The sequence below is a fragment of the Lissotriton helveticus genome, chromosome 5_1, assembly GCF_964261635.1.
Source record: "Lissotriton helveticus chromosome 5_1, aLisHel1.1, whole genome shotgun sequence".
NCBI lineage: Eukaryota > Metazoa > Chordata > Amphibia > Caudata > Salamandridae > Lissotriton > Lissotriton helveticus.
In genome coordinates this window covers 1,440,731,188-1,440,875,366 of record NC_136065.1, presented here as the reverse complement: position 1 = coordinate 1,440,875,366, position 144,179 = coordinate 1,440,731,188, and positions in this window count along the sequence as shown.

The following is a 144,179-nucleotide window of genomic DNA, read 5'->3' as shown; positions in this document are numbered from 1 at the left end:
ACAGATGATAACCATGGTACTAGTGCCGATGCCAACAATGAGAATAGCACTGATAACCATGGGACTAGTGCCAATGCCAACAATTAGAATAGCACTGATGATAACAAAGGGACTAGTGCTCATACCAACAATGATAAAAGCACTGATAACAATAGGACTAGGGCCCATGACAACAATGACAATAGCACTGATAACCATGGGACTAGTGCGATACCAACAATAAGAATAGCACTGACAACTATGGGACTAGTGCCCATGACAACAACGAGAATAGCACTGATGATAGAAATGTGACTAGTGCTGAAGACAACAATGAGAATAGCACTAATGATAACAATGGGACTAGTGCCAATGCCAACAATGAGAATAGCACTGATAACAATGGGACTAGTGCTGATGCCATTAATGAGAATAGCACTGATAACCATGGGACTAGTGCCCATGCCAACAATGAGAATAGCGCTGATGATAACAATGGAACTAGTGCTCCTGACAACAATGAGAATAGCACTGATGATACCAATGGGACTATTGCTGATGACAACAATGAGAATAGCGCTGATGATAACAATGGGACTAGTACCAATGCCAACAATGAGAAAAGCGCTGATGATACCAATGGGACTAGTGTTGAGGCCAACAATGAGAATAGCGCTGATGATTCGAATGGGACTAGTAATGATGCCAACAAATAGAATAGCGCTGATGATACCAATGGGACTAGTGCCGATGCCAAAAATGAGAATAGCACTGATGATACCAATGGGATTAGTGCTCCTGACAACAATGAGAATAGCACTGATGATAACAATGGGACTAGTGCCCATGACAACAATGAGAATAGTGCTGAAGATACCAATGGGACTAGTGCTCCTGACAACAATGAGAATAGCACTGATGATAACAATAGGACTAGTGCTGATAACAACAATGAGAATAGCACTGATAACAATGGGACTAGTGCTGATGCCATTAATGAGAATAGCACTCATAACCATGGGACTAATGCCCTTGACAACAATGAGAAGAGCATCGATGATACCAATGGGACTAGTGCCCATACCAACAATGAGAATAGCTCTGATGATACCAATGGGACTAGTGCCCAGGACAACAATGAGAATAGCGCTGATGATAGCAATGGAACTAGTGTTCCTACCAACAATGAGAATAGCGCTGATGATAACAATGGGACTAGTACCAATGCCAACAATGAGAATAGCGCTGATGATACGAATGGGACTTGTAATGATGCCAACAATGAGAAAAGCGCTGATGATACCAATGGGACTAGTGCCGATGCCAAAAATGAGAATAGCACTGATGAAAACAATGGGACTAGTGCTCCTGACAACAATGAGAATAACACTGATGAAAACAATGGGACTAGTGCTCATGACAACAATGAGAATAGCACTGATGATAACCATGGGACTAGTTCTGATGTGGTATCAGAAGCTAGAGACGTGGCACTGCCCTATATGATTAAGTTAGAGGCTCATAAAGAGTCCATACATTTTTTTCAACAAACAACACTCTGAGCTCACTTTATGTTGTGGACCATTCAATGAGATTTCATATGCCAATTACAAAAATAGATCATTTTTATTTTCATTCACAGTTTTTAGTCCAACATATGTTCTATATATAACAACTTTTTTTCATCAGTAAATATAGGAACTGTCTATATACAAGATCAAGATTTGAGAACATAAAATTTACAAAATCATCCACGGTATCCCATTCATTCTTCCATTCTCATCACATCCATCTTATGCACTTTCGTCACCCATACAACCACTCATACTATCATCATACATCCAGTCAACATCATACATTAATACACTGGAGTTATCCTGCAACACTAATTCAGTACATTGCTGAACAAAATGTAGATGGTAGTAGCAGGATCAGACATTGACACGCCAACGCGCGTTTCAGTGCTCGGCTCGATCTATGGCCGCACCTTCATCAGGGCATGAATATAGTGGGACACATGCAGGGACTACGACAATTCATAGAAATGGCCACTCTACGATAAATATAAAGGGAACAAGTTACTATTAGAAAATATATAAACATCAGCTCACATTTTAGGTTTATATATATGAAAAAAGTGGTCCTAGATACACAATTTAAACGCAATTAATGATATGAATATTATTTCTTCACAGTCAAAAAAACAACAAAATCAGACTAAATCTGAACATACAAACACAAGGAGATGTATTATTGGCTTAATTCAGCTCAAAAAACAGAAGAACCCAACACAACAATGTATACGACAATTTCTACTGCAATTTATTTACAAATTCATAAAATTTCAGCAAGGAAAAAAGGAAAGGAAACAAAGTTGGTGCTCAAGTGAAGGAAAAAGAATTACAAAGTAATTTAGTGCAACAGAGAATTTATATGTACATTGCACATGTAAAGCCTACCCATTTACAATCTATATACAATAATATACAAGGGGACAGGAAGGGGCAGGTGTAGGCTTAAGGGGGTAACTGGGGGGATCGTCGACGTTTCGACCCTGGCGCAATAAGGGAAGGTCACGACCTCTGCTGCGGGTCTTCTTCAGGACGGTAGTAGGGAAGGGGGGGACAGGGAAGCACCTGTAACGGTAAGTGTAAATATTTTAACCATTTATAATAGATATTCTAATCAGAAGGGATTAATTAAAAGAAGTGTTGGGTACATTACCAAATAAAATTAGAAGGTGTCGCAATTCCAGATCAGTTGGGCGATGCACCTATCAAAGGTAAAGACAAACCGGAAAACTGTTAGCCCATCTCCAAAGGCACAGTCCTCTCAAGTTTGTCAAGAAAGAGGTGTTCCACACTTTATGACTCACCTCAAGAAGAGAATTATCTGCTCAGGGTGAAGAATCACTCCAAGACTAGTTGGTACACGATGGGCAGTTGAGATCAATCATGCCTAGTCCCATCCACGGTGAGCATGGTACTGATGTTCAAGGGAATTAATTTAATTTCAAGCGTATCTGTATAGAAAGAATAGGGTATCAAGCCCATGTTATAATTTGCCCATTCAGTCAATAAGCAAATTGATCAGAATTACGTGTAACATGTAGATGGATCTGTGTTACACAATTCAGAGTCCACCGATATTTCTAACCAGTAACATAGGTCAAGGTCCACCATTACTGCTGGACGCCATTGCATGGTATTATATCACCCGTCTCACTCAGAATGCTAAACTACGGCATGTACTAGTCAGCCCACTGTTATGTGCAAGTTCAAACTTTTTTGAAATGGTCAGCAAGAACTAGTCCCCACTGCTATATTCAAAAGTTTGAACTTTTTTTTAAAAAGGGAGGAGTGGTACCAGTGAAACGCTAGGCGTGCCGTTATTCCAAAACACATTGGATGAAGGCGTGTTCGCAATCCCAATATACATGCCGCTATTGTCTGTTACATTTAAGTGACAGCATTGTCCCTTAACAATACTACATGCCGCTGGGGTCAATTACCTTTAATTGTCAGCGTTGTCCCTCAACGTGCAGGATCTCAGAGCGATCAGACTGCAGTTAACCAGGTAGTACGAAAAGTATTCCGGTAGCTTCCGCGATCGGCTGGAACCACGTGGTCTATGACCACCAATGACGATTAAGTAGGCCGGTAACCACAAAGGAGGGACTCAAGTTTGATAGAAATCAAGGGAGGACTCTGTGTCGTTAATACAAGTGAGGCAATGTCGTTATTACAAAGGGGGCGGAAGCAAAATTAATGGAACCCAGGGAAACACTCTGTGCATAAATGCGAGTGAACCTATGGCATTATTACAATGGGGGCGCTGGGGCTGCCATGTTGGTCGTGGAGTTAGGCACAATTTCCAAAAGCCACAATAATTCGACATTTTTCTCAATTATCAATTAATACTTAATACACCATTGTGACAAAAATACATTTTGTAATTATCTAAAAGCAAAAAACATTACTGTACATAAAACACACAAAATACACAGTCACAAAAAACAATAAATATCAAATACATTTACATGGGAATATCGTGTTATAGCTGTTGTTAACACCATTTACCAATGAATTACATTTCCAGTTAGCAAAAAGGCAGGACGGGGACTCATAGAACAAATAGCCAGGGGTAATCAGACTGAACAAGAGTCAGGCTGTTGATAATAATGCCATTTGTCTCATTACTTCCTCCTGTTCGTTCAAACCCCTATTCACAGTATCAAAAAAATGCATCCACCTGCATTCACGGATACTGATTGATTGTGCCAGATTCCCTCCCCTTGGATTAGGATTCACCTTCTCAATTACACACCATCTAAGACTTTCGGGTGTGTGATTGAATCTGACAAAATGATCAACCAAGGGTGCCCCCTGTACTTTACACCGGATCCTGCTGCAATGCTGCAGGATGCGGGTTTTCACCTTTTGGATAGTTTGCCCTATGTACATAAACCCACAGGGGCAAAAGATGGCATATATCACCCCCATGGTGTTACAATTGGTGTGATTTTGCAGGATGTGAGTGTAATCATTGTGTGTGCATTCTTTGACTTCCAAGGCCATGTCACAGGCTTTACAAGACCCACATTTAAAATGACCCACCACGGTAGGAAAATTCCATAATGTGGTCTGACTCTCTACATGTTTCTTTTGCAACATGGAATGCACAATAGAGTCTCTGACGCTCTTTCCTTTACGGAAGGCATGCATTGGGGGGTCTGGTAGACCTGTCTCCTCTGCTACTAGATGCCAATGGCTGTTAATGATTCTTTTGATCTCCGTGCTTTTGGTGTTAAATGTAGTAACACATATCATTCTATTCTCTGTACTCTCCTTCCTTATTTTAGGTTCTAACAATACCTCTCTCTGACAGAACCATGCTCTTTTGCGAGCCTTTTTCACCAGGCTCCTCGGGTAGCCCCTCTCCACCAATCGAGTCATCAAGGTGGTAGACTCTGCAAAATAGTCCACTTTGCAACTGCAGTTTCTCCGCAATCTCAGGAACTGTCCATATGGGAGATTGTCCCTGAGATTGCGGGGATGATGGCTGGAATATCTCAGCAGAGTATTTCTCTCTGTAGGTTTTCGAAACAGGGTGGTATGCAACACACCATGTTCCTCCTTAATGGTAATGTCCAAAAAGTTGATTGCTTGGTTGCTACACTCCATAGTGAACTGGATGTTAGCATCTCTCCCGTTCAACCAATTTTGAAAAATAAGAAGGTTATTCTTCGTGCCCTTCCATATAAGCAGGACATCGTCTATGTAACGACGCCATAGACTGATATTACCTCTATGTGGATTATTGTCACAGAGGACCCAATTATGTTCATAATGGTCCATGAAGATCACTGCCAAGTTTGGGGCAAAGCTAGCACCCATGGCTACGCCATTTATCTGCATGAAGTAATCTCCATCAAAGAAAAAGAAATTACGTTTCATAGCGATCTCTAATAGGTCTACTATGAATTTGGTGGGGACTCGGTGTGGCCTAGCCCTGTCATCCAATACAGTTCTTATCACCTCCAGTGCTGCATGTTGTGGAATATTGGTATATAGGGAGGTGATATCCATAGTTACCAATAGTTCTTCACTGGGATTGAATGCTTTCTCATCTACCAACTTTATCACCTGCATTGTATCCCTAAGATAACAGGCTGTGTTCCCTGCAATAGGTTTGATGAAGATATCTATGAATTTACACAGTGGCTCAAGAATTGAGCCACACCCCGACACAATAGGTCTCCCAGGTGGATTATGGAGCCTCTTGTGTACCTTGGGCAAGGTGTAGATCGTGGGTACACGGGGATGTGTATTATTCAAGTATTCATGTTCCTGTTTAGAAATAAATCCCTCACCGAGAGCATTGTCTGTAACTTTCTTAATGGCTATGGCAATGTCTTTGGTGGGATTAGTTGATAGTTTCATATAGTTTTCAGTCACCGATAGTTGATTGCAGATTTCTTTTATATAATCATCCCTATTCTGAATGACAATTGCCCCGCCTTTATCGGCGGGCTTGATCACTATGTCTTGGTTTAGTTTCAATTCTTGGAGCGCAGTCCTTTCCTGTTTGGAAACATTATATTTCACATATTTCTTATCCTTCAATAGTTTATTTATATCACCCATCACCATTTGTTCGTATGTTAGTACATTGTGTGGCATCATATGGGCGGGTGGTGTAAAAGTAGACGGTGGTCTCAGACCTGTGTTACTAAATACCGGTTGTTGTGGTATTTTGTTGAAAAATTGTTTCAAACGAACTTTCCGGAAGAACTGGTGTAGCTCCAATTTTAAATTGAAACTGTTTGGCAAACTGGTGGGGACAAAAGATAAACCCTTCTCGAGGATTTTTTGTTCATCAATGGTCAATACATGACTTGAAAGATTGATTATAGGGCTGGGTTGGGCATTGGACTTTACCACCTGTAATGTTGTTTGCGAGTTTGAATTTCGCCATGTGATTCCTGTTGGAAATGGACCTGTTTTCCGGAACGCGTCCGTCCCTGGTTCCAATTCGTTTGTCCCCTGCCCTGATTCCAATTGGTTCTGCCACGTCCCCTGGAGCGACCCCAGGGGCGGCCTCTGCCACGCTGTTCCTCCCATGGGTCCTGCTCTAAAAAATCAGAGTGGGGGTCTTGCTGTGCAGATGTACTAGTGGAGGGTTGCTCAGAGTCCGACGCACTACTGACAGAGGAGTTGGAGAATGTATTGTACCTCTTGTACCCTCCTCTTCCCCTAGTGCTGTATCTACCCTGGGAGTCCTGATTGTAGTAACCCTCTGTTAAATATGGGTAGACAGCTTTTTTGTCAAAGAATTTGATATCTTTGGACAGTTTGTCCAACTTGGTAGATTGCGTAAAGATATCAAATTCCTTCAAAGTTACTTCTAGTCGTTCAAGGGCTTCCTTAGCATTAACTAAAGCCGAATCTTCTACAATTTCTTTTCTTAACTCTCCTATCTCTTTCATTAGACGCTCAACCTCTTCCAATGCAGTCTCCACCCCCAAGACCATCCAATGTCTGGAGCAGTTATTTGAAATGAAGCTGAACTTGCCCTTAAACCTCGGGTTATCTACAAAGATTGCAGGCTCATTGCGAACCTGCAGCCCTATTGGTATAACATTCGCTTGTAGATATTGGGTGAGGGAGTGTCCGTGTAGTCTCGTTCTTATGAGTTTCTTTTCGAGTCTCTCTAGTTTATTGACTTTGTCATTTAGGGTAGAATCGATTGGGATTGTTGTACGACCCAGGAAACTACCACTTCCTTGTTTATCTATAAGGGTTTTAATGTAATCTTCACTATAGGTTAACGTCTCGTTCTCTGACATTTCCCAACAACTATATAAACATACAAAGAAATTACAAACAATTCAACAACAAAAGAACAACCCTCGCAGGATTCCCTGCTCAAGAGATCATTGATAACAATGGGGTAGACCCAAAAGATCAATAGGACCTGGGTAACTGTATATATATATGAAAAAAGTGGTCCTAGATACACAATTTAAACGCAATTAATGATATGAATATTATTTCTTCACAGTCAAAAAAACAACAAAATCAGACTAAATCTGAACATACAAACACAAGGAGATGTATTATTGGCTTAATTCAGCTCAAAAAACAGAAGAACCCAACACAACAATGTATACGACAATTTCTACTGCAATTTATTTACAAATTCATAAAATTTCAGCAAGGAAAAAAGGAAAGGAAACAAAGTTGGTGCTCAAGTGAAGGAAAAAGAATTACAAAGTAATTTAGTGCAACAGAGAATTTATATGTACATTGCACATGTAAAGCCTACCCATTTACAATCTATATACAATAATATACAAGGGGACAGGAAGGGGCAGGTGTAGGCTTAAGGGGGTAACTGGGGGGATCGTCGACGTTTCGACCCTGGCGCAATAAGGGAAGGTCACGACCTCTGCTGCGGGTCTTCTTCAGGACGGTAGTAGGGAAGGGGGGGACAGGGAAGCACCTGTAACGGTAAGTGTAAATATTTTAACCATTTATAATAGATATTCTAATCAGAAGGGATTAATTAAAAGAAGTGTTGGGTACATTACCAAATAAAATTAGAAGGTGTCGCAATTCCAGATCAGTTGGGCGATGCACCTATCAAAGGTAAAGACAAACCGGAAAACTGTTAGCCCATCTCCAAAGGCACAGTCCTCTCAAGTTTGTCAAGAAAGAGGTGTTCCACACTTTATGACTCACCTCAAGAAGAGAATTATCTGCTCAGGGTGAAGAATCACTCCAAGACTAGTTGGTACACGATGGGCAGTTGAGATCAATCATGCCTAGTCCCATCCACGGTGAGCATGGTACTGATGTTCAAGGGAATTAATTTAATTTCAAGCGTATCTGTATAGAAAGAATAGGGTATCAAGCCCATGTTATAATTTGCCCATTCAGTCAATAAGCAAATTGATCAGAATTACGTGTAACATGTAGATGGATCTGTGTTACACAATTCAGAGTCCACCGATATTTCTAACCAGTAACATAGGTCAAGGTCCACCATTACTGCTGGACGCCATTGCATGGTATTATATCACCCGTCTCACTCAGAATGCTAAACTACGGCATGTACTAGTCAGCCCACTGTTATGTGCAAGTTCAAACTTTTTTGAAATGGTCAGCAAGAACTAGTCAGCCCACTGCTATATGCAAGTTTGAACTTTTTTTTAAAAAGGGAGGAGTGGTACCAGTGAAACGCTAGGCGTGCCGTTATTCCAAAACACATTGGATGAAGGCGTGTTCGCAATCCCAATATACATGCCGCTATTGTCTGTTACATTTAAGTGACAGCATTGTCCCTTAACAATACTACATGCCGCTGGGGTCAATTACCTTTAATTGTCAGCGTTGTCCCTCAACGTGCAGGATCTCAGAGCGATCAGACTGCAGTTAACCAGGTAGTACGAAAAGTATTCCGGTAGCTTCCGCGATCGGCTGGAACCACGTGGTCTATGACCACCAATGACGATTAAGTAGGCCGGTAACCACAAAGGAGGGACTCAAGTTTGATAGAAATCAAGGGAGGACTCTGTGTCGTTAATACAAGTGAGGCAATGTCGTTATTACAAAGGGGGCGGAAGCAAAATTAATGGAACCCAGGGAAACACTCTGTGCATAAATGCGAGTGAACCTATGGCATTATTACAATGGGGGCGCTGGGGCTGCCATGTTGGTCGTGGAGTTAGGCACAATTTCCAAAAGCCACAATAATTCGACATTTTTCTCAATTATCAATTAATACTTAATACACCATTGTGACAAAAATACATTTTGTAATTATCTAAAAGCAAAAAACATTACTGTACATAAAACACACAAAATACACAGTCACAAAAAACAATAAATATCAAATACATTTACATGGGAATATCGTGTTATAGCTGTTGTTAACACCATTTACCAATGAATTACATTTCCAGTTAGCAAAAAGGCAGGACGGGGACTCATAGAACAAATAGCCAGGGGTAATCAGACTGAACAAGAGTCAGGCTGTTGATAATAATGCCATTTGTCTCATTACTTCCTCCTGTTCGTTCAAACCCCTATTCACAGTATCAAAAAAATGCATCCACCTGCATTCACGGATACTGATTGATTGTGCCAGATTCCCTCCCCTTGGATTAGGATTCACCTTCTCAATTACACACCATCTAAGACTTTCGGGTGTGTGATTGAATCTGACAAAATGATCAACCAAGGGTGCCCCCTGTACTTTACACCGGATCCTGCTGCAATGCTGCAGGATGCGGGTTTTCACCTTTTGGATAGTTTGCCCTATGTACATAAACCCACAGGGGCAAAAGATGGCATATATCACCCCCATGGTGTTACAATTGGTGTGATTTTGCAGGATGTGAGTGTAATCATTGTGTGTGCATTCTTTGACTTCCAAGGCCATGTCACAGGCTTTACAAGACCCACATTTAAAATGACCCACCACGGTAGGAAAATTCCATAATGTGGTCTGACTCTCTACATGTTTCTTTTGCAACATGGAATGCACAATAGAGTCTCTGACGCTCTTTCCTTTACGGAAGGCATGCATTGGGGGGTCTGGTAGACCTGTCTCCTCTGCTACTAGATGCCAATGGCTGTTAATGATTCTTTTGATCTCCGTGCTTTTGGTGTTAAATGTAGTAACACATATCATTCTATTCTCTGTACTCTCCTTCCTTATTTTAGGTTCTAACAATACCTCTCTCTGACAGAACCATGCTCTTTTGCGAGCCTTTTTCACCAGGCTCCTCGGGTAGCCCCTCTCCACCAATCGAGTCATCAAGGTGGTAGACTCTGCAAAATAGTCCACTTTGCAACTGCAGTTTCTCCGCAATCTCAGGAACTGTCCATATGGGAGATTGTCCCTGAGATTGCGGGGATGATGGCTGGAATATCTCAGCAGAGTATTTCTCTCTGTAGGTTTTCGAAACAGGGTGGTATGCAACACACCATGTTCCTCCTTAATGGTAATGTCCAAAAAGTTGATTGCTTGGTTGCTACACTCCATAGTGAACTGGATGTTAGCATCTCTCCCGTTCAACCAATTTTGAAAAATAAGAAGGTTATTCTTCGTGCCCTTCCATATAAGCAGGACATCGTCTATGTAACGACGCCATAGACTGATATTACCTCTATGTGGATTATTGTCACAGAGGACCCAATTATGTTCATAATGGTCCATGAAGATCACTGCCAAGTTTGGGGCAAAGCTAGCACCCATGGCTACGCCATTTATCTGCATGAAGTAATCTCCATCAAAGAAAAAGAAATTACGTTTCATAGCGATCTCTAATAGGTCTACTATGAATTTGGTGGGGACTCGGTGTGGCCTAGCCCTGTCATCCAATACAGTTCTTATCACCTCCAGTGCTGCATGTTGTGGAATATTGGTATATAGGGAGGTGATATCCATAGTTACCAATAGTTCTTCACTGGGATTGAATGCTTTCTCATCTACCAACTTTATCACCTGCATTGTATCCCTAAGATAACAGGCTGTGTTCCCTGCAATAGGTTTGATGAAGATATCTATGAATTTACACAGTGGCTCAAGAATTGAGCCACACCCCGACACAATAGGTCTCCCAGGTGGATTATGGAGCCTCTTGTGTACCTTGGGCAAGGTGTAGATCGTGGGTACACGGGGATGTGTATTATTCAAGTATTCATGTTCCTGTTTAGAAATAAATCCCTCACCGAGAGCATTGTCTGTAACTTTCTTAATGGCTATGGCAATGTCTTTGGTGGGATTAGTTGATAGTTTCATATAGTTTTCAGTCACCGATAGTTGATTGCAGATTTCTTTTATATAATCATCCCTATTCTGAATGACAATTGCCCCGCCTTTATCGGCGGGCTTGATCACTATGTCTTGGTTTAGTTTCAATTCTTGGAGCGCAGTCCTTTCCTGTTTGGAAACATTATATTTCACATATTTCTTATCCTTCAATAGTTTATTTATATCACCCATCACCATTTGTTCGTATGTTAGTACATTGTGTGGCATCATATGGGCGGGTGGTGTAAAAGTAGACGGTGGTCTCAGACCTGTGTTACTAAATACCGGTTGTTGTGGTATTTTGTTGAAAAATTGTTTCAAACGAACTTTCCGGAAGAACTGGTGTAGCTCCAATTTTAAATTGAAACTGTTTGGCAAACTGGTGGGGACAAAAGATAAACCCTTCTCGAGGATTTTTTGTTCATCAATGGTCAATACATGACTTGAAAGATTGATTATAGGGCTGGGTTGGGCATTGGACTTTACCACCTGTAATGTTGTTTGCGAGTTTGAATTTCGCCATGTGATTCCTGTTGGAAATGGACCTGTTTTCCGGAACGCGTCCGTCCCTGGTTCCAATTCGTTTGTCCCCTGCCCTGATTCCAATTGGTTCTGCCACGTCCCCTGGAGCGACCCCAGGGGCGGCCTCTGCCACGCTGTTCCTCCCATGGGTCCTGCTCTAAAAAATCAGAGTGGGGGTCTTGCTGTGCAGATGTACTAGTGGAGGGTTGCTCAGAGTCCGACGCACTACTGACAGAGGAGTTGGAGAATGTATTGTACCTCTTGTACCCTCCTCTTCCCCTAGTGCTGTATCTACCCTGGGAGTCCTGATTGTAGTAACCCTCTGTTAAATATGGGTAGACAGCTTTTTTGTCAAAGAATTTGATATCTTTGGACAGTTTGTCCAACTTGGTAGATTGCGTAAAGATATCAAATTCCTTCAAAGTTACTTCTAGTCGTTCAAGGGCTTCCTTAGCATTAACTAAAGCCGAATCTTCTACAATTTCTTTTCTTAACTCTCCTATCTCTTTCATTAGACGCTCAACCTCTTCCAATGCAGTCTCCACCCCCAAGACCATCCAATGTCTGGAGCAGTTATTTGAAATGAAGCTGAACTTGCCCTTAAACCTCGGGTTATCTACAAAGATTGCAGGCTCATTGCGAACCTGCAGCCCTATTGGTATAACATTCGCTTGTAGATATTGGGTGAGGGAGTGTCCGTGTAGTCTCGTTCTTATGAGTTTCTTTTCGAGTCTCTCTAGTTTATTGACTTTGTCATTTAGGGTAGAATCGATTGGGATTGTTGTACGACCCAGGAAACTACCACTTCCTTGTTTATCTATAAGGGTTTTAATGTAATCTTCACTATAGGTTAACGTCTCGTTCTCTGACATTTCCCAACAACTATATAAACATACAAAGAAATTACAAACAATTCAACAACAAAAGAACAACCCTCGCAGGATTCCCTGCTCAAGAGATCATTGATAACAATGGGGTAGACCCAAAAGATCAATAGGACCTGGGTAACTGTATATATATATGAAAAAAGTGGTCCTAGATACACAATTTAAACGCAATTAATGATATGAATATTATTTCTTCACAGTCAAAAAAACAACAAAATCAGACTAAATCTGAACATACAAACACAAGGAGATGTATTATTGGCTTAATTCAGCTCAAAAAACAGAAGAACCCAACACAACAATGTATACGACAATTTCTACTGCAATTTATTTACAAATTCATAAAATTTCAGCAAGGAAAAAAGGAAAGGAAACAAAGTTGGTGCTCAAGTGAAGGAAAAAGAATTACAAAGTAATTTAGTGCAACAGAGAATTTATATGTACATTGCACATGTAAAGCCTACCCATTTACAATCTATATACAATAATATACAAGGGGACAGGAAGGGGCAGGTGTAGGCTTAAGGGGGTAACTGGGGGGATCGTCGACGTTTCGACCCTGGCGCAATAAGGGAAGGTCACGACCTCTGCTGCGGGTCTTCTTCAGGACGGTAGTAGGGAAGGGGGGGACAGGGAAGCACCTGTAACGGTAAGTGTAAATATTTTAACCATTTATAATAGATATTCTAATCAGAAGGGATTAATTAAAAGAAGTGTTGGGTACATTACCAAATAAAATTAGAAGGTGTCGCAATTCCAGATCAGTTGGGCGATGCACCTATCAAAGGTAAAGACAAACCGGAAAACTGTTAGCCCATCTCCAAAGGCACAGTCCTCTCAAGTTTGTCAAGAAAGAGGTGTTCCACACTTTATGACTCACCTCAAGAAGAGAATTATCTGCTCAGGGTGAAGAATCACTCCAAGACTAGTTGGTACACGATGGGCAGTTGAGATCAATCATGCCTAGTCCCATCCACGGTGAGCATGGTACTGATGTTCAAGGGAATTAATTTAATTTCAAGCGTATCTGTATAGAAAGAATAGGGTATCAAGCCCATGTTATAATTTGCCCATTCAGTCAATAAGCAAATTGATCAGAATTACGTGTAACATGTAGATGGATCTGTGTTACACAATTCAGAGTCCACCGATATTTCTAACCAGTAACATAGGTCAAGGTCCACCATTACTGCTGGACGCCATTGCATGGTATTATATCACCCGTCTCACTCAGAATGCTAAACTACGGCATGTACTAGTCAGCCCACTGTTATGTGCAAGTTCAAACTTTTTTAAATGGTCAGCAAGAACTAGTCAGCCCACTGCTATATGCAAGTTTGAACTTTTTTTTTAAAAAGGGAGGAGTGGTACCAGTGAAACGCTAGGCGTGCCGTTATTCCAAAACACATTGGATGAAGGCGTGTTCGCAATCCCAATATACATGCCGCTATTGTCTGTTACATTTAAGTGACAGCATTGTCCCTTAACAATACTACATGCCGCTGGGGTCAATTACCTTTAATTGTCAGCGTTGTCCCTCAACGTGCAGGATCTCAGAGCGATCAGACTGCAGTTAACCAGGTAGTACGAAAAGTATTCCGGTAGCTTCCGCGATCGGCTGGAACCACGTGGTCTATGACCACCAATGACGATTAAGTAGGCCGGTAACCACAAAGGAGGGACTCAAGTTTGATAGAAATCAAGGGAGGACTCTGTGTCGTTAATACAAGTGAGGCAATGTCGTTATTACAAAGGGGGCGGAAGCAAAATTAATGGAACCCAGGGAAACACTCTGTGCATAAATGCGAGTGAACCTATGGCATTATTACAATGGGGGCGCTGGGGCTGCCATGTTGGTCGTGGAGTTAGGCACAATTTCCAAAAGCCACAATAATTCGACATTTTTCTCAATTATCAATTAATACTTAATACACCATTGTGACAAAAATACATTTTGTAATTATCTAAAAGCAAAAAACATTACTGTACATAAAACACACAAAATACACAGTCACAAAAAACAATAAATATCAAATACATTTACATGGGAATATCGTGTTATAGCTGTTGTTAACACCATTTACCAATGAATTACATTTCCAGTTAGCAAAAAGGCAGGACGGGGACTCATAGAACAAATAGCCAGGGGTAATCAGACTGAACAAGAGTCAGGCTGTTGATAATAATGCCATTTGTCTCATTACTTCCTCCTGTTCGTTCAAACCCCTATTCACAGTATCAAAAAAATGCATCCACCTGCATTCACGGATACTGATTGATTGTGCCAGATTCCCTCCCCTTGGATTAGGATTCACCTTCTCAATTACACACCATCTAAGACTTTCGGGTGTGTGATTGAATCTGACAAAATGATCAACCAAGGGTGCCCCCTGTACTTTACACCGGATCCTGCTGCAATGCTGCAGGATGCGGGTTTTCACCTTTTGGATAGTTTGCCCTATGTACATAAACCCACAGGGGCAAAAGATGGCATATATCACCCCCATGGTGTTACAATTGGTGTGATTTTGCAGGATGTGAGTGTAATCATTGTGTGTGCATTCTTTGACTTCCAAGGCCATGTCACAGGCTTTACAAGACCCACATTTAAAATGACCCACCACGGTAGGAAAATTCCATAATGTGGTCTGACTCTCTACATGTTTCTTTTGCAACATGGAATGCACAATAGAGTCTCTGACGCTCTTTCCTTTACGGAAGGCATGCATTGGGGGGTCTGGTAGACCTGTCTCCTCTGCTACTAGATGCCAATGGCTGTTAATGATTCTTTTGATCTCCGTGCTTTTGGTGTTAAATGTAGTAACACATATCATTCTATTCTCTGTACTCTCCTTCCTTATTTTAGGTTCTAACAATACCTCTCTCTGACAGAACCATGCTCTTTTGCGAGCCTTTTTCACCAGGCTCCTCGGGTAGCCCCTCTCCACCAATCGAGTCATCAAGGTGGTAGACTCTGCAAAATAGTCCACTTTGCAACTGCAGTTTCTCCGCAATCTCAGGAACTGTCCATATGGGAGATTGTCCCTGAGATTGCGGGGATGATGGCTGGAATATCTCAGCAGAGTATTTCTCTCTGTAGGTTTTCGAAACAGGGTGGTATGCAACACACCATGTTCCTCCTTAATGGTAATGTCCAAAAAGTTGATTGCTTGGTTGCTACACTCCATAGTGAACTGGATGTTAGCATCTCTCCCGTTCAACCAATTTTGAAAAATAAGAAGGTTATTCTTCGTGCCCTTCCATATAAGCAGGACATCGTCTATGTAACGACGCCATAGACTGATATTACCTCTATGTGGATTATTGTCACAGAGGACCCAATTATGTTCATAATGGTCCATGAAGATCACTGCCAAGTTTGGGGCAAAGCTAGCACCCATGGCTACGCCATTTATCTGCATGAAGTAATCTCCATCAAAGAAAAAGAAATTACGTTTCATAGCGATCTCTAATAGGTCTACTATGAATTTGGTGGGGACTCGGTGTGGCCTAGCCCTGTCATCCAATACAGTTCTTATCACCTCCAGTGCTGCATGTTGTGGAATATTGGTATATAGGGAGGTGATATCCATAGTTACCAATAGTTCTTCACTGGGATTGAATGCTTTCTCATCTACCAACTTTATCACCTGCATTGTATCCCTAAGATAACAGGCTGTGTTCCCTGCAATAGGTTTGATGAAGATATCTATGAATTTACACAGTGGCTCAAGAATTGAGCCACACCCCGACACAATAGGTCTCCCAGGTGGATTATGGAGCCTCTTGTGTACCTTGGGCAAGGTGTAGATCGTGGGTACACGGGGATGTGTATTATTCAAGTATTCATGTTCCTGTTTAGAAATAAATCCCTCACCGAGAGCATTGTCTGTAACTTTCTTAATGGCTATGGCAATGTCTTTGGTGGGATTAGTTGATAGTTTCATATAGTTTTCAGTCACCGATAGTTGATTGCAGATTTCTTTTATATAATCATCCCTATTCTGAATGACAATTGCCCCGCCTTTATCGGCGGGCTTGATCACTATGTCTTGGTTTAGTTTCAATTCTTGGAGCGCAGTCCTTTCCTGTTTGGAAACATTATATTTCACATATTTCTTATCCTTCAATAGTTTATTTATATCACCCATCACCATTTGTTCGTATGTTAGTACATTGTGTGGCATCATATGGGCGGGTGGTGTAAAAGTAGACGGTGGTCTCAGACCTGTGTTACTAAATACCGGTTGTTGTGGTATTTTGTTGAAAAATTGTTTCAAACGAACTTTCCGGAAGAACTGGTGTAGCTCCAATTTTAAATTGAAACTGTTTGGCAAACTGGTGGGGACAAAAGATAAACCCTTCTCGAGGATTTTTTGTTCATCAATGGTCAATACATGACTTGAAAGATTGATTATAGGGCTGGGTTGGGCATTGGACTTTACCACCTGTAATGTTGTTTGCGAGTTTGAATTTCGCCATGTGATTCCTGTTGGAAATGGACCTGTTTTCCGGAACGCGTCCGTCCCTGGTTCCAATTCGTTTGTCCCCTGCCCTGATTCCAATTGGTTCTGCCACGTCCCCTGGAGCGACCCCAGGGGCGGCCTCTGCCACGCTGTTCCTCCCATGGGTCCTGCTCTAAAAAATCAGAGTGGGGGTCTTGCTGTGCAGATGTACTAGTGGAGGGTTGCTCAGAGTCCGACGCACTACTGACAGAGGAGTTGGAGAATGTATTGTACCTCTTGTACCCTCCTCTTCCCCTAGTGCTGTATCTACCCTGGGAGTCCTGATTGTAGTAACCCTCTGTTAAATATGGGTAGACAGCTTTTTTGTCAAAGAATTTGATATCTTTGGACAGTTTGTCCAACTTGGTAGATTGCGTAAAGATATCAAATTCCTTCAAAGTTACTTCTAGTCGTTCAAGGGCTTCCTTAGCATTAACTAAAGCCGAATCTTCTACAATTTCTTTTCTTAACTCTCCTATCTCTTTCATTAGACGCTCAACCTCTTCCAATGCAGTCTCCACCCCCAAGACCATCCAATGTCTGGAGCAGTTATTTGAAATGAAGCTGAACTTGCCCTTAAACCTCGGGTTATCTACAAAGATTGCAGGCTCATTGCGAACCTGCAGCCCTATTGGTATAACATTCGCTTGTAGATATTGGGTGAGGGAGTGTCCGTGTAGTCTCGTTCTTATGAGTTTCTTTTCGAGTCTCTCTAGTTTATTGACTTTGTCATTTAGGGTAGAATCGATTGGGATTGTTGTACGACCCAGGAAACTACCACTTTAACACCAAAAGCACGGAGATCAAAAGAATCATTAACAGCCATTGGCATCTAGTAGCAGAGGAGACAGGTCTACCAGACCCCCCAATGCATGCCTTCCGTAAAGGAAAGAGCGTCAGAGACTCTATTGTGCATTCCATGTTGCAAAAGAAACATGTAGAGAGTCAGACCACATTATGGAATTTTCCTACCGTGGTGGGTCATTTTAAATGTGGGTCTTGTAAAGCCTGTGACATGGCCTTGGAAGTCAAAGAATGCACACACAATGATTACACTCACATCCTGCAAAATCACACCAATTGTAACACCATGGGGGTGATATATGCCATCTTTTGCCCCTGTGGGTTTATGTACATAGGGCAAACTATCCAAAAGGTGAAAACCCGCATCCTGCAGCATTGCAGCAGGATCCGGTGTAAAGTACAGGGGGCACCCTTGGTTGATCATTTTGTCAGATTCAATCACACACCCGAAAGTCTTAGATGGTGTGTAATTGAGAAGGTGAATCCTAATCCAAGGGGAGGGAATCTGGCACAATCAATCAGTATCCGTGAATGCAGGTGGATGCATTTTTTTGATACTGTGAATAGGGGTTTGAACGAACAGGAGGAAGTAATGAGACAAATGGCATTATTATCAACAGCCTGACTCTTGTTCAGTCTGATTACCCCTGGCTATTTGTTCTATGAGTCCCCGTCCTGCCTTTTTGCTAACTGGAAATGTAATTCATTGGTAAATGGTGTTAACAACAGCTATAACACGATATTCCCATGTAAATGTATTTGATATTTATTGTTTTTTGTGACTGTGTATTTTGTGTGTTTTATGTACAGTAATGTTTTTTGCTTTTAGATAATTACAAAATGTATTTTTGTCACAATGGTGTATTAAGTATTAATTGATAATTGAGAAAAATGTCGAATTATTGTGGCTTTTGGAAATTGTGCCTAACTCCACGACCAACATGGCAGCCCCAGCGCCCCCATTGTAATAATGCCATAGGTTCACTCGCATTTATGCACAGAGTGTTTCCCTGGGTTCCATTAATTTTGCTTCCGCCCCCTTTGTAATAACGACATTGCCTCACTTGTATTAACGACACAGAGTCCTCCCTTGATTTCTATCAAACTTGAGTCCCTCCTTTGTGGTTACCGGCCTACTTAATCGTCATTGGTGGTCATAGACCACGTGGTTCCAGCCGATCGCGGAAGCTACCGGAATACTTTTCGTACTACCTGGTTAACTGCAGTCTGATCGCTCTGAGATCCTGCACGTTGAGGGACAACGCTGACAATTAAAGGTAATTGACCCCAGCGGCATGTAGTATTGTTAAGGGACAATGCTGTCACTTAAATGTAACAGACAATAGCGGCATGTATATTGGGATTGCGAACACGCCTTCATCCAATGTGTTTTGGAATAACGGCACGCCTAGCGTTTCACTGGTACCACTCCTCCCTTTTTAAAAAAAAGTTCAAACTTGCATATAGCAGTGGGCTGACTAGTTCTTGCTGACCATTTCAAAAAAGTTTGAACTTGCACATAACAGTGGGCTGACTAGTACATGCCGTAGTTTAGCATTCTGAGTGAGACGGGTGATATAATACCATGCAATGGCGTCCAGCAGTAATGGTGGACCTTGACCTATGTTACTGGTTAGAAATATCGGTGGACTCTGAATTGTGTAACACAGATCCATCTACATGTTACACGTAATTCTGATCAATTTGCTTATTGACTGAATGGGCAAATTATAACATGGGCTTGATACCCTATTCTTTCTATACAGATACGCTTGAAATTAAATTAATTCCCTTGAACATCAGTACCATGCTCACCGTGGATGGGACTAGGCATGATTGATCTCAACTGCCCATCGTGTACCAACTAGTCTTGGAGTGATTCTTCACCCTGAGCAGATAATTCTCTTCTTGAGGTGAGTCATAAAGTGTGGAACACCTCTTTCTTGACAAACTTGAGAGGACTGTGCCTTTGGAGATGGGCTAACAGTTTTCCGGTTTGTCTTTACCTTTGATAGGTGCATCGCCCAACTGATCTGGAATTGCGACACCTTCTAATTTTATTTGGTAATGTACCCAACACTTCTTTTAATTAATCCCTTCTGATTAGAATATCTATTATAAATGGTTAAAATATTTACACTTACCGTTACAGGTGCTTCCCTGTCCCCCCCTTCCCTACTACCGTCCTGAAGAAGACCCGCAGCAGAGGTCGTGACCTTCCCTTATTGCGCCAGGGTCGAAACGTCGACGATCCCCCCAGTTACCCCCTTAAGCCTACACCTGCCCCTTCCTGTCCCCTTGTATATTATTGTATATAGATTGTAAATGGGTAGGCTTTACATGTGCAATGTACATATAAATTCTCTGTTGCACTAAATTACTTTGTAATTCTTTTTCCTTCACTTGAGCACCAACTTTGTTTCCTTTCCTTTTTTCCTTGCTGAAATTTTATGAATTTGTAAATAAATTGCAGTAGAAATTGTCGTATACATTGTTGTGTTGGGTTCTTCTGTTTTTTGAGCTGAATTAAGCCAATAATACATCTCCTTGTGTTTGTATGTTCAGATTTAGTCTGATTTTGTTGTTTTTTTGACTGTGAAGAAATAATATTCATATCATTAATTGCGTTTAAATTGTGTATCTAGGACCACTTTTTTCATATATATATACAGTTACCCAGGTCCTATTGATCTTTTGGGTCTACCCCATTGTTATCAATGATCACATTTTAGGTTTGTCCCACAATAGATACGTTCATTAGATAGAAAAATATCTTTTTTATGCTCAGACATCCGAACCCTGCATTCACGGCCTGTCTCGCCAACATATGGACGCCCACATGGGCATAGTATGATATAGATTATGTTGGTGCTGTGGCAGTTGCTTATGTTTGTGAGTGTGATACATCGTTTCCCGATGGTGAGGGAACTGCCAAACAGTGCCTGTGGGCACGCGTGGCAAGTGCCGCATCGATGGTTTCCTTTAATCTCTGGTAATCCAAAAACACCGGTCTGGCTAGGTTCTTTTGGCATCCTGACAGGTCTCTGTACAAGATGATTACGTAGATTTTTGTTGCGGCGAAAGGCAAAGATCGGTTTGGTTATTTGGTTATCCGTGTTCAGGATATGCCAATGCGAGTTAACCACCTGTTTGAGTTTGTTGTCCATCGTGGAGTGCTTAGTAATGCACACCAGACGTTCTTGGGGGAAAAAAAAGAAAACAACGCTCACTAGTTGGAGAACCTGCTGGTCCTCGCTAGTCGTGTTATCACCATTTAATGAATCAAAAACCCTTTTCTACTTGATTAGTAAGTATTGTATGAGGCCGTAAATTCACACTGAGGAAACTGTCCTGGGAATAAAATGTCTAAAATGATGTGTATTTTGACTCTAGCTTGGTTCCACCGTGAGAATCTTGACCCAATCTCGGAAGGGAACCTGCTCAACTAAGCCTAGCGCCGTGAAAACTACTGAGTTTATCTAATTTTGCTCCTGGCGATTCCCTTGTTTTTGAGTTAACCCTTTCTTTGGAAAAAACTCTAATTGTCTTTGTTATTCGAAGACGATAAATGTTGATGCTAGAACTGATCCTATTGAGTTAAATTGGTTTTGTGGGAGACTGATGATGAAGTCTGCAACCCTGTTTAGTCTATGCCACATAAAAATGAAAACTGTTGATAATATAACCTATGTGAGAGGTAGGTGTAGTGGTCTAATGATGCTCCCTATGCCAGCCCTGGATCATTAGCACATGAGTCCGGGTCTTGTCCGTGGCCTCACTCTGAGTTGAGGAGATGATGTGCAACTTTCCGTTATCCTTGTCTGAAACGTGTGTGTAGTTACGATATGTTTCTTGATGTTTAAAGGGATTCCTCCATAAGTGTATACCTGACCAGAGCCCCTTCTGGGCCATATCTATATCGCAAATATCTATATTCTCAATTATATTTGATTCAATATAACACTCTCTGAGCACACTACTTGCTGCATTTTGTTATGTACACAGAAAATCATGCACATGTATATGTTATTTTTCTATGTTAATATATATGAAAAGATATTTTTCTATCTAATGAATGTATCTATTGTGGGACAAACCTAAAATGTGAGCTGATGTTTATATATTTTCTAATAGTAACTTGTTCCCTTTATATTTATCGTAGAGTGGCCATTTCTATGAATTGTCGTAGTCCCTGCGTGTGTCCCACTATATTCATGCCCTGATGAAGGTGCGGCTATAGATCGGGCCGAGCACTGAAACGCGCGTTGGCGTGTCAATGTCTGATCCTGCTACTACCATCTACATTTTGTTCAGCAATGTACTGAATTAGTGTTGCAGGATTACTCCAGTGTATTAATGTATGATGTTGACTGGATGTATGATGATAGTATGAGTGGTTGTATGGGTGACGAAAGTGCATAAGATGGATGTGATGAGAATGGAAGAATGAATGGGATACCGGGGATGATTTTGTAAATTTTATGTTCTCAAATCTTGATCTTGTATATAGACAGTTCCTATATTTACTGATGAAAAAAAGTTGTTATATATAGAACATATGTTGGACTAAAAACTGTGAATGAAAATAAAAATGATCTATTTTTGTAATTGGCATATGAAATCTCATTGAATGGTCCACAACATAAAGTGAGCTCAGAGTGTTGTTTGTTGAAAAAAACGTATGGACTCTTTACAAGCCTCTAACTTAATCATATAGGGCAGTGCCACGTCTCTTGCTTCTGATACTGTGTCCTCCCCTGTTCGGTCTGTCCTACATCGATGCCAGGGGGCCCCTCCTGTTTATTAGGTACTAGTTCTGATGCGAACAATGAGAATAGCACTGATAGCCATGGGACCAGTGTCCATGACAACAATGAGAATAATAGCGCTGATGATACCAATGGGACTAGTGCTGAGGCCAACAATAAGAATAGCACTGATGATAACAACGGAACTAGTGCTGATGCCAACAATGAGAATAGTGCTGATGATAATAATGGGACTAGTGCCGATGCCAACAATGAGAATAGCACTGATGATAACAATGGGACTAGTGCCCATGACAACAATGAGAATAGCACTGATAACCATGGGAATAGTGTTGATGCCAACAATGAGAATAGCACTGATGATACGAATGAGACGAGTGCCGATGCCAACAATGAGAATAGCACTGATGATAACAAAGGGACTAGTGCTGATGCCATCAATGAGCTTAGCGCTGATAACAATGGTACTATTGCGATGCCAACAATGAGAATAGCACTGATAACCATGGGACTAGTGCCGATGACAACAATGAGAATATTACTGATGATAATAATGGGACTAGTGCCTTGTGACTAGTGACTAGTGTTATTCTCATTGTTGTCATGGGCCCTAGTCCCATTGTTATCATCAGTTTTATTCTCATTGTTGGTATAACAATGAGAATAAAACTGATGATAACAATGGGACTAGGGCCCATGACAACAATGAGAATAACACTGATAACCATGGGACTAGTTCTGATGTCAACAATGAGAATAGCACTGATGATAACAATGAGACGAGTGCCGATGCCAACAATGATAATAGCACTGATGATAACAATGGGACTAATGCTGATGCCAACAATGAGAATAGCGCTGATAACAATGGTACTAGTGCGATGCCAACAATGAGAATACCACTGATAACCATGGGAATAGTGCCCATGCCAACAATGAGAATAGCACTGAAGATAGGAATGGGACTAGTGTGGATACCAACAATGAGAATAGCACTAATGATAACAATGGGACTAGTGCCGATGCCAACAATGAGAATACGGCTGATAACCATGGGACTAGTGCTGATGCCAGTAATGAGAATAGCACTGATTACCATGGGATTAATGCCCATGACTAAAATGAGAATAGCGCTGATGATAACAATAGGACTAATGCCGATGCCAACAATGAGAATTGCACTGATAACCATAGGACTAGTGCCCATGCCAACAATGAGAAGAGCGTTGATGATACCAATGGGACTAGTGCCCATACCAACAATGAGAATAGCTCTGATGATACCAATGGGACTAGTGCCCAGGACAACAATGAGAATAGCGCTGATGATAGCAATGGAACTAGTGTTCCTACCAACAATGAGAATAGCGCTGATGATAACAATGGGACTAGTGCCCAGGACAACAATGAGAATAGCGCTGATGATACCAATGGGACTAGTGCCGATGCCAACAATGAGAATAGCGCTGATGATAACAATGGGACTAGTGCTGATGCCAACAATGAGAATAGCGCTGGTGATACCAATGGGACTAGTGCGATGCCAACAATGAGAATAGCACTGATAACTATGGGACTAGTGCCCATGACAATAATGAGAATAGCACTGATGATAGGAATGGGACTAGTGCTGATGCCAACAATGCGAATAGCACTAATGATAACAATGGGACTAGTGCCCCTGAAAACAATGAGAATAGCGCTGATAACAATGGGACTAGTGCTGATGCAAATAATGAGAATATCACTGATAACAATGGGACTAATGTCCATGACAACATTAAGAATAGCACTGATGATAACCATGGAACTAGTGCTCCTGACAACAATGAGAATAGCACTGATGATACCAATGGGACTAGTGCCGATGCCAACAATGATAATAGCGCTGATGATAACAATGGGACTAGTGCCGATGCCAACAATGAGAATAGCGATGATATACCAATGGGACTAGTGCGATGATGGCAATTCTTCCTCCGGGTCAGCCTGGTCAGTGTCCGTGGGTCATTTTGTACTGTTTGAGTGGGGGTGACTATGTCGGGGGATTGAGAGTCTTAGAGCTTGGTCTCTGTGAGGAACACTACGTAGGAGCAGGTGGTGGTGTCCGAGAGTTTGATGGCGTGCTTGGCAAGGGAGCAGATGTAAAGTAGGATGTATTGTAGTTTGGGCTGGTGTTTGGTGGCTTTTGCACGGGCACGTGGTTCTGTGGAGTGCCAGGTAAAGTGGCAGAGGAGGCAATCGAAAGCTTCTTGAGTGTCTTTGGGTGAGTGGTTGGGTGCATTCCACAGAAAGTGGAGCTGGAGTAGTGGTGGAGGGTCAGTGGGCCAGGCGTTCTGGAACTGGTCATGGTCGGGATGTGGACAGCTGCAGATGGGCTTGCCTTTGGTGCACCTCCTCGATGGTGCTGTGCAGCTGCTGGCATTAAGTAGCTTGGGGGGTTGGCGAGGCAGTAGGCAGGTCTGGTGGTGAGGCCTATGACGCACTAACATCGTGGGCTAAGGAAAAGTGTGGCCGGCCGGTTGCCTCACAACTTTCATGTGGAGCAGGAGGCAGTGGCAGTGAGGGAGTCGGGAATGTAAGGTGTCTGGCAGAAATCAGGAGGCAGCAGTCAGGAGTCTCGATGAGCTCAATCGATGTGGGAGAGTGGGTCAGGCGACACAGGCTCACTGATGCCATGCAGAGCCATTAAGAAGTGTGGGGGTGAGTGGGGTGGTGGGTGGTTCTGGGAGCAAGGACGTGATGCACTAGCATTATGAGCTGAGGAGAATGGCAGTGATGAGTCCAATTTACGCTGGAGAGCGCGTTCCGGTGACACAGTCACAAGTGAGTGTCTGTGTGAATGACTTCATGGGTGAGTGAGCAGAAATGGGAGTGCTTGATTGAATGTGTGAATGGGTATGTAAGTGGTTGTGTGGGTGAGTGTGTGAGTGAGTTTGCGAGTGCATGTATGGGTGAGTGAGTGGCTGTGTTGAGAAGCTATATGGGTGGGTGAGTGGGTGTGTGAGTGACTGTATAGGTGAATATGTCTGTGTGGGAGTAGCTGTATGGGTGAGTGTATGGCTGTATGACTGCATGTGTGGGTGAGTGGCTATATCAGTGAACAAGTCTGTGTTTGAGTAGCCGTATGGTTGTGTGACTGGCTTTATGAGTGCGTGAATGGGTGTGTGAGTGACTGAATGGAGGAGTGAGAGGGTGTGTGAGTACCTGAAATGGGGCTGTGAATGGGTATGTGAGGGGTTGTGTGGGTGTGTAAGTGGGACTTACTGGAGGTAACAGGAGGGGTTCTTGACCCCAAGGACCCTCAGCATCTAAGGGGACTTAACCACCCAACCATTAGTGCACCAGGAGGTGTGTTTGCAGAGTGGTGGTGAAAGGTGGTGGGGCCTCAGATGACCACTCAGCAATCCCACTGTGTGGTACTTACTGGAGATAATAGTAGGGGTTGTTGTCCCTGCAGGACCCTCAGCAGCCAAATGGACTTCATCACCGAACCAGCAGTGTGCCAGGAGGTGTGTTTGCAGAGTGGTGGAGTAAGGGGGCGGGCCACCCACAAGCTCACAGCAATCCCACTGTGTGGGACTTACTGGCAGTAACAGAAGGGGTTGTTGGCCCCCAACAACCCTCAGCAGTCAAGGGGAATTCATCCCCCAAACCAGTATTGTACCAGGAGGTGAGTATGAAGAGTTGTGATGAAAGGGGGGCAGGGCTTTGGATGACCTCTCAGCAATCACAATCTGTGAGACTTACTGGAGGTAATAGGAGGGGTTGTTGACCATTACAGTATGGGGAGGGGGGTCGTGCAGGTACTGTGGTACATGCACACAGAGGTTTTTATGGAGGTGGAGAGGAAACCCGTAATATGCTTGGCGGGACCAACGCAAGCTTCAAGATGGCTGTGCCACTGCCAGGGATCTCTAATCTCTGGCAGTTTCAGTGGTCCCAGTGTGGCCCTACCATCCTAGTTGTCATAGGTCGGTCAGAGGTCCACCACCACCGTGACTGGTGAACTTGGCGGTCCATTGACTGTTAGACTCATAATTAGCCCCTTAGTCCCAGGCTGTGGTGATGAACTTATCTAAATGAGAACTGACTGGGGATGAAGTCTCCCTATTAGAATTCGGACTGTCTTTTTGAGTATGAACTTCCATAATGGTGAAACAAGTATTGACATGTATCTTTTTGTGAATAAGCTTAAATAATGCAAAATCCATAAACTGTTTAAATGTAAACCATGCATACAGAAAACTAGTGAACCCATTTCTGATTTCCATATTGGGGATGTGGATGGGCTGTTAGCCTTAGAAACACTAAATCGAGAGGGGGAAAGCAATGGTACAGCTGTGGAATTAAATCATGTGTTTGATTCCTTCAGTATGAATTTAAAAACCAAGAGCATTAGTGGCTTTTAACCAACGTTGTGCCTCATTCTTTCTCTCCTGCATGACAAAATAGATGTGTTTCATGATATAGTGATAAAATAACTCATTTCTTTGAGAGGGAAATCAGTCAGAGCACCAGATAACCTATGTCCAACATAACAGACAGCTTTAACTACACAAAAAATTATAAGACCTTGTTAATCAAGCCCTCGGATAAAGGGGGGAATGTTGTTATTTTGGATGTGAGCTTGTATGAGCAAGAGGTGAATCGACAACTGCCTCAAAGGGGGTGTTTTCCAAGGTTATTACACGGGAGATTTATAAGTCCTCTGTTTGCCTGTTCCAAGAATATTTGGGGGTATAGAGTGACAGAGGGATCTTGGAGGGTGAGGACTATTCCTTTCTGAGAATGGATCATCCAAGAGTATCATCATTTTATGCATTACCCAAAATCCACTAAAGTACCTCCCATCCCATGGCAGACTAATTTTCCCTTCCAATGAGAGGTTCCTCGAAAATACTGCCATTCACATCGATATTCGTATGTGTCCATAAATTGCATCATTGCCAGCATAGTGTAGAGACAGTGGGGATTTTCTCTCAAAAATACAAAAAGTAGATTGGGGGATCCATTTCTTATGATTACATTGGACGTCTTGTCATTATACACCTTTATTGATCACCAATTTGGAATAAGGGAATATAAGCATTGTTGTAAATGTCAGTCAGTATTTATGAACACAATAGAAATGCTCATTTGCATGATTCAGTTTTGTTCAAAATAAAACATCTTTGTACACAATGGGGTCTTTTATCGCCAGAAGATGGTATCTGCTATGGGCACATGCTTCACCCAGAGCTTCTGGATTGGGTGGACGATTATCACGAATACACCCAACAAATTTTAATCTGGACCCGTTACATCAATGATTTGTTCATCTTATTAAAATGCCTCCGTGAAAAGGCATGTTTTTTTCTTCTCAAGCTTACTGACAATTTATAAAAATTGACATTTACTAGCACCTTAAGTTCCACAGAGATTGATTTGTTTGGACGTGAACCTATTTGGTAGAGGATGGCAAAATGCACATCACTATACATTGGAAAGAAACAGCAGGGAACATTGTTTTACATTATTGTAGCTTTAACTCTAAGAAATTAGTCAACAGTATTCCCTGCGGTGAAATGCAAAGACACAAAAGAATTTTTAGTACAGGAGTTTGAACTCACTAAACAGACACACATTTGAAAAGACGCTTCCGGGAGAGAGGACACTCCAATACGATCATAAACCTTGCAGTTAAAAAAAGCCATGTCTCTGACTAAGGAACAATTACTCCATCCCATGAAAATAGAAAAACAAAGAAAAAATGCATCCATTTTATTACAACATGAATTGGGTCTTCATAAAACATTTACAAACTTACGTGTAAATATTGGGCCATCCTAAACAATTATGCTGTTCTTGGCCCTGAACTATCCATCAAGAATTCTATTACTTATAGGATGGGCAAGACATTGAGGGATGAGCTTACACATAGTTATTATATGAGGACCCACAATCAGGGCACCTGGCTTAAACCATCTAAAGGCTTCCACAAATGTGGAAATTGTAAAGCCTACAGATCACTCTCTAATATTGTGGCGTACCATATATCGAATGGGCACAAAAGAAAAATTGGACAGTTTTTTAACTGTGCTTCTGATTTTTGTATTTATGTTTTTAATTTGTCCATGTCCGTTAATGTATGTGGGCAGAACCATCTTTCCACTTAGAAAAGCCTAGATTCTAGACCACCAATGGGCTATTAAGAATTTGGACTTCTCCTACCCTGTGGTGAGGCACTTCTCAGACAGACATCAGAGTGATGTGCATAAGGTTTTTCGCCATAGATAGGGTGGAGAAACTTAAAAGAGGTGGTAATAGGGTCAGGCAACTCATACAGCTGGAGTCGAAGTGCACATGGACTTACATACTAAATTTACCCTAGGGTTGAATAAGGATGAGGAACTGGAAGTCCATGTGAGGTGAATGTATTTCTACCCATGTATTAACCCTTCTACTGCGCCAGCGATTTTGTGAAAGTGCGGCACTTCCACAAAACGGGCGGGCCGCGTCGGCCATTGGCCGACGGCAGCACCAGCGTGGTAGCGTTGCCGTCGGCCAATGGCCGACGGCAGCATGGAAGGGGTTAAGTACTAGAAATTTCTGCTTTTGAACTTCTCTGATATGGGTGCCATCCCCTTTCTCAAATTAGTTACATCCTTTATATTTTTTATATTTTATATTGTATGATTTCTGTGTAATGGGAAATGCGGAGTAGAAGCTTGTCTGTAGTTACAATTTATCTAAATTAGAGGGTCCGCACAGAAGCCACCATATAAAATCAGGGTATTCTCTGTAAGAAATGAATGGAAGTACAAAGTGTTTGGAATAAATGTTGTACATTCTTTTTATATTGCTGATGTTTTCCTGTGATGTGTTGTGGGCACTTGCCCTTGATTTATGGATTACTGACTGGGTGTGATATATCAGCTGGATTATAGCAACAGTGCAAGGCTATTGTACATAGGGGAATATGGGTGCTTGCCCTTTATGGCATTATTATTATTAGTAGTAGGAATAGTTTATTCAATTATTTTATGACCATTTACATAAAGAGCTAATCAGCTCAGTTATACCACAAAAACTTAAAAATGAAAATAAAATGTTAGTCAAAACACATCTTAAAAACAACAGAATTACGAGCTTGCTTAGGAAGATGAAACATGGAATATTTGAGAAATTTAAATTCAATACATTTGAAAATCGGAAAGGATTCATATGGATTTCATCATGGGGAGTCAACCGTTGTATGGGGGCTAATACAATCCTTTTTACAAATGTCGAGAGAGGGACACTCCTCGCAGCGGTCATTGTACATGCTGATTCCTAGATGCTATATTACAGCCTAATCCTAATACACCAAGCATGAAGCAGATATCTTGTTATTGCGATCACAAGCTATATACTTGAGTCAGATCTGAACACATGTAAGGCATCTGCGGGTCGTTTGAAGGACAAGAAGCGACATACGGGGATATTGTGTGTAGTGGGGACAAATAAACATAAAATGATTCAGACCTTAAGCTATACACAGGACACAGTAGAGCTACAGTTTTATTGTTCCATTTACCTTTGATAGTGTTAAGTGGCAAAACCCCAACCCTGAATTTTATATAAAGTGCACTTGAATGAGAAGGTTCAATGTCATCCACAAAAAACTCAAAATAAAAACTATTTTCAAAATCTAGAAATCTATCAGTTAAAGTGCCCGGTGCTGCCTTGTTCACACCTGCGAGCTCTGTATAGCGCCAAAATCCGTTTTTTAAAAGGGGAGCACTTTATTAGTCATGGATTTTGGGTCCTGCCTCAGAAATCCCAGCTTCAGTTTATTTCGCCACTGCTTAACTTCCTTACCCAACCCAGTCACCCAACTTGATTTTCAAGAGTAAATAGTTCATCTACAGATTCCTTGTTTGGGATTTGGGTATTACTAGTCCACAATCTAACCCAGAACACTAGGACCTTCAAAACTGCAATGAGTGAGATGGACTTTAGCCCTAGGTCTAGGTGTACCGGGAGTAGTGGTGTATTTATTGGTAGATTTAGAATTGATTAGTTTTCTGTCACCTCTAATTGTTTCAGATGGTCCGTACCCCACAGTTCGGCATTATAGAGTGCCGCTCCTTTAGCCCGATGGATTTCAATTGCAGTGGAAATTGGGTGGGACACAGATCGGTTACGTTTCTTGACAATTGCACTATCTACATGCTGAAGCCTATAGGTCCTCTTTTGTATCTTGGAAGGCCATGTCAAATTACTAGTGAGCCTAACTCCCAGATAGTCAAAAACCTTAACCTGTTCTAAAATGCTTAAACCCAGCCTCAGTTTCCCTTTAAAAGATGTGTGTGGGTTAAACACCTTAAACTTAGTGTTAGAACAGTTAATTTCAAGGCCCAGGTCATTCCATGCTGGAATGAACCAGTTTAAAACATTCTGAATAACCATTGGGGTTTTTAGAGATGAATAGAGTGTCGTCTGTGAAAAGTAGGGAGGCAATTAGTCTACAAGCAAGTTTTAGAGGATCACACTCGCAATCATATTTCATTATTATGATTATTCTTATTTTTGTTCCAAATCTGTTATTGTGCTGTATAGGGGTATGAGAACCAGTATTTATTATTTTTGGAGTATTGAGTTTGGTCATTTCCCCCGTGGATTGCCATGCATGAACTAACTCTATCAGAATATGCACACGTGTTATGCCATTGCCTGACACAGTTTCACGAGTAATTATAGACTGGCATCGCTCATATGGAATACATTCTGCATCCTTACTCACTGTGAAGTCCTTGTATATATTTTCTCTTTAATACATAGATTCTGTGAGTAGTAGCAGATAAAATGAATTGGTGCATTTCATGCATTTAATGACAGTTTATGAATTTACATTTGCATATTTTTTAGCACCTAGTTACTTTAAATGATGTACATGAGCATAATATGAATACTGTGAATATTTTTCCATGCCAATACGATTGCAACATGTTGAGATATGAAGCATTTTCTCCATGTTCATGCTGCTCAGGCACATATTTATCATTGTTTGTTGGGGTTGCTTTACCTTGACAAAGGCTTGTTCCAGAGCTGAAACCCATTGGAGCAGTACAAATCCACGTACATTATTGAAACGTGATTGCACACACTTATGGAGTGGCCCTGTTTTTCTGGTTGCAGACTGGAGCTTAGAGGAATATCTATCTATCTATCTATCTATCTATCTATCTATCTATCTATCTATCTATCTATCTATCTATCTATCTATCTATCTATCTATCTATCTATCTATCTATCTATCTATCTATCTATCTATCTATCTATCTATCTATCTATCTATCTATCTATCTATCTATCTATCTATCTACCTATCTATCTATGCATCCATCCATCCATTCACCCAACCATCTATCGATCTATCTATCTATCTATCTATCTATCTATCTATCTATCTATCTATCTATCTATCTATCTATCTATCTATCTATCTATCTATCTATCTATCTATCTATCTATCTATCTATCTATCTATCTATCTACCTATCTATCTATGCATCCATCCATCCATTCACCCAACCATCTATCGTTCTATCTATCTATCTATCTATCTATCTATCTATCTATCTATCATCTATCTATCTATCTATCTATCTATCTATCTATCTATCTATCTATCTATCTATCTATCTATCTATCTATCTATCTATCTATCTATCTATCTATCTGTTTGTCTGTCTGTCTGTCTGTCTGCCTGTCTGTCTGCCTGTCTGTCTGTCTGTCAATAGAGAGAGAGAATTAGAGTGTTTACCAATGATGCATCAAAGTACCAATTTGCGATTACCAAATAGCGATTTTTCAGCAAATGCCCATGTATGTAGGAATCATAAATAATGTTGTGATTCCTTAACATTCCCTAATAGCGATTTTCAAATTGTGAATCACTATTAGGTAATGTGACTCCATTCTTTCCTATGGGTCTGTAGACCCATAGGAAGGAATGGTACTGCATTCACAAATTGTGATTACCAAATTGGTAATCGCAAATTGCGTATGCAAAGGCAAGGGTACCCGAGGGCCTAGGGCCATCCCGGAAGCACCTCCATACAAAAAAGGTAAGTGCGCACATGTGTAGCACACACAAATGCTTTACTTTCAAAAAAAATTGTGCATTTTTCAAAGTATGAACAAATTACCATTAACTTGAAGTTGATGGTAATTAGCGTGTCCTAAATGCAAAGTCGAATTTAGGAAAAGCTACATGCATTGACAATAGGGAATCGCACATTGTGATTCTCTAAATTCATTCGCAAATTAGGTAAGCGCAAAAAATTGTGATTATCTAACATGCAAATGGAAAAGGGACATGCATCAGAAAAGGCCTTTTTCCATTTGCAATTTGCGACCGGACAGAATCTTGATACATGTGCCCCATAGTTTCTCTACAGTATGGTGCTGTTTCCCATCCATTCGCTGAACAGTGCCGTTACGGACATGTTTCCAAAATATGCCCCAGCTGTAATCACTTTTGCCTGGGGTTTTCAAGCAAATCACTGTGAAGTACTACATTTATCTTTCATCAAAACGAATCGCTAGAGTTCTTCTTTCCGCCGCTCTATCCATCTAACCAACCGGACTGAGACCTTCAGACGTGGCCTCTCATCTGCTCTGATTGGCAGGCGGACCGATTTCCTGTCACAAAGTTTTGAGAGCAATCAATCCGCTAGGTTTACACAGCAGGAAGATCTGGGAAAGGTATGCCTGAGGGAGCAGTGCGTCACGACGAGACACTCGTGTTCAGTTTCTCTATGCTAACCCGATTGCACGTCTGCAGCAGTTCCTGTATTTTACCACCCTCTCCAAAAAACCAGCAAAAGTATATTTTCATTCCTTGTGATCATGTGACTTCTCAGCACTGATCAAATGGGTTTTCAAAAACTGCAAAAAAACAAAGCAGACTGGATGAATTACAGCACAATTGCTACTTTTCCCAAGCGAGAGTTTAGTTATGCCATCAATATTGTTCCTAGAATCAGTTTAGCATTTTAGTTTTACAGTAAATCCGGGAACATTGCCGATTTCTTGGAGGTTGAAGCTTTCATGCAAAAGCTTCTCTTTAGTTCCTACTCTTAAACTCATATCAGCTTCAAATGACAAGTAAAAAAAAAAAAGCATTTGGAGTAGTTTTGTAGTACTCTTTTGTGTACTACTATATGCCTTTTTCCCCGAAAAAAACAAGCAAAATTGGAATATTCAAGGAATATTGAAATATAATTAGTACAAATAGAAAGGAACGTGCAGTTCTTTAACTTTTTCAAATAGCGAGTTGAATTAATCAGGGGCGAATCATAAACGTGTATTAAACACTACTGGAGTAAGGTATTACATACCACAAACTATCTTTATGAATTAGCCCCTATGTTTACCCTAATATATTGCAACTGACAGGCCTCCCTGAAGCTCATTGCTGAGAAAATTCACTCCAAGCTGAAGGCATGTGCAAATTCTGTGAAACGCACATTGTAGAAGGAAATACATCAAAGAGAAGGTCTTTTTTGGACTGGTGAGTCACAAACAGGGAACCACTCTCCCACCTTCTGTGATTGTTAAAAGTCTTTCAGAGAGTCGGTTTATGTGTTTATTCTAAACAGCTGCTTCTCAGTATTCATGTTAAATATGTGTTCCTCAGTAAGAAAGAGACTCCTTTGTAAGTGTGGCTTGAGAATGCAGCTGTCTGCAAGTCCTTTGGTTACCTGTACACAGAGTGGGCTTTGGAGTACAAATTACATTTTAAAAAAGAAGCACGGACTCCAGTGCTTCGTTAAAGATGTGCCCTGGGTGGGACAGGTCCCAGGGGCTTATTAAAAAAAAAATAAGGGGAGGGTGTGCACAAGGCCCCCCTCGCCATGTGCAGACATGGCTTAGGGAACCACCACCCCTGAGGAGCTTTAAAAGTATATGGAGGTGGCTGCTTGGACCCCCCCCAATACTCCCTTAGGCCATGGGTACCACCATCTCCCTGGGGTCATATTTATAATAATGGTAGTGTCGTCCACACAGCCCCCCTCCAAGGTCATATACTGCACCAGGGACCACCACCTCCCTAGGGCTGGCCCATGCAGAAGTAAGGAGGGTGGTGCATGCCTCCCCTCACGGAGCCAATAATGGCCCTGGGAACCGCCACCCCCTTAGGCCAGCTCCTGCTATGTCCTGGGGTGTCCACCTCCGGGACATAGCTGTTTGCTTGGTGGGAGCCTTGACAGCTCCCACCAAGCAAAAGCAAACAGTCCGCTTCCAGAGAAAGGGAGCTATAAAACCACACCTGATTTTTGATATGAAACAATTGCTCTTGCATGCAGGAAGCTGCCTTTCCAGCAGCTCCCTGCATGCAAGAGCAATGCCGGCTCCCTGAGGAGGAAGGAAGCTGGCTGGGGCCAGGGGGCCTTGAGGCTTCACCTGTGGTCCCCTAGCACAGTGGGTGTCCTGGGCGGGCTCCAGGGCACTTAGGAAGAGTTGGTTGGGCCCCGGGAATAGGATAACTGGGGACGAAATTGCCCTGGGGAGAGGGAATGGGCATTGGGGTATGGGTCTCCAGGGTACAAAATCGGCCCAAGGAAGGGGATCCAGCAGCCCCCTCCACCATTGAATTATGGCAGTCCTGGGGATGGGGACTCCCGGGAGCAATTGGCAAAGGAAGGGGGGCTACGCAGCCCCCATTGAATTATGATGGGTCCTGAGGAATGGGGTCCCGAGGGCCGAAATCAGCAAGGGAAGGGGGGGCCAGGCAGCCTCCTCCACCATTGAAACAGGGCCGGCTTTAGAATTAGAGGCACCATGTGTGACAATCTTTTAGGCACCCTAATGACCTCCTTCTCCACAGATTCCCTCACCATAACCTCCCAACAGTTCCACTCATCTCTCCATAACCCGTCTCTCACGTGCATTTATTTTGTTTTATAGCACTACCAATACCAACCCTTTGGTGTCAGAGCACTTTATATCCACACATGTTATACAAAGGGAATAAATATTATGTGTGTATATTATGTGTGTATATAAGTCTATAGGAAATATTCACCAAACAATGAGGATTACTGTTCTCTAATCTGTATGGTAGACGTTTTTTGCAGCAGGCATATTAACCCTGTGGGCTACTTTATAATGAGTCCAAACTGCCACTAGATAAAACTTCGATCTCTCGCCAGCAGAAACATTAATCTCCTGCATTCACTTTTTTTATTGTTGCCTGAAAACTGTTGGATGCAAGGAAACAGCAGGTGCTTATAAAATCAAAGGTTCTTTCTGAAGACGGCGCCTTCCTGAGGTCAGCCCCAGTTGCATCTGCACCTGTCACATCGCCCTAAAGCTGCCCCTGCATTGCTTCCCCCTCCCTCTTAGAGGGAGAAGAACAAGTACAAAAAGGCAAAAAATAGGGCAGAAAAATGAGCAGAAAAAACAAAACACAGGGCAGAAAAATGAGGAGAAAATGACAAGCAGAGGCAAAGAGAGCAAAACAGAAGGCAGAAAAAGAAGCAGAAAAGGCAAAACAGAGCGCAGAACAACAAACAGAAGAGGCACAACAGAGCAGAAGAGGTCAAAACAGAAGGCAGAGAAATGAGCACAAAAGGCAAAACAGAGGGCAGAAAAATGACCAGGAAAAGCAATGCAGAGTGCAAAAAAATAAGCAGAAAAGGCAAAACTGAGCAAGAAATGAGCAGAGGAGACACAAACAGAGGGCAGTAGGTGGATTGGCAGCAGAGGGTAGTGTACTGCAGGAAGCTGGACAGGAGAACTGCCGCAGGGGGAGCTGGGGTCTCCATTAAGTAGGTCCTGGGTGAGGATGGAGCACTGGGTGGCGGGGGGAGGGAAACATCAGGAGGAGGGAAATTTAAGGCAGAAACAAAGAGAAAAGGCTAAACAAATGGCAGAGAACCAAGCAGAAAAAGTAAAACAGACAGCAAAAAAAGAGCAGGAAATGTCAAACAGAGTGCAGAAAAAACAACAGAAAAAGGCAAGCAGAGAGCAGTAAAATGAGCAGAAAGCCAAAAAAGAGGGCAGAACAGAGCAAGAAGCGAGCAGAGGAGGCACAAACAGAGGGCAGCAGGTAGATTGGCCCCAGAAGGTAGCGTACTGCAAGCAAGCTGAACAGGAGAACTGTCATAGGGGGAATTAGTAAAAATAAAAAGCAAATTTCTCCTGGGAACACATTTCCACTATACTGAGATCAGTAATATTAATTAATCTTCACTCAACCACATACATCCACAGCAGCTATAGTATCACCAAAAGCAACACAAAAAATAATCGTCCAGGGCCCCAATAGTCAATTATGTAGAACAATACTCAAAACAACTGATATGCAAAAGTAAATACATTTTAATACACTCAATGTAGTTTGTACAGTAATTAAAAAATCGTTTGTGAACAAATGTATACAAATGCAATTTAAAAATTAAAAAACACGAATGTGCTGACAATATAAAAAATAACAGATATAAGAGAACAAACAACAGTGTATAATCATAAACACATCATTAATTCGTTACTCCACATAGAATTCATTATGATAATGTCTTATGGGTGTCCGCAAATCATTTCATCTATTCGCCACCCTATCAGATTCTTGGATGTAACACCATATAGTACGTTGACGCGTTTCAATGGCCTTTTTATAATTGTGAGCCACCTTCTTCAGGACAAGGTTTATAAACTGTTCTCTTTCAATTAACAAAACACCAGGTAATCCTAATCAGAAAACATATAGGCATTGTGTTATTATTTGTTTAAACATATCATATCAATTTTCAAATACATACCTTGATATCCCAAAATTAATAATCTTTTAATCTTACCACCCCCACCCACAATCGTAGGGCAAAGAGCAATCGTTCCCTTACATTTCTTTCACAGATAACATTAACTCACTCCATTTTCAAGAACCCCATGCTTATCTGTAAAAAAAGTTAAAAAAATAATATAAAAAAACCTATAGGGCCAGTTACACTAAGAGCCCTATTATCCCTCTTTCAACCTTGATATTGTAAAGCATAACTGTCCATGAGGTCCCCTGGCCATCATTCATCCATTCTATACATACACATATATGTTCTCTTTCATGCCTATTTATCATCATATTTCCTGGCCTCCCCAGAAACGACAATGATGCTACCCACCTCACGATGTCACTCGGGTGGTTCAGGAAACAATGTATTTCACACTGTAAATATTTTTTGAGCGGGGCTCCTTAGGGCTCCAAACGCTACTGGATCCTGACACTATGGACAGAGGGATATTGGTCCTATTTTAATTAGAGTTTGGGTTCTCTTATAACTTTAGTTAAGATACATTATACAGCACCCAAACTTTCTTGTGACTTACCGATCAATACAAGGTGATGAGTCATCCGATTGAAAAGTATAAAAAACAATCGGGGCTCCTTAGGGCTCCAAAGCGCTTCTTAAAAACTGGTACTATTGAGATAAAGATAAAGATAGATATGGACAAACCAACCCTATTCATTTAGTTTGATGTCCCCTACGCATTTGTATTTAGGTATCTTGTATACTCCTCAGTTCTTCAGGAACCTACCTAAAACTTGGGGGATATGTGTCCTCCCAAGTAGTCTAGCCAATGTATAAGAGAGACCCACATCTTCCCTTTTGACGGTGGTAAAAACAGGTATTTCTATATCTGTAGGGTAATGAAAACATATATACAAAGGCGCTTAATTTCCATCACCTAATGAGTTAGAACCCCCCTCTATATAAACTACTGATTCTAATGGTGAAAAATACTCACCAAAATGTAGATACTCTACGCGCATTCAGGGGCAGCTCGCCTGCATCGATCCAGGGGGAATTGGCACAAGGACCTGTTCAATGGGGTCATGCTGCAGCCTCCATTAAGTAGGTCTTGGGGGATGGCAGGGTGCTGAGTGGCAAGAGGAGGGGAACGTCAGGAGGAGGGATATGGTGGGAAGAGAGAAGAAATGAGAGAAAAGGCAAATCAGAGAGCAGAGAACTTAACAATTTAGTGAATTTCAAAGTTTTTTAAATTCTATTTCTAACTACGACATCATTGAAATCTTTGTTTTTTTCTGTGAATTTCTACATTTTTTTTAACGCAGGGGGCCTTGGTCACAGGGCCTTCCCTGTGGCCAACCCCCTGCATGCAGCCAACCCCCTGCATGTAGCCAAACCCACGCTGCGCACATACATCTCCATCTCCTGGGGACCAGCCAGTGTTGAAGGGGGAGGTGGGCATGCAGCCCCTTTACCCAGGCCAATATTAGCCCCAAGGACCTCATCCCCATGGACCTTGACAGCAAATGGTGGGTGTACTGGAGCCCACCGAGGGCTCCCACTTCATACTTAAAAGGAGGGAGGGAGGCAATCAGCCCCCCTCCATGGGCCAATACTGGTACTGAGGACCCCAACCCCCAGGGCCAGCCAAGGAAACAGTGGGTGCCCTGGAGTCCACTCAGAGCACGCACTACATATTCAAAAGGGGTACTAGCAAACAGCCTCCCTCCATGGGCCAATATTGGCCCCATGGACTCCATCTCCCGGGGCCTGGCTACATTATCAATGAGGAGGAAGGGACACAGCCCCCATCCCTGGGCCAATATTGGCCCAGGGGACCCATTTCCACAGCTAATTACTGAAGAGGAGAAGGGCCACATAACCCCCTCCTTGGGCAGATTTAGGATGCAGAGACTCCATCCGTCAGGCCCTGGACAGTAACAGGGGGGTGCCTTGGAGTCCACCCAGGTCACCTGCTTCCTTTTTGTTGGAGGCCGTGGGGAGCCTGATTGTCCCTGTGGCCCTAGCTGGCTCCTTGCCTCTAGTGGGAGCCGGCATTGCGCCTGCCTGCAGAAAACAGCAAAAAATAATGCTCCTTGTGGGTGGAAGCGATCTTTCATCTGTTTCCCTGCCTATTTAGTGTGGGCAGGGAAACAGCTGAAAAGTCTGCTCTCAACGGTCAAGAGCCTTTTACCTTCTCCCAACCAATGGGAGCCGACTTTGTCTTTGCTCTTGCTTGGTGGTAAACAAGCTATGTCTTGGGGGGTGTGCCCCCAGGACATATCAAGTGCGCGGCCCTGGGGGATGAGGTCCCCAGGGTGATTAATGGCTCTGGTAAGGGGTTCACAAAGCGATACTCCCTTTCGTATTTGACCCCAGGGGATGTGGTCCCTAGGGCCAAAATTGGCCTGGTGAGGAGGGGCGTGTGCGCCTCATCCCTCTTAACATAAAAGGTATTTTCCCACAGGAGGTGGCTCACTCCGGGGAAGAAAAGCAAGTGAGGGACACTGCGCTTGTTCTTTTTTTCCAGTTTGCTGCTGATTTACAGATCCTCTGAGAATGTGTGGCAACATTTAAAAAAAAATTTTTTGACCCCAGGCTGGATCCCTGTGGGACTCCACCACCAGTCCTAGGGTGTCAGAGTATTCCTACCCTGCCTCCTTATTTTCTTTTAGTGTTATTTTCTTGGTTGAAGTGGTGCAGCCAATCAGATCTCATTTTGAAATCTGTCTGATCCATGGACCCTCCGCATCGCTAGATATCTATAAATATTTTTTCATTAATAACTCCAAAACTACAGAATGAATTTACACCAAATCACAAAAAGAGTTCTTTCTTGACCAAGATCTAGCTTTCTGCCGAGCTTGGTGTAATTCCGTTCAGTGGTTCGGGCTGAAGTTGTATCTAAAATCCATATGGGAAACTATATGTAGAAAAAGCAATTTGGAACCCTTCCCTTTTTATCGACCCACTTGACAAACACCCCAAAAATTTCCAATCAGCAGCTGAAGTGAGTGGCAAATTAGTCTTGAAAATTTCATGCATATTCCTCAAATGGTGCAAAAGTTATTAGCAAGTCAAAAGACGATTCATCAACGGAAACTAGGTCCTAACTATACCTATGTACTGGTGACAGCCAGTGCTTGTGCTAGTGCTAGTGTGATCAGGTCATCTCTTTGAAGTGCGTTGCAGCAGCATAAAACAGCGCTTTTTTGGTGGGAAAACATTGCTTTATAAAAGTGTGATAGGTTGTTGTTCCAACTGATGAGGGACAACATGATCTGTGTGTTTTTCTTGTGATTGACTTGTGAGTCAATGTGGAGGTTTATGTATTATTACATGTGTGAGAATAGTCATGACACCTTATAGATTTTAAGTATGCCTGTGTGGAAGTTCTATTATGTCGGAGTAATTGGAGTAATTTCAGCAATCCCGTGTAACTCTTTCTCCCGGAAATAACAATCATTCCATGATTACTCCTCCTCACAAAGTTATGACTAATTTAAGGGAGAAAATCCTAATGTGAGAGCACATTTCTTGAGTGCAAGCAGCTGCTCACGCTCGCTATTCATGTTCTTCTGCATTTAGCTGTGTTTCTTTGTGCAAAATGCATCCTTCTGTCCATTTTGGGCATGAGGGTGCATTGTGCACTACGAAAATAGGCCTTAATGTCAGTAGTGTAAGTTGAGGGACACTCCTACTTCAAGATCACATTTAGTGAGTATGAGTGGCCGCCCGTGCTCGCTAATTGTGTTCTGTTGCGTTCAGCACTTTCTCTTAGTGCAAAATGCATCCTTGCATCCATTTTGACATGAGGGGTCTTTTTTGTGCAAAGAAATGGTGCTAAATGCAGAATTAACCTTCTCACTTAATTCAAGTATAATCGTGCCTAAGTTTTAGGTAATTTCGCATAACTATGCTATAATGAATTCCGCAAGTTATGACCACCCTTATTTTTTAAGATTTTTGTTAGCATTAAATCTGAGGAAAATCCAATGCCCTTATATGCAAAACTTCAGGCCTCATTTATGTGTTTTGCTGTAGGGCAGCACAGCAGGCCTTACTGTTGTGCTGCCCTAAGGCAAAAGAAGTGGGCAAGTCTAAGAGATATGGCACGTTCCTATCCTTTCCCCATGCACCGTTACACAATGGGCTGCCGTGCGCCAACACAGGCACCTTTGCACAGTGCAAGCGCACCTGTATTGAGGGGATGATTGTTTTTTTGCAGGAAGGGAAATCTTCCTGCACAAAAACAATCCCAAGAGGCTTTTTCCGTTTTCGATATGTGCTGCAGAATGCACGATGCATATAGAGTAGATGTATACCTCAAGAAAACGTGATCCTGTCCATTAATGTGTGCTAACACCCTGCAGGGTGGAGAAAAAGTGCTAGGCTTTTTTTTATATAACCGTCACCTAGCAGGGTTGTCCCTTGGTGGCTTGCTTCATCATAGGGTTCATCCTGTTCCACTGTGGAATGGGCCATGCTGTGACCTGCGAGTTAAGCCGAAGCACTGAATGGATGGCTCTTAGTGATGAAAAGAATAGGAGTAGAAGAAATTTTCTTATATATAGTGAAAGGTTAAAAATACCTGCCTGATAGGTGATCAATGCTTTAATCCATCCTCCAGATGGTATGGTTAACGAATGGGGAGAGAAGTAGAAAGTATGGGTTACAATGCCTCTTCCTTTCTAAAGGACATATAGATGGTCTGAAGGAGCAGCAACGGTTTTAGTTTCTCCAACAAAGTGAAAGGGGAAATATGGTGAACCTTGTGTGCGTCTGCTAGGGTCCTGTGAACGTTTGCATTATAAGATGGGATAAAATCATTTAAGCTGGAGATGTATGAGGAAGGTGTGGGCCCTGCCCTCATTGCTTTTCTGGTGGCACAGCAGTGTGTCTGAATCAGTAGACCTGCAGAGTGAGGGGGCACATTGAAGGAAGGATGCATCAAGGCGTTAGGACATGCAATAGTAGAGGAGGAAGTGGTTTCCCAATTCCATCCATCAGTAACTCATCCAGTGCAACATTTCTTTTTAATCTAGTGTTTATAGTACTGTTTGGATTATTGTAAACCTCAGGGCTGACACATGTTAATTTGCAGTGGCTGGAAACAATGAAGCGCAATATGATACACTACATAAAACATAAGTCATTGGTATCAATACAAATACAAATCCTGGACTGAATAAGGTACACAAGCAATAAAACAGGAAATTTGAGAGCCCTAGAAGTAGTCAGGAGTTGCATCAGGCCAGCAGAAACCAAAAACTGGGTGCCTGATTCACAGAACTAACTTAAGACAAAATCCTAAACTTACTACTTTTGGGATTCACAGAAGGCATTTAGTAGTAGTAAAGTTAGGGTTTTGTCTGTCTTAAGTTTGTCTTAAGTCTGTCCTTCGTTTGTCTTAAGTCTGTCTTAAGTCTGTCTTAAGTTTGTCTTAAGTCTGTCCTAAGTTTGTCTTAAGTTTGTCTTAAGTTTGTCTTAAGACTGTCTTAAGACTGTCTTAAGTCTGTCTTAAGCCTGTCTTAAGTCTGTCTTAAGCCAAACTTAAAAAAAATCCTAACTTTACTACTCCTAAATACCTTCTGTGAATACCAAAAGTAGTAGGACAGACTTAAGACAGACTCAAGACAGACTCAAGACAGACTTAAGACAGTCTAAAGACAAACTTAAAACAGACTTAAGACAGACTTAAGACAAACTTAAGACAAACTAACGACAGATTTAGGACATACTTAAGACAAACTTAGGACAAACTTAGGACAAACTTAAGACAGACCTATGTCAAAATCCTAACTTTACTACTACTAAATGCCTTCTGTGAATACCAAAAGTAGTAAGTTTAGGATTTTGTCTTAAGTTAGTTCTGTGAATCGGGCCCTGTGCAATTAAACTTGAACTTTGTTCAGCAGGAACCAAAAGCAGTGACGATAATCTACAAGTTTCACTTTGCCATCGTGATTTACTCTCAATAAATAAACAATTCAATGAAATGAATTGCAGCAGGTGATATAGCCATACTGTTAGGTAACCACCTGGGCTGTCAAAAAATGGTTATGTCCCTAAAAAAAAAGTACATGAAAACATGTGATTTAACCCGTTTGCCGCGGACGCGATTTCGCGGCAGTGCGGCACTTCCACAAAACGGCCGGAGCCGCGTCCGCCGTTGGACGTGCGCAGCACTACGAAGGCAGTGCTCACGACGTCCAACAGCCAACAGCAGCACTTAAGGGATTAAAGGTGAAGTAAAGATAGAATGTTTGACCACCATCAGATTGTTCTAAAACTCCACCAATCTCCCACCTTCCATTTCACACAACTGGGATGGAAAGAAAGAAACCCATTGGCATAAAACTGTGAATTACTCTTGTTAGGTTTAATTCAGAGAAAGAAACAAGAAGTGAAGTTTTCCTTAGTAATTAAAGTGTATATGCACATTTTCGATGTATACAAAGGGTTGATCATGTACTATCAAACGTTGCAATTTCACAAACGGGTTTAATCTCTATAAATATTGTTATGAAGAAGTAGAATTAAAAGATACATAAATTACATATATTTTATGACCTCCAATCCGTTCTAGGCCTCTGTTTCACCCCCACTTTTACGTGCAGTACCATATCCATCACACACCCTTTGCCTGAGGAAGGAAACTCTCACTATGGGTCCGAAAGCAAAATACTGTAGGTGTTTCGGCGCAATGCCAAGCTTCAAGCCCTCCATCTAGGACCCAGGTGCTCCACTAGCCTAGGTGATATGTAGCAGTAATCCTTTTGGGTTGTAGTGGTCTACCGGAGATGCTATGGCAACATCGGTGCAGCCATTAGGAGCCATTTAAGTCCTTACAGAATGTGGCACTGAACCCGGAAACCGGTCTCCCAGTGGCGCAAGACATACCTACCACCATCATCTGAAAATACCAGAGTGAACCACTAGGCATGTTCACCCACCGACAAACCCTTCAGGATCACGGTCCACCCCTTCCTGCTCACCTCTGCTACTCCTATAGGGGTTCATCACTATTCTCGAATTTGCAGACTGTCCTGAAAAATAGTGCCCACAAGCATACCATAATCACATACTTGGAAAAATATTTCGAGGTATCGTTGTTTTTTACACCTATTTTCCAGTGCCATTCACAATTACAGATAATCAACTCATGTTCTTTCGTGCAAGGTGTTGTAATTCCCCATTTTATTGGTTATACCAGATGCTGTTCAGCAACTTTTTACCGGGCCACTCATAACGTTATCATTTCTGTCAACCTGTCTGTGCATAATCGCCTATAATCTGTCTGTCTAGTCAACGATTTTGTGGAGCGCACAGTACATATCGGATAGCAGGAAACTATCGCGAAACAACCTACACGCTGTGTAAGCTGAGCATTTTCCATTTGCTTGTCTACATTTCATGTACACATAGCTTCAGTTAGGAGAGAATGACTGGCAGATTGATTGCATTTCTGTCATATATTTTTGATAGTAATTGATCGGTGATACAGTCGCAGGGGACAAATCAAGCAAAATATACATTATCATAGCATTATAGAAGCAAGTCGGAAGCAGTTAGAGCGAATTACACAGTGTAATGTAAAACGCTACTGTCACATCGCCATTTTAAATAGTGTGTGCCGTTTTACAACTCTCTGGCCGAAATGTAACGTTCTATTAATCGGAGTGAGGAAGAGTGTATTGAGTTTGCAAAAAGCCCAAACACAAAATTCGGTTACACTAGAGTAATGGCACATAATTTCAATAATTAAATGTTTTGCTTTCTACTCGAAATTCGCAATTCGCAAAAACATTTTGTTACTCCACGTCGCAAAAACTAAGGGCCTCATTTATTAGAAGTGACGCATCGCTGCATGAAAGCAGCGATGCGTCACTTCCCAGTCCTTGCAACATGATTGATGCGTCATATTTACTTTATGACGCATCATGTCGGTAGGAGTTACCGATATGTCATTATTTCTGGCGTATCTGTAAGGCGCAAAAGTGACGCATTGCTGGAGAGTGTCACAAAAGTGATAAAACTCCAGCAATGTGTCCTTTTACATGGGGCAAGCCCCATGTGAAAGGGCCTGCATCAGTCTTACGCTTGCCATGAGGCAGGCGTAAGATATTGACGCATTTGCGTCCTAGAAGTGGGGCAGTGAAATCTTATAGATTCCACTGCGTCACTTCTATGAGGCTTTCTTGCAGGGGAATGCCCACCCTGCATATATTATACCTGATGCAGGTATAATCTAGCGCAGGGGTTTACAATGTGACACATCTGCGTGAATGCTTCACTTTGTAAATAGGACGCAACAGGAGGCATGTTTTACGCAGTCGATGCGTCACAAAAAGTGACGCAATGGAGGCGCAAAACTGTTGCAAGGCCTCATAAATAAGGCCCTATATGCCGTTCGTGGAAAAATGCTTTCCATGAGCGCATCCGGACAAAGAAAATAGTGAAAACGTTAATAGCTGCTGTTTGCAGCACTTGTGTTTCTTTGCACTCTTTTTAGGCCCAAATGCAAACTTGCCTTCAAAGTGGCAGTGAGGGCACAATTTGCACTAAATATAGCACTAAATGCTTCTTTTGAGTTTCAGATATTTATACTTAATTTCGCATAATTGTTCAGAACTTTTCCATAATTAGGTAAAAAGCTAATTATGATAATTTTACACAACCCTAGTTTGTAGTTACAATATATGTATGAATGAATGCATGTGGTATCTGTAAGCGCAACCCTAGCCAAAAGGTAGCAGAGGACTGTATGTGGTCAAATTAAAAGATGCAGTCAATGCGTGGCTGGAGAGGTAGCTGGGATCTGGGAGCAGATGTATACTGTTACTGATAATGTAATGTTCTTTAAAAAAGTACATCTTCAATTCTTTCCTCAATTGGTGCAGCACTGTGGTGGTCATGATGGATTGAGGGATACTGTTTCAGATCCTGTGTGCATACATAGACAACACCTGTTGCCTTATTTATTTATTACACTTCATTGTTTCCATTTTGTCGGTGTCCTGGCTGCAAGTGTGCAGAAACCCATTGAAGGTCGTAAGTTTCTCATCCAGATAGGTGGGGATGCTAGTCATGATGGCTTTGTAAATATGCAGATAGGTTTGAAGATGGCACGGACTGGCAAGATAAGCCACTGGAGTCCCCTCCTGGTGTGATCATATTGGTTCGGCCCAAGGATGAGACATGTCGGGGCATGCAGGGTGGCTTTAAGAGGGGGCCATTGTGGATTCTAGGGATGGGGGCATTGTGCAGAACATTGCTACCATCCAGCTATGAAAGTACAAAGACTTGAGCAGTACTCTGAAGTTGCTTTCTGAGATTAATCATTTCAAATTGTTTTAGTAGGGAGAAAATGTGCCAGACCATGTTTGTTTTCTTGACAATGTGTTCCTTGAGTGTGAGGTTGGCGTCCAGAGTGAATCCAACTGACTTTGTATGTCGGGGTTAAAAACTGTCAAGGTTTATACAACTAAGACATATTTGCACCCATTTTTATGTCTGGCGTGACAGTGTAGCTGTTGCCAGACCTTATGTGATCAACCCAAAAAAGGGCTTTCATACTACATAACAAGGTCTGTTGTTCCACCGAGATTCTGGTTTATCTGAGTACAGCTTTGAGTCAGTAAAAGATGTATCCTTCCTCAGAAAGAGTGATTGTCTTGCACTCCCATTGGCGGGTGAAGCATTTCTCCTCAACTAACGTGACCTCTGCTCTGAAATGTGATGACACAGTGTCTTGTAAAGGGAAACCTTAGTATTGCAGAAAGAACACTGGTCAGCACAGAGATTATAGTGCTAAATGTGCAGAATCATATTGGGTGAAAGTTCCGAGCCACTGGCTCAGATGGCTCCATGGCTGTGCTGAGGTCCGTATAGCCACATGCTCCAGCTACTTAAGCAACCCGGCCTTGCTGCAATCAGGGCACCCATGTTCAAGTGGCTCTGTGGTGCTGAGGCTTTGCTAGGTTCAGGGCGCCAGAGGTACAAGTGGCTCAGCGACACTGTGGCTATGTTGGGCTTCACCTGCCAAAGTCATCCGCAATGCAGGGACACTGATTCTGGCAGGATGCACACAAGGCGGATCCACTTATGTTTAGTTGAGATGCTGATGTTGGTTTCAGTAGTTGCCTGATTGTTGGCATTCTCTGATATGTCCTCACTGCCATTGTCCTGCTACACCTTGTGCTACACCTATGAGTGGGGGCCCTAAATTCGGGACACCTGGGAAAGCATCTGAACTGTGTTGCTGCTGATGGTATATGCAATTTGCTCAGCATCTGTTCCTTGATGACCTTACGAGTGGCAGGTGCTCTGCCACCAGGTATAGGTGATGCAGGGGCCATCCCTCTCTGAGCTAGTATTATACATTCGTTGATCATCAATGAGCTCCATTGGTGGCAGGCTGAGGAGTATGGAGAGGAGCAGGAACATGAGGAAGGAACTTGATGGTGCACATGCTCTGAAGGTACCCACACTACAGTAGATACAGTGCTCTGTTATTATCTTTCAAACACCCACAAAGTTCTTCTAATTCTCCAGTCCAAGACACTCAAAGATCCGCTAACAGCTGTACAGCCTGGCACAGATTTTAGACTGAACTTGGGTTACACTCCAGTCTTCCACCACCAAATTGGCTCAGGTGCGATGAATTAATCTAACTATGAGAGTTTGTAGTCTTTGAGAGTGACAGGTTCCTCAGGCAAAAATCTCCTGTGGCTTTCAACAGCACACTGTCCACTTTCGCCATGTTTCTTTGGAAAGTTCTGTAGTGCACCATTGGAAGGATGTACGTAGGTTTCCTTAGGTCACAACCGCCCGATTCGCAGAATTGGGTTATTTGTGACCACACACAAACATTTTTTAATGTTATGTACAAAGACCTATTTTGCACTTTGGTAACCTATGACTGAATCGCAAAATAGGTTTGAAATTTGGTATTAGGAAGGGGCGTGTTAAGGGTGTCCCTTCCTAATGGTGACTCGCAGTGGTATGTGAGAATGTTTTCAGACCAAAATGCAGTCACAAAACGTAACCCATTCGCAGATGGGAAGGGGTCCTCAAGTGACCCCTTACCCGTTTAGTTGTAAAAATGTTTTTTTAAGAGCACACAGTTGTCACATGGACCTCTGCCGACTCTTTCTTAAAAAATTGAAAGAAAACATTCAATTTTCTTTTTGAAACACATCTCGTTTTCCTTTGAGGAAAATGGGCTGCATTTAAAAATAAAATAAACATTGCTTCATTTAAAAGCAATCACAGAATAGATTTTCTCTATAAGGGGGAAGATTTGTTGTAATCTACTTTCTGATATAATGCACCCATCGTTCACATTGTTGTTCTCTGCCTTGCTGCTCAGCCAGTGGTGAGGTTATCAGACTGCTTGGAGTGTTTGTGCTGGGACAAGAGTCAGAAGGAGTGTATGGGCTGAGCAGCAAAGAGGCTGCCCCCTGGGGGGGGGGGTATTCAATGCAACTTATCATCTTCCTGTAACTGGTAATTGAAGATTTGACTTGAATAATTAACTTATTTTCTTTTCCCATATGACCTGACTACGTGGCAAACTTTGTTTCAGCACTGGCGACAAGTGGAGAAGACCCAAGTGTGAAGGGAAGTTTGGTGCAGAAACAGAAAAGATTTTAAGTATCACACAATAAACAAAGAAAATCACAGAGAAAAAGATATTGAAGCCTGTGAATAGGGGGCATGGTAGCCCCACCAATATCTAATGTATTCAGACAGCCTACTGTCCAGGGCAATCCATGGCAGATGGGAATTATCTGACCGCTGCAACTTGGAGTGAGTTGGTGTAACCGGCAGTCGCGGGAATCAGTCAACAATATTGAAGGTGGATCTTACATGAACATATAGCACATAACCGGTGGCAAGAATTGTTATTTACTGAAGATCATCTCTATGATTCAATTTCAAGGAACTTTTAAAAGGTAACCTTTGTCATTGTTTTTAGGAAATCTTTTGGGTCTGCCTGAGGTTGTGTTGCCTGTACTGGTCTTACTGCTGCTCGAGGGCATCGGCTAGAGTGTGGAGATTCCCTGGAGCATGAAGCCTGAATTTGGAGGTTCCTGAGCGTGTGGCCTGAGTCTATGTAGTGGAGCGGGCAGTCTGGGAGATCTTTCTGTCTCCATGGAGGTGGCCGGACTTTTAAGGACAAGCAACACTAACGCCATCACCTGTCAAGTTTTTGGAACGTCATCGCATGCAGCGTAGGCATCATATTGAAACGGTTCACCACTTATTACTTTTAATTGAAATGCAGCAGCGCTCCTCATCTTCAACACATTTTATTTATGGACATCCCTTAAAGCTGTTTTGCAGAGCAGCTGCTGGGTACATCGAGTGGGGAACAGCACTTTCAAGGCAACTGTGTTGTGTTACATGAAATTGCGAAGACTAGTGAATAGAACTGGGGCAAAATGGCATGGGTGAGCAATCTACGGCATTTCTTCTTCTCGTCAGACAGTAACATTTGTTTGGAGGAAGTGGCATATCATCACTGTGGGAGGTTTGACAGGAAGTCTAGCTACGCACTGATCGCATATATCTGACTGGACATGCCATACTGTTTTGGGTGCTGTGAAGTGTCTTGGACTTGAGAAGGTTTTGTGTGAGAAACCGCTCAACGGAGTTCAGAACATTGGATTGCCATTTGGTATTGCTACCTATGTGGATTTTGTATACTGTTGTGTGCTATGTTAGAATGGCGGCTGATTGTATTTTGAGATGCTGTAAATATTTTCTGATGTTTAATGCTACTCTGGATTTCTTACATGTGCTATGCAACGTATGCATATGTTATGTGTCGAAGAGTTTCTTGGAATTGAGATACCCTGGTCTTGTCTTGTCTTGTGTAGTGAGATGTACGGTTGAAAATATAGCCATTTGCAAGGATTCCTTGGTGTTGAGATGATTACGGATTGTGAGATGCCTATTGTTTAAGAGTTAAAAGGTACCCGCTGAGAGTTGTGCCTTTACTGTGAGGTGAGTAGGTTGTGAGATACCCATTGTTTAGGTTTAAAGGATACCCTGTGAGAGTTGCCTTGATATTAAGGCAGGATGGGTTGTGAGCTACCCATTGTTTAAGGGTTAAAAGATACCATGTGAGTTGTTGCCCTGAGTATATGGCAACATGGGTTGTGAGATATCCATTGTTTAAGGGTTGCCCTGAGTGGGGGGCAAAAAGGGTTGTGAGATACCCATTGTTAAGGGTTGGAAGATACCCTGTGAGTTGTTGTCTTGAGTGTGAGGCGAGGTGGGGTGGGGTGAAATACACATTGGGAAGCTTTCTAAGAGAATGTTGATTGCACCTTATTGTTATTGTCCTTACATGGTTCAGGGCATATGGCTTGAATGTCTTGCTATTTTTTAGGAGGTTCCTGTTCAATTTTATCTATTTACTGGTTGTAGTTTTACCCATAACATTGTTAGACTAGGTGATCGGGTGCTTTATCATCTTGCATTGTAAGACATCTTTTTTCTCTATAAGGGGGAAGATTTGTTGTAATGTACTTCCAATTATATAATTCATCCTTCCCATTGTTCTTCTCTGCTTTGCTGCTCAACCAGTGGTGAGGTCATCAGAATGCTTGGAGTGTTTGTGCTGGGACAAGAGTCAGTTAGAGTGTATGGGCTGAGCCGCAAGGAGGCTGCTCCCGGTGGCGCATTACATGGAACTTATCATCATCCTGTAACTGACAATTTAACTTGAAGAATAATCTTATATATTTTTCCTACATGACCTGACTACGTGGCACACTTCATTTTAACAACATGGTCGTCTGCTCACCCCAGCAGGCCATCATGCCTGACATTTAGCTATTCCCAATAGGTCCCAAATTGCAACATACCTCATGAATATTAATGAGGTAAGTCTACTTGCGACCCACTGGGAACTCTAAATGTCTGAAACACACATTTGTACATAGCTGTTTGCGATTACCAAATAGTGAATCGCAAAAATTCACTATTAGGTAATCGCAAACCTGAAGCTATGTACTTCTGGCACCATATTTCTAGAGTGCACTGTCTAGCATGGCTTTTTACAGTGCACTCTCTCAGATGTCAACGGTGCAGTATCTTTATGCAATGCTGTGTCCTTCTGAGGTGTGTTAGTAGGGCTTTCTGCTTATGAAATCAGGAAGTCTGTAAAAAGTAAATTATGCTGGCATGATTTGCGTACTTTTGGGAAGTTCTCATTACTTGTTACATGAAATTCTGGAAATGACGCACTTACGCCCCTTTACATAAGTGTGTGCCAATTTACTGCAACTCTGCCATTCGTAGTAAAAAGTTACAGTGAATGCACAAGAACAACGGCACACAAGCACCTTTTGTTTTCAGTGCTTTAGGCACTTTATTACATTGAGAAATGTGTGCATGGTTCAAACATTTACACAGGGAACACATATTGCATTCAAGTTTAGCACCAAATGAGAGAATCACATTTTTCTTAATTATGCAACAATAAGGTAAGTGAATTTTTCACCCCAGCTAAATATCAGCACATTCAACAGTCTATTTCTTTTTTACAGATCATAGAGGGGACTTTAAAAAGTGCACCTATATGGTTTTCCATAGCTTACTATCAGGATTTTCTACAATGCACTCTATTGTTTTTTTTGGGAACGCATTTTTCTAGAGTGCACTACTTCAGCATTACTCCCTGCTCTACCAAAATAGCAGATGCCTAAATTAATGGTAAGAGAATAAGGACTTCAGTGTCCTCTAGCTAGAGATCTTTGCCTGCCACTGCAACAAAACTGAGAAAAGACTGAACTCTCTCTTCCAGTCGAGACAATGCCTCTAACTGAAGTAGCCTTATTTAACTAGGCATATACAGACAAACACCATGACAGCTTCAATCAAGGTAGTTGTTGGACCTGGGGTCACCAGTCCACAGGGGGTAGCCTGGCTCAGAGTAGGAAGGTCTAACCTCAAGGCAACATGTGCTAAGCTTGCGTCACACCCTCACAGGAACCCAGTGCCTATCCACTCAAAAATAATGACACTGCACCAGGTTAGAAAAATACGGTTCACTTTTATAAAAAATTCTTTAAGCTTTTTTGTTCTGTAAGATACGTTATAGCTACTCACATCAGATACCTCCACCATTAACTTCTTGCATCAATAAATATTCAACAGTACATTGTTCTCTAGATTCAAAGAATTAACCAATTACACTTCTTCTTTCAAGTTATAGCCCGTTCTTGGTGGTTTTAAGCAAGGCTCAATATGAAAACATTTTACATTAAATCAGATCCGCTAGCAACCAACAGTAGATCAGTCTGGAGCCCTCTTTTTACCACTTGCTCAGGTAAATTTGCATTAGGTGCTTACGCAGCAGGAGCCAGAATAATTCCCTCCTGTGACGCTGGTATTACAGTCAGTATCATACGAAGGTTAAAAAGTCTCGTGCTGCAATGGCCCCCAGCTTTACCTTACTTGTCCTGCCAGATCAGGATCTCCTGACCAGCGCGACAGTTTGTCTAGGGACTTTATGGATGACTATGCACTAGGACCTGTGGCTCCAGCTTTTGATTGCAAGTCTCTCACCAACCCTCAGATCTCTGCTTACTTGAGCCAAGAGCGCCTGTGTTCCGGTACAGCCGTCTCTGGCAGCTGCAAAGAGTTCACACTTCACCGTCAGCCTTTCCGTCCTGCGACCGCTCCCTCTCAGGCCAGGCCACTCTACCTCAGAGCCCGCGCTGAGGGGAGGACGCTCTTGCTGACGGAGTCTCTGTATTCACCTCACCCCGACATCTCACCCGGGCACTTCTGCCGTTTCCTTGCCGAACCGCACTTCTGGGCCTGCGCGGGTGTTCAGTGGATTCAATGCGGCACTGCCTCTCTCTTCTCAGGCAGCCGGAAGATCCTCCTCCGGACCCACTGGCAAACAGCAACTCCCTCAATACCGCTCCGCCCCCTTGTGAGAAGTGTTCCACCCCTATGGGGCCTGCGCAGCAATGAGTCACTACAATTTCAATCTTCCGCTTATTCCGCTTCCAGCTCCCAGCGGCAGCAACTCCCGGGACACTTCCCTCACCGGCTCCTCTCTCACCTTTCCTCAATTGGGAGTCCCCACAACCCTTCCCTGGGTCGCCGCCAGACTCGAGGCAACTCTACCGATGGTCCCCAGCTCAGCGGACACACTGGCAAACAACAAGCTTAAAAGGGGGGGGGAAAGAACACCCTCCGGTATCGCTTCACGGCACAGGTTAGTGGGGACAGGTGGTGCAGGAGAAGTTGTCCCGAGAAAGGGGAAGGGGGAAGAAAAAGGCTGTAAAGTTCCCTTCGTCCAGTCCCTACCCTTCCGATACTTTTTCAGAATTCCTGGTCAGGTTACTTCAGCTGGACAACGGGGCAGAACTTTTCCCCTCAGCTCAACCCACCAGCAGTCTCACAGATTCGGTTCCTCTTGACCAGTGAGGGCCTTATAGCCAGGGACACAGGCGTAACGAATCAGGGCCAGATCTATGGGTAGAGGGACGGTGACCGCAGTAAGGAGGCACCCCTCAAGAAGAAGTCAACCCTCTGGGTGTCCTAACCCCCTAGCATCACAGCCTGCACTCCAACTGACTCTCAGATGACAAAATGGCCGTCCAGGATTTGGCCTTATATACCCTTGGTCCCTTGTGTCCAGAATCAGCCAGAAGGTTCTAGATTCCTCACATTAGTCTATGGGCCAGTCCCTGAGGTAAAGTTCACTGACAGTTGGCAGCCACCATTTTATATCACTGCGTTCAACATCAAAAATTTCCAGTGAACATAAAAAAATAGAAAACTTAGGAGGCAAAAAGGGAACAAAATAAATAAATAATAGGAGGGACCACCCAAAGGGCCGACAGGTCTAACAGTAGTCTATTGAGGAGCAATCAAAATCCCTACCCACACTTGAATCAACTCCCCAAATCTTTTGTTATCCCAGAAAAAGTCAACCCACTATGGCTATCCGCAGTTAATGAGACCTCATTTCAAAGGAAGATGTCAGCCCACAATAATTCAGTTCCTACGACTATATCCCCATCAGAAATTATCTCACTAAGAATTATCATCATCATCATCAAGATAGCTTTATTCGACTGAGCAAGTCATAAATGCGCATACAGATAAAACAAATGAATTAAAATAGCTCCGCAATACAAAATTTAAGATCAAAGTTCAAATCTTAAATCAATACATTTGTGCAAAAAAGAAGACAGTGCTATCTTTTCAAAACTTGCATACCAGAACAAGGCTAACAAATAACACATTAAATGGTATAGATCTCATGCACCAGGACTGGGCTTGAATAAACCCACTTTGCCTAATTTATCCCGATATTCATGTTGGGTAGTAGATGGTTTCATTGGGGACAACTACTAGCCCTAACTAATTTAGAGTGGCTCTGCCACATCCACCTTAAAAACTTGGCCACTGGAATTGCAAACCTGGGAGATGAGTCGGAGCGTAAAAATCGCAGGGCTACTTTATGTAAACATGTGCCCACATTCTTACAGTGCTGAGCCAGCCAAACTTTGTGTGGGCACACGTAAGCAGGGCAGGCAAAGAGCACATGGGAATATGATTCTACTTGTTTAAGGCAGACAGGGCATTTATTGTCCCCGGTACAAGACCATTTGGATGAGAGAGACTTCAGCTGCAATGTGCCTGATCTAAATTGGAAGTAAAGATTCCAATCCAAACTCTTTGCAATTTTGTCCCAGTATAGCTCTTGGCACGGGCATGGTTTGATTTCTAAGAAGAGCCCCATGAGAGAGGATGGATCAACGATCTAAATTCTTCGTGTGCGACCTTTTCTCAGTAAATCTCATTCAGAATGTTTTTTGAGGGGAATATAGAAGTGGAGATGCCACAAGTGTAATAGCCCCATTTTATAAAATGTGTCTCTCAAATGTCGCAGCCAGCTTATCTTATGAAATTGATCTAAATTATTAACATCCCTTAAGCCCTCAGTATATACTGACAATTCCTGCGTTACCATAGTCGTCTCCAGTATAGGATTGGGTGAAGCCTAGCATGGTCCTTTAGAGCGTTCCTACCCAGATCATTCCTTAAAGAGAGGGTGGGTGTGCTCTGTGGGAGGCTAGTAATTGCACATAAAAACACTATCTCTGCTAGTGTGAGTTGGTTCATAGAGGACTGAGCTCACCACTTTACTATCATAAATTTGAAGAGCCAGGCTAATGGGCTTCGTCAGTGAGGTTTTGACTTCCTTTCTAAGGGTGTCAGCTAGCTGTTGATCCTTTATTGCCATAACTTCAATATGAGGCTTCCACCTCATGTCCTTATGAAGTTTGATGCCAAGATAGACAAAAGCGTCAATCTACTTCAGGGGGAGCCCATCCATCATTATTTTCTCCCTGAAAGATCTATACTGGTTAAATCCATATATTTTGTCTTTGCGACGTTGATGTTCAGGCCTCTCCTAAGACAGAACTCTTCATAGCGGTTAAGGGCATGCTGCAATCACTAGGAGATTATCAGCGTGTCATCTGCAAACATGAGCATGGGAATTTTCCTGCCAGCTAAAACAGGGGCATCAGTCTGAATGGCATCAAGAAAATGTGCAACACATTTATAAAAAGAGAATGCGGAGTTGGTGCTAGCACACATCTCTGACAAACACCCTTGCACACAGTGAAAGGGTCAGTCCTATTTCCTGCTGCCCCCCACCGTATTTGTGCGTAGTTGTCCTTATGGAAGCGAACGGTTAGGTAGAGCAGATCTAGGAGGCAGCCTCATATCCCTTAGGACTTCCCACAATTTGTTCCTAGATACCATGTCAAAGGCGGATTTAAGGTCGACAAAGGCAGCATACATGCACCCCTTGCCGAGGATGACTGTACGCCAGTAAATGAGAACAAAGTGGAACACCTGATCTATGGTGTTAATGCGAGCCCTGAAACCTGCCTGTAAAGGGGAGACAGCAGCAATATTATCAATCCAGTCCTGGACCTTTCTCAAAACAAGCCTAGCCACCACTTTCTGCATGCAATCTATAAGACTGATTGGTCTATAATGAATACGCAATTATTTGTCTCCCCTTTTGTAAATGAGTATTATCTCCGCTCCCCGCCAGTTATAAAAATAGGTGCTCCTTGGGCTATGGCGTTATCAAATAAAAGTATGTAAATAGACCATTTGGGCTTGTCATGCAAAAAAAATTCTGCGGGAATGCAATCTAGGACCGTTGCCCTGCCACCAGTTAGGGCCCCTAGTGCATGACTAATATCTTCCTCGTTTAAAACTGTAGCGGAGGGGAAATGGTGGATGAAGTATAGTACCCCATTCCTCGGCGTATTGAGTGGTGAAAATGTTAACCCACACGTCAGGTTCAACATGGTTATCCGGTGGCTGAGCTACTCCTCCACTGCTCCATTTAACCACAACCCCAAAACAATTTGGAATTTTTGCTTTCACAGGTGACTTTAATTCCTGCCATCTATCCTCGTCTTAGGATGTTTTGGCGCCATGAATCACTTTCTTGTGTGTCAACCTAGCGATTCTCATCCTAACTCCACTCCCCGACTTGATCGCCTCACCAAGAATTTTGCATGCTCTTTTGTACTCACGGTTGTACCATTGATGTTTGAGCAGGGTGGGTGTCATCCTCGATGTGCTCTGTTTTTGGAAATGAAAGCTTATCATTGAAAAAAATTAATTGTGCGGCTCTGTCAAACATATGGCCATTACTGGGGCAAAATGGCGAGTCTCCATCAGTTTGGTTGTACGTTCGAGCTCACTGCTTATTGGGATTAACGTTTCTGAACATGTTAGGATTTTAGGCCATTTAAATCCTCGCATATTGTTAGAAACTAAAAAATCACTCACTGTGGATAGGGTAGCCACTGCAGCCGGTACTCTAAGATCATTAAATCTAAACTGTGAGCAGAGCGGATCATGATTGCTCTCTATCCGTGCGTGTATGGTCATGTCTTCAAAAGTGTGCCATAAATTCAGGCTGACTAAGAGGTAATCAATACGGCTACAGTGGTAGCCGGTATTAAAAGTATTTAGACCTTGTCTATCCAAGCTGGACCGGCCATTGGCTGCTCTAAGGCCGTGTTCCACACACAATGCTTTTAATTGGATAGCGGCGTCGGTCCATTGTTTAATCAGATTCAATTCCAATGCCGGGACTCCACAGTATTCATCCTCTTCCCTCGCAAGGTCATTATCTTTATTGTTGAGTGGTTCAAAAGTGGTGTTTAAATCACAAACAACTACGGCACCAGAATCCCCAAGGAGGGTGTCTAACAATTCACCCAGAGCTTTGATGCTTCTAGATCTTCGTCCTCCACTCTGGCCTCTAGCATATACATTCACTATTGCACAAGTACCATGAGGCCCAAGGGACACCATAAGTGAAAGAATATCGTTGGAATCAAAGGGTAAGACTCAGATCTTTAGACCTAGTTCTTGCTTTACCCAGATTGTGAGGCCCCCTGATGAGCGGCCCATAGCACCCCGGGTAGCGGGAGTGCAATAATTTAGAAAACTCGGATGAAAAAGCGGATCTGTTACTCAGGTTTCCTGAAAGGCACATATATCGTAATTTCCTATAAATTCACTCCAGTCAGGGACCTCACTTTTGGTTGCCAACCCCGCAATGTTCCATGATAATATAGAGATGGGACGCAACATTGGATGTATGTTATATCTTAGCGGGACATTGGAGGATGCAAGGCCAGAGTCGTGATTAGACTTATTCATAACCCTATCGGGTTGGTCTAACCTAACTGTGGGGTTTCCTATCAAAAGTGTGGAAAATAAATTGCTAGTACAATCTGTCAGAACTGCCAAGGTACAGTACCCATTGGCCGGGGGTAGCCGTCAATCAACCTTGCTAAGCCTGGACATAGGGGGCTACAGGACTTTTGGGGGATGGTTTGGTGTTTCCGTCGGGCAAGTTAAGTTTAAGGTGAAAGGCTGTAACGAAAAAATATTGTGTCCGTAGATCATAAGCTACTAGATTCTCAGCCAATTCTTTGTGTGGAAGGGATAGGGCAATGACATCTGTTTCAACCCCCAAGGTGGAATATCGTTCAGCCCCAACAATGTCATCACTTATTGTGGCGCGGCATCCCCGCACTTTCGGAATCCAATGAATGGCTTTGTTAATAAGGGAAACGTCATCCTCTGTAGATGATCTAGGTGCAGGCTTTGTTAAGTTGACCTTAAATATTGTCCTTTTTCGGCTCTGAATTAGTGACTCTGCTGTACGGTAAGGGATACCTATCGGCATGAAGATGTGAGACGCTTGTTGGTGTGACCGTTTCTGGTTTTGAGGGTGGGAGTCTTAAGTGGACCATCCTATTTATTTTGTCTTCCCCTGTAGTGTAGTTCCTATATTCCCAATAGGCTCTGCGCATTGGAATAATATACCCTGCAGCTTAGACGTAGGACTTAAGTCGACTAGGTCTCTGCCGAATACATTAGACTTAATTGTGAGTGCCAGCTAGCTCAGAGGTCACTAAAAACTTTCTCGAATAAACAAGAAGGGATTAGTCTCTGATAACCATATAACATGACATCTTTGTTTACCCAGAATGAAACGTATCTCTAGAGTCGCGGAAACAATAGATGGCTATTTCACTCAGTCAGAGGTGCATGCTTCTTTTCACCAGAGTTGCTTAGAAATAGAGAGACATTCGTTTTCAATAAAAATATTTATTGAATAGTCTTATTTCTTAAGCATAAGAAATGCAATGCTACAATTGAAATGCTAGTTAAGAAGTACACTGCCTAAAATACGAATAGTATTATAAAATAGTACTGTAAAAGCATTATATGGTTTCTGAGCCATATACATAAAATACATAGAATGCATAAAATACACACAATGATAAAAAGTGTGGCTAAAAGTACTCAACTGGTGCTTCTAACATACGCCTACCCCGGTGTACCTAACCTGAGCCTGGTACGAGGAAGGAAGTAAGTGACGAGTAGTTTTAGTTTTAGTATTTCTCTGCCAAGAATCTGTTCAAGAATTCTCTATGAGCATATATCTACACATTATTGAAAACGAAAGTACAGTCATTAATCGATACCTGAGATCAGTCCCATAGCATAATTTTTTAACTATCTTTGTAATCAAGGTTGAAGCCAAATATTGTTATTTAGGAAGTCCAAACACGAAATCTTGTTCTCTAAGAATAGTTCTACTTACTCTGTGCCAAAGTTCTATTTTGAAAAAAAGTTCAAATTAGTGGAATGTTTTTAAAAATGAAGGCCGAATTTGCAGAGTTCAGGGAACGCTGTGTGAAATAATCAAAAGTTATTCTCAGGAGTGTCAGCAGAGTCGGGAGAAAACATCAGATTGTCCAGGCTCGCAAAGAAACCATCTACCGTGGTAGGTGAAAGTGTAACCACTTCAGTTAGCAGATCAAAAGTGCAGAAGTGTGGATCAATGCCGTCAGCGTTAGCAATGTCCGTAGTAGATGGTGCCTGTATGCCTGTAGTTTCTCGTATCTCACCCTCAGTTAGACTTGCCGGTCAGACCACAATGAATGCCGTCATCAGAATTGGCAGCCGTTGGGGGCAACACGATGCATGAGCCGTTACAGGACCTAACAAAGCGTCGACATCCGATGGCAGTACTGATGGAAGTGTAAGACAAATGTCCAACACGCATTCCTGTCCGCAAAGCAGGCATCAAAGAACAGGTAAGATGCAATCTTGCCAGATTGGTCTGAACGATAGAAACCAGGTTGTGTTCAGATCTCCTAAACGAGCCAAGCCAAGAATCTGTGAAATCCTCTCATGATATCTCATTGCAAGGAGGCATTGTTCCATGGTAGTTTCGGTGTTGCTGGTGACCAGACTTGCCATATGGGAGAAGAAGGAATAAAAATAGAATTCCTGCTACTAGTCCCAAGATGAGAGGCAGGCCGTCGAACACAGAGTGCACGAAATTTGGAAAAATGCCAAGGACTGGTTCAAATGGTGCTAACAGTCCCAAAACAATTGTCTTAAATACATATGCGATGCCGCTGGTATGAGACATGTTTAAGATTTGGCTTAACATTTCTGCGACATGCACTGGGCAGTTTGTTGATAATAATGCATGTATCTCTGCAGAAGACCTTGCTACTTGCAGATCATACGTTTCTCTAGACGAGGTCAGTGGCACATTTTTTTGTAAAAGAATGGCTTTCATTCTGCTTAAAGTATCAATTCGTATAGAAGAGATATTCAGTGAAGGCCATATATGCATCTCTGTTTTTGGATACAATACTTGCATACAACAAGTGACCGTGGATGACACAGTTACGAGCTAACTTTTTCCTGGCAACATGCCACAACAGCTGTAATCATTCAACATAACGTAACTGCCATTGGATAGCTGCCTGAAAACCGGTATTATCATAGGAGAGGGCGAAGCGTGCAGGTGGCATGAAAGGTTATTTGCAGAACCGTCACAGGCCCCCTGTAAATTAACTTAATTGCACAGAAGTGTACCACTTAGTGATTTTTTGCAGTTATTGCCACTAAGGAAAACTTCATGACCCCCATTCCAACACTTGTGTGTATATTGTAAAACCCAGGTCGACTTAACGTATTCTTTACCAAACCTTTCATACAAGCCCGCTGGTATATGCTCTAGACAATACTGAAACTGGAATGTCGTGACTGGAATTGAAATGGAGCCATGAATTATCCACTCAATCACAGGCTTCTCGGAAACTGTCAATTGTAATCTATCTAATTTTTCAATGCTCAGCACCGTATAGTCTGCTCCTCTTTGTGCCAAAGAGATTTGTTTATCTGTAAGGTTAAATACAGCAAACAATGACGTTGTATTGATTAGATGCCATGGCACATAGCCAGAACACTGATTTTGCAACGTCCAGCCTAACAGCATGATAGAACGCAATTGAGACTGACCATGTTGTTACTTTAGTAAGTCTTGTTCTATGATGTCTATAGCAGATGACACGATACTGTCCATGGAATATATTCTGGAGGACAGAGTCGTTAACCCATTATCCACTACAGAAAGTGCTTTCTCCAAAATAATATAATCAATTTCTCGTATTTTTTCTGCAGTTTCTATTTGCGTCACGTTCCAAGCTTCGTTGTATGCAGCATATATACCGGCGTATATGAAACATTTTTGCCTTGGCTTGCGAGCTCCCATTAAGAAATCTCGCAAATCATTGCTTTCTTTAAGTAAAGATAAGTGTTGTTTCATTTCTGGAGGTGTAGATTTCTGAAGCCATTCAAGGCAAAGCTTCCCTACACTGTAAGTAGTTACCATCCCTGGATGTTGTCTCTGGGAATATTTTGGATCTGGCATATTCCATCTGAATCCTTGTGATTTGTTCAGGAATCTTTCATGACAGTTATTAGTGTCTGGTTGCCAGATTACCCATTTTTTCCAGTTAGGATCAGTTCTGTTCTGTTTTAATATATATGTCACATCTACCTCCTCATCCGAAGCGTTATTACTGTCCGGTGCAGGTTTTGGTAAAGACGGTTTATTTAAATGTTTTATCTTAGCTAAGCCAAGACAAGTAGTCTGTTGAACAGTGTCATTTAAAAACAAAATTTGCTCTGGTATAATGCAGGCTCTGAATAGTGCTTTTAAACCTTGTGCCTGCCAGTCTTTCCAGTAGTCAAACCTTAAAGTAGACAGTTGAGCATAAAAGTTTGCAGAATAAATTTGTTTAGTATTGGTCAACATTGTTTTCATTCCTGTGTTGTTTATATTTTTAAAATAAAACTTTTCTGGATTTGTAACATTAAACCCTGTAAAGTATGGAAATTTTTCATAGAATTTTCTCGAACTGCCTTTTGGCGGTGTTGGACAATGTTCCCATTGATTGTAATAAAACACATTTCTAGGGCTTGCAGATTTATGCAAATAATGATGACCATAATGATTAAAACAATACATTTGTTCATAACCTGATGACCCTTCTAAGTAGTCATGTTCTGTAAATTCAGCTGACATTTCTAAATCTTTCATCATGTTGTTAATTGTCTCAAAGTCCCAATCATCAGAAAATGTACTGGGTGCGACAAAGTCACTCAAAGAAACCTTAAATTGGTGTGGAAGCTTCAGAAGCTCAACCGGACCATGGATGTCATAATCAGTTCTGTCCCAAGCTATACCACCAGGTATAGGAACGGCTGTGATGTTCACTGCTGACAGTCCTCTTTTTTCACGATAAGATGACTTGTAAGGTTTCAGGACCAAGTTGATTTTCTTACTTGCTGTGTCCATAGTCCATAGTCCATAGCTGTGTTCCATCAATCATCCTTCCCAAGCTCAATACTAGCACGAGCCAGAGCAGGAGGAAAAGTACACCCAATCCAATCCAAAATTCCACCCATGGTGAAACCAGATATGTTTTTTCTAGTAGATGAAGGAGTTCTGTTACTTTTTCCTTGAGAGTTTTGTTTGCTGGCTCATTTTCAGGTTCACTGTGATCCTCATAAAAGTTATCGAAGTTGATAAAGTAGCCAGAAGCAGTTCTGTCAATTGTTGGGATTGCATCAGGATTACTTGAAATCACTGGAGCTGTCTCATTCATTGTCATATTTGTATACTCAGACGGTACATCATTGTAGACAGGTGTTTCTTGACAAACTGTTATTTGGGTTTCTAGAGGTACAAGTTCCATGGTTTTGTTGCATAGTCTTTCTTTTTTTACTGTTGGTTTATCAAAAGTGATAAGTCTTTTAGTTTGAACCTCTTGGATTGTAGCAAGATTTGGTCGTCTGCTACTTCTCGGGAGTCCACTGGGCCTACTACTTATTATTGGCCACATGATTGTGGTTTGACCAGGTCGATAGATACAACTCTGTTCTCCCTTTTACCAGCAAGGGGCGGTAGTACTACTGATCTTGTTCCTTGGATGGCCAAGACAGGTACCGCTTTTCTGTAAGAAGGCCCAAATTCCTTCTTCACCGTGATCTTCTCCCTGACAAGATCCCCAATCTTTGGAATTTCAGACAGGCCTTGCTGGGACAGGTGGTTTTTCTTCAGTGGTTGTTTGCTTCTGTATTGTATTACTCAGACTTCTTCTTTTTTCGTTTAAGTCCTGTAAAATAGTCAAACGATCTTTGACATCAAAAGGTTTTTGTTCCATCACTGAAGTCTGACTATCGAGGTCTTCGATTATCATTCTAGTACCAAACATTAATTCATACGGAGTGACTCCACCCAGAGAATTTCTTGGCAGTTTGTTAAGACTACGTTGGACACTTGTTCGATGTTTGACCCACCCATCACCCGAACCTAATACCTTCGCTGTTATGGATTGCTTTATGTCAAGGTTTTTTCTTTCCACTACCGCATTTCCTTCAGGATGGAAGGGACTAGAGTACCGCAATGCAATGCCCAAGCTGGCGATGGCCTCCTTGTAAGCTCGAGAGCTAAATGCAGGACCCTGGTCAGAATGTAGCGTGCCAATTGCGTATGTGCCAATAAAGACTCGCAAATCCTTTATAACAGTTCTGGCGTCAGCCGAGCGCTGTGGCCACATCCAAATAAATCTTGTGCAGGAATCCACTGCGACCATGATATATTTATAGTTACCATCCCTTTCTAAGGGACCACAGTGGTCCAGTTAAACACAAGCTATTGGTTTATCTGAAATCAGGAGGGGCGTCTGTGCAGGACGTTTCACTGTTGACACTTTTATTTTCTGGCAGATTTCACATTCTAGAACATAGTTTCTAGTTTGTTTCCTCATGCGCGGCCACCAATATCTCTGTTTTAATAATGATACTGTGGCGGAAATGCCTGCGTGTGAAGATGCCAGTCCTTCATGTGCTGCTAAGATCAGTCCTAACCTATGTTCCATGTTTGGAATTGCCCTATCCCCCACTCCACGGATTCGAGCAAAAGGAACATTATTCGCATCAGTTATATATGAGTACTTTATTGGAAAGCCTTTCGGGAGTGTCTTACCACTGTCCTTAACTGAAGCATTGACAGCTTGCATTATTTTGCTGTCTATTTTTGTTTTTGATCGAGTGATCGCCGCTACGGAAGCCGTTTGCACAGCTGCCTTCGCGGCTTCATCAGCCAATTAATTCCCTGCAACGTGAACGCCATCACGCTGATGACTCAGTGTATGAATCACGTGAGTCTTTTGTAGTTCTTTCTGTAAAAGAACTACTTGTTCCCAAAGCGTTTTATGCTTGATTGTGCCACCTTTTGCATCTTTGAAACCATTTTGAACCCAGTTCTGTAGATACTCATTGTAAGATCGAACGCAGTAATACGAATTGCACACTATTAGTGTGGCGAATTCGCGATCGGTATTTTCAAGCGCCATCTTGAAAGCCTGTAGTGCAGCTCGCTGAGCTGTACAGTCTCCGAGTGATTGAGTTTTAGTGACCATAGGTCTGAATTTACCTTTGCGCCAACCACCTTTAACGCGCGCACGCAGCACTACAGGCTTGTTTATAGAGGCCCATAGGAATCAATGGAAAGGCATTCTCATTTTGCGAATTCGCAATTAAGGAATCACAAAATGAGAATGCAATTTCAAGGCTGCGCCCCTGAAATGTCACATAAGTACATTTTACACACACACATGTCCAAGGGCATGTGTGTATGTAAAATATAAGTTTCAAAAATGCACTTTTGTGCATTTTTGAAACTTTTCGCAAATTACCATGAAGATTTACTTCATGGTAAATTTCCCCTTCCTAATTGCGAATTCGCAATTTAAAAAAAATCATGCATAGCATTTAAGAAATCGCAAAATTTGCGAATTCTTAAATGCTATCGCAATTTAAGAAATCGCAAAAAATAGCGATTTCTTAAATTGCAAAAAATGAAAAAAGTTGATGCATCCCAAAAAAGGTTTTTGCATTCGCAAACGGCCGAATTTTGCGATTCGCACCGTTTGCGAATGCAAAGAAGCTTGATGCATGTGGCTGATAGTGTTTACTCTTTTCAAGTGCCTGTCCAAATCGTCATCTGTAAGATAGATGTCATCACCATGTGATAATGCCTCATCATCGTACATTTGTAGTATTTCTGCTACTCTGGATACTGCCTCTGAGCAGTAGGTTGATTTTTTAACTGGATTTTGTGCTGAGGAGAATCCGCATCCCATCCTACGTGATTTTTATATAATGCTGGAGCTTGGGCCACAGCCCATTTCCTGGCATATGTATATTTTTTTAAGAATTGCAATGTGATTTGAGAAGGCTGGCATAATTATCTCTTCGTAGTGTGGGCACTCCCTAACAACTGCAGGTGGCCAGTCTTTTTCAGCTAGAAGTATATCATAACCCTTAGAAAGCTTGTCCCAGAAGAGAGCTTTTATTTTTCTAGTTATGTCCCCCTCCATCCGTAGTGTCACTTCATATAACTTGTGGGGTACACTAACTCTGGTGTCGGCAGTTTCAACCTGAATGTTTTCATTCAAGTCCACTGTCTCCAGATGATCCTTCAGGATCTTGCGAACTATGGTTACTTCTGCTGCGCTGTCTAGCATTGTCTGAGCCCATTCCCCGTTCTTGAGTTGTGTCCTCAGAATCCTCGGCATGTCTGATCTTTATGCTTTCTACCTTCTTTTTGGAAAATTTAGCTTTTTTACTTTGGTGAACGGGTTCTTTGTCTTTCGACTTGACGCGTTCTTCTTTATGTTCTGACCGTCCTCTTCTTTAGGATTTCTGCGAGGAAGTCTGAAAAGATCGAGAGGGACGTGTGTCATTATCTTGATATCTATCAGGTTTTCTTAAAGTATCCCTATTTCTAAGGTTGTATCTTTTTTCAGAGGGTTCCCGTTGGGGAGACCTACCTCCTCGTTGAGGAGATCTTCCTCTGGACTGAGAGTGTTTCTCTTTAGGAGGTGTCTGTTTAGTGTTCTCCCACTTTTTTTTAGGAGTAGTGAGATTATTTTTAATAAAACAAATTTCATGATTCTCTGTTAGTTGTGGTTTTAGTGGTTTCCCACCAAACTATCTCTACCTAATTCCTCATAGGATTTTTCAATAATTCTGGCAAGCTCATAAAGGTGCTCAGTAATGTCTGTTTCTTTTAATTTCTGGTGGATTGCCACTGATGCTGCTTCTCCTCTAATGTTGGCTAATAGTATAGCCGAGACCTGTTTGAAATCTTTCAGTAATTTCATACCTAGATTTAAGGCCGGTTCTGGACCGTATTCATTTTGAATCTCTTAGAACGTCTGGTATCACCACCATGGACGGAACACCATGTGTTTTAGTGTAGATTTAATCAAAAACTGTACCCCATGTGTCACAGTCTTCTATGTGTGGTGCAATCCCCGTAGGTAAACAGATTGTCAGAATCCTGTGTTTCTCATGAGGTGTACTATCAGGAAATACTGCCTCTATTTGAGTAATTTTTTGTGCTAACCAGAACGGAATCTGTTCTTGTTGTGCTGGTAGTTTACCAATGACTGACTGTATAGTCTGTGGTGTGATTGTATTTGTGATCCCCTGGTGAGGGGTGTGCTGTGGAATTCTTACAGCTGGTTGGACTGTTAATGTCCGCATGACATATTGAACTAATTGTCTATATATTTTAATTAACTGTTTTAGCTGAGCTAATAATTCTATATCTGACATCCTTTCAATGTCTGGATGTGGTGTATAGCCGGCTAGTGCCGGCCATGTAGCTCCTGGTCTACCTAGTGGACCGAGCCTGGTAATGTGATTTTGATGTTGTAGGGTGCCTTTAAACCAGAGCTGATGCTCTTGGTAAGTTAATGGGATTTCAATGTCCTCGAAAGGAACGTATTCCGCTGGAGGTTCCTCTGCTTTGTAGTAGTGGAACTCTTGTGTTCCTGAATTTGCTGCTGGAAACTTAACCCATGAATAGAAGTCCTCTGTATGACGATATTCATGTGCCTCTATGACAAAGATTACTCTGCCATCTCTTAAAGATACTCCATTATTTATCAGTTTGTAAGTTATACTTTTCCTTACATTTACCGGGAGCAGTATAGCATCTGTGTCATTTTGTAGGATTTCAGCGTCATCTAAGACCGGTTGAGCTGCTGCTGCAGCTCTATCCAATTCGGTATCACTGTCAGGCATTTTAGTCGGGTGAGAGTTTGCAGAACAAGTTTCAAGGAAACAAAGATTAGGTGCACAATATTTTGGAACACTGTATCCTTCAACGTTGAATAAACCAAAAACTAATACATAGGATTTTTTGTCCTACTCAGTTTTGGCGGATATTTAGCCTTTCACCCACTCCAGACGTCTATTGGAGATTTTACGGGAGAAAGGGGTCAGTGTGAAAAGCACGACTGAGTTACTTTAGTTTCTAGCGTTAAATTATCGCCTTACCAAATGTTGGGCGCCATGTAGTGTAGTTCCTATATTCCCAATAGACTATGCGCATTGGAATAATATACCCTGCAGCTGAGACGTAGGACTTAAGTCGACTAGGTCTCTGCCGACTACATTAGACTTAATTGTGAGTGCCAGCTAGCTCAGAGGTCACTAGAAACTTTCTCGAATAAATAAGAAGGGATAAGTCTCTGACAACCATATAACATGATAACTTTGTTTCCCCAGAATGAAATGTATCTCTAGAGTCGCCGAAACAATAGACGGCTATTACACTCAGTCAGAGGTGCATGCTTCGTTTCACCAGAGTTGCTTAGAAATAGAGAGTCCTATTTCTTAAGCATAAGAAATGCACTGCTACAATTGAAATGCTAGTTAAGAAGTACACTGCATATAATATGAATAGTATTATAAAATAGTACTGTAAAAGCATTATATGGTTTCTGAGCCATATACATAAAATACATAGATGCATAAAATACATACAATGATAAAAAGAGTGGCTAAAAGTACTCAACTGGTGCTTCTAACACAAGCCTACCCCGGTGTACCTAACCTGAGTCTACTACGAGGGAGGAAGTAAGCGAGGAGTAGTTTAAGTTTTAGTATTTCTCTGCCAAGAATCTGTTCAAGAATTCTGAGTCGATCTGCTCCTGAACCACGGTGTGTTTGACTGGGCAAATGTAGGCATATTTATACCCCTGAAGGTGCCGAGTCTGACGTAAGATTGGACATATCATCACTAGCGCCTCAGTTCCTTGATAACTCCCGGATTTCTTGGATAAATCAGTATTCAAGCAGGGGGAGGTTCCTGACAGCTGAAGGCTGGTTTTACCACGAAATCAATGCGGATTCTCGGAGTTTAGTGGAAGTAGCCATGCCGTATTATGGCTGCACAGGCTATAACTAACTAAGGCAATGATTCTTTATGCCTATATAAGGACTGGGTGATTTATACCTATATATGGGCAAGAATCGGGAAAAATTACACTAGGGTCCTAGATCCCCACATAAAACCCCTTCCCCGTTCAAAGTGCTATGGGCTCCTGGACACCTTCCAGAATTTATGTGGCTGGCACTGTCTCCCCCCAGCAACATTGGTAATGGCCGAGTGACCTACTCTCGATGGTTGTGTATGGTGTTGCCTTCCCATGTCATGTACCCTGGGTAGGGATTGACAACCTGGTTTGTCTTTTAGTGTTTCAACTACATTATACACCCTAATAAAGGATTCAGAGAGCTGGGCCACAGTTACCCTAAGTGCTTTTATTTCTTTGGTCAGATTCAGTAACTGGGCTGGTAGTGAGTTCGGCACAGGGGGGTTACTGCCTATAGATTTTAGCTGGGTATCTTTCATTTCTCTACGGGGGACCGATTTCCCCCTGCCGTAGGGGGCAGGGCTGGTCATTGGGTGTGTCTTCCTTTTTAATGATCTTTTTACTGTGGGCCTCTCTTTACTTAGGTCACTACTAATTTCATTAGGCCTGTCCACAGAAGCAGCCATATCTGAGAGGGTATATAGCTGTTACTACATTGGAAGATGGTGAAGTCATCAACCAATACTGCCCCTTCTGTGGCTGGGTTTTCAACTACATTTGTGGTGGAGCTTTGAGAAGCTATCCGACTTGTTCCGTCATTCTCACTATTAGATGGTATCTTGTTGCAGCTTTTGAAAATACTGTATATGGGTTGGGTGCTATGTGCTGGGACACATGGGCTGTTAGATTCGAGTATACCTTCACATTCTGATGAACAACTGTCAATGCGGTTGAGTACCCCCCACTCCCATCTTTGTGTCCTTCATAGCTATTTGTGGCCTTTAACTTTAAAGCTTGCGCACCCTCCTCCTTGCCTTTTTGCGTTTCCATTCTGGAACTTTTGGGGCCACACTATATTAGTTTAAAGTCATTGGCCCAACGAGATGAAATGACAAAAAAAAAGATGTCACTGTGGGCCAGAAGTTAACAGTACCTAGTTCCCTTGGTGGGGATATGATGAATTAGCAGGTTCGTGCAGTGGTGAAAGAGAAGTTGGGCGTAACCCAACCCAGCCCAGCCTCCTCCGGCCTTTGCCCGGCTTTGATGGGCTCGCCCTTGGCCCGGGCATGCCCACACGCATCCCCCCTGCTGCAGGTGGCCCCTCGATGTCTTCCAGTGCCTCAGGGCCTGCAGGAGTGGCATCAGGAGTGGCATAACGGCCGCTTGGCTTTCTGCGGGTTGTGATCCTTTCACTCCAGTCGGGCCATTCAATTTACTTTGCTTCTTCCGGCTTCCAGCACTTGGTATTAAGTTTGTCGTGAGGTTATCAATGAAGTCCACAACTCCAGATCTAGGTTTTGAAAAACATCTGTGGTTCCACCTGCTTTCAGAGATTGACCTTTCGACCGACTTATACCAGGATACGTTTCAACAATACTTCCCAAAGTTGAAAGTCTGTGTTCACTTATCTTGGTTGCTTATCTAATTAATGTTGTTTTTCCCTGTGCTTCCTTTACAGGGTTTGCAGTAACAGGAACCTGAAGAGCAGAGCAGGAAGGAAGGCAGTCACCGAAGATGGAGAAGGGCCGAGGGGCAGGGAGGCAACCAAAGAAACAGAGCGTGGAGAGGGTAGCAGGACACTGCCAGCCAATGGGGAACTGGAGTCAGGTAAGTGTTAAGGAACAGCGAGGCTAAGTGGTATTAGCTTTTTTAATGGTTGGTAGCTGCAGTGGCGAAAGGTCCTGAGGGTAGAAGTCTACGAGGGTGGCAAGAATGGAGCAGAACCTGGGCTGATGCTATTGCCGGGGGAGCTGATCCGGTTGCAGACGCTCCCCAGGGGTGGTACGGTAGGCATTTCAACTTCTCCCCCAGGTGGGATAATGCCTTTAGTGGAAAATCAGGGTGTGGAGTAAATTGTGATTTTTGTGGCTTATACAGTATTTTCAGTTGCTTATAGATGAGGTATTTTTGGCTGAGATTGTTGAGCAGGTTAATTTGTATGCTGAACAGTTTTTGAGGGACCACAGTGCCAGACTTAGGCCCGCTCTAGAGCTACCCAATGGACTCCCTCAAATGCTTTGACATTGCCATGAGATCACCCTGAATGTGACCGTCTTTTTAAGATTCGACCTGTTCTTGAGAACTTTGTAGATCGATTTTCAGAGATCTACACTCTAGGAAAAGAAATTGCTGTTGATAAGTCTTTGGTCCTGTTCAAAGGCCATTTGTTTTTTTGGCAGTGCATTCCTAGCAAGAGGGCATGTTGTGGAATTAAGATTTATATGTTGTCTGAGAGTAGGACAGGATATGTCTATAATTTACGGGTATACACTGGTAGGGATTCCACTATTGACCCCCCTGGTTGTCCTTCCACTTTTGGTATTTCAGAGAAAATTGTGTGGGATCTTGCTAGATTACTGTTTAGCAGAGGCCACCATGTGTACCTTGATAACTTCTACACTGCTGTGCAATTGTTTAAGGAGTTGTTCAAAGTGGACACTTTTGCACAATCTGCTCTAACCGTAAAGGTTACCCCAAAGAGCTTGTTTGCAAAAATCTTCATAGGGGACAGTGCAGTGCCTTGCGTAGTGAGGAACTGCTAGCTGTGAAATTTGTGGACAGGAGGGATGTGTACATGCTGACTACCATTCATGATGAGAGTACTTCACCTGTGACTCTTTGGGGTCAGGTTGCTGAAGTGGGGAAACCTGTGTGCATTGTAGACTACAATAAGCACATGGGTGGTGTTGATAGAGTAGATCAGGGGTTGGAACCTTACACTGCTGTTCGTAAGGCTTACATTTGGTATACGAAGTTGACTATCCATCTCTTCAATTCAGCAACCATCAATGCTTTTGTTGTGTTCAAGGAGTGTTCTCCTGCATCAAAGATGACTTTTTCTCAGTTTCAGGAGTCTGGGATAGGCATCCTTGTTGCTGTGGATCAGGCAAGTGCTCCTAGAGTTGGAGTGGTGGAGGATGTGGCTAGATTGAAAGATTGCCCCTTGCCTGATTTAATTCCTCCCACTCCCAAAAAGCAATCCCTGTAAGAGATGTAGAGTCTGCTTGCGAAGAGTTAAGCGGAAGGAGAGTCGTATGCACTGTGCTGATTGTCCTTCTAATACTGGGCTGTGTGTGCCCACATGTTTCAGATTGTATCACACTCAAAAGAGTTTTTGGGAGCAACCATGAGTCTAATAGTGCACTGTCTGGTCTGTATGGTTTTATATATAAGTTTGCCAATAGATTGATGTCTTTAGTTACTGCTGTTGTTTTTGTAGTTATATTTTTGTATCTAGTTTCAATCGGTTTGTGTTTTCTTTCTTGTTAAAAAATATTTAATGACAGTGTGCATGGACTGCCTCTTGGCTGGCAGTCTGCGTGGACTGGTTCTTGGCAGGCAGTGTGCGTGGACTGGCGCTTGGCTGGCGGTGTCGTGGATTGGTGCTTGGCTGGCGGTGTGCATGGACTGGTGCTTCGCTGGTGGTGTGGGTGTTCTGGCGTTTGGCTGGCGGTGTGCGTGGACTGGCGCTTGGCTGGTGGTGTGAGTGGACGGGTGCTTTCCTGCCGGTGTGCATGGATTGGTGCTTGGCTGGCGGTGTGCATGGACTGGTGCTTCACTGGTGGTGTGGGTGTTCTGGCGTTTGGCAGGCGGTGTGCGTGGACTGCCGCTTGGCTGGTGGTGTGAGTGGACTGGTGCTTGACTGGCGGTGTGCTTGGACTGGCGCTTTGCTGGCGGTGTGTGTGGGCTGGTGCTTGGCTGGCAGTGTGTGTAGACTGGCACTTGGCTGGCAGTGTGAGTGGGCTGGCTCTCGGCTGGCATTGTGGGTGGGATGATGCTTGGCAGGCAGTGTGCGTGGACTGGCATTTGACTGGCAGTATGTGAGTAGAAACTTGCTCCTGGCCATTACATTCTCTGTTATTCAAACGCCACTGCAGACACTATGTCAACCACCTGCCGGTGTGATTGCTGTGTCAGTCAAGTGGGCGTATGAAAGTGATGAGCCCAATAATGGCGCTCTCTGTTGACGTGAATGTTGTAATGTGCTGGGCACGCGGCTGGAAGTATGAATGGTCTTGTGTGTCATGTTGGAAAGGTATGTGAATAGCCTGTCAAGTGGTTGGTGCCCTGCCGTGGTTTTACAGCTCACGATTTATTGGTTCAGGTTTTTAACCTTTGAAATATTAACAGTGAATTTCCTTTTTGTGAAATCTCTTGTTAATAGAATTTTATGCTTGAACCTTCATTCACCCTCGTGCCAAATCCAACCAGTATGTGTGAGTACTTAAGGAATTGTTTGTGTTGAAGAAATATTTGTCCTTCCTGTCTCTCTCTGCCAGGGTGTACATTGTCTCCACATTGTCTGTGGATGTGAGTGTTGTAATGTGCTGGGGCCGCAGCTGGTGGTGTGAAAGCGTGTGTCAAGTATGAAAGGTGTGTGAATGGCCTGTAAAGAGGTTGGTGTCTTGTTGTGGCTTTACAGCTCATGAGCAGTGAGTCATTGGTCCAGGTTTTTAACCTTTTAATTATTAATAGTGCATTCCCTTTTTGTGAAATCTCTTGTTAAAAAAATATACATTTTGAACCTTTCACTCACCCTCGTGCCAAATCTCACCAGTATGTGGGTGTACTTCAGGAACAGGTGGATAGGCAGTCATATTTGCCTCATGTGTCTTTCTGTGCAAAGGTGTAGTCTGTCTCTTGGGAAAATTTACCAACAAAAAAATATGTGGAGTGCTGGGTGGTGTGCCTCTCATGGATCCCAAAAAGTTTTTTTTACATACAATGCCATGTAAACCTCAAAATGTGACTATAGTCATGTATTTTCCTTGCATTAATGAGTCATAATATTCTGTTGTCAGAAAAAACACAATTTTCCTACCACACAGCATTCCCCGCGGGTCTACCGATAAAAATGGTACCTTACTCGCATAGGTGTGTCAAGTACCTGGAACAGGCAGGGGCCCAAAACATATTGAGGCAACATTAAAATCACCTATCGCTAAACAACCCGGTTTTGCAAGGGGGTCCCGTGGGTTCATGGCATGGCTCCGCGGCCATCTTCAGAAACTACCAAACCCACACATTTCTGAAAACTAGACAGTGGGGGAGTCCAGCGAGGTATGGCTTGCATGGACCACCAACGTTTTCCTACCCAGAATTCCCTGCAAACCTCAAATTTAGGATTCTGGGTAGGGAAAAAATTGGGGTCCCAGGCAAGCCATACCTTGCTGGACTCCTCGGGGAGTCTAGTTTTCATAAATATGTGAGTTTGGTAGGTTTTCCTAGATGGCCACAGAGCCTGGGGCCCAAAACTCATTGGACCCCCTTGCAAAACCAGGTTGTTTTGCGATAGTTAATTGAGTTGTCACCTCAATTGGTTTTGAGCCCTTGCCTGTCGCGGGTACTTGACCCACCCACGCGAGTGAGGTACCATTTTTATTAGGGGACCTGGGGGAATGCTGGGTGGAAGGAAATTTGTGGATCCACGCAGATTCCAGATCTTTCCCACACAAACATTTGAGAAAAAAGTGTTTTTTTCAGCTAAATGTGAGGTTTGCAGGGGATTCTGGGTAGGACAATGTTGGGGGACCCATGCAAGCCATACCTCGCTGGACTTTCCCGTGTGTCTAGTTTTCAGGAATGTATGGGTTTGGTAGGTTTCTCTAGATGGCCGCCGAGACCCGGAGCCAAAAACTCATGAGACCCCCCTTACAAAACCAGGTTGTTTTGTGATAGGTAACTTTGATGTCGCCTTAGAAGGTTTTGGGCCTTTGCATGTTGCAGGTACTTGACCCACCCATGTGAATGAGGTACCATTTTTCTCAGAAGATTGTGGGGAACAAGGGGTCGGTGGATATTTGTGGATCCACACAGATTCCAGAACTTTCCAACACAGAAATGTGAGGAAAATGTTATTTGTTTTACAAAGATTTAGGTTTGCAAGGGATTCTGGGTTACAGAACCCAGTAAAAGCTAGTCAAGTCACACCATTCTGGATTTCCTAGTGTGTCTAGTTTTCAAAAATGTATAGGTTTGCTAAGTTTACCTAGGTGCCAGTAGAGCTATAGTTCAAAATCTACAGCTAGGCACTTTGCAAAAAAATGATCAGTTTTTACTTAAAAAATTTGGGGAGTGCGGGGTGGGTGGAATTTCATGAAACCACACAGATTCCAGACCTTTCCACCACAGAAATGTGAGGAAAATGTGTTTGTTTGGAAACATTTTTAGGTTTGCAAGGGATTCTGGGTAACAGAACCTGATGAGAGCCAGTCAAGTCACCCTATCCTGGATTCCCCTGGGTGTCTAGTTTTAAAAAATGTATAGGTTTGCAAGGATTCTGTAGGTGCTGGAAGAGCTAGGCTTCAAAATGTACAGCTAGGCACTTTGCAAAAAAGGGTCCGTTTTCACGGTGAAAATGTGGTGTGTCAACGTTGCATTTTGGGCCCTTTCCTGTTGCGGGCACTAGGCCTACCCACAGAAGTGAGGCACCATTTTTCTCAGAAGACTTTGGAGAATGTGGGGTGGGTGGAATTTCGTGAAACCACACAGATTCCAGACCTTTCCACCACAGAAACTTGAGGAAAATGTGTTTGTTTGGAGATATTTTTAGGTTTGCAAGTGATTCTGGGTAACAGAACCTGATGACAGCCAGTCAAGTCACCCCATCCTGGGTTCCCCTGGGTGTCTAGTTTAAAAAAATGTATAGTATAGGTTTGCTAGGTTTCCCTAGGTGCTGGCAGAGCTAGGGCTCACAATCTACAGCTAGGCACTTTGCAAAAAAGGGTCAGTTTTCACTGTGAATAGAATGTTTATCCGCGTTGCGTTAAGGGCCGTTTCCATGAGCACTAGGCTTACCCACACAAGTGAGGTACCATTATACTCTGAAGATTTTGGGGAATGAGAGGTGGGTAGAATTTTGTGGATCCATGAAGATTTCCACACTTTCCAAAACAGAAATGTGAGGAAAATGTGTTTTTTGGATAAATGTTTAGATTTGCAAGGGATTCTGGGTAACAGAACCTAGTGAGAGCCAGTCAAGGCACCCCATCCTGGATTTCCCTTGGCATATAGTTTTCAAAAATGTATAGGTTTGCTATGGTTCCCTAAGTGCTGGCAGAGCTAGGGTTCAAAATCTACAGCTAGACACTTTGCAAAAAAAGGGTCCATTGTCACTGTGAAAATGTGGTGTGTCCACGTTGCGTTTTGGGCCCTTTCCTGTCGCGGGCAATAGGCCTATCCACATGAGTGAGGTACAATTTTTCTCGGCAGACTTTAGGAAATGCAGGGTGGGTGGAATTTTGTGGATCCACACAGATTCCAGAACTTTCCACCACAGAAATGTGAAGAAAATGTGTTTTCTTTTTACACATTTTTAGGTTTGCAAGGGATTCTGGGTACTTGAACCTGGTGAGAGCCAATCAAGTCACCCCATACTGGAATCCCTGGGTGTCAGTTTAAAAAAATGTATAGGTTTGCAAGGTTTCCTTATGTGTCAGCAGAGCTAGGGTTCAAAATCTACAGCTAGGTACTTTGCAAAAAATGGGTCAGTTTCACTTTGAAAATGTGGTGTGTCCAAGTTGTGTTTTGGGTCGTTTCCTGTTGCGGGCACTAGGCCTATCCACACAAGTGAGGTACCATTTTTCTAGTAAGACTTTGGGGAATGCGGGGTATGTGGAATTTTGTGGATCCACGCAGATTTCAGAACTTTCCACCACAGAAATTTGAGGAAACTCTTTATTTTTGGGACAAATATTTAGGTTTTGCTAGGAATTCTGGGTAACAGAACCTGGTGAGAGCTAGTCAAGTCACACCATCCTGGATTTCTCTGGGTGTCTAGTTTTCAAAAATGCATAGGTTTGCTAGGTTTCCCTAGGTGCTGGCAGAGATAAGGCTCAAAATCTACAGCTAAGCACTTTGCAAAAAAGGGTCAACTTTCACTGTAAAATTAAAGTGTGTCCACTTTGCGTTTTGAGCCGTTTCCTGTCGTGAGCACTAGGCCTACCCACACAAGTGAGGTACCATTTTTATAGGGAGATTCAGGGTAACACAGAATTGATGAGCAACTGTTATTACCTATTGACTTTTGATGCATTTGTGGCTTCCAAATGAAAGACAATGTGTAAAAAAGAAGTCATTTTGAAAAATGACCTATAATTCTCATGCTAGTGTGGGTACTCAATTTCGGAAATATGCAAATATCTACTGTTTCTAAACTCTATATTTTATTTCAATTTAAGAAATACATAGGTGTCTTTCATATTGATTTTTCCATGTATATATTTTCCCAAATTAATTGCTGTATACCCCGTACATATTAAAAAAACATTACAAGATGCTGCTCAGTTATTAGCTCTGGGTTCGTCGAGTTTTTGGTGAACCTACAAGTCCTATATATCCCCACAGGGAAACAACCTTTACAACGCAGTCATCACATCGCACTACATCTACAATGCAGTCATTACATTACAACATCCTTTACAATGCATGTCACTACAACAAATCCATTACATTGCATGACACTACAACGAATGTCACTACAATGCAGGCATTACATCGCATGTCATTACAATACATATCATTACAACGCATAGTACCCTTACACTATCCAACAGTTACCCTACTGTTGCACCGCCTGGAGTTAGAATAATAATTGTTACCCCTACACTATCCAACACTTACATTAAATGAAATGTAATGGTATGCGTTATAATGGTATGAGTTGTAGAGGTATAATGCAATGTTTCTGGAATGCATTGTAAATGTAGTTTTATAAAATTTGTTATAATGGCATGCAATGTAAATGTATGCATTGTAAGGGATGTTGTGGTGTGAAAACTGCATTGTAAAGGCATGCGTTGTAAATAGATGTGTTGTAACATCATACATTCATCCCCACAACCAGAACGGTCCTGCCGATGTAACAGTACATTGCTTTCAAATAGCTGTCACAATTAGAAGTTGTTACAGGTGATAACGTTGGCATAAAGGCTGTCTTTTTCAACTAATTTACAATTTTTCTTATATTCAACTGTTAATTTCCATAAAGAAACCTTGAAGCATTTACAAAAATGACCACTTGCTGTATATAGAATGTTGTCTACTTATGTAAAATGTATAGCTTTTCACGATCTATTGTTGCTTTCATACCCATTTCTACCTTTACCTGGAAGGTTGAAGGCACAAAAAATAGCAAACCTAGGCTATATCCCAGTAAAATGCCAAAACTGCGTAATAAATGTTGGTTTTCTCACAATAGTCTGTCAGTCCCTAAAAGCTGAGAAAATTGTTATTTCAGCCCCACAGACCCTTTGTTGATACCATTTGCAGGGAAAAAAAACGCTTTCATTTGCAGCACTTTCTTTCCCCAAAAAGAACTTTAGCTGTATTTTGACAAATTTCTGGGTCCCCTCCAGTTGAATCCACAAACCCTGGCTACCTTGTCTATAGTGCACTGTTTGACCAGTACATAACCTGGACTTTCAATGACACACTCTTTTGAGTCATCAACAAAACACTAATATAGACTGTGTAATTAAGAACATCATACAGTATATACAGCACCTTTCAGGTCTTTCACCAATACACTATCACACATTTCTAAAGTGCTCATTTGTACCCTCTGCAGTATAGTATATTTCCAGAATGTATCTGCTCCACTGTCCACCATAATAGTCTTCACCACACCATATGTAAATACTGGCCCATCTGTACTAATTAGTACTTGCAAAACACTGATTGCAATTTGTGAACAGTATTTTTATGCCCAGTGAAGCCCTTTAAGCAAGCAGTTAAGAATTTCAAGAACTCACATATGTACTAACAGGTCAGTTCTTAAAATTATGACCTACCTTATCAATATTTATTTATGAAATTTTTATAGCGCTAACAAGACCATTTCTGATATTAGAGCGCCGTACAGTGGGAAAATGACAGAGAAAATACAACATGGAACACATATAATCTCAGGGTTGCTATCACAAGCACAACCGTTTCGGGTAGCTGGGTGTTATAATGCAGTATACTTAAGGTGGTTATTAGAAGAAGTTTGGCGGCAATCAAAATTGATAGGGTTATAAAGGTAAATGATAGAATGGCTGAACATAGAAAGCAATGAAGAGAAAAATTGCCAGGAGCAACTATATTCACATTGGTAAGGTTAAGAGAGGTAACACCTAAGTGGGGGGAAAGGGCCTTTCAATAATAATAGTTTTCCTTTCTTTTTTAAGTGGGTTAGTCCTGGTCTCCAGAGGGAGAGAGTTCCACATTTTTGGGACAACTCCAGAGACGGCTCGGGTGTAGGTTATATTTTTCTTGAATGCTTGGGGCTTCAGCAGGAGGGTGCTTCTGCTACTGGAAATCTATTCCCACCCTATAGTGCCAGTTTCTTGTCCAGGTAGCATGGAGTCTTGTGGTGAAGAGCTTTATGTGTCATGCAAGCAATTTTGAGATGAATCCTTCCCTCATAGTGTAGCCAGTTCAATGAATGGAGGACAAGGTGATATGATCACTTTTTATAAGTCTAGCAGCCACATTTAAGTTAGCATTCAGATGTACTAGTTTTATTTTCAATAGGCCCACGAAGGTAGTACTTTTATAGTCTAGTCTGGAGATCACATGTGCTTGAACCACTGTTTTGAGATCTGCAGTGGGAAGGAAAGGTTTTAGTTTCCTTAGTGCATGAATTGGTGGTTGGCCCCTCAGGTGGAGGCGCTGATGTGGTACTACATATTGTCCAGAGTTATTCCTACTATTTTTTCAGATTCGATGATTTGGGGGGTACAGTTCGAGGCTGTAAGATGTGGGAGTCATTCTTTCATGTTAGAAGTGGTATTTGGTTGTGATATTAAGAACAATTCAGTTTTGAGTATGTTAAGTTAAAGGTGGCAACAAGTCAGCCAGTGTTGTATGTTTGTACTGAGTTATTTAGGGTGCTAATGTCTTCGGGTGAGGCAATTTTCATGTAAAGTTGAATATCATCTGCATACATATAATAGGAGATATCAGAGAGTTTGAGTATTTCAGTCAGGGGTTTCAAATAGAGGTTGAACAGGGTGGGAGAAAGAGTTGAGCTTATTAGGTGCCTCAGTAAATGTATAAGTGAGTGACTGGTGGTATGAATGTCTGTATCAGTCTGTCAGTTAGTGTCTAAGTGGCTGTATAGGTGTGTGTAGGGGTACATGAGTGGGTGTATTGGTGAGTATTTGGTTGTCTGAGTACCTGTTTGGTTTTCTGAGTGTCTGTGTGGCTGAGTGAGGACGTGTGTGACTGCCTGTCCATACTGGGTGAGCCAGTGGCTGCAGGGTTTAGTGAGTGCTTGTGCGAGGGGCTGTATGGGTGAGGGAGTGTGTCTATAGCTGTGTGGGTGAGTATGTGGATGTGTCAGTGGTATATGGGTAAGTAACTGGGTATGTCGAAGGCAGTATAGGTGAGTGATAGGGTATATAAGTGATTGTATGGATGAGAGAGTGAATGTGAGAGTGGCTGTGTGGATGAGTGTGTGCGCTTGTGCCCGTGACTATATGTGAGTGAGTACATGTTAGTATCTGTATGAGTAAGTGAATGTGTGTGTAACTGTATGGGTGTGTAAGTAGCTGTGAGATTGACTGTATGGGTGTGTGAGTAGATGTATGAGCAGCTCTATCGGTGATTAACTCAGTGTGTGAGTGGCTGCATGGATGTATGATTGGATTTGTCAATGTCTGTATCAGTGACTGAGTAGGTGTATGAGTCGCTGTATGGGTGAGTGAGTGGATGTGTGTGTGTAGATCTATGAATCAGTGCGAGGAGTGTAAGGGCTGGTATGGGTCTTTGAATGGGTCAATGAATGTTTGTTTGGAAGCTGGTGTATGAAAGGTTCTATGGGGTGTGTGTGGGTGTGTCAGTGATTCTGTGGATGATATCATACATGATGTTATCAGTGATGTCATTTGAGAAGTTATCAGTGATGTCATCGGTAATGCCAGTGACCATGTCATGAGTGATGTACTATAAGAGGCCATAAGCAGTGCATTGCCGAGGCACGAGTTATAGTTAGCTCATCTAAATATAACTGCTGCATTTCACATGTTTTGTACTTTTGCCTAACTATAATGTGTCTGTAACCTTTGTTTTTTTCAGTACATTTCTATGTTTTTAAATGCTAATTCTATAATGTCTCTGTACCCGTTTTTTTCTGTGAATTTCAATGTTTTTTCAAGTAGTAGTCGAGTTTCCAGAGTGGTGGTGGAAGGGAGCAGGACCTCCAACAAGCTCTCAGGAACCCCGCTGTGTAGGAATTACAGGAGGTACCAGGAGGGCTTCTTGGCACCAAGGTTCCTCTGTAGTAAAGTGGACTTCATCCCCCAACCATTAGTACACCAGGAGGTGCATTTGAAGAGTGATGGAGAAAGGGGGCGTGGCCTGCGAAGGCCTCTTTGCAATCCCTCAGTGTGAGACCTCCTGGAGGTAACATGAGCGGTAGTTGGCCCCCAAGGACATTGTGTTACCATCTGACATGGCAGGTAAGCGAGGGAGTCAACCTTAGACTCAACAGCAGCCCCTCTCACTGATGGGCCTCTAAGGCCATGAGTCTCAACTAGGCTGCAGCCATGGACCAGAGATCATGCCACTATCCCATTACAAATCCTTGCAATAGGGCCCAACATGATTCAGGCCATCTCCCAGTGCAAACATGAAATAGCACCCACATTTGGCAGGCACCTGCCACTCAGGATTGTCTTTGCCCAGTGGAGCTTTGTGATAGTCCACTATCTTTGCCACTAGCGTGGTCACGCCCTCCAGTAAGTAATCTTAGGAGGCATTACCAATCTAATAGAGAGCAATGCAATGAAATTGTTTATTTATAGTGTGCCATGCACTCAATTTTCTCTAAATACTCAAGGAGAATATTTCTAATTACTCAGCTGAACAGTATTTTTTTTTTCAACCACAGATATATGGGAGGTTGGGTCGACCCTGCTCAAAACCAAATCGGAGCTCATGATAACAACTGCAAAGAGAGTGTTTTTGTAAAGACAATCTATAGCACAAAGAGCTGTTGAATATCAATGATATTGTGGTCATTTTCATAAAAACAGGCATTGGCCAACTCAGTATTTTTGGGCTTGTTGTGCTAGCTCACATTGCAGTAGAGCATTAGAACAGAGCAAATATTACTTTAACAGTGAAAGTGATAAAAAGGGATATAGATGTAAAGTCCCTAATGCAGTTTAGTGCAAGCAGTGTAAGTACTCACGTGAAGGTGGAAAATACACCCAAACAACTAATATGAGAAGGTGAAAGATGGATACTCCATTGGTCTTAAACCAAGGCGTGACTGACAAAGATATAGGCCAATAACTAAAAATGTCTGCTCAGAGAAAGTTAATCTTTGAAAGGGGCAGACACAATGTAACTCTATGTTAATTGTGAGCAACAGCTGTGTTTGGCAGCTGCAATGACAAAACCCATTATGTCAGAAAGTCATTCTGTTTACCCTTATTACCTCCATGTTTTGACTGATACTGGGTGGTTACTGCCCCTGAATGAGCATTGGGCCAGGGCTAGTGCTCTGGTATGTTATGGTAATTATAATTAGTTCAGGCAAACTATCTGTAAGTCCATACTATATGGTGCGACATATAGGTTTAGAGACTCAAATGGATTTAATACACTTAAGTATGCACAGCTGTGGTTTCTGCTGTCATTTTAAAGCCGATGGATTTAGGCCCAGATCCTTGTACTGGGGTGAATGTATGACATTGTTCTACATTCTGTCCATCAACTGTGTTTTTTGCAATTTTCATCCCGAGTGGGCTGGGTATGCTCAGACGTGAGTCCCAGGCTCTCCACACCACTGGAGTCAAGCTATCCAGGCTGCTGAAGGCTGATAGCCAGAAACCTGTCCTTGGATGCTTGATTCCGATCTGGGAAAGACATGGCTTGGTAGTTCGGACTGGACTGTTCCCATGAGGCACAGGGTCAGAGCTGATTTGCATATAGCCAGTGTCTAACCCAGGGTGGTGTGGAGTGCAAACAAACGATGGATTTAGGCCCAGATCCTTGTACTGGGGTGAATGTATGACATTGTTCTACATTCTGTCCATCAACTGTGTTTTTTGCAATTTTCACCCCGAGTGGGCTGGGTATGCTCAGACAAGAGTCCCAGGCTCTCCACACCACTGGAGTCAAGCTATCCAGGCTGATGAAGGCTGATAGCCAGAAACTGGTCCTTGGATGCTTGATTCCGGTCTGGGAAAGACATGGCTTGGTAGTTCGGACTGGACTGTTCGCATGAGGCACAGGGTCAGAGCTGATTTGCATATAGCCAGTGTCTAACCCAGGGTGGTGTGGAGTGCAAAAAACGATGGATTTAGGCCCAGATCCTTGTACTGGGGTGAATGTATGACATTGTTCTACATTCTGTCCATCAACTGTGTTTTTTGCAATTTTCACCCCGAGTGGGCTGGGTATGCTCAGACGTGAGTCCCAGGCTCTCCTCACCACTGGAGTCAAGCTATCCAGGCTGATGAAGGCTGATAGCCAGAAACCGGTCCTTGGATGCTTGATTCCGGTCTGGGATAGACATGGCTTGGTAGTTCGGACTGGACTGTTCCCATGAGGCGCAGGGTCAGAGCTGATTTGCATATAGCCAGTGTCAAACCCAGGGTGGTGTGGAGTGCAAAAAAACGATGGATTGAGGCCCAGATCCTTGTACTTGGGTGAATGTATGACATTGTTCTACATTCTGTCCATCAACTGTGTTTTTTGCAATTGTCATTTTAAAGCCAGCACTGTCTTTCATGCTGATTTTTAAATGAAGCTATGTCCAAATTCGACTTTGGAATTAAAAGTACTTTTAATTACACATAAATCAATCTGAAGGTCTGCCCTAAGCACACCAAGTATAGTGTACCTTGTAATTAAAAGCAGGGACATAATGAAATAGGTTTTATGTGCCCTGGTGGGACAAAAACAGCAAATTTTGTTTTTCCCTATTGTAGTGTTGCTAGCTCAATTGGCTAACATGGAGCGGCCTTAATAAACGTTTGACAGAAGTGAGCTAGAAATAAATTCAAAGTATCAAAATAATAGTTACAATAACTAAAATAACTTGCCAAGTTCAGAGTTATTATAACTATTGCAGGAAAGTAGTTTTATGTTATGTTATATGTTATGTGATGTTATGTTATACAGTTACTTGTAAAGCACAGCTTTCACTCTGAGGAGCATCATGGCGCAATGCGGAACTCTAGTATACACACACAGCCATAACTAGGAAATCAGATAAATGATCTACAGAGAGCATCCATGTTTTCAGGGCTTTCCCTAAGATGGTATCTGTTTTTAGAACTTATTTTTCTGACCTTACCTAAAGCAGCCATGTAGCAGCCTCATCTGATAGGCCAGCCTTTGACAGGCTGAGCCAAGTCCTCTTGATTATATGTGAAGGGGTGAAGGCTGAAGGAATGCAACCATCTGGTGGAAAGAGATATGATGCTTGCAGATGCCAGGACAGGAAAGGAGCTGGGTAGCCAAACTGGTCTTCAAAGGGAGAAGCACAGATAGCCCAGGTACCAGGAACCAGGCTCGCCCCTACTTCCTGCAACCCTCTCGCCCAAAAGGGAAAGCCTCTAATTGGATTAAGAGAGGGGATGGAAGGGAAATGAAGGGAAAAGTTAGACATACCTGTGGGTTGGATTAGCCAGACCTGAACTCCCAGGAGAGATTTTCTCCATCTTGATTTGAACTGAGATGTGCATTCTGGGACAAATAAATGCCACACTTCTACGGAAGGGCTCATCACAGAGGGTGGCACCTTGAACTCCATTTTTGGAGGTGCCCCGCCGCCCAGAATCTGTAATAAGTGTGGTAGAGCTGCACAGCACCTCAGATTCCTGCTTGGAAACATCTGGAGTAGAAGGACTGCCCTACTGAACCCTTGAACTGCATAAAGAGAGGACTAAATTCATAAGGATTTCAGATGCTGCACTCTCAAGGCTTCATAAAAAGAGAACTTTGCCTCACCTAAAGGATCAAGGACTGCACACCTTGATTAGCAACAGAAAGAAAAGTGCTATAAGAAGTAAACTGCATCATCTCCAACGAGGACAAGTCCGGCTGACCAGCTTCACCTGGACTTTATTCAATTTGACCAGGTTCATTGTGGGAATTGTAGTGCCAATACCGAAGAGGCAAATCAGAGTTTCTTGACACTAGGCTGGTATTATGTACCTCCAAAGACCCGCAATGCACCCTTTGAAAGAAGTTCTAAAAATTTGGGAACTTTTTGACAACTTTTGGTAAAAAGCACCAGAAGAAGACCGACCTCGATGCCTAGAGTCAAGCCAGTGTCATTGAACTGCGACTCGACGTGATTGTGCAGGTTTGCCCTGCTGAAAGCTCCGGAACTCCTTGCTGTCAACGATGAAGACAAGGACTGAAATCTGGATCGCTGATCACTTGACATCGAGAGAAATAGATCCAACAAAAGTGACTAAGTCAGAAGGTAAAAACGTGACCAGGCCCTACCACATGCCGTAGCCAACATGTGCTTCATTGCGATTAGCCTGAAACTTTGACTTTGGTCCGGTCCAACGTGACCAGATAGCTGTGGTTGGTGCTTTTCACTTTTAGGTGCCAGAAAACACATTTTTTTTTATTTAGACTTTAACATTTCATTTCTCTAGTTCCCTACATTGTACTTTAGTCAGTTTGGTATTATTTTGAAGATACAAATATTCTCTAATATTATAAAGTATGGTTGGATTTTTGTTGTGTTTCATGTCTTACTAATTTACAGTTTTAGTAACATTAAATGCTTTACACACCTGTCTCCTAAATTAAGCCTGACTGCTCGTCAACCAAGCTACCAAGGGTTGTCCAAGGATTCATTTTATTGAGACTTGACTGGACCTTATTTGTGTTTATGGTGTTATTAATAGCTGTAGGTACCTACCTGCACCAACTAATAAACCACCTTTGAACACACAACTAAAAATGTACATACCTATTTTGCTTCATTCTGCTTTGCTTCTGTAGTGAACTGCCAATAGGGTGGAGTGGGGAGTCAAATGAGCCTAGCGTAGAGATTATAATGAGAATTGTTTTTCACTGCGTGCTGCAGTAAATGTTTTATGCCGATTTCAGTACTTGCTGTAACATTGAAAAATGTACTAATAATAATATTAAAATGTTAAACGTTTTTCTTTGTTTACAAGGCTTCTTGAAAACTACAAGCAGTAATTGTTGGCATCTGGAATGAGTGCAATGATGTGTGTCGCGCTTCATTATGTGAGCTGTTAATTCGATTTATTATGCAAATTATGAAGTCTAGAGTGCAGACCAGCACGCATTGCAGTGTAGAAAACCATAGCTTTGGTAGTGAAATCAAACAAACGTAGAGCATTCATAGAAAAGGCAGCAGACGAAATCAAATCTAATCCTTGCCCCATTTCATCAAAGTGATTCAAACATATTTGGTACCTTTCAATGTACCTGTGTTGCAAAAATAAAATGATGTCGTTGTATTAATACACTTTGCAAATCCAAAGATCTGGCATGCAATTTCAGTTTTTTGGTCTAATCGAAAATACTTTCCATCGTAATGGAATGCATTAGCTTTGAAAGTGAAACAAGTTCTCTACAAAATAAAGCAGCAGAGTGAGCTGCAGGATTGAGCATTAGCCTTGGTATATTTTATATATGCATTGACAAAACGTAAAAACTTGCATTATTTTTTTTTCTTTTTTTAGGAGGCAAGTGCAGTACAACTTTTCGGCCTGACAGATGGTGTGCAACACTCTTCGGTGAAGACATAGATGCCCAGAGACATAGAACATTATTATCTTGGTAACAATATGGGGTGTAGTGAGTCTTGAGTTCGGGCTTCTATTCTCCCAGGGCTATGTGTTTTTGTTTCATGGGCTTAATATATTTGGTGGCAGAAGCAGTTTCCTATACTTCTTGACTCCGTATGTCCACACGGGGAGCACCCAAACTATTCCATGGAGTGGATCCCAGGACATTTACATGCCCATTTAGCATGTATTGCTATATCAGGGGATACTGAAGAGTGAAGTTAAATACATTAGCCTTGGGAACTATGCACGTTTTAGAGTCTATACTTCAGGAATAAAGAAAAACTCATGATATGATCATTACTAGTAGACTAGTGCTTCATTCAGTTATAGTCAAGGGCAACAAAAACCTCAAAGAAGACATGCTGCGTTTGCGATTCATATGAAATAAATTATAAACAGAGAACTATTTGGTTCATCCTTCCCACACAAATAGGTTCATGGCCAGGAAGAGACCTTTCAAGCAATTTTGACTACGAGGTCCACCTGCCCACTTACCCTCATGGAGCTCTAAATAGGAAGCTACTAAAGAAATGCAAACATAGAGACCAGATAGTTTGGAATGTGTGTGGTATGCATGAGTATGGTGAATGGAAGTTTCACAATTAAAAGCACACAAATATGATATTAACGGTATCCTTGTGCGGTCCTGACGAAAGCCTACTAGCTATGTGAGGCATTGGTGTGATTGCTGGAAAATGTTGACCCAGTGATAGAGAGGGTACTAATGTCCTTAGTGCATCCCCTTCTGTTTTTAACTCTGTCAGGGTGCCCTTTAAAAATAAAATTAACCCTCAAGGCACCATAGACTAATTTAAATCTAGGTTCCCACCCATTAACAAAAGAGCTTTCTCCTTTGCCTACCAAGGCTGACTAGGTATTTGGACGAGCACCCTATGATGAAGCATGCCACTTGGAATCCAATGGGTTAGAGTCCTTTTAACACCATATGGTGATCGATATGAGCGAGTCTGGAGAGATAGGTTAGTCATGGTAGGGTTAGAGGTTTGGAAAGGTGAGCAAGCTCTGTTTCACTTCTCACTCCCTCCTTCTTGGAATTTAGAGCATTCACTAGCAATATGCTTCACTGGTCAGCTACTACTTGTCCTAGCAACAACAGTTCAATCATATGGGCACTTCCAGGTTCAGCAAGACTCATATCACTTGTGAAGTCCCTCGTGATTCCATCCTGTCATCTTCAGCCTCTACAGGGCACTCTTGGGACACCAAACAGCATCACAAGTCATAAATGATGTTGCACAACTGTACTTGACAGAATCATCCTCTCCAGGTATCCAGGACCCCTGTTTTGAGTAAATCATGCACTTTTTTCCTGCAACATTACACTTTGCTTTCCACTGAAAAGTAGACTCAATCATACAATACCTCTCAATAGGGTCTTATCAATATTCATAGAGGGAAAAGCTGCAGGTGGTACCAAGCAGCTAGAACTTGCATTTCAAAAGTGTAATGCGGCCCTATCATAACAAAAACTGCTGTACTGGTTTTTGTATTTATGTAATGGTTTCTACAAAGAGCTGCAATGTCACTTTCTGTCACTTCAGTGACACTAAATATAACATAATCTCTACCTGAGAAGTACTTGGTCTGCCTCATCACAAATATTGCAAACAGTGTCACTTAAATGCATTCATGAGTAACAACAGCTGTACCTTGTTGTTCCTTTACAATGTATTGCTGAGAAGTGTCATAAGGCTCCCATTTAAAACAAGCATTTACAATGCAATGGTCTCGGCATTATTAAAGGTAGAGCTATTGGCATTGCTCATGACATTTCTTTTTGTTTTAAATCATAAATAAATGGCATTGTCATTTATACTGGCAATAGCTTAATCGCTTGCATATGCGAGACCTACTGCATTAGCACCCACACACAGAGTAAGTAGTAGAGTAGTAGAGTGAGTTGTTTATAGCGAGTAGGAGAGTTATTAGTAAAGAGAGTATTAGAGAGCGAGTAGTAAAAAGTGAGAGTGAGTATTAAATAGTGAGAGTGAGTAGTAAAGAGTTCTAGAGCCACACACATTTACATGCACAGCCACACCCTTGCATATACAAAGTGTATTTTTAGTTTCAGTAGTAAAGAGTGAGTAGTATATATAGAGTGACTAATTATGAGTGAGTAATGTTGAGTAGTAGAGTGTGTGTGAGAGAGAGTGTGTGAGAGAGAGTGTGTGAGAGAGAGTGTGTGAGAGAGAGTGAATGTGAGAGAGTGTGAGTGTGAGAGAGAGCGTGTGAGAGACAGAGCGTGTGAGAGAGAGAGCGTGTGAGAGAGAGAGCGTGTGAGAGAGAGAGCGTGTGAGAGAGAGAGCGTGTGAGAGAGAGAGCGTGTGAGAGAGAGTGTGTGAGAGAGAGTGTGTGAGAGAGAGAGTGTGTGAGAGAGTGTGTGAGAGACAGAGCGTGTGAGAGAGAGCGTGTGAGAGAGAGAGCGTGTGAGAGAGAGAGCGTGTGAGAGAGAGAGCGTGTGAGAGAGAGCGTGTGAGAGAGAGAGTGTGAGAGAGAGAGTGTGAGAGAGAGAGAGTGTGTGTGAGAGAGTGTGTGTGAGAGAGTGTGTGTGAGAGAGAGAGTGTGAGAAATAGAGTGTGAGAGAGAAAGAGAGTGTGAAAGAGAGTGTGTGAGAGTGTGTGAGAGAGAGTGAGAGAGAGTGAGATTGAGAGAGAGAGAGTGAGATTGAGAGAGAGTGTGAGAGAGAGAGTGTGTGAGAGAGAGTGAGAGAGAGTGAGAGAGTGTACATGTTTTTCCCCCCACTTTCACAAACAAGACACAAAGAATGTTTCAAGCAGATTGTGCATCCCAGCTTGAAATGGACATCCCCATATTGTAAACGGACCTCTGCTCTTTAACGTGATGGAAAATTGTCTCGGTGTTTAGCAGCGAGATACACAAACACTTTAAGGGCATTTTTTTTCTTTATTTCTAACGTTGGCTGCAGGAAAAGGGACTCACTGCCTAGGGTCATACAAGTTGGTCTATTGGCTGGTTCATCCTAAAACAACTACAACATCCAATGCACTGTTGCAATACCAGTAGGGGAATAGTTATTTTTTTCCACTGCTTGAAGAATATTATATACTGGCAATTTATACAGTTGTGTATACAATCTTATAAAATATGAAACCCTGTGCTATTAGTGAATCATTTGCATTATTCTCAATTTTCCACATTATTTGGAAGCAAAATGGAATGTTGGAACGCAACTGCGTGATAACATCTCACTGGCTTGCAGGAGAAGCTAGAAAACAATTCAGACGTTCCTCACATGGAAATGCATAGCTCCTACTGCAAACGCTCACTAATGCAACAAAATAGCCTTCGACAAATTTGAAGATGTAAACAATGAGACTGAGATGGCAAACAATGTGCAAATCAACTGTTCATGAGGTGTTCAGTAAATCTTAGGGCAGAGGGCCGCTTACAACAGAGCTCAGGGCAGTGTAAGATCTCACAGGTTGTAAGTGAGGTAAGTTATAACAGACGGTCACTATATAGTAATCTCTCTAAAAGAAATCCATTTATCTGTGTTTCCGCTTTCCTCTGGACTCAACACAAAGAATGGATTGCATTGTCTATGTGAACTGCAATGCTGTAGTGGTTCAATGTTCTACAATGTGGGCTAATTCCAAACTTTTCTTACCTCCTCTTTGGTGAAATTGTTATCAGTCCCCAGCAGATACGGGGTTATAAAGCTCTCTCCTGGTCGCAGCTGCGTCATGAAGCCATGGAAACAGAGGTAGCAAGCCAGGAACTTCCAGCGCTTGCTTTCCACATCACGCACTGGCACCTCTGGTGGCGGTGCAAGTGGAGGCTGGGGAGCAGAGTCCTCATTATCTACAGCCATTCTCTGACTGTTCGTTACTCTAAGGCTACAGCGCCCTCCTACTGGGAAGATAAAATATGCATCCATTACCCTTGGACGTGCCTGACAGGAGCTGCTGTTTAGTACATAACCTGAGTCCAGTAGATGAGATCAAGCTTGCAAGCACCAAACCTGGATACTCCATAACTCCTTGCTAAAGTTGCACAAGCACCATTCGGCGAAAAAGTAATCAAAGATAAAAAAAAAATACCACCAAATAAACACTGTTATACTTAAAACTTCTCAAAAAATCAAGGGTTCTGCAACCAATCAGAGTGTGCCCAACACACAGTCAGACACAGTAGCATCAAAACACACTGCACCTTAGTGCGTCCAAATGGAGATCCTGGTCCAGGCCCATCAACTTCACGTTCCTTCCGTTCAGCTCCCCACTATCAATAAAAGGCCTCCTGAACCAATCCAAAAAGCGTGAAACCTCTAAATTTCATCTTAAAGTAGTGTTCTCACCAAAATGTCTTCTTTCACCTGCTACAACTAATGGAGGAATCCTACATTCCTTACCGCAACCCACAACAAGACTTCTCTGTGTATTACAGTCACAACATTGCACCTTGGATACCGCAATGCCATTACAATCCGACTCTCTGCTAAAACCATCGTTGAATGTGACGGGCTGGGGCCTATGCGGCGCAAATCATCTTTGGACCTTGCTGGTTGGACATCACCCTGATACAGGTTGCCTTGCATCAGTTACAGATCAAACGAAAAATCCCACTTCAAGACACTGCATAGTACCCATGCCACGATCTGGTAGGGTGTAAGTTTACCTTGCCAAAGCCTTGGGCCAATGTAATCACGCTAGAAACCGGAGGTCAGCCTGCCTGCGCCTAGGAGTGAACAGGCTTCATAGCAACTGATATTGGAGGCATCCTAAAACACAAGACTCCTTTGTCTGGAATCCTCTACCCCTCCACTAGCGCTAAGGGAAAATTCCTGCGATTTCGCAGAAACAATCTACGGAAGCCACCATGCTCCAGAGAGGTCATATTCAAATGACTGTAGTTCTAGTGGTCACGCAGAAAAAAACTATAAATAAAATAATACAAGAGGGGGGGTCAGATCGGCAGGTGAACGCACACTAAACATTCAACAACACAGAGGGAATCCTCAATAGCACGAGGACAGAGGGAATAAGCACAAGACCGCTGGAGAGGGAGGGAGGGGTGGGGGCCCGGGGGAGCGACGGAGGAGAGCTGCGGCAGAGGGAGGGGGGGGAGGCGACAGCGCGACACCAGGACCCAGCCGAGACAAGCTGGGATATGAACCTGTGACTATGAGGTTGTACACAGGCCCGCCCCTACAGTGGATGCATCAGACCACTGAGCCACCAGCGCTGCGGGAGACCAACGAGGTGCGCATACGAGGAAGCAAGGGGCCATCAACAAACAGAAGTACGGAAGCATGGCACAACACAGTACCAGTAATCATAGTAGAAACAGCTGAAACACAACCCAAATCTTTGAGGCAGTGAACATCCAACGTTGGATAATAATAAGAGAGTAATGTGCGTTATGGTGAGGCACAAAAGACACCGTAGTAGCGAAAACGAGGCAACTTCCCAAACGCATTGCAGCCCTGCTCCCGTGGGACAGAAGTAGTAAGCGCAACTCGTGAAAAACAGATTGCAACCGCAGGCAGACAAATTACCGTTGCCTACACTCCTGCCACCAAGTAACAACTCTGCCAGGTGAGCGCCAGCGGTCCCGCTACTAATTCAAAAGGTCACGAGTACAACAGATGTTTAATTGTTAGCCAACTCAATCTATTTATCTACCTGTGAAGGATGAACGGCTGAGTGGTCACGATAACCCCATACCCCAGAGCCCGCTAGAGCCGGGCAGAAATGCCACTAGACGTGGGTGGAGGAGCGGAAATCACAGGTGCCCACCCCGACATAGGGAAAAACAGACGCAATCAACGAGCGGCGGGAACCTGCGTAACGGGAAAAGCAGCCGCAGGCCGAGTCGGGCCAGAGGCCAGAACCGGTCCGCCCCTAAACACAGTATGTAATGACTGGCAGGCAACCTAACACAAATATATGTGTTTTCATATCAAACAAACACGGTTGATAGCCAACCGAGCCTCGAGGCCACAACTGTACATATCAACATTAGAGGGGGCCGGGGATCCTCGTGCTTTCAGGTACAACAGTGACAAACTGGCAGCCGCCTCTGGAGCAGGGCTGGAACCACTCCCCGCCAGAGCACACAGAGACGGGCCGCCAAATGGCATAGCACAAACCCCAGAGCCCGCTATAGCAGAGCATCAAGTCACAAGGTGGGGGTGGGAGCGCTGGGCAGACCACAAGTGCGAGGGCCAGAAGGTGGGGAACCAGTAACTGAGCCCGCTAGAGCTTGTCCCACTTACCTGTAATCTGGAGGAACTGCATCACAGAGCAAAACAAGACAAGAAAAGAGCTGGGCGAAAACGGGAGGCTCCTCCTGGTGCATTCCCGGGTAGAGACGCTGCGGGCCCAGCCGGGAGGACATGCTCAGCACGGAGCTGGTGGCCATGGGGAGTGCAGGCTGTGCGAGCTGCAGGACCGGGTGTGGTGTGGCTGCTGCTTGTGCGCCCTGGCTCCCGCTCCGTACCTGCAATCGTCCTGCCTCTCCTCAGCTGTGGAGACACCTTATGTTCGGCAGGCATGTCGCGGAGCTCCCCTTACTTCCCCAGGGGTGCAAACAGTCGCTCCTTCTCTGCTGATGCGGGGAAAAAAATGGCGGCCTCAAGCTTCGGGAATTTTTCGAATTCGGGGGCGTGTTTTGCTGTCCTGAGTGGCGGACGACGTCACCAGCTAAAGAACGCAAAAAATCACGCCCCCGAATCCGAAAAAGACGGAGCTTATTTGGACGGACGGCTCTTTCCTCCAATGGCTGGCCTCTGTTTAGGAAGCCAGCCAATGGAGGACAGACAGTACAGGGAGGTGGGTTCTGAAGGCCTACTAAAAAACATTAATTCTCCGGACCGGAAGCTGTGCTTTGCACAGCTTATAGGTCCCGAGACCTAAAAAACTGCTAACAGTTGCCTCCATTGCAATTGAGTGTACTGCTGTTTAGGACTCTGCTGGCTTATCCCAATATAAGTGTTGTTGGCTGTCTTTAATACATCTGCACTGCCCCCCTAAAGTGTTGTAAACTAAATAAATGCTAGCACTCTGAGTCTGACAAAAACCTAATGTGGACTTATAGCAAGCATTGTAGTTATGTTATCTTTTTCCCTAAACATAGTTCAGATAACCCCACCTCTTAACTCCTTCCTATGCCCCTGAAGAGACTGGGCTGTACTACATCCCGCCCACCAGCACTGTCATAATGAGAATTGGCTTTTGTTTCTTTTTAACAGTTTTTAGAAATGAATGTTTTTCAGCAGAAAGGAGATGTTTATGACATTATATTTTTTTCCAAACTATAAATCATTACAGGACATAATGAATAACTTCATGTTACCACTGATTGTGGTCTACAGTCTTTTTTCAATCTGATTTACATTCAACTGACTCTAATATGTTTTGCAACGAATTGCTAAGTGTTTTTGGTGTGCTTAATTTTGCATTACAGATTCCACTTCTAGTCTTCAAATCTGTAACCTTCCTATTTCTTTCATATGAGGTAAGACACCAAAGATTTGAGCTTTCTGTGAGAAGGGTGATATTTTTATAAGAAATAAAATACTCTGGGGGATATTCTCAAGAGCGTGTGATAATTACCGCAAAATTAGCCTAACACAGGAAAATAATGCTGTGTTAGTGTAGTATTCACAATACAGCAGTACCATGTGATAGGCCCTCCATAACGCGTCAAATGTCCGTGATAAAATCAACACAATGGCGCAAAAATGCGAAACACAAACGCAAAAAACCTTGCGATGAGGCCAATCGCGATACAAAAATTACTGAAAACCAGCGACTTGCCTGCAATTTCCATGAGTCAAGCGGGAAAAGTCATCATAAAAGCAGAAAAAAAACAAAAGGAACAAAAAGAAACCACGTAGCACCATGGATCCACCCGGACCGAGTGCAGAGGTCAACGCGAACCCCCCCAAGCCCAACAGACCACCAGTAAGGAACAATGGGGTCGGGGAAGGCCAAGGAGAAGAGGTAGAGGAAGATGGGTGCAGTCCGCAGGAAAAGCAGATCAGTGTCACGGAGGTGACAGAACACTACCATCAATTGAACTACAATGAGACAAACCTGAATGCAGGCGGAGTGTCAAGGAGGTCAATGGAGGAGGCCAAGAGGTGCTGGCATGATGTGAAAAGACAAGCCAAGTACAAACCCGCTGCCTACAAAAAGGCAGCAACAGCAACAGGAGGTGGGAGTCCTTTGCCACAGGAGTAGCTGGAGGAAACGGAGGCCACAGTCATCAGTGTGGAGACGGTGCAAGGAGTTGGGAGTCCGGACACAGCTCGATAGGACCAGACCCAACAGCAACAGGGTGAGTAACAACCAGGGACTGGGGGGACTGTGGGAGATGGGCAAAACAGCACATATGCACAACGTGCAGTTGCATCTTTCAGCGTCTATGTCTTAGCGCAGGGACACACTGGTGGTGTAACCATGTGCTCTACAAATGAATAAATAAATAAATAGCACACTGTACACCCACAATGACCCTAGATCATGTCCCTGATCCCCGTGGCACACTGCAGCACACATATATAGCAATAACAGCACATCCACATTGACGACAATGTGGTACAATGTGCAACCTCAACACTGCATAACAGAGGACACAACTGGGTCCGCTCTTGCGCAGAAACAGGCCAATTACATCTAACATAGCAGGAAACTTTGAGATGTTCGCGTACAACCTCCCATCCGTCATGAGGTCCAATGTCCACAGTCCCCCCCAAAATCCAGCACCTCCCAATTAGTCACAATGTACATTGTCATACAGTCATCATGTAAACAAGAACAATGCATCAATATACATGTCAACACAATGTCAAAATGCAACTCCCCTTCACATTGCAGAGGGACAAACAACAGCTCCAGCAGAGAAGACCAGACAACTCATCAGTGATGCTGGAGAGGACCACCACACCTTCGACACCGACGCCCTACAATAGCACATGGACATCCCAGGCAACTGACCCCCAGGAGAAGGGCAGCCAAGCTACATAGTGGAGACAATAGGCCCTGCACAGACCACACGTAAGGAAGCACCTGCCACCACGGCTGGCTCCCAACACTTACCCGAGGCACAATTGGCATTCCAATGCCAGGTGTCAGAAAGCCAAAAGGAGGTGGCCGAACAGCTGCGGGTGGGGTCAGGACTCATGGAAGCCGAACTAGATCACATACATGGGAGACTAATTCCCATCAGGGACCACCTACACCCCACAAAAGAGACCCACACTGCAACAAAGACATATGCATTTGCACATTTACAGTACTGTACCATGCCCAGAGCCCGGCAATTATCATTCACACACCCACACTGGATCTGCTTACGACGGCCCAGTCCACTCCTCTTATGTATTGAGTGGGTGACAATGAAGCTACATGTCCAAGGTCTTATCTGCTGCCTGCGGTGACATGGTTGTGTCTGCTGTACACAGCACAATGTAATGTTGTAAGGCCCGGGGTCCTCATGCATACATTATGACCACACGGACAAAGGCAGATAGTTTGTGGAACTGGCTACGGGCACGTGCGCCCAGCCCCTTTATTGGCAGGGCCGCATGTACAGTGACGCATGTGCTAGATGTGTGTGGGGTGCGTGTAAGCCAGCCCTCATGGAGTGGTTGGTGCTGGCAACAACTTGAACTGTGAAAACTATCAAAACGGAAACAGAAAACACCAGCATTACAGAGACATCTGCGGAGCATCATGATGGTAGCCGGAGCAAGTACAGAGGTCACCCAATATGCAAACAGAAGTGTCCATGAGTTGCAGCACACTGAGGTTGGGGCACTAGAGCTGAGCACGCTTATGTGAAGAAATTTTCTAGGATTGTGTCCCTTCTGGAAATTCCTGATGCATCTGCAGTGCGGTGTATTACACCTGCATCATCTTCCTCATCATCGTCCCCGGTCTCCCACACTGCCTGAGGTGACATTGATGTGTGATCTCTCCACAGCACAAAACTCAATTAGTAACGGTCCATGGGTTGCGGTGCACTCAGTTAGTGGCACCTGGAAAGCTGAGCAGGGTATCATGCAGTTGATGGTATCCATGGCAGGTGTGAGTACGACAGTTTCGACTCTGGCAGTTGGCGTTTGGAGCTGATTCTGGCGGTGGTGGCATGTGCCTCCTGTGGTGATGCGACATCTGGGCCGGTCAGGACTCAATTGATGTGTGAGCCCTGGTGGACCGCAGTTAAGGCCAGAGGCAGCGGACAGCGCAGGGCCACAGACACATGGCATTGATGACCCCAAGGCCACCGACCCAGAGGCCATCCAATATCTCATCAGACAGGGTTCCGGCCTTGGGCTGCACACAGTTAGTGGCCCAGTATGCACTTCGGCCAGCACAGGCACACGGCCATGGGACGGTGACTTGTGGTGCACTGAGGTAGGGCCACGTGGACTGAGCGGGTCCTCGTCCATGTCGAAGGTGAATGTGACGGAGGGTTGTAGGGGACAGTGGAAGGTGTCCTCTAGGGCATGATGCAGAGGGCAGAAGCCATCCGGAAGCGGCAAATTGAGGAGTGGAATGCTACAGCCTCATTATTACCAACAAGTCGGTATCAGCTACATGAAGACAACCCCTAGTCCATAGACTCAGACACCACCAAAGTTCAACCATAGAGTGTCCATGAATGTCGGAGAACAGGCCTAGTGGCACCGGGGCTGAGAGGTGATGCAGTCTGTGATGAGGCTGGTACAATGATATGAACTCTGCCATAGCTAAATCAAGACTCATTCCCAAAGGTGTGACCTACTCGACAGCAGTGTAGGCCGGAGGCAGCGGTCAGCAGGGGCCCACAGTCACGTGTCATTGGCTCGCGATGCACAGAGTTAGTGACACCAGGGCAGTTGTCGGTAGTGTTCAAACACCTCCGTAACAATGATCCTTTTTTCCTCCTGACTGGAACGCATCTTCCTCTTACACCTCTCCTTGCGTGCAATGATATGAACTCTCCTTTGGAGAAATCAAGACTCAGTTCCAAATGTGTGACCTACTCGGGTGTAGTGTGGTCCAAGGGCAGTAGTCTGTGAGGGCCCACACACACGTGTAGTTGGAATGCTTTACACAGACTTGATGTATTCACATCGAAGGGAGTATAGTGATATAAACTCTGCCATAAAAAATGTATTCTGCCATAGTGTAATCAAGATTCAGTTCTAAAAGGGACCTAAAAAGAACACAAAGAAAGTTACAATAAAAAAACACAGAAGGAACAGCATTGGAGAAATTTTGACAATTAAGAAAACAATACAAAAAGAAGATATGGGAATTCAAACTAGGGAAAATGGAGAGCTTCTGGACCAAACTAATTTTCAGCATAAGGCATCCAAACTCAAACATATTTTGGCATACAATAAATCAACTGACTAGCCACTGAAATATCCTAATGTCAAACGTTCAGGAGCTGGAATGGGTCAACTTTCTTTCGCAGAAATTCAAACAGATGTCACCTAAAGCTCAACAGAAACAACCAGCAACTGTAATTTCAAATAAATGAACATTAATGGTCGTAGTTGACTGTCAATCACTACCAACAGGTTCGACTCAATCATTTATGCAAGACCTAGTCCTAATAACAAACCACTTCGATTACACAGCAGAGGATATAGCAAATATAATAAATAAAGGCGAGCCTGAACGACATTCCGTAAGCGATCTAAAAATATGCCTCTGAATACTAGCGCACACACTTAGAGAAGCTTTATGTATACTACTGCCAAGGAGCGATCATAACCACCATTTATAAAGGAGGAGAAAGAACAAACCCAAATAATTACAGGCTATTGCCCCACAGGATGTAGACGCTAAATATTTTGCGTCATTATTTCTTGAAGATCTGGTCAACTGGTCTAAGGAACGTAATCTGATCCCAATTAATTAAACAGGTTTTAGAAAGGGGATTGGAACTATCACGCACATCCTATCAATCGCTATGATAGCAGAAAAATGTAACAGTGAGAAAAAGGACTTGCATCTGTGTTTTATAGATCTAAAAGCTGCTTTTGACAGTGTGGACTGGAATTTACTGTGGGCAAAGTTGAAAGTATGGGAAATACCGGAGAGCATATTGAGGGGTTTGTTATTATTTTACACAGATACCTGGATTCAAGTGAAACTCAGGGATGGTGCTAGAATCTCAAGAAAAGTGTATACATCAATCGGCTTGAAACAGGGATGAGTGCTGGCCCCGCATCTATTCAACGTATTTATATCAGATCTTTCTGGAAAACTTGACAGTACCAACTCACATTCTCCAAAATGAGGCAAGTTACAACTCTCTCATCTTGCCTATGCAGATGACATTCTCCTCTTGAGCCTAACTAAAGTTGGACTGACTAGGCTCATAACTGAACTCTCAGATTTTCTGTCTACAAATAAGTTGGAACTTTAATTTGTCTAAAACAAAAACAATGCTCATTACCATTTGACTAGCCCCACAACACACCATCTGGCTAGAAGGCAAACAATTGGAAAAAGTATCCAGCTGTAAGCTGTAGATGATAAGTTATCCCTACGTGACCAGAAAAATAATATGACAAAGAGATTGGGGGCCTTAATATTTGCGTTTAAGTCATTGGCAAAGAAGTTGGTAGGGCCATCCCAAAGGCTGCTCCTGACGATTACCTCTGGCAAAGCAATGCCAGCATTATCATATGCTGGTGCGGTCATGAATGGAAAGGACTCAGAAATTCTTAATAAATTAACAACAAGAATCTATAGAAAGGTTTTTCAAATTCCCATGACCGCTTCGCCTGCGCAAATGCGATTAGAATTTGGACTGATAAACGAATCACTGGGCAGACTTTATACTGATATAAAGGTGTGGTATCGAATTAGGCAAAGCGCAGGGGAAAATAGCCTCAACAAATTGTTATGGCTGGAATTGGAAATGCAAAAAAAATCGCAGGCCAACACATTTTTGACCAGTGCACTGAAGCCAACATGTTCTACTAATCTTTAGAATTAAAATATGCCTTTCTCCTCATTTAAGCTGGCACTAAACAAGGCAGCAAAATGTAATTTGTTGATAATGCATAAATACATCTTTTCTCATTGTTCTCATTTGTGGACAGTGATTATTAACTATAAAACCCTTAAACCCGCGGCCTACCTAGACTCTACGTTCTCTATCTACATTATAAGACGACCAATGGTATTGCATTTTGGCAAATTTCCTACCTTGGCCGACGAGCCACATTTGAAGCACATTGAGGCAAAAGAATGCCGTTTGCAGCTATCAAAAGGAAGATTTAATTCATCTTATATGTCATTGCAAGAAGCTGCAAGCAGAGCATGTCACTTTTTTAAAGAGAGCCTTCCTTGATAGAGGAATAAGCTTGTGTAGAACCGCCATCATTAGAGGACTGGATCCAACTGACTCCCAAAAGAATTGTAGAATGATAATGTTTTTACAAGCTCATGATCAACTATTGAAAGCAGCAGCAGTTTAATGAGATAATCTCAATATGGGATGAAAGTGACAAAATGAGTAGGAGATGAAACCGGTGTGATTACCGACTACTTGAGTTAAATACATCACCTATTGAACTACTGCCATTAATATTTTTCAGACTTAGGGCTAGGAGCCAGATGGATGTTTTTTGGGCCCAAAAAAGGAAGCAAATAATAGATTGAAGCAGATAATGTCTACTTCCACATATTCACATTATAAGTTCTTTTATAAGTTTGTGAAATGTGTAAATACTGATTTATAAATTGTCTTTTATACGTTTCATGATGGTTTTTTTTTTACTTAAAATGGTAATTCCCTTATTAATGTTTGCAGAATGTTGTTCTATGTAATTTGTTACAGTTTGTATTAACTATACAATAAACAAACGTATTATTATCAGTTCTAAATGTGTGACCTATCTGTACGCTGTGCATGCGGGTGGAGTACGTCTTGCAGAGGCCGTGATGGTCTGAGCAGGCTGCCAAGGTCATGGGCCTCGGGCTTTGAGCTTGCACTGGCACGTGGTGGGCCCTCTTTGACACACGCCGGTGTCAGCAGGTGCGCAGTGAGGCCTGGGTGCGCAGGAGCAGGCAAGACAGATTCGGGGACCAGCGGCCCGGGGTGCCGCAGGCACACAGGATTGCAGGCAGCACCGCTCACGGCGCGGTGTCTGCCCCATGATGGGGTGAGAGGCGCCACCCTGGCAGAGATGTTGGGCATTCCGGAAGAGAACCACACCCAGAGCTATGTGCTTTTTATTCACACCCCTACGCTGGCCTGGGGTATGCCGGGCCAGCCCACTCCGTTCACACTTACAGGGGTGACGTAACAGTACATTGTATTGTATGAATGACGTGATGGACCATCTGGTTGACAGAGCAGGTAGAGTTATGCCCAGGGGGGGAGGGTCCAGTAACTTCCTTTGTAGAGACGATGGGATTAATTGATGTATGTCTATACTACAATCCAATCCTACAGCAGTACACCCACTTTTCCTCCGCACACAGTAGCTTTTCTCAGCCTAACTACATTTTCCCACATGTCCTGACTGCCAATAAATTTCGTGAAGCAACACACTATGCAAGAGGCATCTCTGATAATTCCCCCACTGGAGTCTTATTGCAAGGACCCCGTGGGAGTTTCCATTGTTTCCTAGGATAGATACCTGTTATCTCTGTGACAAGGGTATGGGCGACAAGAATAAAAAAGGAGCTGACCTCAATTTTTAGAAATCTAGGGCTCTTTAGATCCAATCTGTGATCTCTGGGAGGTGTTAAAAACTAAATTAGGGGCCAAGTTCAATCACTGATAGGAGGGAAAAAGAAAGAGCATAGGCTGGAGTTTGAGGTGGGTGAGAAATAATAATAATAATAATAATCCACATTTGTAAAGCGCAAACAATCACCCGTAAGGGTCTCTAGGCGCTGGGAGCCGTCGGGAAGATTAACCAAGCTATTGCCCAGAGTCACATGGTGCTGAGCTAACCTGCCGCCGGAGCTGGGGATCGAACCGTGATCCCCAGATTCCAGCGTCAGTCACCCTGACCGCGGCGCCACACCTCTCCCTCTGCGGCACCACACCTCTCCCAGAGGGAGCACCAGGCCTGGGCCATCAACTGTGCCTCAAATGAAACAATCTCCGAACCCTGATCCAGAACAGAGCGAGGAGCCATGCCTTGGCAACACAACTTTGTATATGATGTAGGGTGAGAAGGCTAGCAAGCTACTGGCCTGGCTGGAGAGGAGAGACCAGGCCTGATCATGAATGCTTGAAGTATTTGACGGGGAAGAGGGGAAGGGGAAGAAGAGTAACGCCAAAATAGTTGAGACGTTTGCAACCTACTATGAAGGGATATATACCTAGGACAATTCTAAAACTGACTTTCCACATAATATTGATTTGCACACACTTGCGTATAATTACTAGGCGGGAAGAAGAAGTGATAACTGCTATTAGAAAACTTACAGTGCGACAAGGCGACAGGCCCAATGGACTGCCAGTAGAACTGTACTAAATATGTGCAACAAGAGTAGTAAAGCAAATGCTAGAAATTTTTCCAAGCGCCATGCGTAGAGGGCTGCCTGTCAAATGTCACTATTGTATTGCTTCATATGATTGGCAAGTATTGTTCTTATAGACCAAGCCCCAGATGTAGCAAAATCAGAAATACCGACTCTTAATTACCGAATTTTACCGATTCGGTAATTAAGAATAGGTATTTCCAATGTAGGTACCAATTCGGTAAATTTTACCGAATCGCTAAAAATCGGTATTTACCGTTTTGGTAAATACCGAATCGGTATTTGATATTGAATCCTATGGGCCTTGAAGCCCATAGGATTCAATATCAAATACCGATTCGGTATTTACCGAATCGGTAAATACCGAATTTTGCAAGGGTGCAGGGGGTGTCACTTTGACACCCTCTGGCACCCCTGTTTTAGGCTTGTGTGCCATGTGGCACACATACATGCCCTAGGGGCATGTATGTGTGCCACGTGGCACAGGTTTACATGCACAGATGTGCATGTACACCTGAATCGGTATTTTACCATGCAATTGTATTGCATGGTAAAATACCGATTTTCAAAGCCCTGTGTCAATGTTAAACTTGGCACCTACATACCAAAAATGCATTTTCGGTAATTTTACCGACCGGTATATTTACCGATTCGGTAAAATATACAGATTCGGTAATTTTTCCGATTCTGTAATTTTACTGAATCGGTAAAATTACCGATTCGGTAAAATTACCGAAAATGCATGTTTTTTATCCCCCTACATCTCCATGGCCATTTACCGGTCGGTAACGGCCGAATTCGGCCGTTACCGGCCGGTAAATGGCCAAAATCTCCCACCTACATCTGGCCCCAAATCTTCAATGTTTAGGCAAAAGTGCTGGCTACGGTCCTAGCGACTAGACTTCACAGAGTGATCGTCTCCTTGGTGCATCCAGATCAGTCTGGCTTTATGCTCCACAGGAGCACCCTCCAGAACTGGTTCAAGACCGGAGGCCTTGATGGCCCTAGATGACATGATGGCATTTGACAATATACTGTGGAATTGTCTTCTTGCTGTACTAGCCAGGATGTTTTTTGGGCCAAGGTTTTCTGGGTGGGTTCCCCTCCTTAACCAGTCTCTCCCGGCGAGGGTTAGGGTCAATGGAGTAGATTTTCGGGAATTTGCATTAAACAAGGGGTGTCCCCTCTCATCTATGATCTTTGCATTAGCCCTCGAGCCGCTGCCAGAGTGGGTGCACGGGGACCCGCTGATAAAGGGATTGCAGGCACCAGGTGACTGGAAGGAATACATATCTCTTTAAGCAGATGCCGTCCTGTTATAGGTTTCTCAGCCATACCACTCCATATGCAGAATACTACAGGTCTTAGAGAAATTTGGGTGCTACTCTGGCTATAGTATGAACTGGTCCAAGTCGGTGGTCTTCCCTTCGAGGGAGGGAAACCCAGGATTCCCTCGGACTGCACGGCAGTGGTAGTACATGATAGCTTTTAGGATTTGGGTATACATATTACTGGGGACCCACACAATTTTCTTCCTCTTAAAGAGTTTTCACAGCTAGAAAGACTGCGGGGGACGAGGCCCATTGGTAGACTCTACATATTTCATTGATGGGGAGGGCTTTCCTCTACAAAATGATGACCCCACTGTGCCTATTCTATGTGTTCCAAAACACACCATTTAAAATTCCACCAGACACCTTCAGGAAAAATAAACCAGGAGATCTATACACTACTATGAAACAGCTCTACCCCAATAATTGAATTGTGCAAACTGTAGAGGGGGTATATAAGGGATGTATGGGAGTTCCTGACCTTCAGTTGTATTATTAGGTGATGCAGCTCTTGGTGGTAAATGACTGGGTTTCCTCAGATCAGCAGGAACAGACTTACCAGATAGATAGGTATTTGATGAACCAAGGACGATACAAAGTCATCCTTTATCAGAATGGGGGGAAACAGGGTGTGCCGGTGCATACCCAGACGGTGTATAGGGCCTAGTGAGAGGCCTCACATTCCCTCGAGTGGAGTGGCAGTCAGCCACGAACAGTGGAGGGAGTTGGGGTGGGGCAGAAAGGCGGGGCGGGGAGGGGCAGGGCGGGGTGTGCTAAACAACAGAATATGGATATTGGAGGTAAGTAAACAATTTATTAAATAAAACAAATTTTGTAGCACGCCCTGCATTGCATTTTGCAATGCATCACGCTATGAAATTCTACCACTCCCCCGCCCCGCCTTTCTGCCCCACCGCAACTCCCTCCACGGGCTGCGGCTGGTGGCAGGTTGACAAACCAGACTTCATTGTGGCACAGTGAATTGGTGAAGAAGGTGGTGGGGGGGGGGTAGCTGGGTTTTCCAGATGGCAACTGATCGGAATAGAACATCTGGGTGAAGTCTGGAGGGGGCAGGCTCTAACATCCTTTACTGACCTTCATCACAAACACGACTTGGTGGAAAGCTGGTGCTATAAATATATGCAACTGGGCCATGTCATTAAGAGGTACATATCAGAAGGGGAGCAATTGCCTGAGGCATCTCCTTTGAAGGCCTGATTGTTAGCAGGCCCTATAACTGACAAGGACATTTATAGCATATATAGAAAGTTACTCAATAAGTCCCCAGACTCCTTACTGAAGTTAAGAGAGACGTGGATGGGGGACCTGGGCAAGATAGAGAATGACGAATGGACAGAAGCTATACAACGCCCAAGGGAAATTGCCATTAGGTCCAGATTCCGACTGGTTCAGTTGTGGATCGTGCATAGATCTTATTACTCCAGGACAGTCTTGTATAGGATTGGGAGAGTGGCAATGCATTATGTTTAACAGCGTGCGATCAGGAGGGCACTTTTTTCTATATCCTTTAGGAATGTCCAAATTTCCAAGAGTACTGGAAACAAATAACAGAATTACTGGACCAGGTGACATCAAGATCAGTCCTGGTAGATGTCAAGATGCTTATTGGTAAAAATATTTTCATCTGCAACTTAGCAGTCACATTAATTAATTGCAAGTTATTAACCAATGCAAATCTGGAATCAGACTGGGCCACAGTTGATGAAGCTCTAAGTTTACGAATCATGGTTAATAATCCTACTTGATCTATCAGATGCGCTTGACTTGGTCAAACATGAGATTCTCATGATCCTCTTAGAATTCAGGATGGATCTCTCTGGTACTGTGTTAAAATGGTTCTCCTGGCATACCCACTCACACAGTCAGTCACACACCCACTGGAGCATCCATACAGGACTCACACCCACTGATTCACCAACATACATTAGCATATATATCATAACATTTTACACGCACAGTCACCGGATGATGTAATCAGTGATATCATGAGTGATGTCAATTGAGATGTCAACAGTGATGTCATTAATGATGTCACTGACCATGTCATGAGTAAGCCTGGACAGAGTTCGCTGAGTTGCGCTACGTGGAACTCCGCAAAGTGGCAATAAAATCAGCTGTGCTTGGCGGAGCTCCGCAAGCGGCGGAGCTCCAGAGAAAAATGCCATTCGCCGTAATTTCACAGTGCGAATGCTTGTCAGCACTGTGCAATTATCACGAACGGTACCTTGCACAGCACAAGCGGTCCCTTCTTTCCCTTTTCTGCTGCTTGAGTAGATTTTTACTCGAGCGCCAGCATTCTCGAAGCGAACAAGCAGTTTCTCATCACGAGCGGTCACAAGCATACGCGACCACTCACAATAAGAAAGCTGACCACCCCGCGTTGAGATATCTCACTCACCAACTTGATGTTGATCGCGAACAAGGAAAAATCTCAAAGGTATGTTGATTTTCCTCGCTCGTGGTCACCAACTTGACGTTGACGATCGTGAGCGAGGAAAAAAACTCTGTATCGCTATGCGAAGCAGAGATTTCGGAACTCCGCGAGCTCCGCTCAGGGTTAGTCATGAGTGATGTAATATGTGAGGTCATAAGCAGTGCATTACAGGGAGCAAAAGTTATAGTTAGCTTACCTAACTCCAACTGCTGAATTTCACTGGTTTTGTATGAGTGAAACCTGAGCCTAACTATACCTCTCTAGGACAGTTTGGAATGCCAGGTATTTTTGTACACCTACGCTGCATTTGGGACATTGTGCACTACAGACATTGTATTTCTTTGTGTGCCAAGAAGGATACGACAGGAGCAGGCAGCATTTAAGACTATTTGGGTCTAAAGAAATTACATTCCCTGCCTATGCTGGTCATAAAGTCACACTGTTGCATCTTGGAACTCGTAGTGCCCTGGAAAGTCAAATGACGAAGATTGAGCACTTGCACATAATTATAATGTCACCCACCTGTGAACAAGGCGCAAGCCGAAATGCATTGGGTTAAGTTTGCAGAAAAATATACCTGTGCAACTTCAAACCGAGCTTGGCACTTCCTTGTTGTGTGTGTATGACGGAGTCCTCTATCTCCGTTGATCGCCGGAGCCGCCCTGCAGGGTCAGGGGGCCCCCTTTATGGAGATTTGAATGTTGGTGTGTTGAGGATTAAGGAGGCATGACCCACTTTTCTCATTGCCAGACCAACGGAGTTCCAAGGAAATTCTGGCGTGAGTGATGGAAGGGAGATAAGAGGGGCTACACCTCCCGTGGACAGTTTGGAATGCCAGGTATTTTCGTATAACTAAGCTGCATTTGGGACATTGTGCACTACAGACATTGTATTACTTTGTTTGCCAAGAAGGATACGACAGGAGCAGGCAGCAGTTAAGACTATTTGGGTCTAAAGAAATTACATTCCCTGCCTATGCTGGTCATAAAGTCACACTGTTGCATCTTGGAACTCGTAGTGCCCTGGAAAGAAGATTGAGCACTTGCACATATTTATAATGTCACCCACCTGTGAACAAGGCGCAAGTCGAAATGCAATGGGTTAAGGTTGCAGCAAAATGAAATAAATACCTCTGCAACCTCAAACCGGGCTTGGCACTTCCTTGTTGTATGTGTATATATATATATATATATATATATATATATTCACTGAAAAAACCATAGGTTTCGCATACGTTATAGTTAGGAATTAGCATTTAAAAAACCTTAGAAATTCACTGAAGAAACCTTAGGTTTCACACATGTTATAGTTAGCTGGACATTTCACTCATACAAAACCATTGAAATTCCCCTGTTATAGTTATTTCAGCTAACTATAACGTGTGCGCCCGCAATGCACTGCTGATGACGTCACATATTACATCACTCATGACATAGTCAGTGACATCACTCATGACATCACTGATGACATCTCAAATGACATCACTGATAGCGCGTTTGCGGAGGGGGAAATAATTCCCCTTGCATACTGGGGGTCCATGGGGGCCAACTAGCCCACCAGGAACCTCCAGTATGCGCCAGGGGGCTGCATTGCAGAGAGGTGTAATGAGGCCACCCTCCTTTTTACACCTCTCTGCAACGCAGCCCCCTGGCACGTTTGCAGAGGGGGAACCAATTCCCCTTGCATACTGTGGGTCCATGGGGGCCAACTAGCCCACCTGAAACCTACAGTATGCGCCAGGGACCTGCGTTGCTTTGCCCCGTGGGGTGGTGGTCCCTGGGGCAGTGTGGGGGGGATTGGGGCCCCCCACACTTCTTTTTCACTATGCCCCCAGGATTTGGTCCCCATGGGGGTAATTTGAAAAAAAGCTGACCGGGCTTTTTAAAAAAAAATTGGGGGCCTTGGGGGTCCTTGTGGGACCACCTGAGCAGGCCTAGGGGGTCAAGCTGTTTCTACCCTTCCCCCTTTTTGCGTTCTACACGTTTGTTTTTCTGCTTTCTTGTGCTTCGGTCTACCGAGCACAAGATGGCTGCCAACACTTCCTGGTTTGGAGTGTTCACAGCCGATGAGCATGCAGCTCGTACTCGGAAAGGTACACATACGGTACTCATACGGTACTCGAGCCCGGTGATTATTGTAAAAAAAAACATTTGGGGGGTTTTGGGGGTCCTTGTGGGACCCCCTGAGCTGGTCTAGGGGGTCAGGGTGTTTCGACCCTGCCCCCTTTTTGCGTTCTACACGTTTGTTTTTCTGCTTTCTTGTGCCTCAGTCTACCGAGGCACCTACCAGACACCCACACACACACTCAAGATGGCTACCAACACTTTCTGGTTTTGAGTGCTGACAGACAGTTGACAGCCAATTAGCATTCAGATCGTGCTCGGAAGGTACAGAGTACAGTAAGCTTACAGTAAGCTTACCGTAACACCTCCAATATATATCTATGATTTTACATTTGATTTTCTCAGGAACTACTGAACGGATTTACACCATTTAACAAAAAGTCGCATCTGTAAAGAGAACTCTACCTTTTTGCCAAGTTTTGTGTAATTCCTTTCAGCCATTTGGGCTGTAGCCCCGGCTAAAGGTCCTATTAGAAATTGCATGGGGAAAACACGTTTTGGGACCCCCTTTTTTTCTCGCCCCCCACTTCACAAATCACCCTCAAACTTTCAGGGAAGGAGCGGAGCGGAGCAGGCCATCCTCTGGGAGAAATTCGCGAAGATTCGTCCACCGGCGCTAAAGTTATTCCAAAGAGAATGTTGCGGATTTCCTATGTAAACTAGGTTTTAACCACAACTACCTACTGGCAACCGCCAGTAGGTATATATATATATATATATATATATATATATATATATATATATATATATATATATATATATATATATACATATATATACATATATATATACATATATATACATATATATATATATATTACCTACTGGCGGTCGCCAGTAGGTATATATAGTTAGGATTTTTTCTCTATGGGATTTTTGAAAATTCTATGTCTAATAACTTTGGCGTTTGTGGACGGAATTGGCTGAAATTGTCAGGAAAATGGCACATTTTGTTTCTGAGCAGCCCCTGAAAATTGGGGGGGGGGTTCGTCCAGGGGGGGTCGAGAAAAAAGGGGGGTCCCAAAACGTGTTTTTAACATTGAGTTTTCCATAGGGCGGTTGGCCTCACTTTTAGCCCGAACGGCTGAATGGATTTGCACGAAACTTGGCAAAATTGTAGGGACTGGTAGCCCGATGTGCCTTTTGTAGGTCTCAATATATGTGCTACAGTGGATTTTGAGAAATTAACGTTCAAAAAAAGATATATATCTGTAACAGCGGACCGGGCAGCGCTCCGGTTCGCGGACTTTTCGCGCAACGGAGCTTTGTGAAGCGAAGCTGATTGGTTCTCTGGCGTCTGTGAACATTCCAAACAGTCCGTAGCGGCCGCCATCTTGTCTCTCGGTAGGATCGAGAGACAAGAGGAGGCCAAAGCGAAGGGGCAAATGACCATAAGGGGGTATAGTAGATCCTCGCTGACCCCCTAGGTTTGATGTGGAGGTTTTAAAAGGGATCGCGGGGCAAAAAAAAATAATAATAATAATAATCGAACGGCTGAATGGATTTGCACGAAACTTGGTAAAATATTAGGGACTGGTAGCCCGATGTGCCTTTGCTAGGTCTCAATATATGTGCTCCAGTGGATTTTGAGAAATTAACGTTCAAAAAAAGATATATATCTGTAACAGCGCTCCGCTTCGCGTAACGGAGGTTTGCGAAGCTGATTGGTTCTCCGGCGTCTGTAAACATTGCAAACAGTCCGTAGCGGCCGCCATCTTGTCTCTCGGTAGGATCGAGAGACAAGAGGAGGCCAAAGCGAAGGGGCAAATGACCATAAGGGGGCATAGTAGATTCTCCTTGACCTCTTAGGTTTGATGTGGAGGTTTTAAAAGGGCCCCGCGAGGCAAAAAAAAAAAAAATAATAATAATCGAACGGCTGAATGGATTTGCACGAAACTTGGCAAAATTGTAGGGACTGGTAGTCCGATGTGCCTTTGCTAGGTCTCAATATATGTGCTCCAGTGGATTTTGAGAAATTAACGTTCAAAAAAAGATATATATCTGTAACAGCGCTCCGCTTCGCGGAGATAAAATTATATCTGTATTACCTAGCTGTTGCTAACACCAGTTAGCGACGGCTAGTAGGAGATAGCGACCATATTGGGCCCCACTTTGCATGTGAGTGATATTTATCACTAATGACATGCAAAGTGGGCATGCCAAGATGTTAGCGACTGGAAACAGTCGCTAACATCGCTATCTCCTATTATCAACTTTTGGAAATATTCGCGATAAGCGCGAATATCTCCAAAAGCTAGCACCTGCCCTGAGCAGTTCTAAGGCATGTTATCCAATGGGAGGTGGATAACATGGCTAAGAGCATTAGCTCGGTAATGCATGAATATCGCTGAGTTTTCAGCGATATTAATGCATTGCGGTCGTTTTTTATCGTATTTGCGATAAACCTTGATAATAGCAAGGTTTATCTGCGATAATTTCTGACGATGCTTAGCGGTAAAAAAATCGTTGCTAAGCATCGTTAGGGATAAATATCGCTTAACTTTGGTAATATGCCCCAACGTCTGTTAACGTTCGATTCGAAGGAAATCAGGAAGTGTTGAAAAGATTGTCTGCGCCATCTTGCCTTTTTTCAAATGCCACACTTTTGTCGTGCACGGCAGCCATTTTAGATGCCTTGACCAGACCCACTCTCTGCACGCTGTCGATCCTTAGCATGGCTCCCCACCCTCGCAAGCATCTCCCCCAGGCAGTGGTCACCCCCGCTCTCTGTCTTATGCATGGGTAATAAACCACCCCCCATCTGCGCTGCTCTTCCCTGAGAATCACACCCTGTGCCCGCCCGACACCTCCCTTTCGCCCTATTCACTACCGCACCCTCTGACACTCCTTTTCCTCTGTGTCCGATTGTCCAGGCCGGTCCTAGGGTATCAGCTAGCCCTGCAGATGTAGTTTATGGCCCCAGCTGTAAAGAATCACCCCTCTTCAAAGGAGTTATAGTAGATCAAGGCCCAAACTCGATGAGATCCGTCACAGCAGACGCGTTCCTATTATCTGAAAACCATCCTGTATTGTGATTGGGGAGGGGACCGAGCCTGAAGCGGAAGATTCCAGGGATGACTCTTTGTACATCAAAGTTTTTACAATTATGTGTCACATTAAAAATATATAGCACTCCAACAAAGTAGTAAGATTATAAAACTTTAATAACTTATAAATATATACAAGAAAACAAAAACAGTAATAACATATAAACATTTTTAGGGAAAAACAACGAAGTAGCGGTCGGCTGTGCGAATAGTCCCAACGCAGCACAACGTCCAGATTTCTGGCGTGGGGCATCGCGGGGGGTGGGTCATCAGTAGCAAACTGTTGTGCGAATAGTTCCAAGGCAGCAGAACGATGGCACCAAGGTGATGTCCAGTAAGTTGCCGCACTGGTTTTGGTATCCTACAATGCTGCTCCGAATAACGGCGTGGGGCGCCCCGGGGGAGGCGGCGTGAACGGGCCTCTCCAGGTGGAGTGTCATCTGTTGTAGTGGGGCGCCCCTTTACCGTTTCAGTTGCCATTCCGTCCGTTTTTGGTCCACTGTGTCAAAAGCCGCAATTCAGCTGAGTTGCGCCCACTCTTGCGGTGCAGCGATAGGCGGCTGTCACAGGACTCTCAAAATGGCGGCAGGCTCTTTTCTTTTGGGGCCTGGTCCACTGAAATGGCCCTGGGACACCTTGGAAATCGGACGCTTGTCTGCTAGGTCTTGGACCCCATTCTTGAAAGCGTCCCCTCCGCCTTGAGGATTTATCAAAAGTTTTGGGGGCCCCCGACTCCTGTAGGCTTCTGGTGGGGAGCGGTTGCCATGATTGCTCGCGGAATGACCACGACGGAGCTACGAGATGGTGGTGCTCTCATGCTGAAGCCAGCTTCAGTCTGAAACATCCAGAAACAAGGTGGGGCTTTCATCGTTTGGGAAAAAAAAAGTTTTCATCCAATGAAAAGTGTTGTTTTTAGGTCATATGATCAAGCCTTCCATCATTAGGAAACCAAAAGTAAAATGAACCAATGAAAAGTTTTATAAACAAGTCACATGACCTGTTATGCGGCATAGGGTATAAAATGCGGAGAAAATATGTTGGCACGTGAGGCGGCGTCAGTAGCGGACCGATGTGCGAATAGGCCGAAGGCAATACAACGCGCCAAGATCCGGATGGCACCGAGGTGGTGTCCAGCAAGTTGCAGCACTGGTGTGGCCATCCTACAATGCTGAAAGTCGGCGTGGGGCGCCCCGTTGGCCTGTGAGTTTGCGTCAGTAGCGGACCGATGTGCGAATAGGCCGAAGGCATCACAACGCGCCAAGATCCGGATGGCACCGAGGTGGTGTCTAGTAAGTTGCCGCACTGGTGTGGCCATCCTACAATGTTGAAAGTTGGCGTGGGGCGCCCCGTTGGCCTGTGAGATGGCGGCAGTAGCGGACCGATGTGCGAATGGGGCCAAAGGCAGCGCAACAATATTTTCGGAATAGAAGACACCACAAGGCGCTGAGATGCCAAGATCCGGATGGCACCGAGGTGGTGTCTAGCAAGTTGTGGCACTGGTGTGGCCATCCTACAATGGTAAAAGTCGGCGTGGGGCGCCCTGTTGGCCTGTGAGATGGTGTCAGTAGCGGACTGATGTGCGAATGGGGCCAAAGGCAGCGCAACAATATTTTCTGACTGACACCACAAGGCGCTGAGATGCCAAGATCCTGATGGCACCGAGGTGATGTCTAAGTTGCGGACCGATGTGCGAATGGGGTCAAAGGCAGCGCAACAATATTTTCTGTATGGAAGATACCACTAGGCGTTGAGATGCCAAGATCCGGATGGCACCGAGGTGATGTCTAGCAAGTTGCTGTACTGGTGTGGTCATCCTACAATGCTGAAAGTCGGCGTGGGGTGCCCCATTAGCCTGTGAGATGGCGTCAGTAGCGGACCGATGTGCGAATAGGCCGAAGGCAGCACAACGCGCCAAGATCCGGATGTCACCGTGGTGGTTTCATAGTTGAGAGGCACTTCATCTGCAGTGGGGCGCCGAGATCCGGATGGCACCGAGGTGATGTCTAGCAAGTTGCTGTACTGGTGTGGTCATCCTACAATGCTGAAAGTCGGCGTGGGGTGCCCCATTAGCCTGTGAGATGGCGTCAGTAGCGGACCGATGTGCGAATAGGCCGAAGGCAGCACAACGCGCCAAGATCCGGATGTCACCGTGGTGGTTTCATAGTTGAGAGGCACTTCATCTGCAGTGGGGCGCCGAGATCCGGATGGCACCGAGGTGATGTCTAGCAAGTTGCTGTACTGGTGTGGTCATCCTACAATGCTGAAAGTCGGCGTGGGGCGCCCCATTAGCCTGTGAGATGGCGTCAGTAGCGGACCGATGTGCGAATGGGGCCAAAGGCAGCGCAACAATATTTTCTGAAGAGAAGACACCAAGAGGCGCTGAGATTCCAAGATCCGGATGGCACCGAGGTGGTGTCTAGAAAGCTATGCAGTTGAGTTGTGTGCGCACTTGCGGCGAATAGGTCGAAGGCAGCATAACAATGTTTTCTGAATAGAAGACACCACAAGGCGTTGAGATTCGGTTACCACCGAGGTGATGTCTAGCAAGTTGCCGCACTGGTGTGGCCATCCTACAATACTGCTCCGAATAACGGCGTGGGGTGCCCGAAGGGGGGGGGGGGAGGCGGCGTGAACGGGCCTTCCTAGGTGGAGGCTCGTCTGCTGTAGTGGGGCGCCCCTTTACCGTTTCAGTTGCCATTCAGCTGAGTTTCGGCTGCTCTTGATGCTACAGCGACAGGCGGCTGCAACAGGACTCTCAAAATGGCGGCCTGTTCTTTGGATTTGGGCCTGGTCCACTAAAATGGCCCTGGGACACCTTAGAACTCGGACGCTCGATTTTTTTTTCCTTTCCTGTACATGCAAAAAAAGGTAAATGCCCGGTACGTTACACGCTTCATCTGCCACGATGAACTCTCCAGAGGAACCGAAAAAATATATAGTTATGGTAACTATACCATGCATCGTCATATGGAGAGGTGGCACCAATTAATTATAGTGCTGCATAAAAGAGAGATTTGGAGGAGAACCCCTGACCTGCTAGTACATTCATCAAAGAAGTGGCACTGACAGCATCAGAGGGAAGGGAAACGGTCCCAAATATTTAGAAGAACTTTGGAAAGATTAAAATGACATGTTTAGATTGTGGCAAATTAATTTCATGTGGACAGATGAGTGTTACTCTAATAAATACAGCATATGAACATCATCATAGTCGATGGTTGGTAGAGACATTTTGACTATATCCTGGACCTGCCCGTCCTCGCCCAAAATGGAGCCGGAATAAATGGGACTCGTAACTCCTTGTTGTGTACTGGTTGCAGAACCTTGAAATCACGAGATACGTATGCAGTTTTGAAGCACATGGCGGGCGGGGACGAGAATTGATTGAATATTTCGACATCCCTATTGATATTAAGTTCTGATGTGTTATTGATTACTGTACTATTGAAAGTTCGAATTAACGTCACCCATGGTACTTGCCCACAAATGTATATCTAGATAATTTTATTGTAACTGGCCCTGTCGTATTTTAATTATAAAATGTACGTCCACCGATTCCGTAACTGTTAGACACCTTAGTTCTTGCAACCTAATGGCCCGCCCGTTACGTTCCTCTACAGTGGAAATGTCTACTCATCATATACGATTACAGTTTGCTCCGTGGCGGGCCCACGTGGTTATAGGCTCGTATTTGTATAATGAAATTTTCACAATAAAGGTTTTTAAAAGAAAACATGGTAGTAGTATATACATTGGTAAAGTTTTTAATAATAGTCACTGTTTTAGAATCATTAAAAGGCAAGTGAAATAAAGCAGACCAATTACATCAAGGGTAAAAGGTATAATACGAAGGAACGCAGTAAAGATAAATGGTCAAGGGCTGTTGTGTTTTCTATTCCTGCAACATAAAGTGATCGATAAGAATCTCATATTCAGGCGTATCGGCGACTAAGACAGCAGGTCGACCCTCTTTTGCTCAACGGCTCCGTCATGGGACGAAGAAACGCTCTTTTTCTCGAAAAAATAATATATTTTACTTGCAGGACAGTTGTAAATTTTCCGGGAAAGTACATTAGCCTGGAACATTATAACATATATTTAAGAAAAAATAATGTTCGGAAGTAATAAAAAGCGTAATTTTTAGGTCATATGACCAAGCCTTTCATCATTAGAATAAGAAAAGTAAAATGAACCAATGAAAAGTTTTATTAACAAGTCACATGACTTGTTATGCTTACGTTACGCGCTGCGCGCCCCGGATGACTTCCGGATGCGCTAACGCGGCGCGTCATATGACGCATTACGCGACAACGCAGGTCCAGAATATAGTCAAAATGTCTCCACCAACCAGCGGTCGGAACACAACCCCTTTCAGCAGGCTAAATAGTTCTGTTAAATGACAACAGAAGGGACAGGCAACAAGAACCATTAGTCAAAGAGGGGAGGGCTAGTTCTTCTCTACCGGGTTACATTGGGGCGCTACCGGAACTGATCGAATTGGTAGTCTACAGTGTTTCTGGATGTTTCAGACTGAAGCTGGGGTTAGCATGAGAGCAGTACCATTTCGTAGCTCCGTCGTGGCCATTCCGCAACCAATCATGGCAGCCGCTCTTTATCGTTATTTTGGGCGGGGTGGGTGGCGGAGCCGAGCTGTTTTGCAGCCATCATTGTGTGGAGTTCAGTTCATTTCACTAGTTTTGTATTTGTCATGAGGGGTTGTTCCTAATGTTTCTATTTTAGCGAGGTAAAAAAGAGATCCCGTTAGTGGACTACTGATTTTGCTCGATTCTTTTTCTTTTTTTTTTTACACGATTTTTCGTTATCTGCAAAGACTAAACAGAGTATTGCGACTCTGTGTTTGTTTGTAAATAGAGAATGAACCAAAGAGAACCAATTCTAAAACAGTAAATACTTGGATAACAATCAATCAAATGGAGAGAGAAGCAGGCACGACGTATTACAACGGGGGCAAAGGCCTGCGTTAACTACCCTTCACTATGTGCAAAGAGAGAGTACTCCTAATAGAAATGAGGGGGGGGCACCATTCAAAGCAGATCAGTGTGCATAAACACGAAAATGTTTTCACTTACCACGTACTTGACATTCGACAGCTTATGATATTTGCTATTAAAAAACCATTGAAATTCACTGAAAAAACCATAGGTTATAGACCATATATAGTTAGGAATTAGCATTTACAAAACCTTGAAAATTCACTGAAAAAACCATAGGTTATAGACCATATATAGTTAGGAATTAGCATTTAAAAAACCTTATTTTACTGACACAAAACCATTGAAATTCCATATATAGTTAGTTGCACTAACTATATATCGCGCACCCGCAATCCACTGCTGATGATGTCACATATTACATCATTCATGACATGGTCAGTGACATCACTGATGACATCACTGATGACATCTCAAATGACATCACTGATGACATCACTGATGACATCTCATTTGACATCAATGACCACATCACTGATGATATCATTCATGTGACAATACAATGCATCTCCTCATATTTTAATATAACCTCTGTTTCACCCAGTGTTAAATACAGAGTATAATTTTTGAAACCATTGACACACCAATACTAGTTACTACATATGTACTCACTGATTCCTACGTCTACACACACATTCACTCATTCACCCATACAATCATTCATACATACAATCACTCATCTTTACAACACTATCATATGCACTCATACACCTATACAGACACTCACACTCTGCCACTCATCCATGGAGTTACTCACACACCTAGTCAGTCCTGTAAAGAATCAATCACACTTCCATTTTCTTGTCTATACAGTTAAACATAGAGCACCTTACCTTGTTATACAATCATTGATATAAGTACACATTGATCTGCACAGAGTCACACACCTCCCAGCCAGCCACACACACACTCAGTCTCCCATACAAATACTTGGACAATCAATCAATAACCCATATAGTTACTCATATAGCTATTGATCAACACATGCAACAGTTTACAGAACAATAGACATAATGATGCACAAATTAAGACAGTTTAGTCACTAACCCATGCACTCAGTGAGACACATTTAATCACTCACTCATACAGTCAGTCATGCACCTACTAAATCCTTCATCCAGACACTTATAAATCCACTCATTCTTCAATATGTAAGACATATTTTAACTTTACAGAAACATACAGTCATTGGATGTTGTCATCAGTGATGTCATCTGTGATGTCATTTGAGATGTCATCAGTGATGTCATCAGTGATGTCATTTGAGATGTCATCAGTGATGTCATCAGTGATGTCACTGACCATGTCATGAATGATGTAATATGTGACATCATCAGCAGTGGATTGCGGGTGCGCGATATATAGTTAGTGCAACTAACTATATATGGAATTTCAATGGTTTTGTGTGTGTAAAATAAGGTTTTGTAAATGCTAATTCCTAACTATATATGGTCTATAACCTATGGTTTTTTCAGTGAATTTTCAAGGTTTTGTAAATGCTAATTCCTAACTATATATGGTGTATAACCTATGGTTTTTTCAGTGAATATATATATATACATACTGAAAAAAAACAAAGGTTAAAGTGATGTTATAATTATGTGTAATAAAATATCTCTTTTGTTAAAAAATAAAAAGAAACCTTAGAAATTCTCCCGCCCCCCAAAAAAAATGTTAATAAAGTAATGACATAGTCAGGTGAGTTCCCCGGTAACAATGTTATGATTCTAAACTTTTTAAAAAAAACAGAAATTCAGCAGTTATAATTAGTACCACCCCTGCTTTGCACTGCTTATGACTTCACATATGCGGTCACTCATGACATGTTCTATGACATCACTTATGACATAACTAATGACATCTCAAATGACATCATTGATGACATCATCCAGCTTCATATTCCTTCATATTGCTGTATACTTTGCTACGGCATTAAACACAGCATAGTTCATATTAACAATAATCCACATATATAAAGAAACCCTCATTTAGTATGGTGCTTAATCTGAATTCAACTTTTTAGAAAAAGCCAAAATAATGAATGCCAATTCCAAAACAAATGCCCTACTACATCCAGCATTTATCAGGGTTAAACTGCTGACACAAATCAAAGCTAATAATAATAATAATAATAATAATAAATCAATTTATAAAGTGCCTGGTTACTCCATCTGGAGTGCACCCACGCTAGGAGCTACTACATAAAGATGACTGAAAGGTCTCAAGAACAGGGAACAGGGGCAATACGAACATGAACCTGGAAGAGCCAAGTTTTTAATCTTTTTTAAAAATGTTCTCCGATGGCTTTGCCTAGAGAGAAATTGGTAATGCATTCCAGTTTTTGACTGCCAAATAACCAAATAAAGGTGCACCCATTCTTGATTTTTGGATTTTAGGAACTTTAACCAAGTGAGCCCCAGATGACCCAAGTTGACATTGGAAACTGACATTCTGATACCCGCGGACCGCGCGCTGCCCAACTACGACATCCAGAGGGCTGCGCGGTCTCGCGTGAGGTGCTCAGTAGCAGCCCCGCCCCCTGGGACCTTTAAATTCAGCACGGGCCTCCGCACCGCGGTACATTGGAAACTGACATTCTGTTAAAATAAGTACCTGTGCTGTCGCCTGCCAACTTGCTTTTGCAGGGGGACTGACTTCTCTTTGCCGGTGAGCCTGCCTTGCTGACACGCCTCCTGACATCCATGGACCGCACCCTGCCCCACTACGACATCCAGAGGACAGCGCGGTCTCGCGTGAGGTGCACAGTAGCAGCCCCGCCCCCTGGGACCTTTAAATTCAGCGCGGGCCTCCACGCCGCGGGACATTGGAAACTGACATTCTGTTAAAATAGGTACCTGTGCTGCCGCCTGCCAACTTGCTTTTGCGGGGGGACTGACTTCTCTTTGCCGGTGAGCCTGCCTTGCTGACGTGCCTCCTGACACCCGTGGACCGCGCGCTGCCCAACTATGACATCCAGAGGGCAGCGTGGTCTCGCGTGAGGTGCTCAGTAGCAGCCCCGCCCCCTGGGACCTTTAAATTCAGCGCGGGCCTCCGCGACGCGGGACGTGCGTGGGTTTGCCCGGGCAAAGCCCGGGCCAAGGGCGGGCCCATCCTTGCCCGTCACTGGCCGGAAGAGGCCGGGCTGGGCCCATCCTCTTGGCTGATAATCTTGACCCTAACTGTGCATTTAGTACCTCTTTCATTTGTATTTACTGTCGCAGTTTTTTCTTATCTTTTATTCTCCCCAAGTATACTTCAAGTATTGATCCTGTGGGAGATTAGTATTGTATAATTGGTACAAGGAAATTAGCTAGTCCAGGTGGAACTAGGTGTAATACTGACACTCAGCAGACCCTTCTGAGCTATCTAACTGGAGCGGTTGACGTCCTAGATAAGCAAATCCATACAGCAGAAGAGTCAATTGCGGGGTCATCATCTGGCTTAACCCAGGACTTACCCCCTAGTGAAAAATCATCAACCTCCCAATACCTAGGGAGGAAGGCTTTTACAGTCGAAAACGGCTGTATTCAATCGCCTTCAGACAGCATCCAGCTAATTAGTAGTGAATCACCCACCCAACCACCACCAAAAATTTCTAAGAACAAATCAAGAAAAACAGACTTTAGTAGTAACAACATCTCTAATGAAGTAGGCCCAGTTGTTATTCATCCTCCTCCTAATACGCTCAAGCAACAGAAAACTGCCCCATTAAAGAGGAAGTAAATAGCACAGCCCAAGACACAATCACAAAAGAGAAGTAATCCCCCGGGTTTTATTACTACACAAGCCCATTCTGAGATATTGAAATTGACAGCTTTAGTGGAAAGACTTGATTCATATATTAGAGTTAGGCTAGATCAGATGACCACAAGAATGACCAATGTAGAAACCATTCTACAGACCAAATTTAGCACATTGAATCCATCCACAATCACTGAACAAGGCGTAAGTATGATCTTAATCACCAATCCAGCGAACCAAAAAATCCAGGGAGACGCTGGATTAAGAACAAAAAAGGCATTCCCCGAGTCAACCACCCAGGAAAAAAAGACCTATAACATCCAGGCTGGTCTCGGGGTTACGCAAATGACATCAATGCATACTAATGGACCTATTAATCTACCTTTACAGCCAACTATAGCCTGTGCACAAGTCCCTCCCAAAACTTAACTGAAAACAAGCCCCCCATTTCCTGTCAGGCCGAACCGAGGGCAGCAGACCCTCATATAGACCTTCCACCGGAAGCTACCCCTATGTAATCATTTTATGCAATGTACCCCCAACCAATCTCCTAGTGAGGAAACCTGGATAGCCCTTAAAAACAAGTCGCTCCATTGGTTGGGTAGAAGGGTTGGACTGCACAGCCATCTTTTGCAAGATTTTAAGATGGTCAGGCGAGTCCAATGGGTGGGGGCAAGGGAAAAGGTCATGCCGGGGGACTGAGTAGTGATGACATTTAGCTCTCCCTTACTGGTAAAGGAAGTTTTGAATATAGGGAGGAGCCACATTGCAAATAATGCAGGGATTATTATCTTTCCGCTAGGTTTTTTCTACCCTCCAAAAAATTTAAACTTCCCATTTTTAGATATGAGAATTCCCTACACACCACAGTGGCTCAACAGCCGATTCCCACTTATAATAGATTCAGCGCCTTATCAGGGTTGGATGATAATGAGTGACTGACTTCTCTTTGCCGGTGAGCCTGCCTTGCTGACGTGCCTCCTGACAGCATCGGTGGTGGCAGGGGAAGCATCCGGGAGTATCATAAAGGCCCTACTCAGTCAGGACCCTGTAATTTCTGGGCCCACACAAGCAGCTTCACCACTAGACATCTTTAGCTTTCAACTTATAAATGGTGAGGCTCTGATATTAGTATCCTATGACTCAGGCGACCAGTCCGGAACATGCTCCCCAAAAATATTAACTGCACCCTTAACCCCATGCAGGGAATCTCATACACAGAAAAGGCTCTCACCCCCCAAGATAAAAGACTCAAAATTGGATATTCTTTATTGGAACATAGCAGGTCTCCGCCCCAAAATTGCAAATGAAAATTGTCTGTCACTAGTGACGAAGCATAACATTATAGAGTTGCAAGAAACTTGGCTCTGCACCCCCGTTCATCTATTAGGCTACAAAACCTTCTTCTCAGCAGCTATACAATCAGAGGCTGGAAGGCCAAAAGGGAGGTTATTAATGTATATATCCAATGTTCTGCCTGTGGAAAAAATTGAGGTGGCGGTGCTAGAAAGTAATTACCAGGTAATCTTGATGTCTGTAAATAAGATGTCCGTCTACTTTCTGATACATTTTTATAAAAATGTAAATTCTACTGATTTCATTGCTATTTTAAACAAGGTCTCATTTTTAATTCAAGGATTAAGATTGAAGCACTCTGACAAACTGGTAGTATTGATATGGGGTGGCGATTTTAATTTGTTCCTATGCAAAAAAAGAAACACAAACATCTGTGGAAATCAGGATGAGGCTGGGGACAATCTAACACACTGTGCACATACGAGCGTAGGAGATCGAATGAACGAACTTATGATCTCCCTGGACATGGGGTTTGCCAGCGAATTAGTTAATCCCCCAGTTCCCTTCGCCCCAACCTTCAACAGGAGAGGAGCTACAACCTTAATTGATTATATACTCATCTCCCATTGCAGTCCACCAACACTCCTAAATTTTCAGACAATTATTACCCCCATAAGTGACCACTTCCCTAACAGCGTGACTGTAAGCAGTTCCTTAAATTCGGTTGATGCGGATTATTGGAGTCACTTGGATCAACGACATCTGAACCTTGATAGGCTCAATGGCTTTTCCCTAAAATGGGGCAAGGTTGATCAAGAGCAAGTTACGGCTAGGGTAGTAAAGAGAGCTTTGCCATCACTCTATATCTGCCTAGACCCCGATTCCACTCCCAAAGAAATTCTTCTTAGTTATACGACCATTACTGAAATTATTAAACAAGAACTAACAAAGGTAAGGAAACCGGAAGGAAGTACTAGGAAAGGATGGTTCAACTCCGAATGTACAAAATCTTATAAAGAACTAAAAATGGCATTAAGTAAGGGGAAATAGGGACAAGAATGAAATTGTCATACTCAGGAGAGCTTACAATGCTGCACAGAAAAAACGTAAATCTCAGATTAAAAATAATTTATGGAATAAATTGCACAAAAGTTGCCAGGCTAAGGATATGACCACTTTTTGGATAGCCGTTAAATCTCCTTTTTTTTCTGAAGCTAACGACTCTCCAAAATTAGATGTAGCTGTGGATTCCCAAACTTGGGTACACCACTTTACGGAAATTTTCAAACAATCAGAGGATGATGTTCCGGCCCAAGGGGAGACTGTACAGCAAACAAACTATACCATCCAGCTAATGTTTGAATATAAGGAGGTAACTAACGCCTTAAAAACATCAAAGTCAGGCAAAGCCCCAGGACCTGACGGGGTCCCAGTAGACCTCTTTAAATACAAATCAGATATATGGTCTCCAATCTTACTTACAGTTTTGGAAGATGCAAGGAAGGTAGGTCTGGTTAATTCGTGGTCCTCATCAATTTTGGTCCCGATTTTTAAAAAAGGTGACCGCCAGAGTCCCACTTGCTATAGACCTATATCGTTACTAGACTCTCTCGGAAAAATCGCTGGACGAATACTGTTAGAACGCCTGCAGGCTTGGGCAAGTGATAGCAGTATAATTTCCGACCTTCAATACGGGTTCCGAGAGGGTCTAGGTACAGTGGATAAGGCACTGAATCTTTCACTTCTCATGGGGAAGTATATCTTAGCAAAAAAAGGGTCCCTCCACATGGTCTACGTCGACCTGACTGCAGCCTTTGACTGCGTCGGTCACTCCAAACTGTGGGCAATTTTAATGGACATGGGAGTAGATCTCCCACTGGTGAACTTTCTGAGGGAACTCTATTCAGAGGAAACGACGAGAGTGAGGTCCGGAATAGGGGGAGAACTCACTGAGTCTTTTAGGATAGAGAGGTGGGTCAGACAAGGCTGTGTTCTGGCCCTCTTCCTATTTACTTTGTATACCAACGGCCTGGATATGGAGATGGTGAAGGGAAGCCAGGATATGCCAACAATACGTCGTCGGCCGATCCCGGCGTTACTTTACGCCGACGACGCTGTAATCTTGGCAAGGACGCCGGTCCAGCTCCAGCGGTCATTGAACAAGTACTGTAATTTTATGAACTCCCTGAACCTCAGATTAAAAATTAAAAAGACATTTGTCATGCATGACGGTCCTAACCAAAGAAAGACAGAGAGATTTTCGTCAATAACAGTTGTTTAGAGTGCATGCCATAAAACTTTACCATAAAAACATTGCGGAAGCCAAAAAGGAATATCTCGAGCGTAGGATAGATCGGGCAGACAATATGGGTAGGGAACTCTTTAGAATTGTCAAGGAGTTTGTAGATCCTGCTGTAGGAGCTGTCCCACACTCTCACACAGAAGGGTGGATTCGACAGCTTGCTGACTTTTTTGTCACAAAGATCAAAACTATTCAGGATTCCTTTCCCCTTGTGGACTCTCCTGGGGCAGCTGATGTTTTCGTCCATAACGGACAGGTACCATCTTTAGAAACAGAAGGTGAGCCCATATTATCGGTTTTCCCACAGCTGTCCTTTGCAACTTCCCTGGAGCTCTTGTCCCGGCTTCAATCCGGTTCTCCTCTGGACGCTTGTCCAGCAAGGTGTTTGGGCAGGGTGGCTCCGGCACTCAACAACTTGCTGAACCCCCTGCTCAATTTATCCTTGAGTTCCGGAGTGGTGCCTCGTGATTGGAAACATGCACTTATTCTGCCGCTGATCAAAAAGCCTCAGTTAGATCCGCTGCAGTTGGCTAACTATAGACCGATCTCCCTCCTCCCTGCTCTGGCGAAGGTGGTTGAGAAGCATGTTCAACTCACACTTACCACCTTTATTGAGAAGAATAACATTCTCCATGCCTCTCAATCTGGTTTCCGTGCGAATTATAGCACGGAAACGGCCCTCGTGGAGGTGACCGACGCCATCAGGGAGACGCTTGATCTTGGGGGTAAGGCTATGTTAGTCCTCTTGGACTTGTCGGCGGCCTTTGACACCGTCCCTCATGCTGGTCTCCTTTTAAGACTCAGGGAGATCGGCTTGCGGGGGACGGTGTTGGAGTGGTTCCATTCTTTCCTTTCGGACTGCCGGCAGGTGATCTGGGCTCCTCCCTTCTCCGCCGAAATGCAATCACTAGAGGTTGGGGTTCCTCAAGGGTCCATTCTGAGCCCCACCATATTTAATATCTATATGGCTCCTCTGGCGGTTGTAGCGGAGGCCTATGGAGCCCAGGTCATCTCATACGCTGATGACACCCAGCTTTTGTTCACTTGCAGCAAAGGTGAGGCTTTTGACGGTGACAGGATTAAGGGCTGTTTGAGCTCAGTTTTTGCGTGGTTTCAGCGGCACAGCCTGAAGTGCAACTCGGATAAGTCTGAGCTGCTTTTCTTCGGCTGTGCCCCTGACCCGGCCTGGAAGTCCTGGTGGCCCCAGGATATGTTCCCCCCGGAGAAATCATCTTCCCAAGTGAAAAATCTGGGAGTGATGCTTGATGATGCTCTCTCCTTTAGCCCACACATTATGGGGATATCTGGGAAATGTTTTGGCATCCTCAAGATGCTAAGGAAGTTTCTTCCTCTGCTGTCCCTTCAATATCGGAAGACAGTAGTTCAGGCGTTAGTGGGATCTAGGCTAGATTACGCTAATGCGCTTTTTGCGGGTCTGCCTAAGTATCTCCTGGCCAGATTGCAAATTGTTCAAAAATCGGCGGCCATAGCCATTTTCGGCTTGCCGAGGAGAGCCAGCGCCCAACTGCTTTTGAATAAGTTGCATTGGCTGCCTATCTCTAAAAGAATCCGATTTAAAATTCTCACGCTGGCCTTTAAAGCCCTTCATTCTATCAGCCCTAATTATATTAGGAAGCGGACTGTTTTCTATGTGCCGCGAAGGATGTTACGATCTGCCGATTTGGCTAAACTGGAGGTGCCCCCGGCCAAGCGTGTCCGGATGGGAGAACGATCCTTTCAATCTGTGGTCGCTCGATGTTGGAACGAGCTTCCTCTCTCCCTGCGTAAAGCTACGAGTCTCCTGGCTTTTAGGAAAGAGCTGAAGACCTTGCTCTTTTCCGCGTAATGATTAAGACTGTAGTGCTGCTGCCTTTTGTGTTTTGAGGTGTCTGGTCTCTTTGCCAAAGCGCCGGGACGCCCTTTTGGGCAGCCGTGCGCTCTAAAAGTACGGCCTTAACATAACATAACATAACAACTACATACCCATATCTAGGGATTCTAAGAGATTACAAGCTTAAATGGGCAGCGGCCATACAGGCTAGGAAATTACAGTTCCTTAGGGCCACTTCTGCATTGGTGGCATTTGCACAGAAGCTAGGCAAGAGACCCCCACAAGAAATGCTAAAAATCTACCAGGCAAAGTGTACCAGTGCTGCGAGTTATGGTTCAGGGCTGTGGGGGCATACTAACACAGACGACATCCAGAGAGTGGAAAATTCCTTTTTGCGCTATTTACTTGCAGTCCCACAAAGCACCACTAAATATGGTTGCCACGTAGAACTAGGGCTGGATTATATTTCTGACATCTTAGAAACCCAACCAGTTATGCTATGGAGGCGCATTTGGACCACACAGCAGTGCGAACTGACGCACGTCCTTATCCAGGAATGTATAGCACTGGATAATAGGGAGAAAATAGGATGGTTAGCATATGTAAGGTCGTTCTTGGAGGACTTAGACCTCCAAAGATATTTTATAAATCCATCCAGTATCTCAGAAGTGCCAAGGAAAGAACTGAAAAAACTGTGCCTGCGCCATCTGGCGGAGTTACGACTCTCCCAAGAAATAGGGAAACCCTCAGTTCAACACTCATTAGCAATAAAAACCACTCTCTCTATGCAGCCCTATCTGATGTCTAATTTGAACCAGTATGAAAAATTTCAGTTAACGAGATTAAGATTTGATAGCTTTCATCAGTTGATTTCTTTTCCCCACCAAAATGATTGGACAAGGAATCTAGTACCCTGCCCGTGTGATTCTATGGTCCCACAATCTTCAATTCATACCTTATTGTTTTGTATATATTTTGAAATTCCCAGCAAACGCTGGATAGTTCCTATATTAAGAACAATGAGACTTCGAGCCGGCCGCCCAGCTTTTTTAGTACTTACATTTTTAGATATTGAACTACATGCTAAATCTGTTGCTTGTTTTTTAAAATTTTGTGTACGTCATCGTGGCAGTCTTAATCTTAACTAATTGTTGGTATAATGCATGTATTGAATTATGTAATTTTATAACCGTCCTTTGAAAACATGTTTTTTTACCTGTGGTTTTATGGTTTTCTATGAATTATGAAAGCCGAATAAAAATGTTTTGACTTGACTTGACCCAAGTTGACGTGTTGGATTATGGAGGACAAGAAGATCATGGAGATAGCTGGGTCCCTTGCCCTGTATACTCCGGTGGCCAAAGCACAAAGTTTTAAGAAGAATTCTTTTGTTGACAGGCAGCCAGTGCAGGGAGTCAAGGGATTTTACAGAGGAAGCACTCCAAGGTAAGTTGAGAACAAGACGTGCTGCCGTATTCTGGATGCGCTGTTTATCTAGAGAAAATATTTTTGTTGATCCAAGATAGAGGACATTTCCATAGTCCAGCTGGGACGTTATTATTATGTGGACCAGGGTTTTCCTGACTGAAATGGGGAGGATCTCCAGAGTTTTCCTCAACATTTTTAGGGTTCCAAAACATTTCCCTGTAACCTTCCTAGTATGGGTTAAGAAGGAGAGTTTAGGGTCTATTCAAACCCCTACATTTACAACTCACTCCTTGGGAGGGTGTGGGACCCAGAGTCTGGGACCACCATGCTGAGGACCAGATTGAAGGGGACTTCCCTACAACCAAGACCTCAGTTTTACTGCAGTTCAGCTCAAGGCAATTACTTGACATCCAGGAAGCAAGTTCCCTCAGACAGGAAGAGAACTGGATGGCTGCATCTTCTGAGTTGTGGGATAGGGGGACTACAAACAGTGTGCTGTCACCATAGGAAACAATGGTACATTGCGTTTTTCCACAATCTCTGCCAGGGGTCCCATGTAAAGATTAAAAAGAGTTGGGCTCCAAATTGAGCTCTGTAGAGAGTGGAATGCATTTGGGCTTATCGGGCACTGTTCAATGTGAAAACTATGATTTTGAAGGAAGGAAGTCATCTACTTTATAGCTGCTCCCTCCAGCCCGCCTGAGCAAAGTCTCTGCAGGAGCAGTTTGTGGGATACCGTGTCAAAGGCTCCGCAGAGGTCCAGCAGGACCAGAGCTACAGTCTGACCATCATCCGCACGTCTGCATAATGTCTCTGTGGCGAGGAGTAACACTGACTCCTTAGAGATTGCGTTGAGTGGATTAGGTTGTGCCAGTTAATATGCACAACCAATTGCGTGATCACCACCTTCTCTGCTATTTTAGAGAAGTAAGGCAGAATTGAAATAGGACACAAGTTATCCAACAAACCCGGATCTGCAGATGTTTTTTCCTTTAAGGGGAAGACAATTGCTTGCTTCCACATGCTCGCAACCTCACCACAGTGGAAGCATAGCTCCAAAAGTTGCTGTACATAATGTATTATTATGTCTAGCTCTTCCTTAATAATTGTAGGCAGAGCTGGATCCATTGGTGAACCAGATGTAGTACTTGGAGCTATACCTTTTTTTAAATCTCCCAGCGAGGGGAACAAAAATTCTGAGAGGTAGTTGGCCCCAAATACAGAAGTTCTCTCCAATTGGGAACAATTGGCGTTACAGGTCTCATCAGGAAAGGGGTCGTATATTTTAGATACCTTCAAAGCAAAGAAGTCTGCAATCTGGTTACATGAATCTGGAGAACTAATGGCAGGAGCCATGGTTCTCTCTATGGAGGATAGATTTTTAAGGATGGCAAATAATGTTATCGAGGAATTGTCCGCCTGCTCTATTCTATCATTATAATAGCAGCGCAGGTCTTCTTAATAAGAGACTGGTAGCTTTTTTGTGCTACCTTATAGGCAGCCTTATTGCCGTCAAAGAAGTTTTATCTCCATTGTCGCTCTAAGTGTTTGCAGGATTTCTTAACCATCCTTAGATCTTCATTGAACCATGGTGCTGATTTGGTTCGTCTCCGGAGGGTACTGGTAGTCGAAGGAGCAATTACATCCAATGTTTCAACGATCCACTTGTCCACTGCTGAGCCAGCAGCAATAATATCTTCTCCCAATTATGGCTGTTTCTGCTAAAGGGCTTGATTAAAGCTCTTAGCATTAAATCTGGCCCATCTGGCATTTCACCCTATTCTACCTGTGAAAGGAGGTTTGTCTACAAAAATAGTGAAGGCCACAAGATGGTGATTGGACCAGGGAACTTCAATCAGGGCTACAGCCACCAACTCTAAACATTTGGAGAAAATAGGATCTAGTACGTGACCCAGTTGATGTGTCGGATAAGTGGATTTAAGCTCTAACTGAAAACTAGCTAGTTCCTGGCATAGGAATTGCGCTTCACTATTAGTTTGGTCATCAAAGTGTAAATTTAAGTCACCCAAAACAGTCAAATTATTTTAACATTGTGCTAGTTGCATCACTGTTTCCACAAGGCTTGAGATAAAATTGGTTGCCGGGCTTGGGGGGTTGGTAGATCAGAAACCCATTTACCGTATGCTCGTTTGTCGCCATTATGGTTTTTAATATTGGCTGTTTCCATGGTTCATTTTAAGGAAAGTTGGTAAATATTGGCTATTCTTCCTCTGTGCTTCATGGGACAGTCCTGTCTAAGAATGCTATTATCCTGAGGAATCGCTTGTAATATCTCTGGGGTGGAAGCCTAATTCAGGTTAGTTTCCATAAGAAACATGGCATCAGGTTGGTTGTCAGCAATATAATCGTGAATTTTAACATATGTTTACTAAGTGACCTACAATTAATAAGTAGAAACTTTAATATATGCTCTTTCCTGGAACCTTCCTATAATATGGTCGATTTAACGAGCAGTGAGTACTACAAAATGTATCTGCCTCCATAGCTAAAGTGGGGTAGCATACTTCAAGGAGAGGTGGTTCCATTTCCTTAATGTGCTCCAATGAATACCTCAGGGGTCGATCGCTCCTGAAACAGACAGGGGTTCTGGCCCTGGCCTGCAGCAGACGGGCGCAGACGGGATTGCCTTTTATGCGCTTTTGTCACGTCAGCGGCATGCCCACTGCGCGCCGGGTCCCTCTTTGCCATTTGTTGGCAAAGAGTTCTAAAGACTGGAGCACTAACCTCCAAAATGGCGGATGGGCAGGGAGTGAGTAGGCAGTGGTAGCTGTAACCTCCTCTTGGCTCTCTCCATACAAACGGAGGTATTCTGGCATTGGACCGAAGAGTCAAGGGACCTGCAGCAAGGTAGGGGGTCCTGGTATCACTAACAACAGCAGTTTAAAGCAACTAAACGGACTAACGGCTGAAACATGCGATAACAAGGTACACTGTAAAATTCATAAGTATAAAAGCAGCAAGTTTAAAAATCGGATAGCGAGGGAAGGTAGGAGAAAAGTGCTGGCATACAAAAACAAGGGAGTAGCAGCCTTCTTACAGTAGTTAAGCTATATAAAGAAATGAAGTTGATATCAATAGAGAACTGAGTACTGTAAACAGTTTTTACTCAATAGAGAGAGTTCATTCTTAGCACACTGTTACAAACAATGAAACTCTCATAAGAAAGAGACCAAGGACTATTCAAAAGAATCTACTAAGAACAGTGTGCATTATATTTCACAGTTGTCAAAAAATACACTATTTGCTAAAGTTACCAAGATCTGAAGGTTATGGAGATCTTACTTCTGAGCACCCTTTATACTTTGGTCAAACCATTTCAGATAGCCCTTCTTCTAAAACAAAACCAGCATGCATACATAGGTTAGTGCCTTGTGGAGACACTCTTTCATGTTAAGTATGAATTATCACGGTGGCACAATTTTCGCTAATAACTCAAGGCTGCTTACAAAAGTTAATATCTACTCCATAGACTCTTTGTCCTGTTGGAAACTTTCTATGCAGAACCAACAACTTTTGTGAAGAATAATAAATACAAGTCAATTGTTACTTGCACATAGGGGTTCTCTTGAATGCAAACATTTATAAAGTGTTCAATACTTCTACATAGCTGTGCTGCATTAGAAGCACATGCGTTTTTAAACACTAACACCAATTAGCTGCACCTAAGCCGCATTAAAATTAAGAAAAATGAATATGGTAGTAACTAACTACTATGTAAACTGTAAAATAATTGTGCACAGTCATTGGATGATGTAATCAGTGATGTCATCAGTGATGTCATCTATGATGTTAAAGAGCATGCAATGAGTGATGTCGTATGTGAGGTTATAAGCAGTGCATGGGGGAGCCCAAGGTAAAGTTTGTGCTACTAACCATAACCACTGAATTTCTGTGTTTGTTTTTGTTTACATCATTAACGTTGTCAGTGAGAAATTCACATAACTATAAAGCTACTTTAAAAAATAAATTTCAGTGAATTTCTAATTTTATATTAATAAAAAAATAAAATTCTAGTGTTTTTTAAAGTACAATATGTTCTTTAAAGTGTATGTAGGGTAGAATAACTGAATGATATATCCTGGGTGTGCTGATTATTCTGAAAGGGAATTACTTTCGTATTGTAACTTGACAGGAAAGGATGCACACTTTGCAAAATGTCTCTGAAAACTGATGTCTGAATGTAAAACAGAGTAATACATCAATATTTGTGTTGGGAATATCTATCGCCTCAGTTCTTTCGACTTTTATAGTGAGATATTTTCCAAGTAAGTCCATTAATATTGTAACAGCATACTTTGCATAGCCATTTAATGTGTGTTTACATTAAAGTCATAATTCTGATTCAGAAAGAGCTATTTTATAATAAATATGTTATAGTATTAAGTTTCATTATATAAATCTACTTTTTGTGTGATTACTAACTAGAGTTCTAAATTTTGTGTTAATCTACTGTTTAGCATTATTGTTCATGTGTTCAGTTATTATTTAATGACCATGTGTAAAAAGAGAGTCATTAAATTATGGTTGTAATCGTTTTTTTTTTTAAAGCAGTGACTCTAGGAAAATGCTACCGGGAGTCGAACACACAATCCCCTGCAAGGAATCCGAGGGGAATGTACTTACTGGCATGCTCGTGTGAAAATGGGATTCCCTCCCTGGTTACAGCTATCTCCAAGATGACAGATGCACAAGTAAGGTGTAAGTATGAAATTACCTCTATGCTGAGAAGTCTGTCTTCCAAAACAACTATAAAGACTATAATATGGACACTAGGGGTGGGCGGCAAACTCCGCTCTGCCAGCAGACTTTGTGGAGTTTTCACCACTCCCGCCAGCAGAGCCAAAATTTACCAGCTCCAAGAGGGTAATGCCTGCTTTACATCTACCTGTTCAGTTTATGGCTAGAAATAGCGTTGTGTGTATGAAGAACACAGTGTTTGCCTGTCCTCACTGGACACCTGGCCTCACAGTGAAAGCTCGGTTTGCTCCTGCAGGGCCAGCGCCACAATGGGGCTTTTTGTTGTTCGCTGAGACGAGCACAGCCTTGATTTTAGAGCTCTTTTTACTCTGAACTTTTGAAACAGGCAGGTGTTCAGAGATTTCCTGCTTTTTAACAGCTGACCACTTGTACGTTGCTCTGCATGAAATACAGTAGCACCATTAAATTAGTCCAATCATCTTTTCTGTCAGTAAAAATGGATTCTTGGCCTTTGACTCTCCTGAGGCACTCCATAACACTTCACATTCCACCCGGCGGCACACCTGCTGTGTACTATTGCATTCTGCCGCTTAGAGGCTCCCTTCCAATTCGGATGATCTGCTTTACTATATAATATGGCGGAATGTTTCTGGTTCATTGAAACCAAAAAGCCACGCTCTATTTAGAGAGAAAATAATTATTGCAGGCGCTCGAAAGGTGCAAACTGTGAGATATGTCTCTTCAAGAATCTCTTCGAGCATTGTACTTCACTCCCTTTCACATCACTTTTAGGCGTAGTTCGAGTGGATCCTATGCAGCAAGAACATTTTAATTAAGTGACAACAATATGTCACAGAATAAAGTGCTAATGACCCGTCAAGAGACCAGTCAGACTGGAATGTGAAAGGGGGGATAGGAGTCACTGCAACAAATGGCCTGTGACACAAGAACCACAAAATACCTCCACAGAGGTAAACAAACAGCGAAAATGTACCAGGCTGGCAAGGTAAAGTGTGAATGATTGAGTCTATCATACTCATTTCAGAATGGTGACAGCTTCTATTGTCCCCAGCACACAATACATTTGATCCTCTCCCTGGAATGGCATTGGCCCGTAGATGCCTATATGGCACTTACCTCTCTTTCGTTTCGCAAATCTCAGCAGCCAAGCCCTGCTAATATCCTGGTCCAAGAAATCCTCTAGCCCCGACAGGGGGTCCGTGACCTTTGGGTTGGTGCCATAAGGCTTCAGCAGCTGCTGTAAACATGGGGAGCATGAGGTGTTGGAGTTCACCTGGTCCTGGGAGGAGACAGCAGGTTTGCACAGTCCTGCCAGTCCTCCTTGAACTGGCCCAGCGGAATGGCCATTGCTACGGTGTCACTATCAGGCTCCCTATGTTAACTGCAATTCCGTAGCTGCAGCCTCCAAGCCACCTGACCTTTAGCACTTCTCAATGCTGAGCAGAGACAGCGATGGGCTAAAAATGAAGGTTTCATAGACCTTATGCCAGAAACTAAGGATGGCTGAGCAATCATATACTCCACCCGTCTGCGGAACTCTGTAAAATTCTGTGGAGTTTTTCATTGACTCCACGGAATTACGGAGTTCTTCTCTGCAAACTTTGCCCAGGCCCGATGGACACACACTGCCCTGTCAGGTGAGCCATCTTCCCAGTGTAACATATGTGCTAAGTATACTGCTGGTAGAGACAGTTCTCTTTGTGCATACCTCTCTTCATAGTGATGAATGTCCATAGTAGCTTATAGAATGGATTTCCTTTGTTGAGAGATGCCAGTATTATCCAATATTGCAATACTATAATAAGAAGGGGGTGGGCAGAACTCACAGAGTTTCACTGCGCAGAATTCCGTGGAGGTACCTAAAACTCTACGAGATTCCTTCAAGTTTCCCTGAGCAGCGAAATTCTGTATGTTGCCCTGCTCATGCTGATTTTTAGCACTGGGAGCTTGTCCCGCGCTCTATAGTCAGTGCAAATGACACCACATGGCCCACCAGAGGGTGCTGCTTCTTCCTGCTACTTGAGTGGTAGCTTTCTCAAAATGAGTGGTAGCTTTCTCATTGTTAGTGACCTGCTGCGACTACCCATGTTGAGAAATCTTACTAGGAGGCAGTCTAGAGCTCGATTTCCTTGCTTGCTCTTGCCTACTTAACGCTGGTGATCGGCGTGCAAGAAAAAACAGCAAGATGGTGAAAGTTTCCTATTTGTATTCACTTCAGGTCACCCATCTCAGCCGTGGTACTATCCTGAGGGTGAACACGCTTCCTGAACCAGCTAATTTTCCCCCCTGTCCTGGTGCCGAATGGGCCCAGGGCAAGAGGAGGCGAAGCCAGTCGTAAATATCAAAGGCAGTGGAGGCCTTTGAAAACGCCTGCTTGATATGGTGATTACTAGTCATCCTGCTGGGAGGAGGTGATAACATTTCCTGCCAGAGCAGACATTGTTTCTAACCTCAGTAAGCGTAGGCTCTCACCTCCGGGGGGGTCAAAAACATATCTTTGGTGACAGGCTGGACAGAACCTGTCAGTCAATACACTAGAGGTTGGTAGGTTCTCAGAGGGTACCTCTTGCGTACCCTCTGGGTGGATGCAATAATAAATCCATCACTGGAATCAGTGTGGGTTTATTAATATGAGGTGTTTGATACCAAACATCATAGGTTTCAAGGAAGCCATTATGTAGCTGGGATACTCGTTTTGACCAGTGCCCAGTACCGGGTGTGTGCCATGTCGTATTTTCACTTTTTAGAGCACCTTATCATGCATCCTGCATCTGCATGAGTTTTGGTTTAGGTCCCTTAGAGTGGCACAAGATATGTTGCAGCCAGTGGTTAATTTGTAAAAAAATAAGTGCCGGGGCTCTCGTCAGGAGGCAGCTATCCCACGCCCATTTCTTCTGCTAGCGCTGCCTAAACCAGAACCAACTACTAACCAAGAAAGTGGGTGGAGGATGTGGCGTAATAGCCAATGCTGCTGACTTCGGCACTTGGGAACCAGCCTCTTGTGATTCTAGGCAAATCACTTCATTTCCCCCTTAACTGAATGTGTCCTTAACTGGTGCTCTTGAAAAGCACCCGTGTTGATAGTTAAGTGCAAAGACTGAGCACCAGCATCCACTGGTTCACATTATACACTGCTGCTAGGCCTCATCTCCTCTAGAAGGGATCAAGGGGTCCCAAACGTATGCCTACCCTTTTGGGACACATAGATGAGATGTTGCTTGGGTCCATGTGTAGGCTAAACATATGCCACTCAGTGTGACTCTTAGAAAGGCTAAGCTGAATGAAATCTTTGAATATTTATGTTCTCATTTAGAAGTGGCGTGACCTAGCCGGTTAGGTCTGACTGTCATTTTTAGAGTGGGAATGAGACTAATTTGCATATGGTCAGCACTCTTCTGCAATGGCACAGACAGCATAAGAACATGGAATAAAACACGTCTGGAATAATTAGCAGGGATTCAGATTAACTCAAGAATTGCCTCCTTGTGTTCATAATTCGTTTTAAGCAAATATATTTCTACAATTAGAGTGTGATTGTGGTCATTTTTTCCCAGTTTCCCGAATTTGCACTTTTTAGTTTGAGCAGGATTGATTGTAACATCGTGAGGTAAACAAGGGTATACAGCCTTCCACCTGTGAATGTTATTTTGGTAAAGGCATGGAATTTTCCCCTACCCACCCTCTCAAGTCCCCTTTCTCTTGGAAGAGCTTCCTAATGATCTGGAACATCTTCAGAACAGGAACCAAGTGTTGCTTATAAAAACAAAACGTGGTCCTGCCTACCCGCCAGGGTAGGAAACATGTGCCATCCACCCATCGACAATTCCTGCTGTATTATTCCTGTCTTTGGCCAGCGGGAACTGAGTTGCAGTGGTGCTGGTGCCTGCTAGGATTGCACCCCCTCCTGCCTAACGAGGGTTAATTCACGGAAGAGCATCGTGCTTCTCGAGAAAACGTGCAAGACGTTTTCTTTATTGACATGTGCATAACACAGTGACATGAGCGATTCTCAATTCGTATAAACTGTATGGGTTTTGTATAAAGACTTTGCGGAGCAGTCGTGTGCAAAATAAATTCTTGGGGAATTCCGTCTTAACTGTGTGATGCTCGGTCTATAACAATGTCAAGTCTTTTCACAAGGCACGATTATAGTGAAGGGTAAGAGACCTTGGGAAGTAGAGGTAATGGCTAGATTGCTTAATGACAGGAGTATGCTGGAAGGAGGGGGGCATGGGCCAGTGCACTGCAGGGCCACCCGCAGACTTCATGTGGAGCCCAGCTGGAGCCAGAGATACCACGCCGGTGACCGTCAGGTCACGACACCCACGATCCACCAAAAAGAAAATGCGTTGGTAATGGCTTATTATATTATGGCTGTTACTTACGGTTACTGCCCTGCTTATATTCGCTAGGCGGCCAATGCCAGGTGCCTGCAGCTGCTGCCAGCACTACGATGTCCTCAGAGCCAGGCTAAACACCTCAACCCAGTACTGTCTAAACCGCTGATAACTCATGGCGGGGACCGGTGCGTGCCGGGGCGTGGCATTTTGAAAAGAATTCTACCCACGCTGCACAGCCCTACCCCCACGTAACCGAATCCAGCCCCCTGCCCAATCAATGTCCCGACCACCTAACTAAAGAAAGCAAATTCAAAAGGCGCATTGTGATCATCACTTCCGAGTCACGACGGAATCAATCGCATCTGCATATTGGATTCATTCATGCAGTAAATACATTATGAGTCGGACGATCTGGACCCGTATGTGATGCGCCGAGTCAGGGATGTAATTCAATTATATACTGTCTTGTCTGGTCTAAGGTATGCCACATTCACATTGCCAAAGAGGTGCAGACGTGTGGTGTTATGTAGACCGGCCCTGATGAATAAGTGCCGGTGCTAAGCACTGGAAAGCACTGGCACAAATTAAGCACTGGTTGCAGCTCTTCAGGACCCTCGTTAGAGCCGATGCCCTAGATACTACTGGTACCACTTAATAGGGACTTATAGAGCTGCTAAAGGCCTAGCCAATTGGGGCTTAATGTTCAAATTACTTTGTTTTGGGAAGATAACACTGGCACTGGGGACCTAGTTAGAAAGAACCCAGTAATCTTCTGTCAAAGTTGCATCAAATACCGTGCAAGAATGTGAGGGGATTTCTGCAACAAAAGCCCAGTTCTTACGCTTGCCATCTCTAATGTGCTGTCTGCTTCATTTTGTGAACAGAGCTTCCCTCAGCACAACAAAGGCAACGCCCAATGCTGCGGGCAGCATAGTGGACGCAAGATCTAGTTTGCCTGCTTTCCATAAAGCCACTGCCAGCCTATGATCAGCACTCTGCCTCCACACAAACCTGTTGGCCCTGGTAGAACGTGTACAGTGCAGCTCTCCGAGTCTCTCTGGAGAGACAAACTTTAGAATCAACAGTTTCCCAGCACAGGAGTGCTGGTTAAGATGCCCATCATATATATTAACATGAGGAATTCATTATGATGAATAAATAAATATCATGATTCGTGACAGTTTTTTGGCTGCATGGTGGAGCTTCCGATAATATATACAATTGCTGTGGCTAGGCCTGAATGAAATGTTATTTTCGATGATTAAATTCGCACAATTCATTCTTTTAGCTCACGCGAAGCTCATAAAAGTTTCCATAATGTAAATTTGCATAATTGTCACAGAAAATGTCATATTAAGAGACTTTTTCTGCTTGAACCAGTCTTCTGTTGCTATCTCACGTGGCACTTTTACATGAGCTATGCCCTCACATAAAAAGTCAAGTGAGATACACACACAGTTCATTTCGCAGCATATACATAAATTGTCAACTTTTCATGAAACTGTGTACATCCTTACTCATGGCACTCTGGTGCACCCAATGTAATGCATGTGACATATTAGCATGAGTGTTTAACCCATCAGATATTAATTCATGATTGACTACTTAAAATAAAGCCAGCCTGGCCCACAAGTATTAAATTGTGCAAAACATGGAGCAATACTCATCGAGGCTTGTTGATCATGTCCTCCAGGTTTAATAGGGCTGGAGGGAAACTGAAAGTGGGAAGAAATCAGGTCAGGCCAATTTGAGCCATTAGTGATTATGGGGCAGATGTATCAAGATTCCGTTTTGCAAATCTGTAATTGCGAAACTTTGCGATTCGCAGTTGCAGATTCGCAAAATGGGATGTATGTAATTATTTGCTACATTTTTGCGATTTCTTAAATATCGCAAAAATATCGCAGAATTATGGTTTGCGATTCCTTAATTGCGAAATTTGCAGTTTAAGAAATCGCAAAAGCGGGAATCTGCAAAGCAGGTGCAGGTTGAGGACATCACAACCAGGAAGAGGGAGTGATCACCTGCACCTACTTGCCTGAGCCACACTCAGTGGCAGTTAGGAGAGTGTTTGGTGGCTGCACTGAACTGCTAGCGCTGCATTGGAGTCAGAGGCCACAGGAGGGCATGGATGCAGAAAAAAGGAAAAGGAAGCATAAGTTTTCAGAAAAGGAGCAGGAGGTTTTAATTGAGGAAATTGTTTGCAGCCATGAACTGCTGTTTGGGAAGAAAGCAGTGAAGGTTCCAGAGTCAAGGAAGAGGAAGATCTGGCTTGAAATTCAACAAAGGTGAATGCTGTTGGAGTCACCACACGTACCATAGAGGAATTAAGAAAAATATGGTACGATATGTGCCAGAGATCTAAAGAGAGGGTGGCAGCCAAGTTGAAGGAGGCACAGAAGACTGATGGTGGTACTTCAACCGCTGAACAACCAACACCACATGAGGAACTCGTGGAGGCCACTCTCCTGCCTGAAAGTGTTGGTGGAGTGGCTGATATTGACAGCTCCGACCCTGCTTCCAGTTCTCAAGGTAAGATGCATGGCAAAAAGATAAAATCAGATAGGTGATGCATGCACACAGTGTAGCTAGAGGGACATTAAGTAAACAAGTTTGAGTCCAGGTACACTCCTTAATATACACATACAAATGCATCATGGGAGTTGTAGTCTTATGAAGGATACTCTGTATTTGAGAGCAATGATACACATGCTCACATTATGGTTTTGATTGTAGGCAAAATGAGTGTGTCAGGATTGAATGAACGTCAAAGTTCCAAGATGCATAACAAAACACAAACTTATATGTCCCACTTTACATCCACAGCACAATCAAGGGCACCAGGGGACATTGCTGAGGGAGAGGACTCCCAAATCCATGTTGATTCTGGCAATAAAGGGGAAAGCAGTATGACCACACCAATAGTGCACAGGAAGCGTATACATGTGCCCCCTCTGCCTCCTTTGGAGGATGACCTGGACATTCATGGGGATGCAAGAGACAGTAGTCAAGACACTGTGGAACCTGGTAAGAGCCTAGAACAAGAGCAACAGCAGCAAAGTGCACGCACATAGGGAGCACAAAGGTCCTTGTCCAAGAGTAGTAGTGTTAATGTAGAGACACCCACTGTATTTGCAGGACTGGAGCAGGACATGCTTGAGGTGCAGCGGCTGCAACACAAGGCACTGCGGTCAATCAATAGGCAGCTGTCCAATTTGTACAGAAATCAGCGTAACATGGGTGAGGGCATGATGGCGATGGCAGGTGCAATAGAAAAATTATGTACTACACTTGAGCGCACTAAAACTGCACGAAACAGGGCTGCACAACGTGCACATGTACGGATGCACAGCTGCGCGAAGGCTGTGAACGGCCTCTGCACAGTAACATCCAACTTCACAAGGCGCAGCATCACCATGCAGATGCAGATGACTCACTGCAGCCAAGATATTGCTAGAGGCCTAGAGCAAGTAACAAATGCTGTGGAATTATTGCAAACTGCCAACTCTGGTGCCAGCACCCTAATGGTCTCTGGAGAAAGTGAGGAGACCTCTAGCAGGAGCAGTAACACTCCTACATTGCCAGTCACTCAACGCAGAAGTGGCAGACATGGTGCTGCTTGTAGCCATGGAATGGAGAGCACACAATCTGAACACCGCCCTGCACCTAGCAGCCACCAAAGGAAGTGAAGTACTTCAGTACACTACTGTTTAAAATGGGGAAGCAACAAAACTTTTATTTTGAAATTGTTATGGGTTCTAAGATCAATAAGGTGTGTAAAGTGTGAATTAACACAGCACCTGTGACACAGATATTTTGTGAGACTACATTCATTTCTTACCTAAAAGTAATTTTGTGTGATCTCAGACCGTCTCTGGCGTCCAGCCGCTGCTCCTACTCCTGCTGCTGCCCTGCCAGGGGGAGGTGTGCAATCATTTGAGTCGCTCACTTCAATTTCAGTGCCTTTCATCATTGCCATGTTGTGTAGCATTGAGCAGCTTGTTACTATTTTACATGTTTCAGGCCTGTACTGCAATGCCCCTCCACTTTTATGTATGCACCTGAAACGGCTTTTCAAAATGCCAAATGTGCGTTCTATGACGCTGCGCGTTGACCGGTGTGCCCTGTTGTACCTTCTCTCACTTGCATTTGATGGATTTAAATATGGCGTTAAGATGAAGTCTCGCACTGCGTAGGCACTGTCACCTGCATGGATGGAAAGTAAGAGTAAGTCTATGTTCCACTGACAAATTAGTTATGTATGGAAGGATGGATGTGTGATATGTATTTACTAGCAGGCATCCCTCTCCAAACTGTCCAGAACTCAGACGTCCATGTATCCCACTATGTCGGAAAATGAAAGAGTCATGTGTGCTACCTGGGTATTTTGCCACAATGTCATTGATTATGTATTTGGCATTGCACACAATCTGGATGTTCAGGGAATGGTAGCTTTTCCGATTCTGGAAGACATATTCTGTAGCTGCGGGTGGTGTGATGGCAATATGGGTCCCATCAATGCAGCCAATGACATGGGGGAAATGTGCAATTTGATAAAAATCATGTTTTGTTTCTTGTAATGCCTGTTGGGTGCTTGGAAAGTAAATGTGATGTTGTAGCCTGTTCAGCATTGCATCCAAAAAGGCATGAAAAAAGCGTGAAAGAGCACTCGGTGACACCCCACCAACCTCTGCTATGACTCCTTGAAAAGACCCTGAGGCCAGAAGGTGTAGTGATCACAATACCTGCACATGGGTAGGAATTGATTGTGTCCTGCCTGTTGGGTGCTCCAAAAAGGGTTTCAGCTCATCTATGAGGTCCAAGATGGTGTGTGGGTGCAGCCTGTACATTTTGGGTTGCTTTTTATACCTTCAACCTGGTTACCACCTGCATGCACCTGATGGTAATTGTGATTTCTTAAATTGCGATTTTCATGATTTCGCAATTAGCGATTTTTTCATATATGTCATTGCTATTTCTTAATTTGCGATTTCTGGTTTGCGATTTCCGCAAACTTGAAACATCGCAAAATTAGAAATCACAATTTAATTTACAGAATTGATGTTCTCGCAACGTAAGAAATCGCAATTTTTGTGATTCCTTATATTGCGATGCGATTTCTTTCATACATACCTTTTTCCTATTGTTTAGTCGCAAATGCTGGTTTTTTGCGATTCGCAGCGTTTGCAACTAAAAAATTGGTTGATACCTCTGCCCCTATGTTATGTATTGCACCCTAGTCAAGCTGCGGGCCAAACATTTTTTTCAATGGTACCATATGGGTAGATTGCGATTATTAGAGACAGCACACAATTGCGATTTGCCCGAGATGCAGGACTATTCCATATTATTGCAGAATTGAATGAGGATAGCGTAGTCTACCTAAGGTTACAACGAGGCAAAACATCACTGCACTTGGTTGTTTATTGAAAAAATGTGGTGATTCAGTCCAATAGATGGGTGACCTGCCTCACTTGTCTTCTCGCTTTATTCATGCTCACTATGTAGCCTTTTTTGGACCAGAGTGCTGATAAAAGAGAATGCAATTCTTAAAATAAAACCAAAATATTGTTAAATTAAAAAGTCAATATACTGTCTCATAATTCCACATCGTTTCTTATTTTTCTTAACTAAAGTAATATTATTGTTTTAGCTAACTAAAAGCATTCCAATACAAATAGAAGTTCTAAATGAAACAAGTATTTAGCAATGCAATAGGTCTTGCATTCAAGCGTGTTTAAGCTATTGGCATTGTAAATGACAATGCCTTTTATTTATATTTTAAAAAGCAAAACAAAAATAAAAGGCATTACCATTTACAATGCCAATAGCTCAAACTCGTGAAATTGCGAGACCTATTGCATTTCAAATGCTTGTTGTAATATGTCATGGCCCAGTAGTCAAAATGTGTGATTGTACTACTTATCTCCTTACTCTTAGTCTTCCTACCAGGAAAACAATTCCAAACAATTTTTGAAAGATAAACCTTTTTTTCAAACACTTACAACATTTTGATTCCTCAAAATGCTGTTATTTATAATTTCCTCACTCAGCACTCTGTGCACAAGTATTTCATGACAGCATTTTTTTTTTTTGTATTATTCATACATGAATATATTCCTTAATGTTATCTCTTAAGCTTTTTCAAGGATTAAAATAAATTGCAGAACAAATTATTTTTTTTATACAAAAAACAATAGTAGCGTGGCCAAGACAGCGATGTGAGCAGACGTGTCTCGATCGAGCTCCGTCGCCCCGCTGCACTGTTGAGCCTGTTTTAGCGTAGTTTCGGGGGTCATCTGCTCCTGAGGACCCCCGGTGCACTGCCGACCCTGCTGGCGATCCTTCTTGGCGGCGAATCGCGGCCGTGAGCACTCACGCGGCCACAGCGCACGGCTCTGGGGTCCCCGGCTCGGCCGCTGGCCGCCATCTTGCCGCAGGGCCCGCTGCCGAAACATCCGGACTAGCTCCCGAGAAGGAGACCGGCACAGCGGCCTGAGTGAGGCTCCGGAGCATTCTTAACCCAGCCTGCGGCTCCGATCCATCAGCGGAGCCGGTCTGACACCGGCTGCGGTGCACCGACGCTGTCTGCACCGGGCTGCCACCGGCGGGGCGAGCAGCGGCGGCCTGGACGCCGCATCCACGAGAGGCCCTGGCTTTGGCGGGAACAGCAGGCCCAGACCGGAGGAGTCGCCGTAGGCCCCCTGCCCGTGAGGCCCGACCACGACCCCATCGCTGGACACACCTGGTGAGCTGCAGCGCGCCGCCCTTACCCCCCCTTCTCCAACTCCCGGGGGGAATCCGGCGACAGCGGAGCTCGGCCGCGGGCCTACCCGCCATCTTGCACCCTGGGTGGAGGACAGCACCACCAGTGCGGACAGCCCCTACTTAGACGCTGCCCCGGACGCATACAGCAGCGCTTTGGGGAAGCGGCCCTGATGCTGCTTGCTGGCGCTGCCTGAGCTTCGGTGGGCCCCTGCACCACAGGACACTTCCCCTGACCGCCTCTCCACCGCAACCCGGCCCTGCTGAGCCTGGTGAGCTGCAGCCCGGACCACCACCTTGCCACGGGCGGGCGGATCCGCCATCTTCTACCCCCAGGCACTGGGCCTCCTACTGCTGAGACGTGGGGACACTGGGAAGGACCCCCTGATCACTCCTCGGCTGTCGCTGCAGAGCCGGCTGGGGGTCGCGCTGGGGACTGGCCCTGGCACAGTCGGGACCGGGAGGCTGCGCCACGCCACGAGCCATAGGAGGCTCTTCGCCTGTAAGCCCCGGGTCCTGCTTGTCGTGGAGCACCTACTGCCATCGCCCCCCTGACGCCTCCTCTACCTCCACGCTGCCTTGCCTCCCCGGCTGCGCCATCTACCTCCGCTCCTGCGACCTCTCTACGGCCTGGCCTTCTCTCGCCTGAGTGCGCTCCGCGTCCTGTTGGCGGACCGTCCAGGCTTTGGACTCGTGAGGGCCAAGGCGTGCACCGCCCTCTCTAGCCTCATGGACTTGAACCCCTGCTCGTGAGATCCGGACGGCTGGGAAGCGGGGCACCAGGGCGGCCTCACACAGCGTATCCCCCGCCGCTGATCAGGGATCGTCCACAGCAACTGGCCCTGCCCCCCACTGCCCTTTGCCGCCCTGAGTGGACCATGACCCGCGGCAAGGGGACCAGGCCGGACCCCCCGCCCACGACGACCAGAGGAGCATCAGTGGCTTCCATGTGGGGCAAGGCGGGTTCGCCGTCATCATCCGGGGGGCCCTCATCGTCTTCAGGGGGGAAACCCCCACCGCCAGCCGACTCCCCACCGGTGACGCAGGCCTTCATGTCCTCCTTCATGGCTGATCTGAAGACTGAGATTGGCTCCCTCAGGTCGGAGGTCCATACATGCGTCAAAGAACTTCGCAAGGAAGTCACCGACCTTGGCGACCGGGTCGACGGCCTGGAAAAGACGGTCGATTCCCGCACCGAAGACCTGGAGCAGATCTGGCGGAGGGTGGCGACCCTCGAAGAACAACATATCCAGCTCCAGATTAAGCAGGAGGACTTGGAAAATAGGGGACGCCGCAACAACCTCCGCATACGGGGTGTGCCACTTGGAGAAGAGGGGACTAATACCATGGCCTACGTGGCCCTACTCCTGCAAGCGGTGTGGGGCGAGGAGGACGCCCCCCCGCCGCGCCTCGACCGCGCACACCGAGTCTTTGGAGCGGGAGGAAAAGCGGGTCCCCTGCCCGACATCGTCACCAGGCTTCATTATTTCACTGAGAAGGAGGCCATTTTGAAGGCGGCTAGGGACAACCCGGACCTGAGGTACGAAGGCCACAAGATCCAG